General features: G+C 37.0%; 1 protein-coding gene across 1 annotated transcript; it reads left to right on the forward strand.

Annotated features, from left to right (window-relative positions):
- Window positions 1–2,791: 2,791 nt before the first annotated feature.
- On the forward strand, window positions 2,792–67,375 carry PIGN (phosphatidylinositol glycan anchor biosynthesis class N). The gene is made up of 29 exons (XM_070942564.1): window positions 2,792–2,901; window positions 8,550–8,818; window positions 10,777–10,898; window positions 12,346–12,444; window positions 12,783–12,889; window positions 13,815–13,939; window positions 15,654–15,784; window positions 17,665–17,781; window positions 19,146–19,186; window positions 19,867–19,926; window positions 22,192–22,284; window positions 23,747–23,802; window positions 26,639–26,717; window positions 27,343–27,522; window positions 28,346–28,485; window positions 29,482–29,581; window positions 29,799–29,891; window positions 31,817–31,908; window positions 33,902–34,016; window positions 37,674–37,782; window positions 42,112–42,214; window positions 42,908–43,010; window positions 45,311–45,397; window positions 47,012–47,067; window positions 50,579–50,654; window positions 54,829–54,902; window positions 57,209–57,251; window positions 59,430–59,482; window positions 66,525–67,375. The coding sequence occupies exons 2-29, from the start codon at window positions 8,592–8,594 to the stop codon at window positions 66,646–66,648; spliced, it is 2,805 nt and encodes a 934-aa protein (XP_070798665.1). The 5' UTR covers window positions 2,792–2,901; window positions 8,550–8,591; the 3' UTR covers window positions 66,649–67,375.
- Window positions 67,376–122,192: the final 54,817 nt, after the last annotated feature.

The following is a 122,192-nucleotide window of genomic DNA, read 5'->3' on the forward strand; positions in this document are numbered from 1 at the left end:
CAACTCCCAGAATTCCTCAGCCAGCTTTGCTTTCAGTTTATATTCTGGTGTCTTGCTTGTCTTGTCCAGCCAGCTTTGCTGGCTGAGGAATTCTGGGAGTTGAAGTCCACAAGTCTTAAAGTGGCCAAGGTTGGAGACCCCTGAATCAGTAACAGGGTTGTTAAGTAAAACAGGTTTCCCCCCATTGACTTTCTTTGTCAGAAAATCGCTGAAGGGGATCACATGACCTCAGGACACTGCAACCTTCATAAATTATGAGTCTGTTGCCAAACATCTGAATTTTGATCACGGGACCATGGGGATGCTGAGATGATCCTAAGTGTGAAAAACGGTCTTCAGTCACTTTTTTTCATTGATATAACATTGAACAGTCACTAAATGAACTGTTGTAAGTCTAGGACTACCTGAATGAGCCAGCAATGTGCTGCAGCTGTCAAAAAAAGCCAAAACAATCTTAGGCAGTATTAACGGAGGGATAGAATCAAGATCACGGGAAGTGACACTGCCGCTTTAGAATGCCTTGGTAAGACCACACTTGGAATACTGCATCCAATTTTGGTCACCACAATGTAAAAAAGATGTTGAGGCTCTGGAAAGAGTGCAGAAAAGATAATGGGTATGTATATGTGTGGTTTCTGAAGGCTAAGACCGTTTGCGGGAATTAGGTATGTCTAGTCTAGTGAAAAGAAGAACTAGGGGTGACATGATAGCAGCTTTCCAATATCTAAGGGCCACAAAGAAGAGGGGATCAACCTATTCTCCAAAGCACCTGAAGGCAGGACAAGAAGAAATGGATGGAAACTAATCAACTACTAAGAGCCTTGGTGGCGCAGGGGACTAAAGTGCTGTTAAAATAGCACTTAGCTGACAGCTGCCTGCAATTACTGTGAGTTTGAATTTCACTAGGCTCAAGGTTGACTCAGCCTTCCATCCTTTCGAGGTAGGTAAAATGAGGACCAGATTGTGGGGGCAATAAGCTGACTTTGTATAAAAAAGAACACCGCTTAGGAGGGGGCCAAAAGCCCTACTAAGCAGGTATATACAAAAGTATGAAGGCTATTGCTTAACACATTGTAAGCCGCCCTGAGTCTCCGGAGAAGGGCGGCATATAAATCAAACCAATAAATAAATCAAGGAGAGAAGCAACTCAGAACTAAGGAGAAACTTCCTGATAGTGAGAACAATGAAACAGTGGAACAACTTGCCTTCAGAAACTGTGGGTGCTCCAACACTGGAGGCTTTTAAGAAGGGACTGGACAACCATTTGTTGAAAATGCTATGAAGTCTCCTGCTTGAGCAGGGGGTTGAACTAGAAGACCTCCAAGTCTTCCAACTCTGCTTTCTATTGTTTGAAGAGTGGCTCCCTTGGTTATTACAATGCCATTCTCACCTCCCCAAGGGTTTGTGCTGCCAAATGGACAAGTGCTCCAAAGCAGAAGTTTGTTATGGCAGCAGATTCGGAAAGAGTGTAATCTCCCACCAGTAATGAATGGAGATGAAAATATTGCAGAAATTCCTATTCTTTATAAGTCAGCTGCATATTTCCCTTTGAAACCTGAAAGATTAAGTTAGGGATAGATTTTCTCTATGATGCTCTCTCAGGTGGCTAGGAATGGAAAATGACTTGATGACACATAATCAATGTTTTCCTTTTGTTAAAAAAAAGTTTCAAACATTGTCCTGCAGAAATAGAAGTCCTAATTTATTTTTTACCATGGGTTGAGACTGTAACTGAGACAATATACTGTAACATTTTCTTTAACAATTATTTACCTGAATTCAAGATCAAAGGCTATGGACCTATAAGGTGAAACAGAAAAGGTTTATGGAAGTTCTGAGGGCTAGTTTGGTAGCATTGGGCTAGAAATTGGGAGACTGAGTTCTAGTCCCACTTTAGACAGGAAGCCACGAAGATGATCTGGGCCAGTCACTAGAATGCAAGAACACCCCCCCCCCAAGATCTGGATTTAGCTCTAGAGATGCAAAAATCAGAACCGTGAGAAATTAAACAGCTCCAATTCTAAAAGAGAATTTAGAGGAGTGTATTACAATAAAAATAGTGTGCTGTTCTCTATCATGTCATAAAATTTCTATAGTTTTTGTAATGATTTTCTAATGAGAAGCCAAAGGGTATTATTCTAGTTATATCCTCTTTGGCCCTTGTAATTTCCTCCCTCTCCCCTTCAAACTGTCCAGAATGCAAGCCTATATGGCTTCTTTATTCTGTAACAGGCAAATTATATCCCATAAAAGGATGCTGCTCTTACAGGTTTGGGGATAAAACCTGAAACCTGTTCTATTAAGCATTTTACCAGGACTCATGCAATTGTGGTCCAAACATATTCTAAGATTTCCTATCTTTAAAGTATACTTATTTTAAACGTTCAGATGTGTGGACTTCAACTCCCAGAATTCCCCAGCTAACTGAATTCTGGGAGTTGAAGTCCACGCAGCTTAACGTTGCCAACCCTGAGAAACATTGCAATTATTTCCCACTATCTTAAGTTTTCAATTCTCAGAATTCCGATCTGATGCTGGCAGAGTATTTTGGAAATTGTAGGTTAAGATCTCCCCTTAGTGTTGGGAGAAGAGCGGTGAACGAGAAAGCCATTCAGCACGAAATCTCCCGAGTTCATCCTGATTCCTAGAGATCTCGCGATACTCTTTGGCCGCTTTCGCGATATGGGAGTTGTGACGTTGTTGAAGGCAGAGCGTGGTTTTTTACGGAGTGGTGATAACTTGTAAGGAGTTCGTGAACGTTTTGCTTTCTGCGCTTTCTTCCATTGCTTTTTACCACCTGCCAAGTGTGGTGGCGGATTTTTTTTTATTTTTTTTTTTTGCTGGTCCGCATATGTCTCCAAGGAAACGATCGTCCTCGTAGTAGCCGGTGGAATGAGCCAGGTAAGCACCAGAAATAAGAAGTCGCTTCCTGAAATGATGCTGAATGTTCTGTTTCCTGACGCGTCTCTTGCCTGCAGGGAGTGTTCGGTAGGTTTTGATTTGGGTAGAAAGTGGGGACTGGTTATGCCCAGGAGATGTGTCAATAGCTTGTGGTTGGTACTCTTGTGTTTAAGCATGCCAACAACAACAACATGATAAACTATGCATCATTGTAGACACTAATACACTATTGTCAACACATTAGATTGCTGGAATTAAAAGTAATCGTTTGCATAAGTGTGTGTGCATGGACTCAGGTCTCCAGCGAAGCTTTACTTTAGGTGCCATCATTGTGGTTTAAGCATGCCAACAACAACATGATAAGCTGTGTATTATTGCAGACACTAATATATTGCCACTACATTTCGATTGCTGGAATTAAGAACTCTTGGAGTAATCGTTTGCATAAGTGTGTGTGTATGGACTCAGGTCTCCAGCGAAGCTTGAGTTTAGGTGCCATCATTGTGGTTTAAGCATGCCAACAACAACATGATAAGCTGTGCATTATTGCAGACACTAATATATTGCCACTACATTTCGATTGCTGGAATTAAAAGTAATCGTTTGTATAAGTGTGTGTGCATGGACTCAGGTCTCCAGCAAAGCTTGAGTTTAGGTGCTATCATTGTGGTTTAAGCATGCCAACAACAACATGATAAACTATGCATTATTGCAGACACTAATATATTCCCATTACATTCGATTGTTGGAATTAAGAACTCTTGAAGTAATCGTTTGCATAAGTGTGTGTGCATGGACTCAAGTCTCCAGTGAGGCTTGACTTTTGGTGCCATCATTGTGGTTGGTACCCTTGTGTTTAAGCATACCAGCAGCATGATAAGCTATGCATTATTGTAGACACTAATATATTGTCAATAGATTAGATTGCTGGAATTAAGAACATTTGAAGTAATCGAAATGTGTGTGTATGGACTCAAGTCTCCAACGAAGCTTGACTTTCAGTATCATTTTTCTTGACAATAATATGGAAGTAGTGTGCATTGCCTCCTGCCATGTAAGTCCCACCTTAGCCATGAAAGCCAGCTGGGTGACTTTGGGCCAGTCACTCCCTCTCTCTCAACCCAACCCACCTCAGAGAGTTATATTGTGGCAAAAATAGGAGGAAGAAGGTGTGTTGGATGTGCTTGCTGCTTGAAGTATTTGTAAAAATAATAAAGGTGGGATGAATAAATAAAATGTTTTCTTGATTTCCAAGGCTATTATACAGTGGGGATTTCCTGGTGGTCTGCTATCCAAGGACTCTCTGGATAGCATTCTGCCCACCTTAAAAAAAAAAATCCAAGACTAGCTAGCTACTGTAACCAAGCAAATTCTTACTATGAATGGATTGCACAAGCAAAGCCAAAGTAGGATTATTTGTTTTTGGCCTAGGATTAAGATATGATGAGACTGTTGCCACTGTGGTTTATATTGATTGTTTTTATAAATCGACCTCATTGTGGTTTATTCAACAAACTTTGGTTAACTAAAAGAGAGCTGAAATTTGTGTGAATGCAGCCTTTTTTCATGAGAATTCCATTGGTAGAACTCAGCATGTTAATAAAAAAATTAAAGCACATTCTTCAAAAATGTGTTTGGTTTGAGCTTAAGGAAGTTGTATGAGCTCAATCACTGTTGTTTTTAACATGGTTCAGATTATACATGCTGTATGAACCTAGTTCATTATGGTTTATAAGCAAATTATTATTTACAGAATAGTTTAGCAAAGCATAGTTTGGCATGGAACTTCTATCAGAAAAGAACTGTTTTACAGGACTGGAATACTTTGGGGCAAGATTTGGCTTTTAGATGTGAAATTTACACATTTTGTCCCTTAGCATCTCTGGCCCCAGTTTGAAGTTTATTGAAATATGCAGCGATAAACTAAAATTATTACAGTGATGGTACAAAATGTTGTTGTCATTTCTTTCCTGATGTGGTCATCCCATAGGTAATGCACAGTTACCATATCAGAACAATCTGAACAGACTTATGTTCGTTTAACAACATTCCAGGGTTATCACAGCCTAGGAAAGAGTATTTTATGGTCTGTAAAGTACGTACAGCCATAGGAAAATATTGTACCACCACTTTGTGATGATACGACCACAATCTGGGTGCTTAAGAACCTGTTCATGCTTATGACCAGTTGCCAAGAACCCCATGATCATTGTTTGCAATTTTCTCTTATCCACTTCCCCAAAAAGTCAGGGGGAAGCTGGCAGGAAGGTTGCAAGCTGCATCTGCCTGCCAAGAATATTCCCTCTTGTCTCTGGGGAAAGAGGGCTCAGATCCTGAAGATTTTAATTCCATTTCTGCACCTTGTCAAAGTTCTCTTCCATGCATAGAGGGAAGCTGAACTCCTTTTTCAGGCACTCTTTCAGCCAACCTTCAAAGACAAAAGAGAACCAAAATCTGAGCAGAGATATGCAGCGTGGTAAAAAGTGAAGGGTGCCTCAGGCAGATGGGGAAGCCCGGGGAAGCCCTGGGAAGCCCAACACAGGTCATGGACAGGGAAAGTTGGGAAACTCAAAGTAAAGGTCCCAGAAATTTAGAGTCCTAGCAGACATTAAACTGACCTTTGAGGAACAGAAAATTCTTTAAAATTCTTTTAAATTATATATAGCAGGCTTGTAATGTTCATTGGAGCATAGGCTTTTTGAAAAACGTGACTAAAATATTTTTTGTGACTTGTTTGGATGCTTTAAATCTCTCCTTTCATTGGTTTACCCTGTTCATCTGACAAATGCTTTATAGATGTTTCTTTCTTGTTGAAAACATAAATAGAAATGGATAGTGAATGGTGACATATTTTATAAAGATTAATATTTTGGCTTTTGGCCTAAGCAGTGTCAACCTCCCAGCTTTGTGAGACAAACTTTTCAAAAGATATTGGGCATTAAATGAAGTAGTTTTGGGGAAAATAAGATCTGCATTTTGCTTCATTATGTCTACATTTTTATTCAGCTTAAAAACAGGGATTTCCAACCACATCAACTTTTAAGACCTATGAATCTCAACTCCCAGAATTCCCCAGGTAGCCATGATGTCTGAGGAATTCTGGGAGTTGAAGTCACAAGTCTTAAAGTTGCCAAGGTTGTACACCCCTGACATAAAGGGACCTGGTTCAATAGAGGGCTGCAACCAAATTGTTCCCACCAGTTTATTAGCCTGTACCTTTACGGGAGAAATAGACAGCTGTTTGTCAAGCTGTTTGTCAATGACGGAGTTGCCTGAGAAGAACTGCCTGATCTGTTTCTTGTTTTTAATTCGGTTGCATTCTCTGGTGCTTGGTTTAGAGCTCCCAAAACTGCAACTTGTGTCTTGAATTGGTTTGAGGGAACTGGGGTAGAATTTAGCTCTGATTCAAAGTGGCTTGTCAGCTTTTGTAAAGAGGAAGATCATGTGATGAAGCCCAGAGTCCTAAGTACAAAAGTTCCAAATGGCCTTTTGGAGAGATAGCTAATTGAGCTCTGGCCTTCATAGTTCAGGGATGAATGACTCAGTGGGTATATTTTTTATAGATGCTTATTATTTTGATATCTTGAAGACAGAGTTTTGGCAGTTTTAGTTGGTGGAAAATGTAATGGAGTACCTAATATCAGAATCATGTTAAAGGTGCTAGTCATGAGCGGTGCTCATCTCCGTTTCAAAGCCAAAGAGCCAGCGCTGTCTGAAGATGTCTCCGTGGTCATGTGATCGGCATGACTAAACACCAAAGGTGCACGGAACGCTGTTACCTTCCCACCAAAGGTGGTCCCCATTTTTCTACTTGCATTTTTACGTGCTTTTGAACTGATAGGTTGGCGAAGCTGGGACAAGTAACGGAAGCTCACCCTGTTACGTGGCACTAGGGATTCAAACTGCTGAATTACCGACCTTTTGATCGACAACCTCAGTGTCTTAGCCACTGAGCCACCACATCCCTTATCATGTTACTGCATGCCTATATTGAAAAACTTATATTGATTGCCAGTTCTATGAATGTTATGCCTAATTTAGGCTTGGGTTTTAAATGCATTTTTGTCCATTTCCTTTCACATCATTTCCTAATGGTGTGAAAAGCAATTAAGCAATTAATCAGCCTGCTTTTTGTTGGATACCAACTGCTGCAAAAGAACAAGAAAGGATGGGGGATGGGGAAAATAAATAAATACAGATCTGCAATGTTGCAAAATTGCATCAAACAACAGCACAGCAAAAATAAATGTTTCTGATATGGCTTGTTTCATTATACATACCATCTGTTACTTTTATAGCCTTAGATAATTTAGGGCTTGATTGATGGATTGCTCATGGCCAGGCACTAAGGTGGTTAAGAGAAACCCTCATAAAGAAATGTGTGCTTTTAGTAGTCCATCAATTGGTTGTTTACGAAAAGTACTTTCTGCTTAGTTGTTGCCAAAACTGTTTCCTCAGGAGTTTTGTTAGCTCCTATATTTTACCTTTCAGGAAAGAAGCATTTTTTTCTTCTGATTACTATATTTGTGTTTCATTAGTTTTATAATGTTTATGTTTTATTTTAGAAAGTAATTGCTTGTGTTCAATAATTTAATAACTAAATAAGGTAATTAAGCTCAAGATTTTAAATTAATTAGCTGCTCCAATGCTTAATTCAATGTTTCGTACAGTGTGGATCTCTCAGTGGTCTGAAAAATCAAAACTGGTTGCCAGCCTGTGTTGAAACATAACACAGTATTTTTATTTATTTTATTTATTAAATATGTTTGCTGGCCACAAGGCTTAAAGACCTATCAAATGTGAGAAATAATTGTGGTAGCCAATCTGTCAATTTTAATTTTTAATACATTTTAAATATTGATAACTGTAATCCATATGAACAAAAACTTTTTTGGGGAGTCCTCCATAATTTTTAAACATGGGAAGAGATCCTGAGAGAAATAAATTTAAGAAATACTGGCTTAATAATTCAGGTAACTCTGCAGTGCATGTATGTTGGCATTAGGACTACTTAAAACTTTTGAAGGAAGTTCTTGACAATACGGGAGAACACATAAAAACCTCTTTTTGAATGGTTGAAGCAGAGATTTTGCAAACTTTGTATGCTTTCTGACTATCGTTGCATACAAGTTGTCCTCAATTTACGGCCACAATTGAGCCCCAAATTTCTGTTGCTGAATGAGATAGTTGTTAAGTGAATTTTGCCCCATTTTATGACCTTTCTTGCTCCTGTTAAGGGAATCATTGTAGTTAAGTTAGTAACACAGCTGTTAAGTGAATTTTGCTTGTCAGAAGGTGCAAAAAATAATCCCATGATCCTGTAGCCATTGTAAGTATGAATCAGTTGCCAAGTGTCTGAATTTTGATCATGTGACCATGGGGATGCTTGCAATGGTCGTAAGTGTGAAAAACAGTCATGAGTCTTCTTTTCCAGTGCCAGTGTAACTTCAGTCAACCAAAATAAATTGTTGTGAGTCAAGAACTACCTGTACTTGTAATTGCACAACTTTTTTTCATGAAGAAGCAGCCTCGCCCTCCTCTAATGCTCGAATATTGTTAGCTGTTTGTGGATCAACAACATTTGTCAGCTTAGGATGCAATGATTTCCTGCTTCATTGACCTATAATTACTTTTGATTGTTTTTTTAGTGTTGGATTCCTTGTTCGCATCCTCGCTGACAACATATCGCCATGAATATGCAATTTTTTATAGTTGCTGGTATTCTGGTACATTGTGTGTTCCTGATCTCTATCTTTGACATTTATTTTACCTCTCCTCTGGTCCATGGAATGACTCCTCATCAAATTCTGCTGCCGCCACCTGCACAACGCTTAGTACTGTTCGTTGCGGATGGTCTACGTGCAGATTCACTATATGCATTGGACGACAGTGGCAATTCTAATGCGCCTTTCCTTAGGTAACTTTGTTTTCCTTCTAATATTTGTTATAAGTACTGGTTGCTGAGGGAAAGAAGTTGTTATTCAAGTCTAGGTGTTGAAATTAGATAATTTGATTCTTATCTTTAAGGGGGAAAATCCCAAGTACTTAACTATGACAGTTTGTCAACGGTTCTAATTACGAGCAATTACATAATTACTGTCTTCCCAGTCCAGCCTTGGGTTTGCATATTTTCCTGTTTCCCTCTCCAGTATGTCATGAATGTGTATGTCACTCAGTTTGTTTTGGAAAATTCAGCAATGGATTACCTTGCTTAATTTAAACCATGCTTTGCAATCGAGGTTAAACCCCCCCCCCCAATCTTTTGAAACTGCCTTTTTCCAGGCTTAGTTCATATATAATGCTAAGCTATAAGGTTATGCCTTTATTCTTGTCTTATTGTGATCTATGTACCTATTCAGTATCGGTAATCCTTAAATTAGGCCAAAATTTTTGTTGTTAAGTGAGTTTTGCCCTGTTTTATGACCTTTCTTGCCATAGTTATTAAGTGTATCACTGCAGTTGATAAATTAGTAACCTGTTTGTTAATTGAATCTGGCTTCCCCAATGCCTTTGCTTGTTAGAAGCTTGCAAAAGGTGATCACATGACCTTGGGATACAGCAATGGTCATAAGTATGAGTCAGTTGCCAAGCATCTGAATTTTGATCACGTGATCATGGGGATCCTACAAAGGTTGTAAGTGTGAAAAATGGACATAAGTCACTTGTAAGTTTGAAAGGTCACTAAATGAACTGTTGTAAATAGAGGATTGCCTCTAATTAGAGATTATTTGTCTTAAATGTAATGGCATTCTGCATTTAATTTAAAAATGGAAGTGCCATTCTGAAGGAGCAGAGACATAGAGCATCTGGTTCAGAGGCTTGTTCTTACAACTTTGTTAAGGCGAATTAGTGTCCTCCAGATGTATTGGAGTTCAACTGCTGTCAACTTCAGCCAGCTGCATTGATTCATTGAATCTCTAGTCTCAAATATCTAGAACACATCAGGTTTTCTATGTCTGACTTTCTTGAGCACAGTTTAAAGCAGGGATAGACAACCTGATGTGTTCTAGATATTTGGGGCTACAGATTCAATGAATCAATGCAGCTGGCTGAAATTGACAGCAGTTGACCTCCAATACATCTGGAGGACACTAATCTTACATAAAAACTTAGTGCATGATTTCGACCTGGATGTTGGGTAACCATTGTTTGTACTCAAGGTTTGTTGAGTTCTGTGTACCAACCTCATCTGAAAATGAGAATTACTTTGAACTTGCTTCCCTTTTTGGTCTCTGAACAAAAAAACTGGAGGCTAGAGTGACTGCAAAATAGAACTATTTCAGCCACATAAGTTCTTTCCACTTTTTAAACCATTTATTTTTCATGGGTTCATAGTAATGAAGATATAATCAGGGTTGGGGATCATAAATGGAATTAAAACAACAACACAATACGAAAATCCCTACCAGTGGCTGCTAACAAGCTAATGAAGAAGTAAAGAAGTATAGTAGGATTACTATCAAAAGATTTTTGCTTTTCATTTTTTATTCATTGCTGCTATTAGAACAGTCTTTCTGAAACTTGGCAACTTTAAGATGTGTGGATTTCAACTCCCAGAATTCTCTAGCCAGCATGGCTGGCTGAGGAATTTTGGGAGATGAAGTCCATACATTTTAAAGTTGCCAAGTTTCAGAAAGACTGTACTATAGATTAAGCTGTGCCTGTCATGCAAAAGTGCTTTAAGTTTGATATTATGCTTGAACTGAATTACTAGCTTAGTTGTCTAACATTTAGATATGGGCATTCTTGTTTTTACAAGCTGAGTACATGATATTGTTCCCTTTTTTTCATGGCAGCCTAAAGTAGATTCAGTACTTGAAATGTAGGTGAGCTACGCCATCAGCTTTTTAATTTAGAATCAATCTTTCTTTCCAGGAATATCATAGCTTCACAAGGCAGTTGGGGAGTATCTCATACTCGTGTTCCAACAGAATCTAGACCTGGGCATGTTGCTCTAATAGCTGGATTTTATGAAGATGTCAGTGCTGTTGCTAGAGGTATGGAACATCCAATTTATTTCAGCAAAAAAGAAAGACTTACTTTGTCTTTTGCAGGTCCTTTCACAATGTAATGAACATGGGAACTGCTGTGTGTAAATTAGATTGCCAATTTGTTGCAATTTTCTCTGCATCCCATCCTACTTTATTATTCTGAAAGTCCTCTCATATAAATGGAAATGAGATGGCTGTGTTAAGTTGTAGTTTGGTTAGTTATGCTTTATTGAATGACTGTAATCATACCTGGGTAAGCTTACCCTTCATCATAAGCCATAATGTGGTTCATTTCGTTTTACTTTAGCATATTAAAGAACTCAGTCTATGTCTTTGAAACCCACCTATTTATTTTTTTGTAAATGGGAACGACTATAGAATTATGGCAGTATGTCAGCTTTCCATTATGAGAACACAACTTAAATGCAATTAGGTATTATGAGTTTGAACTAGTCTTCCACTTTTATTACTGTATCTAAATGATATTTGCAGCACAATTCTGTGTATGATTACTGAGAAATAAATCATTAGTTTTAGTGGGGTCTGTTCTCAGATAAATCTGAACAGAACTGCAATCATTTTCATTCTCATTCTCCCTCTCTCCGTATACATACATACATACATACATACATACATACATACATACATACATACCCACACATACACCACACCCACACCCACGCACACCCACAGTATATATATGTTTAGAAAGGAGGATTAGTTTTCATTTTATCATCTTTGGCTCAAGGGTACATAATCTTTGCTAATTGTACAGCATGTTACTTTATAGTATATGATAAAATATTTTTGGCTTAGAGAAGTAAACAGAGTTTGAAACAATGGCTTGTTGGCTTCTTGCATACAATTACGCTTTAGTATGAAGTGTGAATGGAGACATATAGAATAAAGTAAAATAACTATCATTTGCTTCTGGTTTCTGAGATTCTTGGCTCATTTTCTATGCCTATCCCTGGAAACACAAGAAGAAAATTGTGAAAATAAATGGGAAACAAACAATGGATAGTCAAAAGAATCCAGTATTGTTTTATTTGTTTGAATTGTTTAATAAGTCATTATTAAAACAAGCTGCAACTTTACATAATACTATATATGAATAAGATTTGTGGCCTTTCTTTGAAATTTCCAATATCATTGAGGTTTTCCAGATAGATTCTTCAGCCAATTTTTAGTAAATATTGGCATAAAAATAAATTAAAAATGTATTATTTTTATGTAAGGAATTTAGAAGTATTTTCACATTTTCTATACAAAAATTACAATTTTCCCATGTTTAAAATAAATATGTAACTTGCTAATTAAATGTGATGATGTGGATTCACTTTCCCCAAATGAACATAATGTCTTTATAACTTTTAACAACTGGCACCAAATCTTACTTTTCCCTCTTTAAAAAAAACCCAATAACTTCAGCAGTACACTTTTTGATTTACAGGATGGAAAGAAAATCCAGTGGAATTTGATTCTATTTTCAATGAAAGTAAATATACTTGGAGCTGGGGAAGTCCAGATATTCTACCTATGTTTGCTAAAGGTGAGCTTATTTTAGCATTATTGAGTCTTCATTTCTAAAATATTAAAGATTTATAATTAATTGCAATAACCAGAAGTCCTTTGAATGTTCAAGTCCAAGACTCCTGTTGCTAGCTTCCCATCATTTTGTTAGTTGTTTATATATCAAATGGAAGGAAAAGTTATTTTTTGAGAAATTATCCATCTAAGTGCATGAGCAGCTTCTAAGAGTTGATGTGAAATAACTCTAGGTACTTTAAAATACATTTAAATGAAGCTAAAATATGTTTTGAGAAGACTTGGGGAAACTGAGTTAAAAATATAGTTATCCTTTTCTTTAGCTGGAATGTTTGGTTGCAGGTGCTACTGGTGATCACGTTTACACCAATTGCTATAAAGCTGAAAGAGAGGACTTTGCAGCTGAAGATGCCACTATATTGGACACTTGGGTTTTTGACCAGGTTAAGGTGAATAAAAATCTTTCTTTTGCATCCCTATTATATGACTGGCAGATTATAGTTGAATTCTCAAATTTGTCTCCTTTATTCCCTGTTATTTCTGTTTTTTTTAACTGTGTGGTACATTTTAAATAAAGTGGGTTTTTAGGTAGTGTTCAGCTACCTAGGATAATTTTATGTTGGATTTTCCCTGTCATTTGCTCCAAACTTTGTAGTATAATGTGTCCATATTTCCATCTGAAGAAAGAATTAGAGATTTAAGTTTGCAGAATGCAAAGAAAACTGATGTCTGAATTATGAATTATGAATATTCTTACCTTCTGTTTCCTAAGTACTCCTACAGTATTTTTACTTGGGATTTCTTTTTGTTATTAAAGTCAGTGGGAAAAGAATCTGAGGAAAAATGGTGAAGATGAGAATAAATGTTAGATACTCCCATCTGTCTAAAAGATGTTTCAAGGGTTTATAAATCATTTAGACTTAAGTTATCCGTTTGAATATATTTTCTGTAGAAATGAATATAAGGAGCCTTGGTAGTACAGTGAACTAAAGCACACTGTTATTAACATCTGCTGCTTGCAATTACTGCAAGTTCAAATCTCACCAGGCTCAAGGTTGACTCACCCTTCCATCCTTTCAAAGGTAGGTAAAATGAGGACCCAGATTGTGGGGGCAATAAACTGACTTCGTATAAAATATAAAAAAGTATGAAGGCTGTTGCTTAATGCATTGTAAGCCATCCTGAGTCTCCGGAGAAGGGCAGCATATAAATTAAAGCAAAAAAAAAAAGACCATATTCTAGAGAGGAATTTATTTAAATGTCTTCCTTCCAGGTTCTTCTGCGTGATAATTGCTGATAACAATAACAAGTTGTAACTTTCTGGTTAGAACCGTTTCTGGTGCTCAGAGTAATTTCCTTGGTTTTCTGATCTAGGATTTCTTCAACTTGGCTAAAAACAATGAAACATTGTTTTCTAAACTTCATGAACAAAAAATCATTTTCTTCCTGCACTTATTAGGATTAGATACAAATGGTCATGCTCATCGGCCTCATTCAAGGTAAAAATGTATGATTTATATTTTTGAAATATAGTATAAGTACAACCAAAGCTATACAATTTTAAATAACTTTAATTTGTAGAACCAGTTATTCATGGATTCAAGACTTGATGGTACTTCCAACTTATGATCAAATTGTTTATAGATATAGGTTACAGTATATATAAGTGGTTATGAATTATGATGACCCTTTATTGAAAGTGCTGTGTAAAATTTGTATAAACATGTATCAGAAGTCTTTATATGCCTTTTTGATGTTTGGCTTTCTTTTCCCCCTCTTTTATTGTTCTTTCTTTTTCCTATTCTGTTTAATTAAATGAAGGCATTTTTGCAGTGTACATATGATATGTGAGAGAATTAACAATGTGCCTAAATCCTCCACTGAAATTAATAGGATTAAAAGTACATAATTATATTTGAACAATTTCTTTGTGTGATTTAATTTTATTTTTAGTTTTATTTCAACTGGGTTAATTTCATTACAATGATTATACTAAGTGAGAGATAAATTTATGACTCTGGAAAAAACGGGTTAACTCATTTATGTAAAAGCTGTACTTTAGACACCTTGTACCATAATCTTTCCAAAGTTTGTGGGAAAGCTTTAAGCTTCTTAATAGTTCTCAAATTAAGAAACTTGATGTATTAGACAAGTGAGAGGTTGTAAACATCTTGTGAAGAGCATGAAAGAGAATGGGACAAAAATTGCTATTGAGGACAAGATCAGTTTGATGAGCATGGCTCCCTCTGCAATAATAATAAATGTTATCTATTTGGTTGATGGAAGGACTGGGGCATTCTATATAAAAGCCTTGGTGATGCAGCGGACTAAGTGCTGTTATGTAGCACTTAGCTGCCAGCTGCCTACAATTAGTGCAAGTTCAAATCTCACCAGGCTCAAGGTTGACTCAGCCTTCCATCCTTCCGAGGTAGGTAAATTGAGGACCCAGATTGTGGGAGCAATAAGCTGACTTTGTAGAAACACTGCTTATGGGGGGCCAAAAGCCCTAATAAGCAGGTATATACAAAAGAATGAAGGCTATTGCTATAAGTGCATTGTAAGCCGCCCTGAGTCTTCGGAGGAGGGCGGCATATAAATTGAACTAATAAATAAATAAATAAATAATAAGTGTTAATGTCTTCTACTAAAATTAAATAATAATATAATAGTAACAAGTGAAGGAAAAGACTATATAGACAGCTAGAATGTTTTCCCGCAGAAGTCATTCTTAATCACCAAATTCTGCCATGGCAATTCCCATGAAGTGGAATCAACATGTTTGAATCAGAAGGCCATGTAATTTATTTAATAATAAATAAAGCAAGCAAGTTATGGCATGTAGGTTTATTATCTTCTAAATTTAAGGATAATTTTGAGAATGACGATACAGGTTAACACCCTTACATTCTGATTGTGCCAGTGAAAAAACGGCAGCTTGTAATAAAAAGAATATTTCAAACACTTTCATCTTAAATAAACTATTGCATTTTGACTCTTTTGATCATTTGTTATACAATTAACATGTTTGAAAATTAAATGCTTGGAGTGCTTTAAATCCAGTTTTGTAATGTGATGTGTGAAGAAAGGAATATTGTACAAAATAAACTAAGTGGAGGATATTTTAATGCTTCTATTACTGTGGTTGGTGCTATTTTTAAATCTTGTGCAAATGTACTTCTAGATTCATAATTCCAATATTTTCCTTTTCTGTAGGGAATATAAGAACAATATCAGGAAAGTTGATGAAGGCGTACAAGAAATTGTTTCATTAGTTGAGGGCTTCTATGGAAATGATGGCAGCACAGCCTTTATCTTAACTTCTGACCATGGAATGACAGACTGGGGTGAGATTTTGTTTCAGAACACTATAAAAGTTCAGCTCAGAAAATCTTTGTCGTTGTGGTATTCCATGTTTTGCTTTCTTTATTTATCACACAAACCAGTATTTTCTTTATATAGGGTTAATTATATTTTGGAATTAATTTTTTTTTAGAAATGGATGTTTATGTTTATATTCACAGCATTGTGTCAAACAGAATAAATATTACAGATGCAGAGGAATATACCCTGTTTCCCCCCAAATAAGACATCCCCTGATAATAAGCCCAATCAGGCGTTTGAGCACATGGCAATAAGGCCAAGCGCTTATTTCAGGGTTCAAAAAAATATAAGACAGGGTCTTATTTTTGGGGAAACACGGTAGGTAGTCCTCAACTTATGACCACAAGAAGTCCAAAACTTCCATTGCTAAGCAAGACAGTTGTTAAGTGAGTTTTGCTCCATTTTATGACCTTTCTTGCCATGGTTGTTAAACAAATTACCATAGTTGTTAAGTTAGTAATATGGTTGTGAAGTGAATCTGGCATCCCCATTGATCATGCTTGTCAGCAGGTTGCAAAAGGGGATTACATGACCCTGGAACAGTGCAACTGTCATTAATATATGCCAGTTGCCAAGGGTCCAAATTTTGATTATGTGTTCATGGAGATGCTGCAAAGATCGTAAGTGTGAAAAATGGTCAGAAATCCCTTTTTTCATTGCTGTTGTAACTCCGAACCGTCACTAAATGAACGGCTATAAGTGGAGGACCACCTGTGCAAATATAGGCTAGCATGGCTACATTCTCAGCCATATCAGTCTTATTTTAGAAGCAGGATAATATTGGAGATATATCTGAAGCAATCCTTTCGCAACTGTTCCATCCATTGTTAAACTTCGATAAAAATTATTAAAGGAGTCTTTAGGGTTTACAATGGACAAAGCGTACACATTATCTGCAAATCTGCAAAAGGGAAAAGTTACTTTATTCTTAAATAGCCACATCCTCCCTGAATCATGGGCATTTTATGAGGCCCCAATAAAAAACTTTGTTAGGAATACAGTCTTTGATAAAAAAAAAAAAGATTGCCCATCACTGACTTAGACAGATTTCAGTAATAACACCTAAGATGTTCTGACTGAGACTGAAGAAGGCTGAATTTCAATTTAGATGTGACTAAGCTACAAATAATAAATGAAAGCAAATTGAGCTGGGACTAGGAACAAAAGAACCAAAGCAGAGATTTTAATAGGTGGTTTAAAAGGAGAAGAGAAACATCAAGATCATATAGGATGGGTCGACAAATGTGTAGCCAGGTCCCTGCTACCTTAGCCATTATGGTCAATGGCGAAAAATGCAGGAACAAAATATAAAGGGATTTTAGAATGATGGTCAAGCTAAGGAAGAGAAAAGTGGCAATGTCATTTTAAGAAAATGTGAAATCTTGAGTTACTGAAAGTGATAAAAAATTGGAGTGACAATTATGCCTGATGAGATTAATGAGCAAACAGTTTGTTATAGAAGAGTTGACCAAACTTTTACTAGATAAAGAAATGAAGTGCCAGAAGCATCTGTAGGAATTTGAGTAAACCTTAGTTTTAGGTTGTTGGTTGGTAGTAGTAGATACATAGAAATACTTTATGAATAATTGAAAATCTGGATTGGGGCAATCCTTCAGAAGCCCAAGGCAGTTGTGGATAAACTGTGAGGCAAAAGGGAGAGTTGCATGAAGAAATAATTTGAGTGGTACTGAAGCGGCAGACTGCCCTCTAAATGAACAGAGCAGAGAAATGGTATTCAAAAGCCAGCTTTAAATAATAATAATAATAATAATAATAATAATAATAATAATAATAATAATAATAATAATAATATGACTTTGATTTGTTTTCTGTATGTGTTTAGGGACTCATGGAGCAAGTCATCCATCAGAAACATTAACACCCCTAATTGCTTGGGGAGCAGGAATTAAACACCCTCAGACAGTAATCTCACAACAATATGAAGATACATTTTTAAAAGGTAAATGCAATTATTTGTGTAATACCTATAATTGCCATTTTTATACATACATTATGAAAAGACAGTTTTTAGTGTTATTAGCTGCTTCTGCTGTTACATTGATAAAATCCTCATTAAATGAATGGGGACTAAAAGTTTACTAGAAACCATTACATTTATATGAATTCTCTCACTGCTAAAAACATTTGAGCCACTGTTTTTCATATTCAAAATGCAAATCCTCATTTGCAGAAAATAAATTTTACTTGAAACTTTTGATTTGTGAGCCTGATTTTATGAGCTGGATGTAGTTTTAAAGAAGGCTAGTTTATTTGGTCCCTTGTCATCTTTAATCAAACCTAATTAAATAGATTAATGCATTTAAATTAATTGTAAATTTCCAGATTTTCAGATACCGTTAATTTTTCTTCATGATACCTGAAATCCTCAGCATTCTTCTTGCTTGCCCAGGTATCCTGCTTCCCACATTTAATCTTCACTTTGCTCATATTGTTTCACATCATGCCCTCTGTGAGTATGAGTCATTCTTGTTTCCAAGGCTGATTTTCTTAGATTGGAAATGTGAGGGATAATTAACTGCATAGTGTAATAATCCAAGATAAAAATAGGCGTATCCTCCACCACTTAAAAGGGCACATTAAATGAAATGCTAAAATGGACCTAACATTAACCAAGTGTAAAAAATTATTCATGGATGCTGTACTCATTAACAGAACTGATCATCTCATGTCCAATCAAGTATTGAGGTCATCTTTGCAATGCTGGTAGTGTTTTTGGAACTAATAAAATAATAAAAAATGAACATAGCAGGCATACAGTTCTAAATAGAATTTTATCTACTATTTCTGGGTGGAAGAAAAATACTTTTTGCTAGAGAGACTATTGGCTGTTTAATTGGAAATTAACTAGTAATCTGGATTTGGACAATGAGCCACAGAACTATGGCCAGATTGGTTAAAGAAAAATGCATGATTTTAGAACGTGCTGCAGCTCTCTGCCTTAACTGTTTCTGGAATCATTTTCCAGTTTATTGTATTTTATTTAATAAATTTATGTGGCTGCCCATCTCAGTTGAAGTAGATTACCTATACATAAAACTAACCTTAATCAGTGATTTATCAATCGCTTCTCCATCCAAGAGAAGGTCTTGGATATTCTGATGTGTAGCTTTTCCTTTGTGGTTCTTTAGATTCAGATAAAGTGCTTTGTGTTCCCTTGAGTCAATTTCTTAATACTATATTCTGCTGCTGAAGCACAAGTATATTTTAATATGAAGAAAAAGGTTATCAGAAGAATAACTGCTAAATATCAAAAGAGTTATCTTTTCCCCTCATAAATTATCATTCTCTTTTCGTCACTTACAGAATGGAAGCTGGAGATGTGGAGGCGCCAAGATGTGAATCAGGTATCTGGTTGCTTCAAACCCACTGTTTTTTAACTTACTTTATTTTAAGATTGTAGAAAGAAACATAATTATGATAAGTTATATTAATAGAGCAGTGCCGTCTGCCTCCAGTTTTTTTATGTCTGTCTGTCTATCTGTCTGTCTGTGTCTGTCGCTATCTATCTATCTATCTATCTATCTATCTATCTATCTATCTATCTATTTATCTATCTATCTATCTATCTTAATCTATCTCAATCTATCTCACAGGTTCATTCTCTTTGATTGCTGTTTTATTCATTGTTTATAGCCAAAATTTAAAATGGGTTTACCCACTGATAGTATAAACACGGGTCATGCTTTCAGCACAAGAACTGCATTATAGTGGGAATATTATATCTGTAATATCCTTCCTGGTTTCTAAAGCAATATTGCTTGCTCATCCGTTGTTACCAATATGGGGACAATTTTGTTTGCAGACCATTTTTTTTTCAATGCTCTGTTGACACAGGTTGGATTCTTAAGAATGATGCATAATATAAGTTCCTATTAATTAAACATAGAAACAATTTTTTAATTATCTGAAATGATGTCATGTACTGTATATAAAAATGTTTCATGCAAATATATCATAAAAGAGACATTGGCTTTTAATTGTACTTAAGTATACATTCAAAGGGAGACTTTTTTTCTGCTTGTAGGCTGACATTGCACCACTGATGGCTTCCCTTATTGGAGTTCCTTTTCCTCTGAACTCAGTGGTAAGTTAATATGCTATTTTTCTTCTCAGTGGAAAATGACCAGTGTTGGAATTTCTCTATAGACCGGGTTCATATTTTACATGAAACCATGGTTTGTTTAATCACTTTATTAAATAAACCACAAATGGCTGGATATGTACAACACACTAAACCATAATTCGCTTTTTATAGTTCTTAGTGGATTCATAGAACAAGCTAATCCAAAAGCACACATTTTACACTATGATTTAATATTCATTCTCACATACACATTTTGCGCAGGCTAAATCTTTAGCAAATCAATTGATGAAAGATTCCAGAACTACAGTATCAGCTGTCTTCATTAGGTGGACTTTCCACATCCTTCTCAAGCTCCAGCTTGCCTTTTAGAGTTGAAAGTTGAGATTTAACCCCCTTTTTTTTTTGCCTCAGTTACATTGATCATTAGTGGATGTTATTGCTAATCGCAGAAGCAACTTCCATGGTGCTTTTGTTATTAACCATTCTTAGTTCAGTGAATGATGAGAAATAGAGACTGTATCCTTTTGTGGTGATTGCTGTACACCTGTTCATTATGTCTGTCAGGGTGCCTCATGGACAGATTGGTGAACATTATTGTGTCCTCCTCATCTAGTTGATTTCTCTCCCCCAACCAATCTTCCTTAATTAAACTTATATCAAAATAAATAGATAAATGCAAAGATTAACTTCAAAATATACTTCAAAATTAAGTGCCATCACTGAACAACGGTATAGAGAAACTGTCTCTAGCTCTTCATATATTCCAAATGCTTATCCAAAAGTATGTTTTTTGAATGACAATATATATGTTAATGTGGAAACTGCATAGTGATGGTTTCTTTTTTTTAGATGTTAAAGTATTTTTCTATGAGACTAGGCAACCTAGACATGTTTAACTATTTTTTTTCTCCTGTAGAAGTGAATGTTAATCATGAATATTTTAGAAGAAACAGAGAGACCTTATTTTTTTTTTAGGTAGAGCAAGTTATCCTTCTCTCCTAACACTTTTGCTAACTGCAGTCAATTTTTACCTCCTTCCATTGAATATAGTTTAAGCCATTCCCTCATAAGAGGGATTGTCATCTATTTTTTGGGGAAGCTCTGGTATTACAGCTTTTGCTGCTCATAATAACCCTTCCAATTTTAAGTCTTATCCAGTCTTACTCATCCAATTTCATCTATGTTGTCATATCTTTGGATCTTTTACTTATTGGTTAACTTGAATACTGTTTCTGGGAGCCAGGAATTGAGAAGAAATATTCCGTGATGTAATAGGGAAAGTGAGGAACCAGGACTAGGAAGAGCCAAATTCAAGTCTTCTCTTGGCCCTTGAAACTCACTGAGAGGTTTTGGCCAGTCATTATCTCTGTAATCTATTTCATGGGCTTGTTGTTTTAGGGGGAAGAGAGGACTTTAGAGAAGCGGGTATAAATTTAACAGCTAAATTAAAAATAACCCATACTTTTTGGAGAAATTATACATTTGAAAAGTTGGTTTATATTACCTTTGGGGAAGAAACCTTAGTCATTCTCATGCTTTAATATATGTGCACTTGGAAAAATTGTATTTTATGGAGGGCTCAGATAATTATTGCTTCGTGTGAGTGTGTGTGTGAGAGAGATGGAGATTAATAATCCGTTCATTTGATAATTGAATCATTTCTTCAAATCACAGTCACCCTCTTTATGACTTCATAGCAGCTGACTCTCATGAAATTATAGTGCCACATAAAGTGACCTGAAATTTCTAATGTTGCAGTTTATGGAACGGAGAAATTGTGTCTTCAGTCTTTAATAAGCAAAACACTTGCCTAATAATTGTCGTATCTATCAAACAACCTTTATAAGGAGAAGTCAGGTTAAAATATTGTGAATCAGTAAACAACCTGAGAGAAGGGAGCTTCATTTGTAAACCACGATGCTTCTATCTGATATGCAAGAGGACCATCTACTCTGTCTCTCACAATGGGCTAGCTAAACCCATTTATTTTTGGGAAGTTATCTAAAAGGGTCAGTCTTCCATAACGTTCTCTGGACAGTTTGTTTTTCTTCAATATGCATGGAGGGTCCCGTTTCAAACCTGGCATTTGCACTGCTGTTAGTAGAAGGTGTATACTAATTCATTGTGAATAATATGGTTCTCTAATTCTGAAGATGCTGTTTTACTTTATGTACTGTAAGAGTTCCTAGATCGTAGTAAAAATGCTTGCTTTTCTAGCCCTGGATTATGCTGCTAAATATTAATTCTGCTTTTTTGCCTCCCCAGGGTGTTTTACCTCTTGAATACTTGAATAATACTGCCCATTTTAAGGCAGAGAGCATGCTTACCAACGCTGTCCAGATTCTTGAACAATTTAAGGTATGTAAGCTACTGCTGAAAGGTGTAAACTGCACATTCATATGGATATTTCCAGTAGAAACATCAGATCTTCATAGCAAAAATAGAAACAGCATAGCAAGTTATAGAGTAGACAGTACTTATAATTTACTGTGATGGTAGGATTATTGCTAAATCAAAAACAGTAGTATTATGGAAAAACTAGCTTACTAGGAAAAACTAGTTTTAATCCTTAAAACTTTTTTTTTAACTGGGACAGCCAATATTTTCCATTGTCTTAAAAAAATCTAAATGTTTCATGGAACTTGTTTATTAAAACATAGAATTTACGGTAATTTCTATGGATCGAACTTGCATAATTGATGTGAATTGATGTCATCGAAAGCAGTGCATTCTAATCAAGGTGTAGAATTGCTCCTATAATTGAATTCTGATGTTATTAGGACTGGCATGCCTCCTATTCCAACCACTAGGAGATGATTTAAGAGTTGACGTTTAAATTTCCGTTGTCACTATTTATTGCTTCCCGATACACAAAATGGAGTTTAGCTCTTTAAACTGTTTGACAGCAGGATGCTTCAAGGACAATAAGCTCCTCCAGTGTGAAGATCTAGTAATTAATATTATCATGGAAGCCTTGCCTGAAATCAGGAAATAAATCCTGTGAATTTTGGAAATCATTTGCTAAAAAGCCCTTGCTCCCTCTTAATTGCTTTTATCCACATTCAAAGACTTTAATTTGAGAAGGGTTTTGGATAATAAATTGTTCTGTGTGAACTACTTTTACTACTGCTAACCTCGATCTTTAAGATATATGTTACTAATTTATTAATTTTTAATTATTTTCACACATAAATGGTATTGTTATTTATCTTAGCTACGATTAGTTGTCACTTCTAATCCTTTAAGAGACAAAGCATATCTCTCTTATTTTTAAAAACACTTGTAATTTCCAATTTCAGGTATTGATTTATGAGTCTGCAACTTTTATTACATTGGCCTATTAGGATAAATCAGGTAGTTTCCAGGAAGTTTGGGAGACGTTATTTAATTCTGGATGCATGTCTGTTTTGTTCTTTTATTTTATTCTTTAAGCTTTCCATTTTTTAGCATGTAAAGCATCTCGAGTTATGAGACTTTGGTTTAGATCTAGAAAATTATCAGTAGGTTATAGATTCCTAAAAGTGATGCTGAATCTGATGCTTACATAAGATTGGTAATCCTCTCTTCTTGCTATTTCATTTAATGTGTTTATTTACTAATTATTTCTTCAATGTATAGTCCTAAGACAAAATAATAATATACATATAATTGCAGTCTCAAATCAGACAATCTGTAGGGGAGAAAAACTGATTTATAATCAAACAATGGAAGAGATCTCTGGGGAGGAACAAAATGAAGATCATACTGTTTGTTTCAGTCATTCATTTTATAGAAAATTACTTTATTAACAATGCTGGTTATTTTTTTCTTATGTGTTCAGGTTAAGATGGCTCAGAAGAAGAAAACTACATTATCATTCTTGTTTTCGCCATTTAAGTAAGTACATGTTCCATTCTTAGAATGTATCTTTTTAAGCCAGTCATAAAGGAATGAAAAGGAATGAAATCTTCTGAATATTATACTGAAACTAAGTTAGTCAGATAAATGAAAGTTGGACAAGATTAGTATTTGGGGGATCAAAAAAATAGAACCCACAATTTAAAACCAGAGCCCTAGTTGAATTTCTTTCTAGACATGATTGAAAGGGAAAGTGAAGCTATGATGCAATTTAAATGCGAGAAAGTTTCTGCTTGACTGATAATTAATTTGCTCAATGAACTAGACCTTTCCCAATCTTTAATCTTTAGACAAGAATAGAAAGCTTGGGGATTTTATAAACCAGTATTTAAAACAAAGTAATTACAAAACTTACAAAAGATAGGATTTCGTTACTATTAATATGTTACTTAGGATTTATAGACTCCTCAAAAGTATCAGAGCCAGTGGTGGGATTCAGCCAGTTCGCACCACTTCGGGAGAACCGGTTGTTAACTTTCTGGGCAGTATAATGAACTGGTTGTTGGAAGAAATCATTAGGGCAGAGAACCGGTTGTTAAATTATTTGAATCCTACCACTGATCAGAGCTTATAATATATCTTAATAAACCTGACCAAAAAAAACTTATAAATCAGGGATATTTGTAGCTTAGCAATATCTGACATTCCACAAATGGTTGTTTGTTTGTTTATTTCCTTGATTATGTATGTAAATTTATTTATATATGTATGTATGTATGTATGTATTTAATTTATAGGCTGCCTATCTTACCTCGAGTAACTCTGGGAGGCTTATAATCTTCAATAAAGTTCATATTTCACTGTGGTGTTTCAGAGACAATAACTTGTTATTTGATAAGAGATGAGAATTTCCCTAACTCTTTCTCTCTTTTAACAATATAATTCTTTGAGTTGTAGGCCTGGGAAATAAATCTTAATTATGTCTTTCCCCTTGATATTTAGATAAAGAACAAATATTTAAATAGCCATTCATTATTCCTATCTGGAACAAGCAATGGTTTAATTCATTTTTCTGATCCTTTGCCTTTGCCACATAACCAGGTGAATATTTGTTCTAAAAAGAAATATATGCACTGGCTGAAGACACTACAGATCACATTTTCCTTCCTCTAGTCTTTAATTGAATCCCAAATAAATTTAAGTGCAAAGTAGAGAAATATGCAAGTAGACCTACTGTTTTTCTTCTGAATCTTTTAAAAATATGTTTATTATCATGAGGTACTTACGGCGTTTGAATCATTATGAATACCAAGAACTTAATTTCCTGTCCAAAGAAAATATTTTTTATCTTTAAGCTTAGGCATGTGCTCTTTTTTTGATATTGCATGTTAAATTTTAGTTTTTACTTATTTATTGTAATTTATGAATATTCATGCATATGCATGTATGGCTATTCCTTTTGTTACCTAAATGCTAAATTGTGGCTGAAAGTTAACTACAACAGAATCCATTTTGATTTCTAAAATGATCTACTTATTTAAAACTTCAATATACAACATTTAAAATACTTCGAAGTGGGAAAAGTTAATACATCTTCACATATAAATGTGAATAGTATAGATAAAATAAAATACAGGCCTTATAATATTGTGATCTAAAACCGCATGGAGCAATGTGGCTTAATCCAAAAAAAAAAAAAAAAAACCCCACCAAGCAATAGCAAGCAATAGCAAGAAATTCTGAGGTCTCCTGATGTCAAATTCATTGTATTAGCAAATTGTTGGCAATTATGGGTATGAAAATGACCCCCATAGAAATAGTGCATTTAAAAATAGTGATGGCAAACATTGATCAGACACAATTTCTTGATCTTATCATAATGATATATTTTTATTGCAAATTTGAGTTGTGGACTATCAGGATTTTTTTCTAATGGAAATTATGTAATAGAAATAATAATTTTGTCAGTTATGCTCCTCATAGGAATACATTGCATTTCATAAGGGACAATTTACAAAGCATTGTACAACGAACACTGTTGTTTAATCTTGTAATTAATTGTCCACACATTGCAATTTATATTTTGGAAACTAAGCAGGTTCTGTTCAGCGGAGTTGTCAATCAGTGAGCTGAAAGATCTAGTTAGCATTAGTCACAATGATCCAGATTAATCATATTCTTAATATGGCGACCCCCCGGGGAAGAGCCTTCTCTGTGGGGGCACCCGCCCTCTGGAATGAGCTTCCCCCAGGGATATGACTGATCCCGGTTCTCTGTACCTTCTGCCGGGCCCTGAAGACTTTTTTATTTCAGCAAGCCGGGCTGGATTAAAAATCTTTTAATTGGGGAATTTTATGGGCAAGGGGTTTTAAATTGGAGAAGCCAAAGATAATTTAATTTCGTTTTAATGTATTTTAATATTTGTATTGTGTGTTTTTAATTTTGGCTGTTCACCGCCCCGAGTCCTTCGGGAGAGGGGGCGGTATAAAAATTTAATAAATAAATAAATATATGCAATTATTAAGACATTCAGCTCTATAAAATAATATGCCGTGTAATATTCTGTTTTATATACTTTACTTTTGTAAAACTTGATTCTTTTGAACAGACCCTTTGGGCTTCTTAATTTCTCCAGAAACTTTTGTTTGGGCTATATCAAATCTCTTTGCTAAAAGTACTTCAGAGATATTCTAATTTTTGATTAAAAGTAATTATTGATAAATACGTATTTATTAGAAGCTGATTTATCAATAAGAATACTGTGAACCGGTTCAATTGAATTGCTTTTAAAAGCATCTTTAAAGTTGTGGTTTTTATTCCATCTTTCCAAAAACAGTAATAAAAGTGATATATTAAAATATTCTCTTTTGCACAGGTCTTTCTCTGAATCAGAGCAAATTGATATTCTGAGAAAAACAAGGATATTTATTCAACATGAGAAATACGAGGAAGCTGTAAGTAACTCCAATGAGCCTATTTCTTTTGGTTTTATGTGTGATAAATTTGTTATATTTATATCTTAATGTTATAAATGTTGCTGTTTTTCTTTTTGGTCCATTATCTAATGGTGTAATGATACTTTTCTAATATGTGAGCATACATTTAATCTCAGATAGTCTTATAAAAGCATCTGTTTTCCATTCTGAAAAGCTTTGGCCCTATTGTAATTCTGTGTTAAGAGCAATAGAATTTAGAATAGAGCTGAACGGGACCTTGGAGGTCTTCTAGTCCAGCCCCCTGCTCAAGCGAGAGAACCTGTACCATTTCAGACAAGTGACTGTTCAGTCTCTTCTTAAACACCTATACTCTGAATCTGTCAATACTTAACATTTATAAGACTTCCCCTTGACAGGCAGTCTTTATTTAGTGACCACAACTGGAACTGACAATTCAATTATTAAGTGAAACAGTTTTCACTTAAATTTTGCGGTGTGCAAAAACAAATCAAGGATAATGCAGATGATAAAACAGTATTAAAGATCCAGCAAAATTATGCTCATGGAGAAGAATTCCCATATACCAATCTGCTGGAGCTAAAACCTCATTAAAATGTTTGTTTGCTGTTTTTTTCCCCTCCAGATATCCCTGTGTAGAAAGCTGATCAACCTTGCTTTAGATGGGCTCTCTTACTACCATACATATGACAGATTTTTCCTTGGCATGAGTATCACCATGGGTTTTGTAGGCTGGACATTTTATGCGATTCTGATTATAATAAAGTCAGATACAAGCATGACCAGGGGTATATCAAAAAATAAGGTACGTTTTTGGTTTGCCATGCACGACAGCTTACTTCATAAGTGAATCTTATTTCGTCTACAAAGATTTAGCACTGGAATTTTTGACCTATGCGTTCAGTATAGAAAAACCTATAAAATGTTTTTGAAAATGGAAATTTTGGAAATGTAAATCTGCCGTGGAAGAAGTTCCTTTTTAGGTTTCCTTAAAATATATTGAGAATTGGAATTACATTTTGTAACCTGTTGAATATTTAGATCAGAAATGGTAAATCCTCCAGAGATTGCTGAATTACAGCTCACAACAATCTTGTTATACTGTCCATAGTTCAACATTTGGATGGCTATAGGATCACCATCATTGCTTCGGGTACAAAACTGTATTTATAAAAAATCATCCAAAAAGAAATTAATTAATTAATCATATAAAGCTGATAAAATTATATGTTTTGTATATGAGTGTCCACATGTCAACATGTATTTGATTGTCCCCTTTACTTGAGGAATTAATGGATAGATTTCTGTTTGTATTGGTGAAAGAGCTTTACTCTTATTTCTGTATGGTGGAAGCAAACAGAGTTTGCTATGGAAAAGAGCAAACTTTAGTTCTCTGACCTTGCAGGGAAAATAATCTTAGTGAATCTTCTGATTTGCATCTAAGAGCAGGTAGATAAATGGTAACTGGGGCCTGCTGCCAAAAAATGTTGGTCTGAGCTTGCATGGATTACACTGAGATGCTTTTTATATTTGTTGTATGTTGCAAAACCTGGTGAATATTTGGAGACGTTTAAGTAGATATTTACAGTATGACAATAAGCAAATAACATTAACATTTCTATTTTCAGGTGCCTGACAAGTTTTTCCAGGGTGTGTTTGCTGTTGTTGGAGTTTTGATAGCCTTTTTTCTCTTCATTCAAAGCTTGCCTTGGACCTACTACATATATTGCCTATTACCAGTCCCTGTATGGTATGCAGTTTTAAAAGAGTAAGGTTTTAAAAATAAATGAATAAGTCTGTCTCTGTCTCTGTCTGTCTCTCTCTGTGTGTGTAAAGGGGAAGAATGTATCCATGTTCCTGGATTTGAAGCCATTTGGGTTTTATCATTTCATTTTGTGGTTTTCTAAAACCTTTCACATTCCGTAAGTGCTGCTTTCAAAATGCAGGATTAGTATGTGAAGTGATGGATGCTAGGGTTTCCGAGGTTTTTAAAAAATACATATTTATAGTAGATTCACACGGACTTTTACTAAGCAAGAAAATGAAAGAAAGGGATGTTGACATCTGAAGCAGCAGGAAGTTATCTACCAGGTAGATCAATAACGTCTGATCTTGAGTCTCACTGTGTGTTCAAAAGTTAGGGATGCTGACTTTACTTCAGAAAGTGCAGCAAACTAAGAGTAATTGCATCCTCTGTAGGTTACCAAAATGATTGTGCTGTCTTAACTACTGGAAGTTTTTTTTCTGACTCGCTTTAGGAAATAATTTGTGCATTCTGTGACAAGCAGACTTACTAAGTTGTGTTTCAGTTTTATGAAATGTATTTCTGTGAATACTGATGGAATAGATCTACATCTATTGTTCTACCATTGTTCTACCCTGGAATTTACAGGATATTTTACTATTTAAGAAACCAAACTAGTAATGAGTTCACAGTAGTGCTCTTGGATGCCATAGCACAAGGTTTGAGAGCCACTAGAGACGCTGTCAAAAAATTATTGAGACACTAGGGGGCACCATAAACTAGAAAGTTGGGAATCTCTGGCATAGATAAAGCAGATATCCCTGACAGATAGTTTGAATTTAACTACCTTGGAGAAATTTGTTCATGTTCGTTTTTAATTCAATCTTCCCAATCTAGCGACCTCTGGTTATTCTAGAATATACCATCCCTCTCAATTGGGAAGTGTTTCTTCGCTTTTATTTCTTATTTTTATGTAGTTTTTGGTCTAATAAATTTATTTAGCATAATGTTTTCTTCTAGATACCCTGTTATTCATGTATTGATCAGATTTCTCTTGGATGTTCAGCGGACTCAATTTGCTGGATTCTTAGTAATATATGTCGTGGGGATTGAAATATTAGTAAGTAATTCGGCTAATAGCCTTTTAATATTATTTGTGTATAATTTTTAAAGATACGGATGATTAAAATAAAAACACATAAAATAACAAAAGGATGAAATAAAAAATATTTTTTGAGAAGTTAAAAATCATTATGAAATTTTGTATCTGAGGAGAATATGAATTCTTTATTATATCTGGGTTTTTCCCCTCCCATTTGTATGTTTGTGTGAATTAGGTTTTCTCCTTCTTCTATCGCTCCACTCTCACCTTTGGCCTGATTGCGTTTTCTGTGTGGCCTGTGGTCATTCGATTGTGGATCCAAGCAAAGGTATTTTCTGCATAGGGAGATTTGGTAGAATGGTTATGGTCACTGCCCTAGAGAAATGCACACTTCCATTTAAAGTTCATGAGTATTTTTTTAAATTAAAAAAGCAGTTCTTTGCAAATGCATAGGAAATATCTGGAAGAGCAAACAGTTATCTGCCTTTTGGTAGTTTGCTAGCCATAGTTACCTTCTTGCAAGTCATGTACACTATTTTGGAAACCTTGTGCTCAAACCTCGTTTTAAACGGGAGTGGTTTTCTGTGAAACATTCTATGCTTCAGTGACATGATCTTCTTAAAGGAATCCAAATGGCAAAGATACATTTAAGGTAATAATGGGTGGATGCTTCTACAGGCAGTCCTTGACTTACAACAGTTCATTTAGTGACTGTTCAAAGTTACAGTGGCACTGAAAAAAAGTGACTTATGACCATTTTTCACAGTTATGACCGTTGCAGCATCCCCAGGATTATATGATCAAAATTACAATGCTTGGCAACTGACATATATTGATGACAGTTGCTGTGTCCCAGGATCAGGTGATTTGATTTTGTGACCTTCTAACAAGCAGTCAATGGAGAAGCCAGACTCACTTAACAACCGGGTTACTAACTTAACAACTGCAGTGATTCACTTAACAACTGTGGCAAGAAAAGTCTTAAAATGGGGCAGAATTCTTTCTATTAATTATTGTAATAATATAAAGATAATCCTTGGCTTACTATCACAATCGAAACCAGGATATCTGTTGCTAAGTGATCATAAGTGCTAAGTGATGCACCTGATTTTACAAACTTTTTTATATTCCCTTATTAAGCAAATCCAACTTTTTCCATTGAATTTGCTTGATTGAAGTCCCTGGGAAGATTTCAGATGGTAATCATATGACCGCAGGACATTGCAACCATCATAAATGCATGCTAGTTGCCAAGTGTATGAATTTTGATCATGTGACTGCAGGGATGTTGAAACAGTCATAAGTGCGAGGACTGGGTATAAGTCACTTGTTTCAGCACTACTGTAATTTTGAATGGTTATGAAATGAATAGTGGTAAATCGAAGAGCACCTGTACAACGGCCTAAATTATTTGAAGGGGAAAGTAAAGAGTTCTTTAAGTCAAACTCCAGTCATAGTGACTGTGTTAACTTTCTTAACAACAGACAGAAGTGCTACCTTTTCAAATGTGTGTTTTGACTTCCAAGTTTAGCCTATCGTCTTGGGATTTATTTATGATTTCTTATTCAAGTACTAATATGCTCTGATACTGGTTTTCTTTTTGCCTTTTTTTTTGAGTTCAGCTCAAGTTAGCTTTTATCTGAACTGTAAAACAATGAAATGAAAAGTGTAATAAAAAAGAGAATATACAGGTGTCCTGAAATTTGATTCAGTTTGAGACAACCATTGTGGGAGCTTCATCACTGGAGGCTTTCAAGAAGGGACTGGATTGCCATCTGTCAGAAATGACTTGTGTGTGGGGTTGGACTAAATCTGTTTATCTGTTAACTAAACTCAATGAAATCATTAATAGTGCAGTATAGCTTAGAGATATTCTGAGATTATTCTATTTCAGGTCAGTAGGGAAGAGTCTAGCATATTTTTGTAGATGACTCCATTCCTTTTTTGCACATAGCTATATCAATGGCAGTTATTTCCACATTTTGACCACTTTGTAGTAAGGCTGAGCACTTACTCTTGTTACCTGGCCTGCCGAATACCCTGCCCCACACTTTACACTACACTATCTTAGTGATTCATTCAAGCAATATTGAAATTTTATATATACCCATGCACATCAGAAATGTACATTTTGAATTCATACAATTTTAGGTAGAAATTTCTATAACTTTATTTGAAATGTTGCCCACATACATTAATGTTTAAACATTATACTTCTATTTGTATGTGTAACTTACTTGTTTTTTGCCATAGGCAACAGTGCTAAGTTGGATTCTCTCGTGTTTGCTCCTGGCAATCTTCCCCTTGATGCCAGTGATAGGAAGAGAATCAAATATCTCTTTAGTGTAAGTATGAATCAGCTTTCTTCACGTTACCACTTTCATGTAATCATGTTCTAATTTCATCTAATTCTTGTCTCTAAAAGGGAAATATGTTATCGGAATGCAAGTAATTTATTCTTGAAACCCAAAATTAAAGTCACATAATTATGGTAGCGGAGAAAGAGGTAATTATTGATGTAACTTTTTGAAGTTCTCAGATGAGAACTTCATTATCAGAATGCTTCACATTCTCTTCTTCAAAGAAAGATATTCTAAAATAGCGGGTTTGTAAACTTATTCTTCCTGAAACAGAAATTCTGCCGATTCCTATTCTTGTTTCAAACTGAAGATTATAATTTGCTGGTTATTTCTACTTTATGTAGGCTATAAAAATTATAGTGTAGACCAGGGATGCCAAACTCGTGGTGTCACGTTGTCATCACGTGACATATTGCAACTTTCCCCCCCTTCGCTAAAATGGAGGTGGGCGTGGCCAGCACATGAAACATCTGGCCTGCGAGGTGCGAGTTTGACACTCCTGGTGTAGACCTTTTCTCTTATTTTTGAGCTTCCCTTATATCAGTGAAAAACAATTTTTTAAAAAATTGGAACAAAAATGGATCTAGAAGTTTACACATAGGCCTCTTACATTCTCAGAATAGATGTAAAGAAGTGATGAGTATCATGCTGAACCAGAGAACAATTTATTTGGTTCTTTTTCAGCAGGGGGCTGTAATAGGATCAGATAGAACTGGAAGAGAAATGGAAAAGAAAAAACAAATATGAAGCAGCAAAAAAACCACCCTTGATGTCATTCTTAAATGAAAAGCATGTATTATCCTGTAAAATAGATGCAGGAAACTTAAAACTCCAAATACCATGGAAGTCTTTTTAGGGATATTCCATTATCTAATCTATTATCTAGTGGTTAAAACACCAAGTTAGAAAGTGGGAGATGAGAATTCAAAGTCCTACCTTGGCCAACCGTGAAAGTCAGCTGGGTGACCTTAGGCTAGTCACTCTCGGTTCAATTCATTCACAGGGTTTTTGTGGGGAAAATAGGAGGAGGAAGGTGGTTAGATATATTCAATGCCTTGAGTTATTTTTAAAAATGGTAATGGTGGGATTTTGTGGGATGCTGTGGCTTATTGGCTAAGACGCTGAGCTTGTCGATCAAAAGGTTGGCAGTTCAGTGGTTTGAATCCCTAGTGCCGCGTAATGGGGTGAGCACCCGTTATTTGTCCCAGCTTCTGCCAACCTAGCAGTTCGAAAGAACGTAAAAACTGCAAGTAGAAAAATAGGGATCACCTTTGGTGGGAAGGTAACAGCATTCTGTGCGCCTTTGGCGTTTAGTCATGCCGGCCATATGACCACGGAGACGTCTTCAGACAGCGCTGGCTCTTCGGCTTTGAAACGGAGATGAGCACCGCCCCTCTAGAGTCGGGAATGACTAGCACATATGTGCGAGGGGAACCTTTACCTTTACCTAATGGTGGGATACAAATAAATAAATATAATAATGGATCTTAGTGACAGATCTTTTTAATGAGCACCAAGACTCCATTCTGAAGTAAATCCAACCTTCTTAATGTTTTTTTAGAGTCAGTGGTTTAGAAAAGTGATGGTCAGAGTTTTAAAATGCATCAGCAGCAATGGAACAGATTTAGCCTTTTTACCAAAAATAATTAACTGATCATTTAAGGGCAGCTACTAGCAATAAACCAAATGCAAGTTTGAAAACTTGGTGTATTTATTTTTGATTTATTTATTAAGCAAATTTATATAGCCACCCAATTTACACATAAATAATTCCAAGTAATATTGAATTGTGATAGGACAGAAGATCATCCTTAATAGATTTGTCAGTTTTGAACCTTCTTTTTGACTCCCTGGAGCTTAGATTAATGTCTTATTCATGTTGCATAGTTGCACTTTTGTGATTAATTTAATTTTTTTATGAAATGATTCCTACAGAAATATCTTTGAAAAGCACTCACAAATAGTTTATCTTTTACAGAACAGCAGCTGGCTTGCTAATTATATTGATAGCTTTGTCCTACCTAGTGACATTTTTTCGGAGAAGCAAAAATAAATATTTGCATCATAAAGATCTCAAAATATATCTATTTCAGGTAAGTAAGTTCTATAAATATGCATTGTTGAGAAGTATAATTTCCGTTGCTTTGAAAAATCAGCTTTGTGTATTTTTGGGTCAGCATCAATTTTAACCAACTGCTTTTCAGTTATTTTTTAAATTTACATTTTTTAAAAAAAACAGAACTCACTAGTTATATGCCAGCATCTCCAAACAACAAAATGAATTCTACGTATACTTTTCTAGATATTTTTAAGACCTGGAATCCTTCATAGGTACTACTACTCTTTTGGACAAGTGGAGAACCCTTCACCATAATGTTATACTATGATGCTAGAATTGGGGGTAAATACAGAATCTTAGAAACGGCCAGAAAATTTTCCAACCCTCATTTACTAGTAGCTTTATTAAGATGGAGACTTTCAGAACAGCCTGAATCATTTCCCCCCTCCAAGTGTTTGCCACTTTGACTTAATATCTTGGATAAGCTATGAGTGTATTCCCTCCCTAAACATTGATTGCTCATGTTTAATATTCTTTTTATTATTCTCCAATATCCCCACAGTTTCTCACACTGAGCTTCTACAGTCCATGTGTTAGATAGAATCACTTTTGAAACAGGTTGGATTGGGTGTTTAGGAAAATTTACACTGACCAATTAACAAACTCATTATTCAAGATACCAAGCAAAACATCAATAAAATCAGTAGAGAAACTAGCCCTCAACTCGCATCATCTACTCATGCAGACTCCCTTGTACAACATTGCTGGGGTTGTGGCCTTCACTCACATGTTACCTCCAAAATGGTCCTCCCAAAGGGAGCATCACTAGCTAGGAGAGCCAGGTGTATAAACAAATTTTCTCACAAAACCGTCTATGACCTGATGTCAAACAATCCTAGGAAAAGGGATTTGCTAACCTGGCAAGCAAGGCGGTTCCATCTAAGACGCTATATCTAGGTTGTATGTGATGATGGACCAGGGAATAGATGTGGATGTCCAGAAAAAAATTATCTCAGTGTTCTTTTGCTGTATCCCTCAACTCCTTCTCCTCCTCCTTTTCCTGAATCCCATGTGGGGAATGCTTAATGAAACAATAAATTCTTAATTCAGCGGTAGAAATTGTTCCTCTGGTGATGTTATAGAAATTGTCCAAATATATGCTGCATAGAATCCAAATACTGGAATGCTAATACTGGAAAGCAGTTATAAAGCAGACAGAAATTTTGGTGTTACAACAGTAAAGAATATATAATGTTTCACAACAATTTTAAAAGAAGATATTAATTCAATTACACCAAGAAACCTGGGACCTTTTATTGAGCTTTTACAGATAGGACTACAGGTAGTCCTCGAGTTACAACAGTTCATTTGGTGACCATTTAAAGTTACAAGGGCACGGAAAACCATTTGTCACACTTATGACCATTGCAGCATCCCCATGGTCACATGATCAAAATTCAGATACTTGGCAACTGACTCATATTTATGATGGTTGCAATTTCCCGGGGCCATATGGTCACCTTTTGTGACCTTCTGGCAAGCAAAGTCAAGCCAGATTCACTTAACAACCAGGTTATTTATTTAACAACTGCAGTGATTCATTTAACAACTGTAGCAAGAAAAGTCGTAAAATTGAGCAAAACTCACTTAGCAAATGTCTCACTGAACAACAGAAATTTTGGTTCAGTTATGGTCTTAAATCAAGGATATATTGAAGTTTGGCATAAATAATTTTTGCATTCAAATTTGTGTTGGAGTGTTTTTTTGTGTTTGTGTATATAGATTGAGGGGCTGAAAAATGATAGTACTCACAATTGATGATCTTACGTTAAAAGATTATCTGTACATCTTTTCTGAGGAAGAAGAAATATTAAGAGCTAGTTTTAGCACTATTTTAAAGATTAAAACATGTCCAGTAGATGTCACTGTAAATTTAAGATAAATGAAGGAATTGAAAGAAACTAATCGAGATTAAAACATATAAAGAATTGTCATTGTATAGTTTTGCTATAGTCTTGGAATTAGATATTGATTTTTTTTTTCTCATATGATTTCAATATTTGGATCACTGTGTAAAGGTTTGAAACATTGCAAAAATATACTATTTTTTTTTGTTGGAAATCATATACTTTAATCTTTAATCACCTTAGATTAGCCTAAAACAAACATTACAAAAATGTACCTTTTTTTTTTTTGTTGGGAATCGTATAATTTCATCTTTATAAGAGCCTTGGATTAACCCAAAAGCGTCCTACATGAACTCCTTATCTCCCCAGAAGACCCCTTTGATAAAAATCCAATACAGGTAGTCCTTGATTTATGACCACAATTGAGCCCAAAATTTCTGTTACTAAGTGAAACAGTTGTTATGTGAGTTTTGCTCCCTTTCACAACCTTTCTTGCCACAGTTGTTAAGTGAATCACTGCAGTTGTTAAATTAGTAACACGGTTGTTAAGTGAATCTGGCTTCCCCGTTGACTTTGCTCGTCAGAAGGTTGCAAAAGGGGACTCTACAACCGTCATAAACATGAGCCAGTTACCAAGTACCCGAATTTTGATCATGTGACCATGAGATTGTTGCAAGGGTCATACTGTAAGTGTGAAAAATGTTCATAAGTCTCTTTTCAGTGCCACTGTAACTTTGAACAGTCACTTATCAAATGGTTTTACCTCGAGACTAGCTGGTTTTTTGTTAGGGGAGATCAGTAAGGTTGTTTTTTGTCCTTATGGATAAAACATACCAGCTTCTGTACCATTATTTTGTGGCCCTTTCTAAGCACATTAAGAAACTGGCTTCACTTTCCTATTATGGTTGGCATAACTGGTGCCAATTTATTGTGCCTTTTATTTGGTTCTCTTACTCTTATGTGAGGAAACTGCTTTATAACAATGAATTATTTCAATCCTTTTTTTTTTGACACTTTAATATATAGAGAGATTGATTTTGGATCATGCATACGCTGTTTATAATAGAGTTAAAATACGAACATTATGCCATTTTATTAGTATTTAAGTTTAAAGTCCAAATTACGGTATGTCACATAGGTACAGTGGGAAAAATGACAGGCAGCCTGGCAACTTATTATGGCTTCTATGAATTGTCACATGATGACACAGCAGGCAAAGTTCAATAAACCAACATAAAACTTGATGCCAAATAGCCCTTGTTTGATGACCTCCTCTAATTACTGCTCTAATCTGTAACTCTGAAATGGACTCCTATTGACAAATTACCCTTTTAAATAAACTTCGTAGAAAGCCTCCCTCCTGAGTGCTTTTTTCTCTTATTTATTCAGTCTGGAGGAAATCAAGCATGAAATGCAGTTATGCAAGTATGAACCAACAGTTTGCTCTGGCAGTTCCTGAATGCATTTATGGTGACATCCAAAATACAATGGGGTTATACAATATCTTAACAAATATATTATCAAATGACATTTTAAGCAGTGGGTGGTTTTGAAGGTTTCTCTACCCCTCCCTCTCGTACACAATTTCTTTTTATTTAAATCGTCAATTGAAGTTGATGATAATTCTTACAAAAGTGCTAACATTCCAGATTATTTTTTTTTTTTGAAAAAAAGGCCTAGTCTTTGGGAAAATCTGAATAGCCATTTTTCGTCTTGCTAGCGTTCTTTAATGACTGCAATAAAGTGAAACTATTCCGATGAGCTATTGATTATTTTTTTATTAGTTGCTGAGTCTGGTGGCATCAACATACATTGTGAACAGTACTCATAGCAGTCTTCAGAGCAAACAAGGATTGCCTATAATAAATCAGGTTATCAGCTGGATGACATTGGGTAAGCCTACCTCTCTCGACAAGAGATTATTTTGGATAAAGATCTGTCAGGTACATATAAGAAATGCTGGTTTGCTGGTCTTTCTGCTATTGCTGCACATGTTCTGTCATTGAGAAACATGATCTGAAGGATCGTACTCTGATAAAGATTTGTAATTACATAAGTACAGGAATCCATATGCATCCTATAATACTATAAGCAGATTTAACATGGCATAGGACCCGGGTACCTTCGAGACCGACTTCTGCCACCAATAGCCTCCCACCGGCCAGTTCGCTCCCACAGAGAGGGTCTCCTCAGGGTGCCATCAGCCAAATTATGCTGGCTGGCGACACCCAGGGGGAGGGCCTTCTCTGTGGGAGCCCCAGCCCTGTGGAATGAACTGCCCCCGGAAATACGTAAGATCTCCGACCTCTGGGTATTTCGCTGTGCACTGAAGACCCTGTTGTTCTGCCAGGCTGGGCTATCAACATAATAATTTTAAATTGGGGTATTTTAAATATCTGGGGTTTTAAATTGAGCCAAATTTATTTAATAATTTTAAATTTTTAATTGATGTTTGTCTTGTGTTTTTAAATAGGCTGTACACCGCCCTGAGTCCTTCGGGAGAAAGGCGGTATACTTATACTTAACATGCTATGATGAATATTTATTTTGAAGTAGATGAGAGATTGCATTAATTAGTGATTTTGCTAAGTGTTGAGGGGGTTCAACATAAACAGCAGTGGATTAAGGGACTAAGTTTGCTACAGTTATTGATCCTGGGACTATGGTAGTTGCAAAGAATTGAGAAAGCAGCTAACGAAGCATAGTGGGGGTGTGCATTCCTCAGTTTAATTTACTGATTGAAAAAAAAAATAGTAATTTAAGACAAAATGAACCTCCAAAGAACTGCTCTATATTACAAATAGTAATATATTAATGTTGCATAATAAGTGCCCATCTCTTCTCAGCTATGAAGTTCACAATCTCTCACCTAATCTTCCAGATAAGGTTGTTGTGAACATAACAGGATTCAGGACAGCCACATCCACTATGCTATAAATACGTTCTATTAAGTGCTGCATATAGCAATGGAGTCAGGCAGATGCTGATAGCAACCATACATTCCTCGACAAAAGATGATTAATAAAAATAAAGCATTCATTCCTCAACGTAAGGCCGTGTCTTAACAATTCCCACCTGCCCACCTCCTGCACTTGAAAATTATGTGAATTTGAACTGGGGATTTTCCAAGTTTTTGTAAACCAGCGCTTGCTGATACTTGTTCTTATATGTGATTGTAGTGCATGATGTTTCTGCTTTTGCCTGTTGTTGCCAGTTAAGGGCAGGCAATCCCGATCTTTCATAAAGACTCTGCAGGCCAGGCTTGTTTGTTTTGAAAGCTCATTCTTGCCACTTCAAGCTGGCTGCTGTTTTCTCTGCCCTTCCCAATGTTTGCCTTTTGTCCATCAGTTCCTAGGAGTCAGATCTGACATTTGGAGAATGATTAGACCTAGAAGAGGCATGTTAAGCATAAGAAGTTTCATAACAGCTATAAGCCAGGGTGGACCTGGTGAGATTTGTTCTCACACTTACCCAAATACATTCCGGATTTCATTTAAAGTACAAGATCCTTATTCCTCGGGATTGCAATTTTCTTTTCCTTTTCCTTGTTCTACCTGTAGCTTCAGCTTTTCCTCATTTTGGCCCTACAACTTAGTCAAAAACACATTTTAATGTATTCTTCTGTTCTAAGTTGCAGACAAAAACGAAACTCCCCACCCACTGAAATGGTTTAAATTGTTTCTTGCTGTAACTTCTTCCAGAATATTTTGCTAGTTGAAACACTTGCTGAAAAAAAAAATAGTTAAAATCAGCATGCGAGTTATTTAGTGCAATGGGCAACAAAATATGAGTTGTTCCTAATTGTTTTTAAGATTGTGTTTTGGGTTCTATATTTAAGGTACAGGTAGTCCTCGACTTGTAACAGTGCATTTAGTGACCGTTCAAAGTTACAACGGCACTGAAAAAAGTGACTTATGACTGTTGTTCATAGTTACGACCTTTGCAGCATCCCCATGATCATGTGATCAAAATTCAGATGCTTGGCAACTGGTTCCTATTTATGACCATTGCTGTGTACCAAGATCATGTGATTTTGGGACCTTCTGACAAGCAAAGTCAATGGGGAAGCCAGATTCACTTAACAACCAAGTTACTAACTTATCAACTGCAGTGATTCACTTAACAACTGAGGTAAGAAAGGTCGTAAAACGGGGCATAACTCTCTTAACAAATGTCTCACTTACCAACAGGAAGTTTGGGCTCAATTGTGGTCGTAAGTCAAGGTCTACCTGTATTTGCTGCAGCACAATCTGATTGTGGCCTAACTATTAGCAGTGGTTTTTGAAATCTACCTTGAAAGAATGTTATCTGGCTTGGCTGTTCTTTCTTCAGAAATAGAGAGATTGGCTGTGGTTTCTTATCTGATCTTCATTTTCAGAAGCCTGGTTTCTTTCTGACTAGTCCATACGAATTAAGGCGATTATATAAATTCCAATCCTTATAATTAATTATAGAGTCTTGGCTTAAATGTTGTGTGGTGGCAATGAAGAAGGGCTAGAATTGGGCAGCTCTCAGTTCTAATCTAACCCCAGCCATAGAAACTGACTGGATACAGGGCCACTCCAGAGTTTTGGGTTGTGGGAGGTGTTTGCCTTTTGCTTATTAATTGATTCTGTGTCTATAAGGACTGATCATATTTAAAACTGTGTTTAAAATTAAATTGCTTTCTATATCTGTGATGTGTTTATTCTTTGTATTTTCTTCTTCTTTTTTTGTTTTGAATTCTAAATTCTGTCGTTCTTTATTTCTACGTTTTAAAGGAAATAATTTTTAAAAATTAAAACTTTGGGTCAATCACTCAGCTCACCCTAGTTTTATCTCACTGGGTAATTTTGTGAGGAAAAACAGAAGAGGGAATGCTACATATGCTGATGTGAGCTCCTGAAGAAAGTAGATAACAAACCTAAGAAAATATAATATTCACTCTGTTTTTGTAACTAAGGCTTGAGAAATAATTAATCAGCAATGGAGTGAACTCTTTGACATCTGATTCTTTCTAGTTGCACAATCCTAGTCTTTTGATGTCAGGAACCTCCCCATCACCTGACTGCTTTGATTTAGGTTCTGTCCCATCTCCCTTTGAATATTGATCTTGCATACGAGGCTTGGTGGAAACCTGATCAGATGTTCTCCGTGCTATGTGCCAACATGAATAAAGGTCTTGAAAGTTTTGCCTCTGTACTTTCCTCACTTACCAGCTGACGTGTGGGAAAACAATATAAGCTCCAAACGCTAAAACAGAACTTTCCAGTCCACTTTGCTATCTCTTCGCCCTGGTCTTTGTTTCCTTTCCATGCTACTTAGAAAGGCAGGTGTCTTACGACCCTAGATCATTCATACCTCCTCTTTTTTAAAATCTTCTAAATTGTCTCCTTTTCTGTGCTTTGTCTGGCATTAGAGCACTGGTTTGAAGCAAATATTGCAGGCCTCTGTATTTTTAGTTTCCAAATTGCCCAATGCAACTGCCACTTAAAGAGGAAGAAAATGTTGAACACAACTTAGCATCCTCCTCGGGGGTGGGCTCCTGGGGGTTCGGCAGGGTTCGGACGATCCTCTAGCCAAGGATTGCTGGGGTTCAGCAACCCCCCAAATGCCACTCCTGGCTTGCCCTGCCCACCCCTCCCCTCCCCTCCCCGGAGTCTCCACGTGACATGTTAATAATTCCAGGTAAGTAGAGGGCTGCGTGGAGGGCCTGGGAGGGCAAAAAATGGGCCTACCGGAGGCTCTGGAAGTCCGGAAACAGGCCTGTTTCCAGCCTCCAGAGGGCCTCCAGAGCCCAGGGGAAGCTGTTTTCACCCTCCTGGAGTCTTGAGGAAAGCCTCTGGAGCCTGGGGAGGGCAAAAACGCCCCCGGCCGTAGTGCAGGTGGCTGACTAGGCCATGTGCGCCATTGCCACGCCCACCCAGCAACGGGACAGTGAACCCGTTGCTAAAGGATCTTAAACCCACCCCTGATCCTCCTCCATGATTGAAATTCAGAATGGCTATACTCACTGTCCTTGTTTTGTTTGTGCTCAGCATGAACTATTTGCAATGCAGTTTCATCAAAAGGTATAGAAAGTGGATCTTTTCTTGCTCTTCTGTATCAGTCCTGTAATTTCCAGGAATGCAAATGCCAACTAGCCAATAGTTTACAGGTAATCCATGGCTTCCAAATTTAGGGTGTTGTTAAAGAGATACTAAACTATTTTTCTTTTGACAATTAATATTTTATTTCTTACAGTTTCATCCTTGATAGTGCCACTCCTGAGTCCCACTTTTCTGTTCCTGAGGCTGCTGAGCATACTTCTTTCTCTGATGTCAACTTATCTTCTCCTTAGCACTGGGTATTTTTTCTCCCTTTTTCCTATAAAAAATAAAGTTGCCCTTGAATTGAGTTTGAGTCCTGATGATTCTATGCAACAGGTGTCAGCACTTTGTTTGAACTCGGAAGCTAAGCTGGTTATGGCTTGGTTAATATTTGGATGGAAGCCCAGCAAGATTTCTAGGCCTCTTGGGTAGACTGGGAAATAGGAAAATTGCCTTGGGAGAAGGCAATGGCAAACTGTTCCATAATGTTCCAAAAGAAACACCATAGATTTGTTAGTATGATGGCTAGTTTGACTCAAGATGATCTTTACTTGTATTCTGTATGTGTAGATTTGCTTTGGGTTTGCGGAAGGTTATGCAGTTGTGAGAATTTATTGAATATTGTCACATTTGTGCAAATATATTATTTCATTTATCCTATAAGATAAAATGTTCGAAGTATGGTATATTTTCATTTTCACACTTGGAAATAACTCAAATTCCATAGATGTACAATGTCTTCCAATTATTTTAAATATATGTGATATAAAGTATCTTGGATACTTGGATTTGGTAATATTTTTTTCTTCAGAACAGCTACTAGCTTTCACCTTGCTCCCTTAGTTATTATTTCTTATAAAACAGCATGATTACGTGTAGATAGAAATAATGTCAGTACCTTCGATCATTTCCTTTATATTTACTTGCTGTCAAAATATGTGCTGATGTAGGTATGAAGCTCTTTTCCCTCTGGTGTTGGCTTTGTTGATGTTTGTGTGGATAGACATGGAGCAAGAAGCAATCCAACAGTATGGAATTTCATTTAAACCTAAGGTAAATGATTCAGTACACACCTCAGGAAAAAATGCTGCCATCCTTTTCCCCCAGCAATTAAAATCCCAACTGACTCATAAGCCTGGGAATGTAGCCACAGAATCCCAACCACTTCAGTGCTCATATTTTTAAAACAGAATGCTCAAACAAGAGAGGTCCAGCGGTTTCACAGACACTCATTAGCTGTGGCCAAAGAGGTGGCCAGATTTCCCAAAGCCAGTGTGTTTTCCACTAGCGCAAATCTGACTAGTTATAGTCAGAGGAAACCATAGCTAAGTGATCTAGTAACATTAGAATGTTTTGAAAATAGTCCCAGTCCCAGGCCACAAACCTAGTCTTCATGAACTTATGGGAATTCTTTTGAAAAACATCTGAAGGTTATCTTCAGTTGGTCTGCTTCAGGCAGTATTTTTCCATCCAGGCTCCATTTTTATTTATGAATGCTAATGGTTGCAAGGCATTGTTGTTAATGCAATTATATTCACTAGATTGAGGGAAGTTGGCATTTTGGGCCCCCCTCTTAGGGTTTAATGAATGATGATAATTCTTGCAATCACTTACGGTATCTATTTGCCCCTAATTTCATTCCCATCTTCCCCCAGCCACCTTATTCTGGAAGTAAAAAATGAGTGCTAGAGTGCTACATACAGGTTTCTATATTCTTTTCCCAGTGCAAAGAATGATATAAATCAAACCATTCTCCTCACGTCTCTAGTCCTGTCCATATGGTATGGCTATTAAGCAAGCAAATGCAGTCTTAAGCTATATTGATGGAACAGTAGTATCCAAATCACAAGAGGTAATATTATTGATGAACCAGTATGTTTCTCTGTGGTTGATACTTAATTTATAAGCTTAAGGATTGAATTAATTTTATACTGTTACAAAATGGACATTATATAAATAATTTTACTAGTTTGCTTTTTTAGTTTATTTTAATTGCTATATTTTTAAATTTCTCTATATACTAAATATGTTATACAGTTGTACACATTTGCTGTACTTCTTTTTCTGTTGATGAAGTTTTCTGTGTTTCACTGTTAAAAGAATAAATTTCACTTATAAAAAAAATAAACTGAAACATAAGTAAGTAATAGATGATTTTATTATGCTGTGTGCATAAATCTTATCCAGGATACCATGCTGAGTGCTACAACACATTTCAGGACATCAGTAGATCTGGAGACATTCAAAAGAGGGAGATAAGACTTTGAGGGATTTAAAAATCTATGGATTGCTTGGAAGAGCTGAATATGTTTAGAAAAGAAACTATGATAGGCAACTTCAAATACAAAGAAAGACATCATGTTGAAAGATGGAATAGCCTTATTTTATGCGTGTGGGTATAGTTTAGTATGTAGTTTAGAAGTAAAATAAAGAAAACTTGTTCCATAATAATCTGCTAATATCTGCCTCTTTGACTTATTATTATTTGAGTTATTAAAACAGAGAGGACAATGATGTATTAGCACAATGTAGATTGCATTCTGCATTGAAGATTCTATGTTAACTGGAAGTGTACAAGAGGCCTTTTTAAAGTCCTTTCTTTATCTCTGATTCTATTTATTTAAGTCTCTGAATCCAGGGTATGTGAGAGAAGCTGGTAAAAGATGCTAGAAACCCATCAGAGCAAAACAAGTTTAACTTTCACTATGGATTTGGCACTGCAATATCTTTGCTCCATAAAGCTCTGGAGCAGTGATGACAAACATATGGCATGCGTGCCAGAAGTAGCACACAGAGCCATTTCTCCGGGCATGCCAGCCGTCGCCCGTTGCGCTTCCGGTTTCCTTCGCGCACACGCATGCCGGCTAGCTGGTCTTTGCACGCGCATGCATGCCAGAAATGAGAAGGCCAGCTGACCAGCACGCATGTTTCCGGCGCTCCCCCATGTGCACGCACACACTCCTGTTTCGGCACTCAATGCCGAAAAGGTTTGCCAACACTGCTCTAGAAAGCAAAATCAACATTTCTGGATTAGGAAAATATGCCACTTTGTAGGACATTGGGGAAAAGAAAAACAAACAAACAAATAAGAGAACCAATGGATAGGTCAGAGTATTATTTCCTTAAGGCAACCAAAGTACTTGACTAGTTGCCAGTATTTGAAAAGTAACTTTCTTGTAATAATAATTGAGATATGACAAAGTTGTAGGAGAAGAGGTGTTATGTAGATTTTCTAGATTCACTGAAAAATCACCCTTTTAACTTCTCATTTGATCTCCGGGATATATACTTTTAATATGAATGCAATCCTACCTGATGCTATGTTATTGATTTCTCTTTTTCTTTTTTTATAGCTTGCTGCTCTCAGCTTTTCTTACACTGCAGATACACCCCAGTTTCGACCACTTCATGTGGATGACATCAGGAGGGCTTTTTTCTTTGTATCCTTTAATTTAGGAAAAAAGATATTTAGTTAGAGTACAGTGAAGATGATTAAAAAAAAAATCAGTTGCTTTTAGGAGGTTATTGCCTAAACGATTTGCTGTTTTAAAAGTTATTCTGATAGATTTATTTTAGGATTATGGTTGAATTACTATCACAAAACAATTTGACAATGGCATTTTGACTTTTTCTAAGTATTATCAATCTATAGATTTCTTACTTAGAAAGTGTTAGCTACCAATTAACTTCATATAGCTTCAAACATAAGAATGCAAAATCTTATTTTCCATGCATTTAGGTTTTCTGAATTAATCAGAAAACCTGTCTGCCTTTTTTAATCATTATTAATTGTCCATAACATTCTTGAAAATAGAACATTTAGGCTAATGTAATGAGTTATTCAGGCTTAGCAAATATTAAATATTGTAAGATATTATAACAGTTTAACAAAATTGAATATTACAGCAGAATGTTCTATTTTCACAGTTTTGTACAGAATCTAGTTTCAAAAGAAATTCAAAGTTTCTCATCTAAGGTGGAAGTGTTTTAGTTTTGAATAAACTTGCACATCTAACAGGCTCACAAAGTTGGTAAATTTATAGATTACAGAAGCTATTTCTTCTTTTTTAATCAAGACTGATTTGAGGGCAGAAAAAAAAGAAAAGAAGAAGAAAAAAACCAAGAACCAACCAACCAACCAATAAATAAATAAATGAAACTACATATATATTATTCCAGATGCCTATATATTAAGCTTTCAATAGTTAACAGCTTAGACATGTTTTGCTCATGAATTATTATGCAAGCTTTTAGGTTTCCAAAAGACTATCAGGTCATCTGACCCCAACCTTCCTGGCCTTCCAAGACCTCATTCTGGACATGACCTGTTCTCCTTTGCTGAAACTACCTGATGGCCGTTTGGTTTTGCTTTTCCTGTTTGACAGTGAAAGCTGAATGACTGGAATAGTCACTTGTTAAGAATCTTTGCATCCTACAGCTACTGTTAGTTCCATTGAACTTGTTTCAAATCATATGGGCCTAATACAGTGTTAAAATTTAGAAAGAAGTGAGCTGAAATTGGTGCACCAGTTTTGCCATGGACTGTAACCTCAGTCATCCAGAGAGATGGGCTGGCAACAATATTTTTAAAATTATTAGTAATTGACCATCGAGACAAATATCTATTTAGATGGATAAGCAGGAGCCTCCAGGCACAAGAAATTTGAATTCTTCTTCCCTCCTCCTCTTCTTGCCACACATATAAACTAATATCTCAATAACTATTTCATCTTAAGGAACCAAAGAATGTAATATCTGTGCAAAGTTAAAAGAGGGGAGCTGCAGCGATTTGCTGTTTGTTTATATATGTATATGGGTTAGTAGCCTGTGGAAAGCTGGCTGGCATATTAATCTCACTAATAGTGCAATTCTGGGTGCTGTTCTCAGATGAATATTATAAGTCATAATTTTGAGTAAATATACAGAAAATTGCAATGGATATACTTGTTAGTTCCTGGATCAGTCAGGAGATTTTAACTTTTGTAAAAAATGCAGTGAACAATTATGTTTAGTTGCCTTGTTGGCAATCTTGCATTTTCCTCAACTTGATGCAGGTTTTCTTCATAGTGACGGCCTTTTTTGGCACTGGAAATATAGCTTCTATTAACAGGTAAACTGATCTAAGCTGATGTTAAAAGCAACCATCGCAATCCCACCATTCTGTTTCCGCTTACTTGTTGCTGCACTAAACCATTTAAGCAAATGCCTTCATAATTGCATATAATATTGCATAACCTGGAATGTTTTATGTTTGATATTAATCATGATGAAGGGAAAAGAATATGCAGGATCAGAAATTTTCTCTGCCCTTAGGGAATTTCACCAGGTATTTTCTTCCATTTGTAAAGGGAAGAATACAGTAGCTGCTCTTCCTTTCATGCAATAGGAAAGTGTGTTTAGGTGACAGAGAGAGTAGAATTTTCAGCTAAAACATCCCGTTTTTTAAATGCCAGGTTAGGTGCTGGTAAAGTATCTTTTACCAGCAATTTAAATCTGGCTGAAAGCTCTGTTCTGGCATGCATTACCTTACTGAGGGAGAATTAACATTTTCCATCTCTTTCATCAGAATACTCTAATATTCCAACAATCTAGGATAGAGGGAGGGGAAGTGAGTTGTGAATTGCAGGAGCTCCATCTTACTAACTCGAAGCTGTAGCTGATAAGTGCTTCTTGCTATGTTTTCTCTGTCTTTAAATACTCAGGATAAAGTAGCATATACAGGTAGTCCTCAATGACCACAATTAAGCTGAAAATTTCTGATGCTTAGTGAGACATTTGTTAAGTGAATTTTACCCCATGTGATGACTGTTCTTGCTACAGTTGTTAAGCGAATCATGGCAGTTGTTAAATTAGTAACATGGTTGTTAAGTGAATCTGGCTTCCCCATTGACTTTGCTTGTCAGAAGGTTGCAAAAGGGGATCCCATGAACCTGGGACACTGCAAAGGTCATAAATATGAGTCAGTTGCCAAGTGCCTGAATTTTGATCACATGACCAGGGGTTGCTACAACGATGGTGAGTGTGAAAAAAAGTCATAAGTCACTTTTTTCAGTGCCTTGGTAACTTTGAACGGTTGCTAAATGAGCTGTTGTAAGTCGAGGACTACCTGTAGTTTGCTGTGTAACAAAGTCTGTTTCCGACTAGCTGAGGGAACTTTGGTGTTGTCCTGGGTTACCGTAGATTTCCTCCTTTGGTGGGTTTCAGTATGGAATTGGCCAATCAGGAATGACTCAAGATGTCAACATGACCATAATGTTTATGGACTTTTCGCTGATGGGAATTTACATTTGGCCCCATGCATTCAGCATAGCACATGCTGATCTGAAAGTGGAGTTTCTCTCATGTCATAAACAGAAAACTCTCTGATACATTTTCAACTGGCAGGCGCAGTAAACCTCTTTGGGTTGGTTCAAATGCCTCCAGATGGTTTTTTGGGGGGACTTTCACATGTCACCTCACTGTGATAACTATCAAAGCCTTGGCTGATCTGTAGAATATGGAGATGGTCCTGGCAATTGACACTGCTGTTCCTAAGCACATTCTTGTCTCTAGCAGATCTTAGTCAAGTTTGGTTTTCCTTGTCGTCTTAACAAATAGAAACACAAGGCATGTGTACGCTCACCACATTTACATTATCTTTATGCAGCATGACAGTCATTTCACATGTAAAATAATTTTACCTTTCCCAACATGAAGCTGGAACTTAATGAAAATATGAATGATGTCTCTGCAAAAAATACTTATTTAATAGCATGACATTTTCCTAAAATATTGGGAGAAAGGAAAGGAAACACAATTCAGCAACAGGCCTGCGGATTGTGTATAAGTTCACTCTGAGGCTCACTGTGCTCATAGCAAATAGCATAAAGAAATGGCATAGAGTGCTACAACTTCAGTGTATCTGTACTACATCCAAGTATTCCTTACCCAGTTGGACCCACATATAAATTAATTAATGGAAGAGGAGCTGTAGATGGAAAAAGAACAGAATGAAACCTGTCCCAATATAGTTCTATGAAACAGAAATCCCTTACCTTTTGTAGTTGGCTGGCATATTTGCGATTTTGTGAACATGTCACCTATGCTATAAATAAATTGGATGGATGGATGGATGGATGGCTAGATTAGATAGATAGATAGATAGATAGATAGACAGACAGACAGACAGACAGACAGACAGACAGACAGACAGATAGATAGACTGTTTCCCTGAAAATAAAACCTCCCTGAATAATAACCCCAATCGGGCTTTTGAGGGCATGTGCTAAAATAAGCACCCCCGAAAATAAGCCCTCTCCCCAAAATAAGCCCTCCCCTGAAAATAAGACCTAATGAAGGGGTGGGCATTCGAGAAGTTGGAATTAATTGATTGAACTCGCGAGAAGTGTTTTTTTACGGTACAACTTGTTTCCCTGCACACAATGGCAAGAAACGTGACGGAGCTGGAAATCAGGTAAGACGGCAAGAGGAGCCCTGTCTTGCTTCACATGCCCCAAAATAATAAGACCTCCCTGAAAATAAGGCCAAGCGCTTATTTCGGGGTTTAAAAATAAGACAGGGTCTTATTTCGGGGAAACATGGTAGGTTGGTAGGTAGATAGATAGATAGATAGATAGATAGATAGATAGATGATAGATAGATAGATAGATACATAGATAGATAGATAGATAGATAGATAGATAGATCTGCTTATAGGGGGCCTTATCTGTTGCCAAAATGGTTGCTTATGCACAGTGTGGCAATCATAATTGGAATTTGAACATGTCATTTGTGCTCTTGATAAATAAATAAAACTGCTTATCAGAGGCTTTACCTCTTCACAAAATAATTGTTTCTGCATAGTATGGCAATTACAAACCCACGCAGGAAAAATCTAGCTGGAATACTCTTTGTGGTATTTATCCCACAAAGCACTCCTGTCTGCCACTCTCCCACCTAGGTTAGTCTTGTCTTGAGGCATTAATGGAGCACTCGGGTACAACCATCTGCTACGTGTGTTTCCTAAGGTTCTTTGTGCTAAGATTTTTTTTCCCCCTCCTGTGTTATTCTTGGAAATAAAAGTTTATACTGGAAGCTGACAATCTGCCTTTATGAAAGAAACATGTACGTGGGTGTATAAATTCAAGTGGGCCAAAGCTTGGATACCAAATATGGTATTGTTGCTGATCATGGAGACTATGCTGAGAACCCTAAATATAATACTTTCCATGTGAACAGAAAAGCAAAACCAGTAAGCTGGCTTGCAGTTAGCAGCCGATCATTACAAGGAGTGGGTAATGTGCCAGGTGCTTTTGTGTATGTCACTTGTTTACTTACAGATCTAGGAGTAACTTATAGTTACCAGTGGAAAAGGAAATGATATAAGGAAATATTTTGCGAGATCAATGGGGCTTTAAAAATATTTAAGTAACAGGTAGAAGGCTGTCACTTGTAGACTTAAAACATTAAAATTCAGCTGTAAAAGTAGAAGCAGTGTAAACTAGCAGCATATCTTCTTTGCTACATAATAGTGTCACATTTTTGTAATTGAGACATGCTGTTTGCTGTTTCCTCCTGGAAAGTATTGGCTACAAAAATGCACATTAATAATGTTTTGTTGTGTTCTCATTCTTAAACTCTAGCTTTGATCCAACCTCAGTATATTGCTTCTTGACTGTGTTCAGCCCTTTCCTGATGGGAGGCTTGCTATTGTGGAAGGTCAGTATTTGCCCCTTTAGAAAATGTTATTTGTTAGACTAGATAGGCTAGCGTTTTCCAACCACTGTGCTGTACACATTTATGTGCCCCAAAAGATCTGCAGGTGTACCATGTCAGTAAACCACAGGAAGTGATAGGACATGCCACACAACTATGTAACTAAAACCTCACCTGCATGACATCACCTAAGATGGAGTGGCTCCCTTTCTGCTCCCGAGTCTCAGCAGCCTGTGATGTCATGGCACTTCCGGTTCCACGACCTGGAAGTTCCACTTATGTATGAGATGTATGTAGTAAGATCAAAACTTAGGCTACAGTTTTACTGTAGCGTACTGTACAGTTCTACTGTACACTTGTTGCTATACCTTAAAGTTAGTAAGGTTCACTTTCCAACAAATAATCTTTTAGTCTATTAACTATTTTTTACCTGTTTCAATAATTTGTAAGCCGCCCAAAATCATCTTGCAGAGGAGATGGGCAGCATAGAAATTTACTAGAGATAGATAGATAGATAGATAGATAGAGAGAGATAGGAATGAAAGGAAAGGAAAGTAAAGGAGGAAGGAAGGAAGGAAAAAAGGAAGGAAGGAAAGAAAAGGAAGGAAAGAAAGAAAGGGAAGGAAAGAAGAATTGGCCTATGTATGATTTTTGTACTACTTTTTCAAATGTAGAATACTAGACTTTTAATGTGCCTCTGTTTTAACATGTTTTATTTTATCTGAGTCTTAAAACTCTTTTTGATATTTTTATACCTACTGAACATTCCCTTCGGGTTGCCCTTTGTCTCTTTCTGCTGTATTATTTGACCACCCATCAATAAGACTTTCTTTTTTTTTGAAGAGCTTTTTCTTTTTTCTCTCTGTTCTATAAACTTTTAAGGAATTATCTGATTGATTCCTACTTATTAATCCTTTCTCTTCATTATCTTTATCTTCTTGCATTTCCTTTTGATTTTTTCCTTCCACTGCTTCTTCTAATTTCTCATCTGTTTCCTGAATATCATGTTCATCTTTTCCCCCCAATTGTTGAGTGGCTTCTACACTCATTTCTTTATCTTTAGACAATCCCCTTGACTCTTTATTGTTCTTTATAGTTTCTTGCATGTTTTTGAGCATCAAAATTATTTCTTCATTTGCCTCTATTATCCCCTGTAGATCCATTTTGTAACAATTTAATAAAGATTACTCAGTATACCTCTATGGTTTCAACGTCTCAATATTTAGAAACTCCAACTTATAAAATTCAATCAATCCCATAGTTATACCTCCAAATCCCCTTAGTTTATAATCTTTAAAATTCTTTAATAGTTTACAGCCGTGTGATTTTCCAATTACATATCTTCCCAATTGTCCAAATTTTAAACAGCGGTGAAATCCGGCCGGATCTATCTGGCTTGTGCGAACCGGTAGTGCCGGCAGTGGGAAGCTCCACCCACCTACTGGGACATCATTATGTCCCATTTTTTACTGTCTGCGCATGCACAGAAGAGGTGCGCGCGTGCATCTAGCACACAGATGCTCCTGTTCGTGAAACGGTAGTGAAAGTAAGTAGATTTCACCACTGATTTTAAAGTCTTATTTAACTTTTCCTCTTTTCTCTTTTCTTTTATCACCTTTTTTCTTTCACTAATAGTACTGGCACTGTAGTGCTGTAATGCTCCTCTTTTTCCAGTAGATGACTCTCCTGCACCCAAGTCCAACATTAAGCAGTATGTCAAGAACAGCTGATTACCCAATCAGTTCAGGGGGTTTAAAAATACAAATAAGCAAGACAGTTTCTCCCAAAAACCACCTTTCAAATTGTTGAAGGTTTTCTGTATTTTAAACCTTCCCTTGGGCATTTCTTTTGCCTCTTAATTTTCAGTCTTTAATCTTCATCATGTGTCTAATTGCTGCTTCCTTAACACTTGGAGATTATCTTTTAAAATTCTTGTACTTAAATTAGATCTTTGGAGTAAGAGTTGGAAGTTATCTCACCGAGTTTCAATGCTCTGTCCACAGACTGCTCCAGCACAAATCTTATGGTCCTGGTTGTCCCAGCTTGTGACTGCCAAAAATGGCCGTTGTCCCTGCTGCTGTTTGGGAGAGCTTGCTTCGGACCTAATGAGGAAATTGCAAGTTCCTCGTGGTCCACAAAGTGCCTCTCCTTTCTTCATCGCCCCTACAAGGTGGCTTTGACCCCATAGGGTCTACCAACAGTGGTTACCGGCTGGACTTCGCAGCAGAAAATAGTGGAGCCTGCTATTTTTCCAAGTCGTTCTCGCCGCTATGTTAACTGGAAGTCAAGCCCATCCTTTTTTGTAGATGCTTGACACATGTACAAAAGGAGCTTGGATCCCAGCATTGCATCCGCCATCTTGCAGGTTTTGATTTCCCCCACAGGCCTTGGAAGCCACATTCCTAAAACTCTTTATCTCTGACAGGGAGCCATTTCTTTCTGTGTTCCTTCTTCACAGAGAAAGGAACCATTTTCTGTATAACAGGAGGCAGGGGTAATGTCTTTTGGCCTTCTGCATTGATGACGATCTGTTCAGATCGACACTTTGAACTAAATTTTAAAAAATGCTACTAAAGAAATGACACAATAATTTACATCAATCTGTATTTGCTGCTGTTACTTGTAGTAGTAATTCACAAGAAAAAAATATATATAAAAACTATGAATGCCATTAGGAAAGACTTCTGAGGGGTTTATACCAAAATATTGGAAGCTGTACAACATGAATGTCGAAAAAGAGAGGAGAAAAAAATTCAAATTTTTCTCTGCCGCTTCAGGAAATGTAGCGTAATTTCCAGAGTAAATAAGATGAGGCTGTCCTTTATTTTGCCCAAGAAATAATCTCACCAGGCTCAAGGTTGACTCAGCCTTCCATCCTTTCAAAGGTAGGTGAAATGAGGACCCAGATTGTGGGGGCAATAAGCTGACTTTGTATAAATATACAAAAGTATGAAGGCTATTGCTTAATGCATTGTAAGCCGCCCTGAATCTCTGGAGAAGGGCGGCATATAAATTAAAGCAAGAAAAAAGAAAAAAGAAAAAAAGAAAAAAAATGCATGGAATCCAGGAATACAATATTTTAAATCTTATAGAAGAATGATGAATACCCTTATCATGCATGCCACAAGTCACATCTTCAACACTGTATGGAACAAGAACACTTCAGAGCTGGATCACTGTGATGTACTTAGATTCTGAATTTGAAAGACAACTATTGGAAGAACATATTTAAAAAAAACACTTACAAATTAGGAACATAGCATTTTGCAAAAATACAATCTAGAATATTTTTTTTTAAAAAAACTTGGCAGCTGTACAATATGTGCATTTCAATTCCCAGACACATCTAGATATTTAGGAAGAAACAAATGAGTGACTTTTATCAATACAATATAAAATGGATATGGCAGGGGTGAAATTCAGCAGGTTCTGACAGGTTCTGGAGAACCGGTAGTGGAAATTTTGAGGAGTTTGGAGAACCGGCAAATACCACCTCTGACTGGCCTGAGAGTGGGGTGGGAATGGAGATTTTGCAATATCCTTTCCTCATGAGTGGGGAGGGAATGGAGATTTTGCAGTATCCTTTCCCTGGAGTGGGGTGGGAATGGAGATTTTGCAGTATCCTTCCCCTGCCACGCCCACCAAGCCACACCACACCATGCCCACCAAGCCACGCCCACAGAACCGGTAGTAAAAATATTTGAATTCCACCACTGGGATATGGTCAATCTTAAATTGTATTCTGGGGATTTGTTGTAACAGAAATTATCAAAGTTTCCACAATGAAAATAGCACTGATGATTGTTCTGGGACAGGGGAATGTGTTTACCAGTAGTGATTTTCTATATCACTAAACAGCTTCTCAGCATTTATATGGAAAATATTCCTTGAAAGTAGATAATTCATTATTAATAAATGTCATTTTGTAGTCTGTTTATTTTAATAACCTTTTAAAAAGGTTTAACATAATGCAGAAGTCCATATTTGCCAAGACTGAAAATAATGTTTAATTTAAACTTAAACAACGCTGAATTGTTTAAAAAGAATATATTGCAGTCTCTACTTTCAATCTGATAAACTTTGGGCTGTCCATAAATGGCTCTCTAAGTATTAGCAATGTTAGTTTTGTTTTGTGGGAACCTGCCATCAGTTTAACAGAATTGTGTTTATTGAACAGATTGCAATCCCCTTTGTTCTTGTGTCATGTGCATTTGAAGCTATTCAGGTCACAACCCAGCTATCATCTAAAAGGTAAAGCTTTTTAGTTACTTTTTCACTTACTGAATCAGAAGTTGCTTTGGGATTGATAATAGAGGAAAATTAAACTGTTTGTAGGCTGCTACTTTGTAAATTCCATCATTAGTTTCAGTTCCCAAGTTTTTCCCCATTCAGAAAGTATTCAGTTTTTGTTAGATTTCTCTCCTTATGTGTATCAATATATATTGACACACACACACAAAATTAAGATTTCAGTCTCTGCATAATGAACAGGGATTGATACCTTTTTAGTTCCACTCAAATGCTGAAAATCCACACATAACAACAGATTATTAGATGAAATGTTTTTTCTTATCAAAGTAGGCTTTTTAAAACATTCATGAGAGTTTAAATGCAGGCAAGCATGCCCGTCTACTTACTAACTTATTATGGAGGCAAATTCGTATAGAGGACAATACTGGAATATCACTGTCCAGTTAATAGGAGTCTTCTCTTTCCTCCCCTCTAAAGACAGAGGGGAGTAGTTTGAATTATTGAAGAAATCACAGTTTGGCATACATATACCTCCATGTGGAGAGACTACATTGATGATTTAAGTTATGTCTTGGAGAAGAAAAATGCAGATCAGTTCTCCCTCTGTGCAGTGGCTGTTCCTGCTGAATAGGTAAATGTTTGAACTCAGCTGTAAAACTGAAACTTAGCACATTCCAAACCAAGAAATTTCAGTGCCATTATTAGTGCAATCAATAGAAATTGATTTTGATTTTGATGTTCTGTGCATATGTCAAATCTATGCAGAAGAGAGGCTCAGATCATCACTGCTGATCAGATACCATCAGTGATTTTGATGGTATCCAACTGAGTTATCTATTTTGCAAAGAGAAGGAAGCTTCTGAGCAAATTTGCATGAAATGTTTTTTGTCTTGTTCTAATGGCCTTCTAAGGTAAAGTTAATTTACAAAACTGATCTTGATAATATGAGTGGATATAATTTGTTAGAGGCTGTTGTGATCGTCTTGCATTAATGCCATAATGCAGCACATTTTAATGAGTTTTCACACTCTAACTGATAGCACTTTTATAATTCTTACAAATTAAATTATTACAGTTAATGACCCATTTCTTTTTCGAGCTACTAGGTCAGCTATGTGTAGCATTTTAGCACAATTCTGGAGTAAAACCAGCCATTGGTGATTTAGAACAGTATCCATACTCAAAATATTTCAATTATTTAATGAAAAGATAATGATAACGCAAAGGTCTTTAGTGGTATTTGTGTTTACTTGTTCCTAGTCTTTTTCTTTTTTCTTTTTAATTGAAATGTGCTTTCCCAAACAAATGTGGTCTTGGATACCTCAGATATAGGTAACTAGTTTCTTAAGCCTTAAGGCTAAAGGGAAATAAATACTCAATGATCTTTGAACCAGGTGGACATCATTTTAGGCCTTCATGACACGGTGATAAATATTAGCAAATGTTCTTGTGTAGAACCTATGTAAATACACATAGTCCTCGACCACAGTTGAGCCCAAAATTTCTGTTGTTTGTTGTCAGTTTTGCCCCTTTTTTGCCTCAGTTGTTAAATGAATGAACAAAACCCAACAAACATTTGTGTTTGCAAGCTGTGCAGTTCTACATTTGACAGTCAGAGACATGTGAAAGTGCAGCAGAGGGGCATTGTTGTCCAAAACTGCCTTTTGTGGGGTTTGTCATAGAAACAGCATTCTGAGAAACTGCTTTAAGCCGATTTCTAGTCTGTAAGGATGAGTAGATAATATTGAATAAATGTAGTAAAGTGGTTATAATTCTGAATTAAGACTAGGGAACCATAGCTGTCAAGGTAATTAAACGGACCAAAAGAAAGAGGAGAATCAGGTATACTGTTTGGTGTTTCTTGGGAAAGAATTGGAATATAAATATCATAAAACTTTGAAATCTGGCCAATCCTTTGTGAAATTTTGGAAACTTGAATTGTACAATTTAGTACGGTTCCATTAATCAAGAGACTGTCAGGTCCCTGGAAAAGATAGGTAATAGTTACATAATAAATTATGTAGAAAAGTCATTAGCTGTAAAAACAAAGAACAAAAACCAGGCCTAATTTTGACAAGTCATACAAATCAGCCTACTTTGATTCTGCTCATTTCTCTGCCTGTTCCATGTTTGATAGTTAACATATAGTATGGTTGCCCTGATATTCTTAAGACATTCAATACTGAGAAAATAGATCAAAAGAGAACTACATTGTACCTCAGAACACATCTTGTGTTCTTCGAAGCTTTATTGAACTGTGAATTATTGTCCTTTTCTGACACACTGTTTATTTTTTTCCCCCTCAGGCTTTTTCTCATTGTTCTTGTGATTTCAGACATTATGGCTTTGGTAAGCTACTATTGGACATTTTGTACAAATAAAATCAAAACCCAGAGAGCTTTGCTAATTCAATCAAGGGATATCTGAATTAGCCTCAGACTTCAAAGTTCCTTGAATTAGGTCAGTGAGTTGACTTTGAAACCCTGCATAAATTGCAGAAAGGCCCTCTCTCTTTGAAATAATTTAATGAATGATCAAAAAAGTTGTAAGTCTATATTATCACTTCAATTCTTTTATGGGGCCATTAAGTTAGCTTCTACTAAGTTTTCATCTACTTCATACAGAATTTTAAAGTCTGAGTAAAAGAAAATATCAGATGCACCTGCATACCTGCTATAATTTTTTAAATCTTTTCTTCCCTACTTTCAGAACAAAAAAAGAGTCTCCTTTAATTTTTCAAAGGAAATACCAAATTATCAAGCAAGATGTAATGAGAAATACCACTCAGAACGGTTCTGAATAAGCCTATTTTTGTACATAGTGGGAGATTTGGGTGGGTGGATCAGGATCCATCAAATAGATTAAACAATTATAATAAAATAGCATTTTAAAAAATTAAAAACTATGCTTACCCTAAAGTATATACAATGCCTGTAGTGTATGCACATAGCACAACTTGGCTAGAAAGGATGTGTCTTTGGAACAGTAATGGAAGAGGTTTATGCTTTCAAATCTATGTTCCCTTATTCCTCCCAGTGGAATTAGTTAAATATGACACGCCAACTTTTGTTCTATCACATCGTAAATAAATTGTTTTGATTGAACTGGTCCAGGAAATCTCATAAATAGGAGGAAATACTTGCAAATCCCAGGCTACCTATTGTTGAGTCCAAAATAAAGGTGAAAACTTCTTAAATTCAGCTACATTTGTGTAGTTTTGGCAGCTACATTTGTGTGGTTTTCTTGGCAGCAATATAGAAGGATTTTGCCGTTCCCTCCCTCTCCCTCCCTCCCTCCCTCCCTCCCTCCCTCTTTCTTTCAAATTTTTCAAATACTCAATATATTGTACAGACATGGGATTTCCTGGTATTATCCCACCCAAATATTAACCTGTTCTGACCTTACTTTATTCTGGGGGCAACTGTGGTTGACTAGGTATCCCCACCTAATCTGTAGAATCCTCTTAAATGCCATCTTCTAAGTTTTACTTGTCAGCATTTTAAAGTGGATAAACACATGATAGCTTTGTAGCGGTATAGCTAGACAACTGTCTTAAACTGAATCAGAACTTTTGTCCATCTGGCCAAATGGTGAAATAAATTAATAGAATTCTTTTTATCTCTGTTGCTTTCTCTTCTACTAGTACAACTGCTGACCGTGAAGAGGAGACTGTTTTGCCATATTCATGAGATGGGGAAAATTACACTAATTTTTAGACAATAAACTGTAATCACTATCTCTATGGCTTCTTCAGCATGCCTGCTTTTCAGTAATGGTATCATTTAGGTTGATCATTAATGCAGCTATAGGGAATTAAAGCTGAAAGAGAAACGACTAGCCAAAGACCATTTAGAAGGCTGAAGCAGATGTTGAGAGAAGCATGATTGTTCCAGTAAGAATCATCCTATCTCAGCAAGCAGTAGCCAACAAAATAGAAAGGAAAAGCCAGACATGATTACGCTTTGGGTCATTTTTAGCAAACATGGTAAAGAAAATGCAGGTTGGTTGCTCTTGGCAGCAGCTGTCTGTTTGTGGAAATATCTGTCTGGGCTCAAGGAGTTCATAGCCAAATACAAAATTTACAGTAATTTAATCAGTTTCCTTTTGGGGATGGGAATATGTGTTGTTAAAATCACTCTTGACTTGTAGCAATTGTCTGAACTGGTCCTGCAGGTTTTTTGGGCAAGATTTCAGTAATACTTGCCCTTGCCTTTTTCCTAGGGCTAAGAGAGAATGACTGGCCTAAAATCACCCATCTGGTTTTGTGCCTAAGGAAGAACTAGAACTCACAGTCTTTAACCACTACACCAGATTGTTACCCATTTCCTTTCTTAGTGACTTGTTATCTGGCATACAGTATGTACTTGTTTTTATTCACTATAAATATTTTTCGGAGACTGGTCTACCTTTTTTTACAGATGGATTTACATGTCCTGAACAATCTGCTTCAAATATACACTTCAGTTTTGTCACTTTTATTGGGCAATGTACATGTACTGAATATAGTTGTTTTTTAATTTTTTCTAGCACTTCTTCTTTCTGGTTAAAGATTACGGAAGCTGGCTAGACATTGGAACAAGGTACAGATCATTGGTTAGCTTCTCCCGCGACTTCTTCTTCCACCCTAATGTTACAAATATGTGCGGTTTACCAGTCCAACAGTTTGACCAAGAACGTTGTGTAAAAAGTGGTTCTGCAAAATGCTGCTTGTTGTTCTGTTCAAAGAAAATGGATTCATGACTTCCTAATTTCTTACCCCTGTTTATTTTTTTCCTTTCTTTTGTGTGTGCGTGTGAGTGTGTGTTTGCCTTATTAAGTTGGGTAATAGTATGTTGCTTGGGCAGCAATTCTCAAACTGTGAGACATGATCTCCTGTGTAAAAGAAAGTAGACGCAACACTGACAATAGGGTAAAATAATAAGTGAGCCAAGTGACTTGGAAAAACATATGTAATTCTAAGAAAGAGGAAAAAGCATGATAAATTTAAAGTAACCCTGATTTTATTTGCATAAGATAAGGCAAAGAGAGGCCTAGAGAAGCTTACAAGATTGATATCAACTCTGAGGTTGGCCATGTCCAGAAACAGGTATGGCAGGGATTCCAAGAATGTCCTTTATTGTTCTAGGATAGTACAAAGGAAACTTGAAAGCCTGTATAATTTATACCCTTAATTTATTTCTATCTTCACTGCTGTCAGTGTTACTTTCCTTTTCCTTCTAGATTATTTTTAACCTTATTTCGAAGTGTTACATTTTGAGGTGAATTACATCTTCTTAAAAGACAGATAATCTGCAGTCTTCTTAAAGTGGAACTCCGAAGTATGGGAAGACAGATTTATATTTGAGCACTTTCCCTTGTAAAACAACCTCTGCCTCTGAAAAACTGGTGCTTGAAAAATATACTTTTGGGAGAGTTTTGCTAAATGATTTTTCTGAACTTAGAAAATGCCTTTCAATATAGATATATTTTTAAAAATTCATTGATGCATCTATTCCGTGTCTCCTCATATTCATACATCCACATATGCCATTTCTGCTAATCTGTAGATTTTTTATTTATATTCAAGCAAGACAAAGAATTTGCATATTCAATATTATAAACATAATCTGTGCTGCCATGTAGGACATCAAATCCTGCCATGAAGTAGGATCCTTTTTTGTTGATACTTTTTTGTTGTTCATTTTGTTGTTGTTCAGCAAACTTTTTTTTGGTTATTGTTCTAAAATTACTATTCCATTTCTCCGTGAAAATTCATCTTCCAAATAGAGCTGCCGGCATATTCTATAGGTTGCTGATAACTCCATATATATTTGAAGACTGCCATTAGATGATAAAAATTTCTTAGGAATTGCTTTTGATTGCATTCTGCTTATAGCTGTTTTTAAAAAAAATTCAGCATTTTTGCATAGTTAATATAACTCACTATGTAAACTTCCTTGCTCAATGGTGAGGTAAGAAGCATGCAAATTTAATAAATATAAGAGAAGAATGCATAAAACAAACTACATATGACTCCTGCCCCCAGTACTTTCTAGCAATCTTAAAAGTTACCATATCTTTGTTATTCCTTTGATCATTTCAGAATCAAGTAGTAAATCACTTGGGTGAATAAGTAATCACGGATTGAACATTTCGTGCAAGTAGAACATTTCTTCACATTCAAGACTATTGAAAAAAATTGGTTCATTAATTGATGTACATCATCCATGTTTGACATAGCTGTTTCATGATACATATTCAAAACAACAGCTGCTTTGGTTTCACTGCTACACCAGTATAAATGTCCATCTTACTCTAAGTTTTACATAATTAGTGCAGTATCTATGTCCTTGCAGTCTTCATCTCTAAAATACAGCATTTGTCTAGTTTTCATACGTCTGAAATGCTTTTATGCTTTTTATTTTACTAAATTTTTCTGGTACTCTGTGCAGAGTATCTATTACTTTTCCTCTAGTAAACCGGCCTCTTTGAATTGTTGATGAGCATATTTGGAATTTGAGAAGCATATCCTGATAATTCACACCAAGTGGCTTTTCCCCCATGAACATTTTCTTGTTCTTGAAACAGCTGCAATGGTTGGCCTGGCCAACCAGCAAACAATTGTATTTTCAGAAGGTAAACTAATTTTTCTGGAGGTAAACCAAGGAAGCTGTCTGTCAGCATTTTCCTCATCACCTCTACCTTAAGCTTACTTTTTTTTTCCTGAACAAGAAAAAAACCCAGGTTCCGTTTGAAGTTGGCAAATACATTTTCAAACAAATCACTGGATATTTTCTAACAATACACAGAACTCATGGTTCAACGATTGTTTAAATCAGAGGTGTCCAACCTTGGCAACTTTAAGACCTGTGGACTTCAATTCCCAGAATTCCCCAGCCAGCTGTACTGGCTGGGGAATTCTGGGAGATGAAGTCCCCAAGTTGCCAAGGTTGGATACCCTTGGTTTAAATCATACCTGACAAAGTACCTTTTTAGTGGGAGTCTTGTGAATTATGAATAGATAATTCCCATTCTTCCTTTGACTCAGAAATGAGGCTAACATAGTTCCCTGGTTTTCTTTATAGAATGCTATAAAGTGAAATGGCATTTACTCTCCTCCTGGATCAAGAGGGCCGACATTGTTTTAAAATGTCCTGACCCGCTACTTAACTTTTAGCTACATATGAATGCATAGTCTTGGAGACATAAAATTTAAGCTCTTTATTTAAAAAAGAAGTGCCTCCAGGTTTGCTTTTGATGCCTGCTTTTCACGATCAGGAAAGAATGGGAAGAATCAGCACGGGAGGCATTTAAAACTTTAAAAAGAAGTTACTTCCTGATGCATCAACCAACCTCTTCAGATCACAGATTATCCCCCCTACTGATGTTCCTTCTCTAATCATGACTAAATATGAGCAGTTTCCGAATCATGCTGCGTCCTCATCCTGATTAGCAGCGCTCTTTGTAAGCTTTGATTGGCATGATGAGAATGCCTTGTTCAGACTCTGCTAGGCAATGCTAGCTCAGCGGTAGAACACATGCCTCTGTGCACATGTACACAACCAGTTTTCCGCTCTTCTCTGGAACACGATTCCATACCATTCCATGTGGTCTCGTTTGATCTGAGGTCCAGGATTTTTATTGCAGCTTAAAGGCAAAGCAATAGAAATAGATTTTAACACATTAAATGACTTCTAACAGGAAAAGACAGCTACTATCAATCATGTGGCTAGTTGAAAGTCTTCTAGACTGCTAATGCAATTGATGTCTATAGGTAAGAGTGAAATTTGTTTGAGGTTTACGGGCGTGTCACCTCTGCACTCATTACCCTCTCTGTAAAATGTGTTCAAGAAATGCTTAAACATCACATTAAATTGGTATAAGCTTAGAGTAGCCCCCCCTAGTTTTCCATTCTCTTTAGATAATTTGATATTCAAACAAGTGTCTAGACTTAAGAATGTTTTCTGGATGCAGGATGCAGTTTATATCCAGCCTGTACTAACCAGAGAATGTAGCCAAGATTTACAGTATTTATGGTTATGTTCTCTAGGTAATTGTGATCAGCATGTAACCCGCATTTGGAATATATGCTTATGCTCTAGCTAAACAGTGACATCTGTTTGCCAGTTGCATTGCCCAGGGAATGGAGCCAATGAGTTTGAGCAGGTGCCATTCCTTGTAAAATATTAGCCTGGCTTAGCATGATATATACCCTGGCTCAATGTTTATTGTTTAAAAATGCACACACATGCACATCCAACCCAAACCATATTGCATTTTCTAAATACAGTTGCCTTGCCTCAAATTATTATACTTCATTGCTTGAATGTTCAATCCGATGATTATCCACTGCAGTCCTTAGGCCATCAGGCAAAGAATCCTAGCTTATGCAGAAAACAAATTAAACACAAGTGAATAGCTGTTGCTTCTAATCCATGCTATGCTTGGTCACGGATTTCTGGTAGCAGAGTTGTGATAAACTTCTGCCTAAAGCCTACGACAAATTGCTGCCTCCCAATTCTCTGTTGGGAAAAATGAGAAGGAATGCAGTCATGTTCAAATAAGACATTAAATACTCTTGTTCCTAAGGATCATCTTTATTGGGCAACTGCTGTGTAAAATAAGTATACATTCTTGTCTCTGTGTGTATGTGTTTCATTTGTTCAGACATGGAACAAATATATCAGTTCATTTTAACCATATATCTATATAACTGTTTATACAGTATCTGTCTGTCTATCTTCTTTCTAAATTGTCGACTCTTGACGGGATTTTATACTAAGCTTCCTGCCTTCCTAACTACTTCAGTAATATATAACTTTTAGAATGAAGTTCCCCATGGCAGTTTGTGTTCAGCACAGCAAGTTCTGCACTATGCAAATAAACGTGCTTTCCTTATTTCAGCCATTTATTTAGTAGCATCTTACGATGCTTAACTAAATATCATTAAAAAGTTTGTCTCTGTTCCAAGTTTCTTAGTGTCTAAAAATGACACAAGTAATGGTGGGTGTACAGATAATAGGGGAGAATATGCATTTAATTTAGACTTTGGTAGATTTTGGTAAGAATATAGAGCTGAATCAAAGAATTCACATAAAAAATGAGAATAATTTAAAGGAAGTTAAAAGGTGAATCCAGGAAGAAAGAAGAGAATAATTTGAATTGCAATTTAGCAAATGGATGCTAGATTGATTCTGGACACATTTAAAATCAAAATGTCAAAGATTCAGTTCAAACAATTGTGAATTAGTATTGTCTACTGAATATGGCATGTCAATTGTTTGCTTGACATTTAGCCATATCCTACAACAGGTATTTCTCACTGACTGAGTAGATTCTCTAGAGTTAATATAAATTGAACTTCTGACTTTGAACAAACAAAATATGCAATCATAAATTCCTTTTAATTATTCAGAGTAATTAAAATTTCATCTGAGCTTAGGAAGATTAAAACACAAATTGGAATAGTCATCAAATAATCTCTGTATTTTTTAAATACCAAAACTTAAGTGTGGAGACTTATGCTTTATTCCTCAATTGCATACAACTTTTGGGGAAGGAAAAGAAGATACTAATACAGAATGAAGAACTCATAAGGTTCCACAAAGTTCTACATTAAAATGAGAACAAATTCAATAACACTTTTGCTATCTGTGAAACTACTTGGAAATGAAGAAAAAAATTCAGTTGGATTACAAAGCTAATACTTTCCTCCCAGAGAGGTTGTGTTTATTATAAGAATTTTGGACAACTGTATGGTGTTAGTCAAATTGTTGAAAGAATGGTTTCTGCAGTTTGATTATCCTACCTGTCTATGATTGATTTCTTTATGCAAACAGAGTAATGCTGTTGGTTGGTTCTCGGAAATGTTAAGGGATGGAGGGCAAACTCTGGGCTGATTTTAAAGTCAGGTGGCCTTTAATTCATTCTTTGACAAAGTGACTAAATTAATGGACCAGTGAAATGCTGTGGACATAGGATACCTGGATTTCAGTAAGGCATCCGACAAAGTAGACCATAACTTATTTCTTAGTAAGTTAGAAAAATGTGTGATAGACAGCAACACCACCAGATGGATTCGTAACTGGCTGACAAACCACACTTAGCATGTAATCCTTAATGAAACCACATCTACATGGAAGGAAGCAGCAGGGTACCTCAAGGTTCTATCTGAGGCCCAATACTCTTCAATATCTTCATAAACAATTTAGATGAGGGAAAAGAAGGGGAACTCATCAAGTTTTCAGATGACACCAAGCTGGCAGGAATAGCCAACACCCCAGAAGATAGGCTCAAGATCCAGAAGGATCTCGACAGACTTAAATACTGGGCCCTATCTAATAAAATGAAGGTTAATGGTGAGAAAAGTAAAGTTTTATACTTAGGCAAGAAAAACCAAATGTACAAGTACAGAATAGATAAAATCTGGCTCAATAGCAGTAACTATGAGAGGAATCTTGGAGTCTTAGTAGACAATCACTTAAATATGAGCTAGTAGTGTGCTGCAGCTGCCAAAAAAGCCAGTGCAATCCTAGGCTGCATTAAGAGGGATAGAATCAAGATTACATAAAGTGTTAGTAACACTTTATAATGCTTTGGTAATACCACACTTGGAATATTGCATCCAGTTTTGGTTGCCACAATATAAAAAAAAGTTGTGAAACTCTGGAAAGAGTGCAGAGAAGAGCAACAAATATGATTAGTGATCTGAAGGCTAAAACATATGAAGAACAGCTACAGGAAATGGGTATGTCTAGTCTAATGAAAAGAAGGACCAGGAGTGACATGATAACAGTGTTCCAATATTTGAGGGGCTGCCACAAAGAAGACGGAGTCAGCCCATTTACCAAAGCACCAGAAGGCAGGACAAGAAGCAATGGATGGAAATTAATCAAGGAGACAACTAACATAAAACTAAGACATTTCCTGACAGTGGAACAATTAACATGAAAAGGGTTGCCTTCAGAAGTTGTGGGTGCTCCATTACTGTAGGTTTTCAAGAAGAGATTGGATAGCCATTTGTCCAGAATGGTATAGGGTTTCTTCCTTGAGCAGGGAATGGACTAGGAGACCTCCAAGATCCCTTCCAACTCCATTATTATGTTATATAAACCATGGGTTACGTTGTGGTATTAGCTTTTTGGCCCTGATTGAATAATTGATTTTTTAAAAATTAAGTTTTACCTAACATTTTCTCATTTGTTATTGAAGCTGCCAAGTAAGGTAATTGGCATCAAAATCTCCATGGGCCTCTTGGGAAGTGATGGGTAACCTAGTGCCTCTTTTGCACTGCAGGCAGCAAACAAATTAAATAAATAAAAAATAAACTCTGCATGTAGGACATTTGCAGTTCTGTGTTCCAGTAAATTGGGTAACCATAATTTTCCAGAGAGTCATAGGGCCTTTGATGCAGTATGATCTAATACCCAGAAATAAATCCATCAATGACTGGCATTCTTTCTGCAAATGTCCGGTTAAAACCAGTAATTGATAGATTGCAAACTTTTTCTTTGAATGTACCCTGCCTAAGATTGTCTGTGTGTGTGGGTCTGCGCATGTGTGCGTGTGTGCAAACGTTGTTCCCTTAGATTATTTGATTTGTAATCTGCTTCTTTCTAATGCATCATTTCCTCTTCATTGCAGTATTAGCCATTATGTCATTGTGATGTCCTTCACTATTTTCCTGATGCTTTTAAGTGGAGTGGCCCAGCTGCTCACTACAAAGAGACTGGAGCTTTGGGAAGAAACTAAACGCCATTCATTGTGACAAATTACTGAAGGACTCGTATTGATAGAATCTTCATTCTTCCAAGAGACAGACAGAATTATGAAATTGGCTTCTAGAGACTCCTGAAGAACTTGATGCTGAAGAACATGAAGTAACTTGTCATCTTTTCTCTATGGAATTAAATTTTGCTCCTTCATTTTCCTTCAAAGGAACTTCCGGTTTCAAAGTGAACAACTACTATATATAACCTCGCTTATTGTTAAGGGTAAATGCTGTGCTTGTGTCTACAGAAGGGACTCAAAAGGATGGTAGGAAGATGAACTTTGTTTTATTGGTTTCTCTAGAAGACAAGACAATTAGTTTCATGAGCCGCTAACAAGCTAAGTATTGTGTCTGGTCCCACTCTCAAGCCAGATTTTGGAACAAACAATAGATAGATAAGTTTTTGCTGTGATATATGGCAGACTACTTTTCACTTTGGAAATTCAAATCAGGTTTAAAGATGTATATATCGGGATGCGATTGAAATTTTAATAGTACTTTTTAAAAATTGTGTGTGTGAGTGTGCGCATGAATGGAATTTCCATTTTAAGATGCAGACTAATTATATTTGTTTGCTGCTATTGTTTTCCATCTCTTTTTATAAAACATACCAAAATAGTTTTCATCATACACCGATGATGTGTTAATGTTTGTCCTATTTTCATCTCAACTGCTTCATTTGCTCAAGGCCACTATAAAGAATTGTCTTAAGCAAATATTGAAAACCAGCTCTACCTGTTCAAACTCTGTTTGTAACCATCCAACAAACTATACACCTACCAACTAAACCGATTGAACTATTTAGAAAACCAGTTGGTTGCTCAAGTTATGTGCTTCAGACTATATTTGCTGATCACCAAGGCAAGGAGTTATCTTTAATAACAAATGTTTTCAATAGTAGCTGTTCAGTTAAAACTTTTCCTTAGCTCTCATACAAATTTCAGTTGGATAAGAGCTGTGTGAGATGGTTTTACTGCCACCGTTCAGCACTTGAGCTGAATTTGTTTCTCTTTTAGTATAGGTTAGCTTTTGCTACTGTGGTGCCTTCTTGAATAATTTGAAGCATTGACTGGAAAATGCTTTCCATGCTCTCAGACAGAGGCTTTGTCATGATCTTTCTAATCATCTTTGTCCTGATCCTTTTAATTCAATAGATTCAGCAATTGAATTGAGAGTCTTCTGCTGGGAAAGCATGTAGTATACCATTGAGCTACAATTTGCTCAGTATGAAATCAGCCATTCTCTACAATTACACATTTGAACTAAAAACTCCAGGGCAGTACAATACTGCAGTGTAGTACATTGTAGGGAGAATGGACTTGCAAGTGCATGTAGCTCACGAAAGCCATCATTATTAAGACTTCTAATTTGTCAGTGCAAATAATGATGTCCATGAGAAATTATACTGTGGTGTAGGAACCTGCCATAATTATAAGGAACTGTAAAAAAAAAATCTGTGAAACTTGCACACCATGGTAGCTGTCAAAACTAGTACATATCAGCAATCTGTTCATCCTGAAAATTGCTGTAGCTCTCCAGCTTCTTGGCTCTATGTCAGTAAAACTCTAGAATTCAGCCACCCTAATAGGAATATCCATGTGATAGTAGACAAAAGCATTGATTTGTATTCTTGAAACAATGAAATAACATTCCACAAAAATACTTGAAAATTCATCTGCCAGTAGCTGGTAAGGTCAAGAAACTTGATCCAAGATTAAAAAAAATGTTTTAGAACATGTAAAGACATGAATCTGTTGGCTGCTCTCTTCAACTGCTATACAATCTCAGAAAAGATGATTTTTGTTGAAATAGTTGCCGATAGATGCTGTATTTGTCTCGCTGAGTGCCTTTTTTGACTTCAGATTCTATGTGCACTATACAACTCTAATAACCAGTATTGTTGTGTTGGTTAAGAACTGGAGGACCCTTCCTAATAGAACAAAACAAAAAATAAATCATTTCAAAAAAGGGTTTTTTTTAAAGTGTCATCACTTAAAAAAAACCACCCTGCAAATAAATGCAATGTAAATATTATCTGCCAAAATAAATTATTTAGATTTAAAGAGAAACAAAGGATAGAACTATGCCATGTATGCACTGTGGAAAATAAAGAACACCCACTCCGAAATAGAAGAAGAAGCTTTGTTGGAGTGATGTGATAAACAAAAGCACATTAATGCAGCTTTCACGTATATAAACACATAAGAGTGGAGAAGTATCTACGCTGACTTCTTTTTACTCCCACTGTGCAGTAGAAAGGTTGGTTTGCTAATTCAATTAGTATTGTTTTGGTTGAGTTACAGCGCCACTGACCTTAGTTGACTTCCTCTGATCATGTTATTAATCCTATTAAGGGTGAACACCTTTCAGGGCTATTTTATACATCCCTAATGGAAAATCTGAGGAAGTTATTCCTAGACTTTTTCTGGGCGAAAAGTCAGGAGTGTTTGTCCTTGCTATTTGAAATTTCTCTAGCGCTGGAGAGTTACATAATTCTGACAATTTAGCAGGCTTACCTTGAACAATTGATTGCACTCTGAAATGTCCTATTTGCCTCTTTCTTTTGAACACACATAGTTCCTAGATTCAGTGGTCTTTAATTCCAAGCCAAAAATCTGGGAGAAGGTGAGAAACCAGAGAAGCTAATTCCTTTCTTTATATTAGATCACTAGGAATGAACTACCCTGTTTCCCCCAAAATAAGACATCCCTTGATAATAAGCCCAATCGGGCTTTTGAGTGCATGGCAATAAGGCCAAGCACTTATTTCAGGGTTCAAAACAATATAAGGGTCTTGATTGAATTTTGAGACAAGTAGTTTATTTGTGGATATATACATGGTTATGCCGATTAATTTCCATTGTTTATTACGTTCATCCTTGACTAGTAGTTTGGTCAACAGAAGTCCTTGAGCTGTTTAGAAGGACATTAGTTGAACATTTTCCAAATTGTCATTCAGAGAATCTCTCTCTGCTACCTTGTCAGCAGTAGAATACCTGAGTAATATAGCCTAGAGCACAAAATCAGTTTACGTGGAGTTCTGGCAATGGCAATTGAGTTTGATTGTTTTCTCCTGCTGAACTGAGGATCTACCTAGGACATAACCACTACACTTCACTTGATGTACCCTTAAAAAAAACCATGTTGATTAGCAACCAACACGTCAGCAAAGTCACCCCAAAGTTATTGAACTTAATGGGGCAATCTTGATAAGTTTTTAAAGTTATTTGCAGCAGTGGTGGTCAGTACAGCAACTTCTTTCCTTGTTTTTCCATAGATTTTTTGTTGTGCATAATCACCAATAGGATGATTGGGATAATTTAGCATATTTTCAAGTTTTTTTTTCTTTCAGTTTTTAAGATTATATAGAAATAGTCTTGTACTGTGTCTAGTGTTTTGGAAATGCTATAAAATAATTGTGTATTATTTATTTTATATTGTTTATAATGCACCTCAGTTTCCTAGGACACTGGGTAGCAGTCAGCAAGGAAATAAAAATACACAGCCAAGCAACACACCTTCACCCTCAGGCTCTTGAAAGTTGCAATTTAACAGGTTACTTACAAATTAGCTGCACTGCTGCTCCACTGATTATCTATAATTGCCTTATTCCAAAACAAAAGTTCTCAAGTGGACACAATTCCCCAAGAAGGAGCATCAGATACACATGTCAAACCCTTTGAAGCTGCTTCATTATAATTGTGAAATTTGTATATTCTACTCTTCCATTTAATTAATTTCATTTAAAAATGAAATTAATCTGGCTTCAGATTTTATTTTAACGCTCTGGTAATTCGTTCTAAGATTCCTGTTTGGGAGATCAGGCTGAGTAACAAACAAAACAGGATGAATGATCTCCATAGGAAGTGCATGTTGCTACCTGCAATTGAATTACTGGCATCTTCAGAACCATCATTACTATATTCTTCTAGTTACAGCAGGATTTGGTGGTATCGCATTCCTAGATACTTTGATTCTAGATGATAAGAAATGGTTCTTCTACCCAGTGGTGAAATCCAATTTTTTTTACTATCGGTTCTGTGGGCTTGGTGGGCGGGGAAGGGGAAGGATACTGCAAAATCTCCATTCCCAACCCATTCCATGGGAAGGATACTGCAAAATCTCCATTCCCACCCCCCCCCGGGGCCAGCCAAAGGTGGTATTTGCCGGTTCTCTGAACTCCTCAAAATTTCCGCTACTGGTTCTCCAGAACCTGTCAGAACCTGCTGGATTTCACTCCTGCTTCTACCTACTGAGCTCTGGATCTATCTTGATTGTCATATTAGTTAATATCTATATGATATGGGAAAAAGTCATTAGGAGATTGGAATTGGAGCACTATTCAGGACATCCTGGATGGCACATAATTGTCTCATCTCCACCAGAAAGGTTGTGAAAGTGAGTCTTCTGATTTGGATGAAAGGACGGACAAATGGCAGCTTAATTCAGAAGAAAGTACAATAGTTATCAGTCAGGGTTGTTGTTGGATTGCCGTATGGAAGAAATATCTAGAAAAAGACTTTCCCTGGGTTAGTTTGTTACACAGGTTGTTCTCTTCTTTTTCTGAAAAAGTGGCCTAAATTACTAATAAAGGAGAATATTTGGCTTAAGGTAGTTCCAGACTAAATTACAATAACGTGCTGTCCATTGGGCTTCTTTTAAGGCAGTTTAGAAAATTCAAATGCTTTTGAATGCACCCACTAAGCTGCTAATTGGAAGAAACTGATGAGCCATGTAGTTACCATTATCAGTCTGTTTCCAGCCCCATTTATTTCCAAGTTGATTCTAACCTTTAAATTGGAGAAAGGTAGACAATGGACGAAGTTGGAAACTCATGACTTAAAGCAGAATGACAACACTGAAACATTGGTAAAGAGTTAAAAAGTGAAAATTTTGTAAATACTTTATTTGTTCCCTTGGTTTTAGTGGAACTCAGTTGGATCAGAGACTTCAAGGTAGAACAAAAACCTTAAAATTAAATAGAAATACAAGAGATAACCATTCACCCCATTCCAACTTTTTTTGTGTTGGTAGATGCTCAGACAAAGTGTGTGTGGTAAAGTAACTATCCAAAAGTAGCCCAATGACAGACAACACTGGGAAATTACTACTTTGAGGCAGTAGAAGTCCAGAAACGTATCACTTCACTCCATTTGCCTAACATTAGGTTGTATATTTACAAAAATGAGAAGAATGAACAAGGAAGGCATAAACAAAGCTGATTGAGATATCTGGAAGTAACACATACAACTATGGTACTAGAAATAACCCCATTAGTGTTTAAAGATTTCTCCCACCAATAAAACCTAAATTACTTTTCAAAGTAAAGCATTTGTGCTTGCACTTGTATGTTAAAAAAGAGTAAAATAATAAGAGACACTAGGAGCTTTGATTTCTCCTTGCCTTTCCTTATTTGGCAACAAATATCTCAAGTATTTTAACAATGTATATTTTTGATGATTTACATGTTTGTCTTAGAGAACCTAAGGGGAAACAAGGTATGCATCCTACCCACTTATGGTCACATTACTCTATATCAGGAAGTTCCCACTCCCTGCCCCCGCCCCTGGCCTGAGGACAAGAACTACAATGTTGATCCAGCGCTCGAAGAAATCCAGTTTGACACCCCTGCTCTAGATATATTAGAATTCCTACATGCAGATTGACCTCGATTTATGACCACAATTGAGCCCAAAATTTCCATTGCTAAGCAAGACAGTTGTTAAGTGAGTTGTGTTCCATTTTACAACCTTTTTGCCACCGTTGTTAAAAAAATCACGTTTGCTAAGTGAATTGTGAGATTGTTAAGTGAATCTGGCTTCCCCCATTGACTTTGCTTGTCGGAAGCTAGGTGAGAAGGTTGCAAACGGCGATCACATACCCACAGATTCAGGCAAAATATTAAAGAAAGTAAACTATGTTCTAGGCATTCCTGTTTATCCCTCTGCGATTGGGAAGTCAGTAGGCATGAAATTAGTCATAACTGTTAATAATGATAAAAATCAAGAGAAATAATTATTGACAGCCAAGCTTTATTAACTGCTTTAAAATTAAATAAAACTTCCCATCTAAGTTTTCAGAACAAGTTTAGTGTGTAATATCTATGTGCAACTTTTAAGTCTAATATAAAATGTTTTGCAGAAAGTCTGTATTTTCTGTTTTGAGTATTGAGCTATTTAGCACACCTATTAACTTCTGGATGGACTTAGAGAAACCTCACAATGAAAAATTATTTATCTCTGTCCTCTTACTCATAAACTGGGTGGAAAAATATTGTGATTGAGAAAAATGGCAAGATAGCATGGTAGAATGGGGATGTGAAGCTAGAGGTCTGTTGTTTTTTTTAGCAACAGCAGACATTGGTCAAGAACACCAGGTTCAAGTCCCCATGCATCCACCTAGTTAATCTGGATAACTTCCATCCTGATGACATTCAGAGGCTATTAGAAACCTGACATTTCTCCCATCATCAACAGGTTGTCCTTGTTGAGCCCTATTGAATTTGGTGTTTTGGTTTAAATGGCGTCTTCATAACACTCCTTTCTTTTGAATTCTAACTTACCCAGAATCATTGGGAGTCGGGCAGTGCTTAATTATGTGTATGTATATATATATAGATATTTCTCAGGTTGTCATACTATATAACCCAGAGCATCCAAGATCAGCTTCCAGTCTTATGGGAATTCCCCACAGACATACTAAAGCTATTTGAAGAAATCTCTCGTGTATGTAAGTGTGTATAAAATGATGAAAACCAGTCTAAAAATGCAGTGATTAGCTATCTGATATTTTTTATAGTTGATATTTCTCACCTTCCTAGGGTTGGCTAGTGTTCATTCCAGAACACTGAGACTCTGATTTCCAATGCTGCTTCCTGGAGAAAACTTGAAATATTCAAGCCTTCCTGAATACCGACAATAAAGATAAATGTTGAATTTGGCCCAATGTTGACAAAAATTAGACAACTGTCATGGTAGGATATACAGTAATTGTTCTTAAGATATGTGGGTGTGTATTTAAATGCATGGAAGCAGCACACACATTCCTGGCTGTCACTTTTTTCACATTTGTGCTATTTGTTCACCCTTTTTTCGTCCTGTAATGTCACCTCCCTTTATTTCTCCAGGCGTATCCAACACATCAGTCGGCTGCCTACAGCAAGTTCATTAGGAAACGTCTTTTGACAGGAATAGCAGTTCTTGACCGAGAGCTATGAAAGCTGTTAGATGATCAACAGAAGGACAGCCCTGTGGGGCAAATGCTGAGATAACAACAGCCACTAAGTTTTATATAATATTATCCAAGATATTCTTAAAAGGATTATTAATACTTCATCACCTTCAGCGCTTTTTGATATAGTGATTTTATGGGATTTAGAAACCATGCCTTGCATGCGCATCTTTCATTTTGCAATTCTCATTCTGGGGGCCGTCTTCCTTGATTTTTCAAGTTAATCACAAATGAAGTGCATGATTATTCTGAAAATCCTTGGGTGCCGGTTGCAAAGATAGCAACTTGTGATTTGGAAGGGTTTTGTGAAGATCTAAAACCAGTGTTTTTCCACCTCAGCAACTTTAAGGCATGTGGACTTCAACTCCCAGAATTCCCCAGTCAGTCAGCCTGTTGGTTGAAGTCTGCACACTTTACAGTTGCTGAGGTTGAAAGAAAAAATGATCTAAATTCTCACCTTTGTGTTTTTCCCCCCTCCTTTGTCTTAAAATAATCCAATAACAAGAATTTTATTTGAGAGATTGGGAGGTCTTTGATAAAGTGTTAGATGTCATATTTTATTTTTAAAAAAAACATATTCCTGTGAGTTTATTGGGGGTGGAGTGGGTTGAATAGGATTGAATCGGGTGAATTGTATAGGGTCAATTAGATTTATAGTATAATTGTATGTGGGTGGGGGGGAAGGAAGGTGTTTCATGATTTGATGTCAGTTTCTTTTATTCTTGATTTGCAACATGACACACAAGTCCTTATGGAGCAGAGTTTGTATGTTTAGTGAACTTTTATTTGGAATTGCAAGCAGCCCTATGGTTTTATGAGTCCCAATGAGTAATCCTGTGGTTTTATGAGTCCCAGCCCTCTCCTTTCTTTTTAGCCCACTTAGAATCAAAGATGGCCAAACATCTGGAGAGGATGAAGGTCCATTGTCTGGATGGAGAAGTCCTGCTGAAATCCTTTGAGGTCTTTTATAGTCTTGCCAGATGCTGGGCTAAATTACCCCACATTACTGTTGATTTACACACTGTATCTTTAAATCTTTTCTCTCTCCAGGCACATCTTCACTGTTTCTGTTTTTGTAACCTCGGGAGTTTGGAATATCAACTATTTAATCAGATGTGAATGTGACTTTCTCATATCCAGATATAATGGCTTCTTGTGGTCTCTTTCATCCACACTGGCTTTAACTCTTTTGTAGCTTTATTTCAAATGTTATCACAGTGTAGTGATGTCTGGTGTGTATTTTGTCATTGTGAGGAAATCTCTGCAGCTGAAAATGGCTCTGAATGATAGAAAACAACAGAAGCAAGAATCAAAAGCAACTAAACATAAATCTTGTTTTAAACTCCACTTTGTGGATAATTGGACATCTCTGATTGTTAAGTTTAAATTGCATTGTGGTTCTTTTTTCCTGCCAAAGTAACTTTATTTAGGAAGCGTTGACTAAGCATAGAGGTGGCAAGCCCATTTATTGCTTCACAAAGGCAACACTGAGGAATGATTTGCAGATAGGAAGGAACCGCAGGGCTTTACTTAAATTTAACATTTTCTGCTGGATTATTGTTGCTGCATTTTAGCTGCAAATTGTGAGTTTAGGCACTTGTGTCTGAGGAAATGGATCCCGCATTCTCCTGAAAGATGCCGTGGCAAGTTTTGCACAGATGGAATTCAGCCATGCTTTCAAGTCCCAGTGATGCCAAAGGAAGAATTATGCACATGCATAATCCTCTCCCATTGAAATAAATAAGACTTAATTAAAGGCTGTTCCAAACATTGCTCTCTCCTGAGATAAGTTTTTAACTGGTGGAAGAAAGGCATTCTGGGATGCAATCAAATGTGCTCATTCTTTATTTATTTATGCCATTCAATCACACCAAGCTAAGTGGCTTACAAGAGCCATAGCATAATCAACATGAACCAAATGCATATAAATATAAAATGCAAGTCTAAAAATATGAAATGCTGTTTTAAAAAATTCAACTCAGTAATTTTGATATCTAAGATTTCACTCTGCAGATTGGAATTTGTTCTCATTATTACGTGATCCTTTATGTGTACTGATTCCAGTGGAAGGGACATAATGGAAATCAGCAGGATAAGATGCAACAATATTTTCCTAACTTGTGTCCTAAATACTTGGATGACATTTCTCCACTCATAAATTTCAAGCTTCTTACTTGACTTTCTTATAATAGCATACTCTCTTGGAGCATTTTTTTTCTAATTTATTTGTTTTCTTATTTGACTTTCTTATTATAGCATACTCTCTTGGAGCATTTTTTTCTAATTAATTTGTTTTCAGTTTTGTTCCACCCAAAGTTAAATACTTCTAAATCCTCCTCATTTTCATGGGAATGCTTTAAAAACCACACTTAAAGATTTGCAGGGTATTTGATAGGATTTTTAAACAGCTTTCTTGGTTTGTAATTTGCGCTTTGAGTCTGTCATTGTTACAAAGGACAATAAAAGGACTATTTCATATCTTTGAGATCTCCCTAGAAGGATGGAAATACTTCAAAGCAATTTTAGAGTGATAAACAACCTAATTCCAAAGTGAGTTTGAGTCAGAAGATGTCTACATTGATTAAAAATAAATATTTACATGGGTTAGACTTTTAACTATTATCATAGTCATTCAGATATTATTTTTAAATATCGACTAAAGCATTTAAGTTTTATTTTTAAATACCTCTAGATATCTAGTAAAGTGCATACATAGCAATGATTAACTGTTTGTTACTGCACTCCATTCTGTTGCATTGTAGACCAAGGAAGTAAAAACAAAGATATTGTTGGAATCGTGATAAGTCTTTGAAAAGTAATAATTCAAAGCCAAGAAAATCAGCTTTGGATACAACACTAAATGGATGCATTTTGCTTACCTTTCTGCCAAGCTACTTGCAAAATACAAAGAGAAAAAAAATAACAAGCTTTGAATAGTGGTTAAGGCACCAGGCTAGTCACCAGGAAACCGTGAGTTCTAATCCTACCTTAGACATGAAAGTCACCTGGCTGACTGAGTCAATCTCTCTCAGCCCAATTCTCCTCACAGGATTGTTGTTTTGTGGAAAATAGGAAAAAGAAGTACAGGTATGTTTGCTGCCTTGAGTTATTTATAAATATAATAAAGGCAGGATGAAAAAGTCTTTAAAAAAAACAACTCCTCTCTAGGATATCATATAAAGTACCTTATACTGTCCAATTAGCCAATAAGCTCTTTATAAAAAGCTTGTTCCACATAAGCCTTAAATGGGATGCACTGATTATTATTAACCTCATAAATTAAAACTCATTGGATGGTTGGAGTACTATTTAGGAAAAAGGACTGTATGCAGCCCTGTTTAATCAATTCCATTTGTGGAAAAGGATCATGGAAAAGAAGAGAACGAAATTATTTATTTACCTAAGGCACAGTTAACATATGGTGTTCATCATTAACACAGCAAGTGAGGAAATTGATCTATAGGATACTCTACAAATTACTGGGGCCCCCATAAGAATTGGTACCCACACTGCAACCAGATTATGTAGCATTATTTACTTTGTGATTTAGCTCCTGGATTAAGAGTCTTCATACAATTATTTGCCAAATCTTATAGGGTTATTACAGCTAAGTGCTAACCACGGGATTCCCACCTCATGCTAACTTCTACAACTAGATGCAGAAAGTCACAAAACTAAAATGAAATCAACTACTAGACTATATTATCATTTAGCACAAAGTATGAGCATAACTTTCTAGGGCAATGATTAGAAAATCTGGAGACAAATTATTGAGAAATGAGAATTTTAGAAATAGAAAAGCATGACTTGAGATGTGGATGGCATGATTTTTTTTGGTACAATAAAGTTAAAGGTAATGTGGATTTTTAAATATAAGTATGTTAGCAGTGCCATACTGATAATATGGAATAGATACAAACCCAGTCCGTGCCTGTAAACCAGAGGTAGGTTTCAGCAGGTTCTGACCAGTTCTACAGAACTGGTAGCGGAAATTTTGAGTAGTTCAGAGAACCAGTAGTAAAAATTCTGACTGGCCCTGCCCCTATCCTCTGCCTCCCAAGTCCCAGCTGATTGGGAGGAAATGGGGATTTTGCAGTAACCTTTCTCTGGATTGGGGAGGGAATGAAGAATTTATAGTATCCTTCCCCAGGAGTGGGATGGGAATGGAGATTTTACAGTATCCTTCCTAAGCCACACCCACTAAGCCACGCCCACCAAGCCATGCTACGCCCACCAAGCCACACCCACAGAACCGGTAGTAAAAAAATTTGAAACCCACCACTGCTGTAAATACCTTTGTGGATTTCAGCACAAGAAGCATTTTATAGAAAAGAAATAGCAGGGAAAGAGAAATGAATGTTATATTGAGAGTTCTTAGAACAAGAACATGGAAAATATAAGATGAAGTCAAAAGAGCAATTGTGCACAGAGGGATTTAGTTTCCAATGGTTTCATATGTAATTAGGAGAAAGATTTAAAGTAGCCAAAAGGACATTTGCAATTGAACACGTAAGAGAGAATTTGAAACTGAATTATGTGCAAATGATGACCATGTAATTGCTAAACCATATAAGCTTTTATTGAAATTTGAAATGAAAGAAGGAAAATTAAAGAGTATATGACAAAAAGACCAACAACTTTGGTTATAATATACAGATGGATCAATGGAAATATATATGTTTGAAAGGACTGAAGTTCACATGTTACAATTTAAAAGACATTTTTTATAAGATCATATACAATTGATTATGTGACACCAGAAAAACTTTCTGTATAAAGGTACTAAAAACTTAGGTTGGAAATATGGAAATATGAAGGACCATTTTATGATGCTTGGTAGTCTTGTAAAAAACAACAACAAAAACAACAGGAAAGTTGCAGTTCAAACGCACACAACAATTTTTTGGTTGGGACTAATGAAAGACAACTAGAAAAGACTTTATGTGGAAGATTGCTTTTTTAACATGGTAATGGCAGCAAGATTGTTATATGTACAAAGATGGAAACAGTCTGAAATACCCACAACAAAGGAGTGATTGGTGAAGATAACTGAATTTGCAGAGATAATAAAATTGACTTGCTTAATTAGAGAAAAAAGGCAACAGCTACATCTGGTAGCACCTGGAAACCCTTATGGACTTTTTGCTGAAAATGGAAAAAAATGAACCTGTGATTTATGATTGTGATTATTAAAAAAGGATAGAATATGGAAAGAACAAAGTCACAATATAACTATACATGGGGAAAGGATGAAATATAGCATCTTTACAGAATTTATAACTGCTATAAAGAACATTGGAAGCCCTTTCTTTATAGAAACTCTTTTCTTTCTTTTTCTTCTCTTTTATTTTTTACATTGCTTTTTTAAAAATATGTATTATTTTTAACTCTGTAAAAGAATCTGTTCAATAAAAATAAATTTTTTAAAAAACTTGAAGACAAAAGCTAGAGATTGGTGTCATTGGGCTCTAAGCATAATATTGTGGCATTGTGTTCAGTAGCAACAGAATTAAAAGATAGTTGGCTTGCCTTGATAAAATGAAGTGTGTGATACATTTATTGCCTAGTGTAAGGCATACTGGTAGGGACGTGGTGGATCAGTGGCTAAGACACTGAGTTTGTCGATCGAAAGATCGGCAGTTCAGCAGTTTGAATCTCTAGTGCCGTGTAATGGGGTGAGCTCCCGTTACTTGTCCCAGCTTCTGCCAACCTAGCAGTTTGAAAGCACGTAAAAAATGCAAGTAGAAAAATAGGGACCACCTTTGGTGAGAAGGTAACAGCGTTCCGTGCACCTTTGGCGTTTAGTCATGCCGACCACATGACCATGGACAGTGCTGGTTCTTCAGCTTTGAAACGAAGATGAGCACCGCCCCCTAGAGTCGGGAACAACTAGCACATTTGTGCGAGGGGAGCCTTTACCTTTTAAGGCACACTGAATTTCAGACCCTTTCTCTTTTCATTTTTTTTTTCACCTTTTCCTCCAGATCCTAGCATCAGGAAAAATGACTAAATGCTCCAAGCCATAAATCATTTCCTGGTGATAGCATTGGTTCAATATGTCAAAAGTTCTCAGAATGTTATTCAGTGTTCCCAAAAAGAATTGGAAAGCCATCATGGATTTGAAATGAGTGAATTGACATGTGTGAAACGACAAGTTTCATACAGAATCCTTAAAAGTCTACCATGATAATAAGAATTTGGAGTTGCACATTTTTTTCCTATCTGGCAAACAGAGAGGAAGTTCTTTCTCACTTAACACCTGAGGACTGTGGAAAATCCTTCTTATCTAAAATTGAAACAATCCTCCTAGGCTTTAGTTTCTAGTCAGTCACTAGTCTGACTAGACTTAGTCAGCAAGTCACTAATATTGTCTTCGTTATTTGTAGCCATTCTTCTAGTTATTAATTTTCTCCACTTAAAAGAGAATTAAATAGTTTCAGAGGCTCTTTAAGTAATGTGTCTTTTTCTTCTCTATATATTTCTTCTTTTTTCTTTTTTTATCATTTTGAATTAGATTAATCAATTTTCATCCTGAAGTAGCTGTTTTCCTAGACATTGAAATATGTCTGCTATCTTCCTCTTTTAAAAAAATCCTCCTTTTAATTTTACCCAGTGTCGGTTTCATGGTTTTTCTCAAAGATTGGTGACTGAGTTGATCTAAGTTTCTTCTCTTTTACTAGTACACATTCATCAAGGTTCTGTATAGTTCATTTGATAGGGGTGACACTTACCTTGATTATTAATGATTTGCTGATGACCAATCCTATGGTCATGCTTCTTCAGTATTGGCATGGCTGGACTTGTCTATGGCATTTGATGACCTTCATTGTAAAATTCTCTTCCCCCCCCCAACTTCTTAAAAGTGTGATTTTTCATTGATTCTTATCTGTTTCATCATTCATTTTCAATTACTGTACGTGGAAATGTTTCTGTTCTCAGCCCTTCCCATTATCTGTGGCCATTCCCCTGGTCTGACTGTTACATCTTGCTATAGGCAGTGCTCGACTTATGACCACAATGGAGCCCAGAATTTAGGTTGCTAAGTGAGAAATTTGTTAAGTGAATTTTGACCCATTTTACCACCATTTCTTGCCACGTTTATTAAGTGAATCACTGCGGTTGTTAAATTAGTAACATGGTTGTTAAGTGAATCTGTTTCCCTGTTGACTTTGCTTGTCAGAAGGTCGCAAAGATGATCACATGACCCTGGGTCACTGCAACCGTCATAAATATGAGTGAAAGTGTGAAAAATTGTCATAAGTCACTTTTTTCAGTGCCATTTTAACTTCAAATGCTCACTAAATGAACTGTTATAAGTCAAGGACTACCTGTCTTCATTTTTACCTACTTCTATTCATTCTGTATACTTTGACTTTAGGTTCTCTTTGTTTTCAGTTTAACTATCATATTTATCTTGACATATTTATCTGCATATATTATTCTACTCCTGTCTTGGATGATACAATGTGAATTTCCCATTTTGTCTTGTTAGGGTTTCCAGATGGATATGTTCATATCACTTTAAATTAAATTTGGATGAGACTGAACTTATTATTTCCTATCCCGATGATCTTTTTTTCTGTCATTTCTTGTAGTTTTCAGGGCACTTACTAACTTATTTCTCTTGTAGAGGAAAATCTGGAAGTTCTTGATAAGAAACAATCTTTAAAGCCTTTCATCAATAATATTGCAAGCATCTTCAACTTGTATCTGGTATTCAATCATTTCTTACTGTTGGGATGGCTAAGCAATTGGTTCATGCTCTATTGGTGTCTCACCTGGATTACTATAGTAGTTTCTTGGCACTCCTGAGATTGCTGTTCATCCTTTGGCATGGATTTAGAATTGCACAGTTTGTGTAATCTTGGCCTTCTTCCAATTCATCCTTTCATTCCCTTTTTGCAAATCTTTACATTGGCTAAGCAATGCCTGCAGTACAAGAGCAAGAGGGGAAATCAAACTGACAAAAACAGGATTGCTGCACTGTGATGCAATAATCCAGTGCTTTTCTAATAAGTGACAGCTATTAATCTAGAGGACAGTTAACTACTACCTCCCAATACTTACTATAACTGGGATGATCCTTAATATTATCATAGATATGGCATTTCTGCATCAAGTCACTTTATTGAAGAGATGAACTAAAATAAGTTCACTTTCAGAATTTAATGGAATCTTGGATTTAGTCCCATGGATATGGCCCAACCTTATTCTCCTTAGTGATTCTCACTTTTCAAAGAGCAGTAGCTTTTGAAGGATTCCTTTCCAAATGTCCCTTCGTCTTGCTAAGGTAGTCTTTCATCTGATGAATATTTCAAGCTTTGAAACAGTGGAAACTCTGTTGAGCACTTTCTATTCCCACGAGAACTACTACCAATGTCAATCTTTGGGCTGGAATGCCATTCTCTGGGTTTCCCCAATTTCCTGGAGCTCAAGGCCATCCTAGACTTCAAGTCTCTTATTCTCTACTGCATCATTTCAGTTCTTTCTGTTTGGTTATTCCAATATAATCTACAATGGGAAGAAGGAATAATCTTGAGAAAGAGTAGGAAGAGCTGCAACCAAGACAATGGTCAGAAAAATAAATTTGAATCCAAACTAGAGCTGTACCCAAGCAAGCATCTCGGACAAGACCTTCCCTAGTTCTCAAGAAGAAAAAGAGACGGACGGGGTGAAATGCATTCAGATTTGCAAACCTATGTCACTTGCATGACTTTGGTTTCCTAGTCTAGGGTGGAGGGCTGATACAGCCAAAGTAGAATAGAAGAAAGGATTAAGCTCAGTTCTTACGATGAGGAAACCTTCAGAATCTCAATAGTATTACTTCCCGTTTCACTATTTCATGGAAGAGCTATTAACTAGGGACTTGGAGAAGAGATTACACATAGAGAGTAAAGAAACTACAAGAAAGAAACTTGAAATTGCCCCTCCTTTATTTTCTTTGGTATAAATGGGGTAAAAAGAAATTTGGACAAGCTTTCAAGCTTCTGTTATCTTGCTTTAAAACAATAAAGGTAGCATTCCTGAAATCTCTGTGGTGTTTGGTTTTTTTTGAGTTGGCCAGTCTTGAAGGATTGACACAATGCATCTATTTGAATAATTTGCCAATTAAAAACTGAGTCAGATCATCTCTCAGTTAATCACAGGAGTGACAGTCTCAGATATCACATTTCCTCCATTCTCTACGACAGTGTTCTGACCTAGGCTCCCTTATAAAGCAGGAAGCAGAGTCTTGGTTTCGGCAAAACCTCTTTTATTTACACGACTGTGAATTCCTTTCATTCACAGTCAGCAAGGCCTGTCCAAACAGTTTTTCAAAGGAATATTTATCAACACGGACCTTATCTCGCTTGGAAGGCTGCCAGGTAACTAGTTTCCAAACGCAGTACAAGGCAAAACGTGGCACAGAATCTTTCAGAGTCAAGGAACGAACGAATTGTTTCCTGCAAAAGCCCACTCCCTGTTTGTTCCTCTTTTGTTTCCTATGGGAGGGGCCAATATCCTCCAAGGTGTGGCTTTATTCCCAAGTCAACCCTGCTTTCTTAGTTGTTCTTGTCTTCTAGCAGCTCTGCGCATGCGCACACTGGGAACAGGCTCCAGTTGTTCCTCTGCCTCACTGCTGTCTAGCTCCCTCTCTGCCTCCGATGCAAAGCTCTCATCCAAGCTTTCCCCAGCCCCCAGGACTGGCCCATGTTCCTCCCCAACCTCCTCACTGTCCGACTTTGCTGCCAGCTCTGCTGGCCGCCGCTGGGCCACAATAGACAGGGGTCTCCAAACTTGGCAACTTTAAGACTTGTGGACTTCAACTCCTAGAACTGAAGAATTTTGGGAGTTGAAGTCCATAGCTGTCAAATTTGGAGACTCTTTCGCTATGATATCCCAAATATGACTATAATTGAATCTGCCATAGCCTCTGTCGCTGGCCTAGATTTTTTGAACAGGGCACCCGTCTTCATTCAATCTCTGGCTAGCATCCATCTTTTCAAAATTCCTGTTCCAAACGTCTAGACCAGCCTCTGAATGACAAATTTGCAACCTGCCTTCATTTCTCCCAGTAATTAACGTTTATCCCCATGTGATAAAGTTTCTATTGGGGTCTTTTCTTCAGAAGCTTTCCACCATCCATATGTTTTAATCCTGGTTTTTAAGACACTGGTGTCTTCTTCATTACCAAGATGTGAGAGACGTGGAAGAAAATGTTTCAGAAAGATTCTGCCTTAATTAATTAGTAAAACTCAGACTAGGAATTCACTCTTACAATTTTCAAGTCTCATATAGCTGGCAAACCAAGAAAGCAATACAGTAATACCACATCTTTGCCTAGTTGAAGAAAAGAACAGAATCTTGAATAGTTTCTAAATATGCTTTGGGGAACTATGTATGACCCAGAAGCATTGCTAGTAATACAGATTATGCCCAAGGCTGATGTTTTGCTCTGTAGCAGAATGACACTTCCAATGTATGCATTTTTATTAATAGAATCTAAGCTAGTGGAGCAAGGAAGCTAAACTTATGAAGATATCCAAAAGCATACTATTGTGTAAGGGCTCCAGATTCCTTGCATTAAAGGAAAAACATATATAATAATTTCCAAACTTTTAGCATTCCATCCTAATCTGAATTTGTTCTGTGAAGGGTGCTTTGAGTCAAAGACCACAAAAGTTGTTTGAGCTGAGGAACACATTACAAGTAATCCTCAATTTATGATCACAATTGAGACTAGGATTTCCATTGCCAAGCAAGAGGGCGGTAAAGTCAGTGGTGCTCAGTTTTATAATAATGTTTTGCCATGATTGTTTTGCTTGTTAAGTGAATCACATAGTGGTTGAGCAAATCCAGTTTCCACACTGCCTTTTTAATTTTATTATCAAATTTATTGGCCAGTTGTCTTTGTGCCTAAAGTGGGACTAGAAATCACAGTCTCTCATTTAATCTGGTGCCTTAACCACAAAACCAAACTAGCTCTGGATATTGAAATTAAATTGTAGCATATGGCTTCATTTTAATTTGTACCATCATTGCCTTAACCTCTAGGTGAAATGGATCAATGAATTTTCGCAGAACATTCAAAAGCGAAAATGTTTCCCACGTTTTGACCTTCAGACACTACCTCCAAACTTGAGTCTATTCAAGATGGTGTCATATACTTCTGTTTTCTCCTTCTGACTGTTCATGTTACAACACATTTGCCTACAACAGGTAGCAAAGTCTATATAAGAATGTTTGGATATGGAATTACAGGATAATTCTGAGCAGCCCAGGATGCTGCAACTGTTGTAAACAATTGTGATTACCAAGCACTCAAATTCTGATCACATGACCATGGGGAGGCTGTGAATTCATAAGTGCGAGGAGTTATAGGTCACTTGTTCAGTGTCATTGTAAATTCAAATGGCCACTAAGGGAATGGTTGTAAATCAAGGACTACTATAATGGCTCAGATACACTAATAATTGTCTAGAAGAACTGAGGACATAAAGGGCTGTATTAAAACCTTATAAAAAAACCACTATTTTAGCAATTACCAGGATCTGGTGGGAAACCATATTCAAGCTTAAATAAAACAAAAAAGTTTAATCTAGATGGCATTGTAATCAATATAACAATAACAATGAATAAAACTTATATTGATTTTTGTGTGTTTGTGTCTTTGAGTCAATGGTGACTCCTGGTGAGGTTTCTACAGTTTTCTTGACAAGATTTTGGAAATGGTTTCCCTTGCCTTTTTCCTAGGGCTGAGAGAAAATGCTGGCCCAAGGACTCCCATCGGGCTATCTGCCTAAAGTGGGACTAGAAATCACAATCTCCCAGTTTTTAATCTGGTGCCTTTACCACTAAACCAAACTGGGTCTGGATATTGAAATTAAATTGCAGCACATTGCATCCTTGCCTTAAGCTTTAGTTGAGATGAATCAATTAATTTTCGGAGAACATTCAAAAGCAAAAATGTTTCCCGCTTTTTGACCTTCAGACACTACCTCCGAACTTGAGTCCTAAAGATGGTGTCATATACTTCTGTTTTCTCCTTGTGACTGTTCGTGTTACATTTACCAACAACAGGTAGCAAAGTCTGATATAAGAATAATGTTTGGATGAGGAATTTCATAGTTATGTTATAATAGAGGTAAGACATGAGTTTTCAAGAATACCATGGACAGCCAAGAAAACATATGGATCATAAAAGAAATCAATCCAGACTTTTCACTTGAGACACAAATAACCAGGCTTAAATAATCAAATTTAGGACACATCAGGAGAAACCTTTTCTGTCTTAAGAAGTCTATAATGCCAGGAATGATTGAATAAAAGAGGACAACTGGCAGTAAGGTGGATGGACTCAATTAAAGAGGCAATGAGTACACTATTGGGAGAGCAGAAAGGCCAGATCAGGGAAGATCAATCTAGAGAAAGTCTATGTGGTCATTGTCAACATTGACTTGATGATACATCATCCATCCATCCATCCATCCATCCATCCATCCATCCATCCATCCACTGTACAAGTAATTGGAAATAATACAGAAGGTTATTCAATTTTAGATATCTGAATGATGGTGTGGTTGTGGAAAGTATTAAGCCTCGGATCTCTTGTTAACAAATTCTGGTACATAACTGCTTAAATTCTAGTAACAAATTGTGAATAAAGTGGCAATACCCTTTTGATTTCAAATTGTCTGACATGTAATAGATGGAAAAATCAATCCTTTTTCTGCCTAGTTCATTATTCACTCCTTTTCTCTGCTGCGGAATGGCACTTTTAAGATTATTGTTCTTTTCCTATTGTTCTAATCTCCTGTTTTTAAAGTAAGATAATAATACCAATGGGAAAATAGGCAGGAGAAGACTTAATTATACTTCCTTTAATTAGAAAATGTATAAGATTTTCAGGGGCCACCTTGAGCTGGGAGCGAGAAAAGCATGAATGAATATATGAATTGGGCTTATAGGGGAGAACTTGCTTTCTGATTCAGAAAGATTTTAGGTGCGGAATAGTTTATTTATTTATTTATTTATTATTGAGATTTATATGCCGCCTTTCTCCCTGGGGTCTCAAGGCGGCTTACAAAATGACAAATTCCAATACAAATCACAATGCAATAAAATTAAAATCAGCAACCCTATTAAAAACAGTTTAAAATTATGACAGTGTACTCCCAAACACATCAGTTGAGTTGACGAAAGAGCCACGTCTTCAGCTTGTGACGGAAGGAAAGAAGGTCGGGGGCTGTCCTGAGCTTGGTGGGCAATCCATTCCAGAGGGTCGGGGCTCCCACAGAGAATGCTCTCCTCCTGGGGGCCGTCAGCCGACATTGTTTGGCCAACGGCACCCTGAGGAGGCCGACTGAGAGCGCACAGGACAGTGGGAGAGCGGCTGGAGATGGTCCTGCAAGTACCCCGGGCCTAAGTCATGAAGGGCTTTATAGGTGAGCACCAGCACCTTGAAATGTATCTGGAGCGCAACCAGCAGCTAGTGCAGCTCACGCAGGAGAGGTGTTACACAGGAGTATCTAGACGCCCCCGTAACTACCCGCGCGGCTGCGTTCTGGACTAGCTGGAGCCTCCGGATGCATCCCAAAGACAGCCCCATGTAGAGGGTGTTACAGTAGTCCAACCTAGAGGTAACGAGGGCATGAGTGACCGTGGCGAGGGCATCCTGGTCTAGAAAAGGGCGCAACTGGCGCACAAGACGCACCTGTGCAAAGGCCCCCCTGGTTACGGCTGTCAGATGGTCCTCTAAGGACAGCTGAGAATCCAGGAGGACACCCAAGTTGCGGACCCTATCGGAGGGAGCAAGAGTTTCCCTACAAGTTCCATAGCAATATAGCCTATTACTCCAGATGTTTTAGAAATACATACTTGCTTGGAGTTCTAGTAATTCTAATATATATTTAGATGCTACCAAGTGGAGGAAATTCTTATGTGTGTCTCTTTAATCTATCTTTGGAAAGTTTCTCCCTGAGAACCAACATATAAAAAGTAATTAATTTCCTAAACCTGTGAAATGAACTGAAAAAAAATGCATAAAAGACAGACCTATTAAAAATGGTGTTATAAATACTACAGAAATATATGAAGCATTTTCACTCACCCCACATATAGTGTTAGACTTAAATTTTTCAGATGCCCATGGCTTCTTTTGCAGGATGCAAAGGAGTGTGCAAGTCCAGATACAGTATACTTCCTATGTTTTTTCACGCATAATTGTGGTTAGAAAGATGGGTAAATGTATCATCATTATTCTGATGAGGAATTCTTTTCTCCCCCCTTTCAACAATACACATAGGAATATTGGCAATGAAGACAGTGGAAAGTCAATTATGAGAGCATATGCAAGTTTCTTTCTGATTTCCTCCAAAGGCATTATGTATACCACTAATTAGTTTGGAAAGTGATGTGCCTCTCTAGACTGATTTCGTTGGTGCCTTTGCATACTGAAAACTACTTCCTGCCCATATCAATGATCTGCTGCACAGCATAAACTGAATCTAACTATGAAAGTATAAAACACCCAGTGGTTCAGCTAATATACTATATACATGTTTAACTGACATCTGATTATACACTGACATCAACACAGTATGGATATTCCACCGAATGCTTGAATATAGACCCTTGAGAGTCCCTTGGACTGCAAGGGAGATCAAATCAGTCAATCCTAAAAAAAAAAAAAACCCTGACTGTTCTTTAGAAGGGCAGATACCGAAGCTGAAATCCAAATACTTTGGCAGCCAAATGAGAAGAGAGGACTTGTTTGAAAAGACCCTGATGTTGGAAAGGATGGAAGGCAGAAGGAGACAGTAGAGGATGAGACGATTAGATTAGTGTAATTCAGGGGTGTCAAACTCGCATTGTCATGGCGTTGTCATGTGATGTATCATGACCTTTCCCCCCTTCGCTAAACTGGGCGTGGATGTGGCCAGCATGTGATGCATCTGGCCCAAGGGCCACGAATTTGACACCCCTGGTGTAATTGATGCAATGAACATGAATTTTGGCAAACTCTGGGAGACAGTAGAGGACAGGGGGTCCTGGTATGCTATGGTCCATGAGATCACAAAGAGTCAGACACAACTTAGCAACTGAACAACAAATTCTATAAATCTTTTTGTAGCTTCAGACTGAATTTTCAGGAGAAATGCAGGCCTATTGACCAGTTGTTAGGGCTGACAGAGTATACACAGCTGCCCCACTTTTAATCAAAAGACAATACAGAGGTATCTGGAATTTCATCTACTTAACTGTGAATCATATCCTGCTCTAAATTACAAAAGCACATCTAATTTAGAAGATAATTTAGTAAGTAACTAATATGAAAGAAGAAAAACGCTACGCTGAGATAAGTGTGAACAGAGCAATAGGTTTCTTTGGTTTTAAAAATGAAGGTATGCCATACATTATAAAAGAAGAAATAGTTTGCATCTGATATGCCAAAGTATTTTTGTTCTATATATTGGGCACATCCCAAAACAATTGATTTGGTTGTTGGAGCATGGTAATAGAATACAGATTCTGGTTAGAAAAACTCATAACATGGAGTTTTTATCTGGACATGAGTTGAGCAACCTGTGGCTTGCCTGATATTGAAGAGTTTCTAGTCCCAGGGTCATAGTCGTGTGTGTGTGTGTGTGTGTGTGTCAAGAAGGGTCAGAATTGAGGGGTGCATGTGTGTGTCAAAAAGCACTGCTGTATAATTCACTGAAATTAACTATCGCAAATTGATGCTGAATATGACAACTAACCACTGAATGTTCTGAAACATTCAGATTGATATAGATTTATAAAATCTATTCTTTCTGTGCTCAGAATAAGCAGTAGTATTGTCTAAGTTCATTGACATAAGAGGTTGCAACGTAGCTGGAAAAAAATATTTCAAGTCAGAAAAAGGGTGAATATAGAACTCTACTTAATATTCTTAATAGCAGTCATTTTCCAGGGTGGAAAGCAGGAATTTTCTCTGCCTTATCTAAAGATGCTAAAGACTTTCCCTGAATGAGGTCCCAATCCGTAGCAAGCTGCATTGCTTGACTGTCAGATCAGGAGAGACTTAATCATTGTTCACATTCATCAGGGCGGGTTCGCTCGTGCGTGCATGCAGACCGTATTTGATGACAACCGGGCAGGTGGGCAGAACCTCCCGTCGCCACCGCTACCGGGGCGAAGAGGTAACAACCCACCACAGGGCTCTTCTGAGTTAGATCTTGTTGAGATGGAGTTGACAAAAATAATCAAGTTAAGATTGTAACCTGGCAATGAGCATAATGATGAAGGTTGTAAATACATATCTAAACAGAGAGGGCTCTTGAATAGATGTGTGGTATAAATATACATCTGTATTCATCATCCACAAGCTGGTTGAATACTTTATCTGTTAATTCCTTAAGAGGCAACTAACTGAGCAATGCCTTTTGATTAAAGAGTAATTCATTTAATTCAGACGCAGATACATGGAACAACTGAATCGGGATGGTTGTAAAAGATCCTTGTTTCATTTTGTACCAGACAGGACTGCCACAAAGAGCTGTTAAACTCTTTCAAGAACATTACTGTAGACTAGTGATGGCAAAGCTTTTTGGCATTGAGTGCCCAAAAGGGAGCACACGTGCGAGTGTGCATCTGAGCCGCAACATGGAAGAGGAGCTGCCCAGGACGCATGCACACGCCCGAAAATGAACTTCTGGTTTCAGCTACTAAACTTGCAGTTTCAGCCAGCTACTCTTCTGGGTTTCTGGGACGCACCCGACGATCAGCTGGCCGGAGTGCATGCTCACGCAGGAAAACGGAAGATCAGCTAGAAGATCTTCTAGTTTCCAGCACTGCTACATGCAAAAAGGCCAGCTGATCATCGCACACGCATGCACGCCAGAAACCCGGAACAGGAACGGGTGACACCGTGCGTTGCAGGCGACATGGCTCCGCATGCCATTTTGGGCACACGTGTCATAGATTTGCCATCACGGCTGTAGACAATGCAAAGAGTAATGTAGTGAACAGCATTTTACTTCAATGGTGGCTATAGAAGGAAGAGTCAAAACTGGCAAAAGTGTAATTACAAATGGGAATTGAAGGCCTGCTTCTTCTTTGCGTGTAATAGGAGGCATGCAGAAAAAGCAAAGCTTTGCCCCAAATGCTTCTAGACTGTTCTGTTTTAGGTCTTTGTTGCAAGCAACTGACAATCTAAAATTTGATTTGTGAATATGTCTGCATGTCTTTTTGTGCGCATGCTTTCAAGTCAGCGCTGATTCCTGGCAACTGCATGGACTAACCCCTGCAATTTTCTTAGAAAACTGTTAGATATGGCTTGCCATTGCCTATTTCCTAGGGCTGAGAAAGTGACTGGCCTAAGGTCATTCATCTGGCTTTCATGCCTAAAGTGAGTCTTTGGGTTTCTAGCCTGGTGCCCTAACCTATACCAAATTGGCTCTCAAATTCAATATAGGGGAATGAATAAAAGAAGCAGGAAGCAATGGCAAGTAAAGTAAACAGGAATGATAGGCTGTTCCCTTGGTACCCTAAAAAATGATTCTTCTGGGTTTTTTTTTTCTTTTTTGCTCTTGAAAATATGTCTTAAGTGTTTTCAACTGAAAATAAAAGAACAGATAGTGACAAGATGTTCAGAACCTCAAAGGACCATTTGATGGCTATTTGTGGAAAGCCCTTCCCAACAGTAACACTGTCATCTCGGAATGTCCTTCTCCCTGGACTTCATGAGACAATTACAATTACATTGTTTATGTACCTGTAGAAGAGAATATTTGTAGCTCAGGGTTAAGGTTCTTCGTGCTCTCTGAGCTTGGTGGTTTTCTTGCAGACATTTTATTACCAAACTAGGTAACATACCATATTTTTCAGAGTATAAGACACACCTCTCCGCCCCAAAATAGAGGGTGAAAATCTGGGTGCATCTTATACTCCAAATGTAGCCCTGCCCAGCCTCTCAAATGGAGGTTTCAGAGGCTGAAAAAAGCCTCAGAAATGAAACTTCAGAAAAAAAGCCTCTGAAAGGGAGCTTCAGAAAAAAAGCCTCGGAAATGAAGCTTCAGAGGCTTTTTTTCTGAAGCTCTGTTTCGGAGGCTTTCAGAGGCAGAAAAAAAAGTTTTTTCTGAAACAGAGTTTCAGACATTTCAAAGGCTGAAAAAAAAGCAAGGCATGGAGCTCACAACCAAGGAACCTCTTGCTATAATTCACCTCTGGGAACAGCTGATTGGGGACATTCCAGGAGGCCGATCCACCCACCAATCAGCTTTTTTCTTATTTTCCTCCCCCAAAAATAAATATTTTTTGGAATATTTATATTCCAAAAAATATGCTAATCAGTGCACTACGTAACCTTGGTGCCCAAGCTCAGAGAGCACCAAGGACCCTACATTGTTTATGTACCCATTAAAGGTGTTTGGTTTATTTTATTTTTTTTCTTCCCTTCGGTGTTTATCCTGAGCATTAGTTTTGTACTGTTTTAATCTGTTGCTTGTATCTTATGCTTTTAACTCAGTTTGAGATCTGTAGTAATTCTTATCAGGCTTGGTCTGATAAGAGTTGGCATCCAAAATATCAGGACACAGATTGCCAAGCTCTTATTATTTGGTCTTCATTACCAGTTTGCTTCCCTATTTACAAAAACATGTTTGCATTTTTTAAAATGATTTTGCCTAAGCGCACACAGATGCTGTAAAAACTCTTGTCTTGTGTCCCTTTTCTTGGCTTAAAGTCAATGTGATGATAGCAACAAAAATCCCTTAGGATAAAATAATGGGAACAACCACTGGAATTTTCTCAATGCACAAAACATTTCCAATCTTTGATGTTACAATTTTCCCAGTGCTTTCTGCATCTTTTCCAAGAGTCTGATTGCTTCAATCTTGTCTTTTGGCGCTGATCATCTTAGTTCACTGGCCTGAAATCTGAACAAGCCAGGCTGATTTGTTACTGATCATTCTACATGCTGGTTTGATCATGTTTTAGCAGTTAATTTGTTTTGAAAATATGCAAGGAAAGAACTCAAGCTGTAAGCATACATGGGGAAGTTCAGGAAGGACATATCAATGTTCTATAATGAGATTGGAAAATCTGTCATAGTCAAAATATATGATTATATATTAGCAGGATTGCTATAGAAGTTTGCTGGGGATTCTTCTGTCCTAGTTAAAAATCTTCTGTCCTAGCAGGACGGGGACATATGCCCTTCAGATGATACCGTTCCCCCATAGCCAATAGTAAGAGATGTTATAAATTACAATTCTGTCTCCTGAACCATAGGCTATATCAGCTGATAGGCACTTTGGGAAATTAAAATGATGACTCACAGAGTTAGCTTCCCATTGTAGAGAGTTTAGAAGAGTGTAAACATTGTCTAAGTCATTCATCTTAGGAGTTGCCTTAAGATGGTAGACATGGTCTGATCCTATGTGGACACTGGTCTAATCCCATGCTTATCCATTATTGCTAGAAATAGAACTTATAGCCCATCAACAAACTAAGTTCAGCTTGACTTTATAATAAATCATAAACGTACCACAAATATCAGAGGCTGGGGAACAAGAGTTAGAGAAAGTCAACTTCCGGTTGGCGCCGCGGGGACACAGACGGGGAAATGGCGAGCTCCGCTGAGCCCAGCCAAATCCCCTCTGCTAAACTGCCGCCGATAGGTCTGTAGACCTTCCCTGTCTTGTAGGGACAGGGGGACAAGAAGGAATGCCTTGGGCGGTCGAGAGGAATGGGCAGGTTCCTCGGGGCCGGAGGCTTCTCCTTCACGTCGGTGGCAGCGGAACGGCAGCCATGGCGGCTGCCCTGAAACCGCAGCAACTGGGAACAAGGATTGTGCTGGAGGAAGAAGATGAAGAAAGAGCAAAGATCAAGAAGCCGGGTGAGTGACACCAACCCAGGCAATATAACGTACCTATTTGGAATTACTGGAAAATAAGACCCCAAATTTAAAAGCGGCTGCTTGACTGTGGGGCTTAAAGATTGAAAAGGAAAAAAAAATGGGTAAAAGACCCGAATTGAATTTGGTTGCAGTAAACTTAAATTGGATGATTTGGCATTAATAAATTTCTGAAATTTGACTGTGCCTTTAACTGGAGTGGATAGGATATTTCTGAGAATTAATGCCTCTAAAAGAAAATGAAGCTAATGAAGCTAATGAAGATAGACAGATGGATGGCTACAAAATAGTCATGGAGTTTGCAGAGACTAAGCAGGGAAGTGGATTGAAGAGATTTCCCTTTCTGGGTGGAAAAGAAACATGTTAATTGGGTTTTTACCTTGGATTACTTGAAATTAATATTGGATATAAGGATTTTGGAGATTCCTATTCTGTCCCAGATGATTTTAAGAAAGAGGAAAGAAAGAATATTTTGGATTTTAACATTGGAGACTGACAAAACTGTAAACAAAGCTTGGTGTGGCGTAGTTAACAAAGACAGGAAGCTGATGCACTACGCTTGGAACAGACATTTTAAAAGTTTTAAAGGGACACACAGAAATTCTTTACTTTGAACTGATGAACCTTGAAATAGAGCACTTTGGACAGAGAGGAAAAGGAAGAAAAGGAAGAATTAAAGTGGATAAATTTAAATGTGACTAACTGAAATGTAAAGTTTAAAAGCCTATGTATATATGATAAACTTTAAAAGCCTAGGTATATATGATTTTTGGATAAAAACAGGAAGGGTTGTGAAATAATAAAAATAGAAAATAAGAGGTGGCTATTAAAATAGTGGATGATATCAAGGGGATAAAAATAATACAGAAGAATATATTTTGAGGCAGGAAAATTTTAAGAAAATGTATTGTTTGATGTAATATGTTTTAATTTTAATTTGCAAACAAATGTTAAACTGATGAATAAGGATTGATTGAACAAAATACAAGATACACATGCTAGTGATTAGTCTTGAATTAAGTTAATACATGTTGGAAATGATGACTATTATGAAATATACTGAGATTTAAATTGAAAGAGTAGGATGGAAAAATGATATAAAACAGATAATTATATTACAGTTAAAATGTGTGGGATGGATACCAACTAGATAAGAGTTTGAGACTCGGTGGAAATACGTTGGAAATTAATTAGAAGTGCTGGAAATCAGCTAAACAAATAGGAGGAGTGCTGGAGCGAATTATACTGGACACCAGCCAAATAATGGAGGGAGATTAGAGGAGATTATGCTGGAAATCAGCCAAACAATGGAGGGAGTTAAGGAGGAGATTATGCTGGAAATCAGCCCATAAAATGCTGGAAACAGCCAAACAAATAGGAGGAGACTTGGAGGAGACTATGCTGGAAATCAGCCAAACAATGGAGGGAGTTAAGGAGGAGACTATGCTGGAAATCAGCCCACAAAATGCTGGAAACAGCCAAACAAATAGGAGGAGAGTTGGAGGAGATTGAGGAACTATTCTGAAATTAACTAAATAGTTGGTGTTTTGGAGGGGATCAAGCTGAGAATTAATCAAATAGAATAAACTGGAAGATAGTTAAATATTAGAGGGGGATATAGTGGAAAACATATTAGAAATTGGAGTAAATAAAATATGTCTTTGTGAGAAATCTGTGTATTAGGTAAACTGGGAGAAAAAAAACTAAGGTAAACTGATTTGAGGATAAGGGTCAAAGGATTAAAATTAGACAAAATGTTGTTTTATAAAATATAATAAAAATGGAGTAGTATTGAATTGAAATTAAGAATAAATGGTGATAAAATTGTAAGGTAAACACTTAACAAGAGGTTAGAATATTGTAAAAATTATTTTGATATGACTTGTATAAGATATAAGGTAAAGAAGAATAAAGATATGTTTAGAATTGTTATGCAGATGTAAAAAGGAGTGAAAGTGAATTTGAAACTAATTTTGGATAGATTTAATGGATTTATATAGATGAAAATGTTAAATTTGAGTTAAAATTGGTTTTTTTAAAGTTTCTATTCTTTTTTATCTTCTTTTCTTTTCTTTTTTGTTTACTTATAAAAGATGTAATGGAAATTGTGAATTGAGCTTGTGAAAGGAATGTAAGCGTGGTAACCACCTATGACCGGATTGAGATTTTTGCTCTTGAAAGCTATGTTTTATGTTTAAATTTGGAAAAAATAAATAAAAAATATTTACAAAAAAAAAAAAAAAGAGTTAGAGAAAGTCATTGCTCTCCTGCAGGGGTGGGTTCTATTTACCTTTACTACCACTATGCAACGGGATTGCGCACACGCGCTCGCTTCGCTCATGTACGCACCTTGCTTCTGCGCATGTGCAGATCACTATGATGACATCCAGGGTGGTGGGTGGGGCCTCCCATTGGTTTTACTACCGGTTCTTGTGAACCGGTCCGAACCGGGGCAACCCACCACTGCTCTCCTGTTATGTTCATATGGGATTAGATGAGCCAGTGGTCTGATCCAGGAAGGCTCTTTCTATGTTCTTAACCTTGTCTGGAAATTGAGTCATGGCACCTGGACTTCTTTTCTTGTTGATTCAAAACATTTCATTGCTTATCCAAGTAGCTACTTTAGACTCAATTTTTTTTACTACCGGTTCTGTGGGCGTGGCGTGGCTTGGTGGGCGTGGTGTGGTGGGCGTGGCAAGGGAAGGATACTGTAAAATCTCCATTCCCTCCCCACTCCAGGGGAAGGTTACTGCAAAATCCCCATTTCCTCCCGATCAGCTGGGACTCGGGAGGCAGAGAATAGATGGGGACTGGACCAGTTAGACGTGGTATTTATCAGTTCTCCAAACTACTCAAAATTTCTGCTACTGGTTCTCCAGAACTGGTCAGAACCTGCTGAATACCACCTCTGCTTTAGACTTGTACGGGGTGATGTACAAATCCAATCATATAGTTGTGGAAAGGCTCCAGTTCAAGTGCCATCTACAGTTCCAGAATGATTTTCTCTATGGATAGAATGACCAGAAAGAGGAGTTGTAAACTTATTAAATGAATTATTGAGTGATTAATAGATCTGTCTAATGATGTCAGGGCAGGAACTGCTACCCATATGAATTTGGGCAAGTGTGAAGCTTAATAACCTCTTCCAATAGATGATAGTTTGAGGGTTCAGCTTTAGTTATCTTGAATGAAGCACATGGAATGCTATTACTTACTTGTGCCATAAGGACAGCCGAGAAGATTATAGGAAGCTCGCTTCCTGTCATTCAGGATATTGCATATAAATGCTATGTGCTTAAAGCTCAAAGCATTGTTAGAGATCCCACACACCCACTTCACAGTCTGTTTCTGTTGCTCCCCTCTGGGAGGAGGCTTCGAAGTATTTCTAGCAGAACTACCAGATTCTGTAACAGCTTTGTTCACTATGCCATCCATCGGGTAAACTCGCAAGATTTGTTTCTCTTGCCAAGTACATGTATACATCCCATGTACATACATACATAGACTATATGTTGTTTCTTCGCGTCATATAATATATGTGGGTAAATGCATAATTTTGTATTTATTTTGTCATGTTTATGTAGTGTATATTAGAGTTGGAGACCCTTTGAGAGCCGTATGCAATGAAATTTCATTTCATTTTAATGTATGGCTATTAGTGTACATTCAAAGTGACAATAAAGTTATTCTGAGTCTAAATCTAAGTGCATTTTAAGAACAGCAGTGTGAAATTTAGTTGAGGGCAACTTCCCTGAGGAACTAGATTCAGAAAATGCTTAACATCCTTTTGCTAAGACCAGAGATAAGCTATCTGGTTCTTTCTAGATGGTTTATATTACAATGCCTAGAATTTGTAACCAATGGCTATGCTGGCTACAGGTCATGAGCTACATGATTGCCATATACCCATTTTAAAAATGGAATGGAACAATTCACTGTGGCCAACTTGCCATTGCCAACTTACCACGGGACAAATCCGCAATTCAATTTAATTATTTAAAATAATTTTAAAAAAATATTTTAATTTTTGTCATTCACATTTATTTATTTATTTATTTATTTATTTATTTATTTATTTATTTATTTATTTATTTATTGGTTCAGTTTATATGCCTCCCTTCTCTGGAGACTCAGGGCGGCTTACAATTCGTTTAAGCAATAGCCTTCATACTGTTGTATATACCTGCTTAGTAGTGCTTTCAGGCCCCCCTAAGCGGCGTTCTTTTTATACAAAGTCAGCTTATTGCCCCCACAATCCGAGTCCTCATTTTAGCTACCTCGAAAGGATGGAAGGCTGAGTCAACCTTGAGCCTGGTGAGATTTGAACTTGCAGTAATTGCAGGCAGCTGGTGCTACTTAACAGCACTTTAGTCTGCTGCGCCACCAAGGCTCTTTTCATTTCATTTTGTCCCTCCTTCTGCATCTTTTCTTTAATGATTCTATTCCACCATTTCTTCAATATTATTGTAACTCTTTTTTCCATGGCGAGTTGGCCCCAGCGAGATATCCTAGACCCTTTTAAAATAATTCCCAGCTACCACAATATTGTGATTTGCACAAACATTCTTCAGGCAATTCATTTCACAACTGTATGCAACACATCCAGATCAGTATGGAATGCTGGAAAGAAATTACATTAAAAAATCCTGGGTGTCAGGTTCCAAAATGGCACTTTGAAATAAGATTCCAGGCAACTGGTTTCCTAGTTGTAGAGATCTTTATCAGGCCCTCTGGCACATTCCATCAATCACCAACTTTCCAAGTGAGATATTGTCAGTGCTTTTGCGCAGTGCTCCCCACCACCATTTTAAAGGCGCCTGCACTCCACCTGTGACTCCACCCGTTGGCCCCATCTCGCGTTTCTTCTACAGTTAACCCACATCTGACCAAGCAAGCCAACCTACACCAAACCTAGCCTGCTTTAACTCCACTTTTCTTCTCGGCTCATCAGAGCAGCCGAGGCTTGGCTTGGCTTGGCTTGGCTTGGCTTGGCTTGGCTCTGTGCAGGCAAGGCCCCAAACTGCAGCTGCTTCCAGGGCCTGCCTCTCAGCTGTGCAGCAGCGGTGCAAGCTTTGATGGTGATCACAGCAACGGTAGCAGGCTTCTGACACCTAGGCTGGGTGACCAGACATACTTCTGAGCATCGCCAGGTCAGCTCCCCAGTCCTGCCTGAATGACAGCCCCAAGCTGCGAGGTGCGGCGCAGTGGGGCTGACACTGGAATTCTGACACTGGAGTTCTTCTGCCACCTGCCTATCTGGTGGCAGAAGAACTCTTCAAAAAGTGACCAGAACAGGACTAAAATTGGTGAGCACAAGGGTGGCAATGATATTGGTAGGTAAAGATAGCAAAATAATGACCAAGATTCAGCCAGAGATTGCAGAGAAAGAACAATCCCCTATTTGAATCCCACCAAATAATTCAAATAATTTTAACAACTGGTTCTCTGCCCTAATGACCAGCTGGGTGGTCATGGCCATGGTGGGCGTGGCCAGGGTGTGTGACAGGCAGCACTCGGTGTCCTACACCCCCCAAGAGCAAAACAGGCTGTGGGGGGAGTGTCCCCTGCCCCCCATTTTGGGCCTAGTAGGCCTCCATGCAGCCTCCTAGGAGCAAAAATTGGCTGTGGGGGGACTCCTGGAAGGGGCGGGGTGGGACAGGGCCAGCCAGTAATTTAACAACCGGTTTGCCTGAACCAGCTGAATCCCACCACTGCCCCTAAGTGCATTACTATGGGAGACTATGGACAAATGCTTTTCTCCCTTGCCAATGATACGAAGCACCCATTCCACTGGAGCTTTTCTTTCGAACAGGATATTTCCCAAGCATGATGTATTTTTTTTGGGAGAAGGTGACTTTTATTATGACGACAGCCCAATCCTGTCTGGGTCAAATGATGCTTCCTTGTGCATTAATAACAAATCGGGCAAATTAATCAGAGACTAATAACAAGATGGGAATCCTTTGGGATAGAAACTACACCCAGGGAATTAGCAGCCCTGTCAAGTAGCTGCATCAACCTGGCCAAACAGAAAAGAAAATATCTCACCTGCTGCTTCCCATCATTTCTGCTGACTTGTACTTGGCTGCTGAGCACAAGTGAAGATAAATATTCTACTTCCTGCTGTTTTTTAATTGATGGTTTTGGTACTCAGGCAGGTTGAGGGCTGTTGGAAAATTGCCAATAAAGAGTGGTATCCAATCTGAACTCAATGGCTAATATTAGGATGCTTCAAAGGCCACTGCTTCATTTCGCAAAATTTGCAAACGCAGCAGCCTAAATCTACTGAAAATTAAACAAACAAAAAAAAAAAGCAGATGCACTAGAATGCAATCTTTACCCAAATGTAATTCCCACTGAATTTAGTATTTATATTATTTTCTGATTAGGGTGTCTCAGTCATCCAGGTCATGGTTGTCCCAAAGGTGCTTTTTTCAAGAGGCAACTGGACTTTCTGGTTTTTCTTTGAAGACATTTCGCTTCTCATCCAAGAAGCTTCTTCAGCTCTCAACAGGGTGTTCTAGATTGGTTAGAAATGATGTAGGCAATGATGTAGAAGTCTGGTCATGTATACAACATACAACATATTTAGTGTAGGAACACGATGACTGGACACCATCAAATCTAATACCAGCCAGAGCATAGAACAACTTAAAGAAGTAGTGTAAGATCAGAAGATGAAGAGAAACCTGGCCCATAGAATCACCAAGAGTTGGACACAACTCAATAGCTTCTTCCTCCTCCCCAACTTTTCCTCAAAAATTTCAAGGGAGTGTGTAAAAAGAAGACACACACACACACACACACACACACACCACACGTTTGATTTAAAAAAGAAGTTCCATAAGGCTACATCCTTATTGGCAATCCTAGTGTCCATATTCTCCAACCTTCGACGCAGTACTCCCAGAACGTATGCAAAAATTGACCTGGAATTGTGATTTCTACTGGGAAACAGAAAATTATTGAACACATGTACAATGTAATGATTTTCATTTGCATTTAAAAATACATTTATGCATTTTTCAATTGAAATTAATTTAAATGAGACATTTTCCTGATTCGGCCTACAGGTAGTCCTTGACTTATGACCACAGTTGAGTCCAAAATTTCTATTGCTAAGCAAGATAGTTGTTAAGTTGTTCCTCATTTCGTGACCTTTGTCACAGTTGTTAAGTGAATCACTGCAGTTGTTAAGTTAGTCAAATGGTTGTTAAGTGAATCTGGCTTCTCCATTAAATTTGCTTCTCAGAAGGTTGCAAAAGGTGACTTCATGACCCCAGGATACTGCAACCATCATAAATATGAATCGATTGCCAAGCGTTTGAATTTTGATCACATAACCATGGGGATTCTGCAGCAGTCATAAGTGTGAAAAATGTCCATAAGTCACATTTTTCAGAATGGTCACTAAACAAACTGTTGTAAGTCAAGGATTACCTGTACTTTTCCGAGTATAGTCTCTGATCTATAACATTTCAGCCAAATATGAATTTCACTCTTGAAAAGATAGTGCTCTTTTAATTTAAGTTTATTTGAACTGCTCTTACCCTACCTTGTTGGAACTAAAAAACTGTTGGATGCAGCAAACTTCAGAGCTGTGTGATAAGCCAAGTTGGAGAACAGGGAAGGAAATATTTGCTTCTGTGTAATCTTTCTCCACATGAAAGGCCAGTTACTATGTCTTTTCCTGAGTCATAGAAGCTACATGTGTGAGACCTGGGCTGTGTTAAGTAAGATAGGCCTTGTTAGTTTCCACAAAGGAAGGAAAGGATCTTATCTGATAAAGAGAATTGTGTGTGTGGGGGGGATCATTTGGGTTCCCATTTATGGCATTTCTACACAATAGCGAAATGAAATGTGTTTATAAGTCCACTGAAAAACATTGGAAAACTTACAGGGATAATAGTCATGGTTTTGAGTTGGGTTGTGCATGTGTGTCTTTGAATCAGTGTTAACTCCTGGCAACTGCTTAGATGGATTTCTGCAGTTTTCTTGGCAATGTTTCAAAAGTAGTTTGCCATTGCTTCCTTCTTAGTGACCGGCCCAAGGTCACCCAGCTGGCTTTGTGCCTAAGACAGGACTAGAACTCACGGTATTTCAATTTCTGGTCTGGTGCCTTAACCACTACACTAAACCCATGTTTACCTCTTTAAAAATTTCAGTAAATAGAAAGAGTGAAAATTCTATGCTTACCTCTCTCTCAGTTTTACTGTCTCCACTCTAATCCACAGAAGTCAGAACGGGAATGTTGGACACATTCCCAATATAATAACACAAAGTGATATATTACTTTATATTATTATTCAGTCATTTCAAAGCATATTATTGTTTCTCTTTGCATGGTGTTTTGCATTGAGTTTCCTAAAATCCCTTCTTTCAATTTCAATTTCTGTTCCAATTCCAAGTTTGTGGTTTCGTCTGTTTTCTCAGCTTTACCCTCATGGCATCATTTTATACTTAGATTTATACAAAACATAACAGATGTTCATTAATTTATAATGTAAAGGACTCATAATGAATTGCAGCAGAATGTGTATATTGATAGGTGAATGGCATAATGTGTGAGGCCATGTATCATCAATACCTGACTTGCTATTGCAGATTAGCGATATTGTACTACAGGGGTGTCAAACTCAAGGCCTGCGGGGTTCTTTGATCTGGCCCACAGGGGCCACCCTGGAAACAGCAAACAACTGCCTACATTGCCTCTGCTAGCGAAAATGGAGCTCAGGGGGACCAAGGAAGGAAGGAAGGAAGAGAAAGAAGGAAGGAAGGAAGGAAGGAAGGAAGGAAGGAAGGAAGGAAGGAAGGAAGGAAGGAAGGAAGGAAGGAAGGAAGGAAGGAACATTATAATGAGAGGGAGGGAAGGTCTGAAGGAAGTCCTGCCTTAGCACTTGGCCACTACAAGTGCCCCCGACACGAGTGACATTGAGCTGGCCACACCCACCCTGGCCATGCCCCCCTTGGCCCCCCCTCGGTCAAACACAATCCTGATGCGGGCCTTAATGAAATCAAGTTTGACACCCCTGTTCTACTACAAGTTTATTGAAAAGTTAAATATTTTCTCTTAATATTTCACATGCACACTGAAAACTTTAAACTAATGAAAGTACTGTTTTGACTGTTAATTATATAAAATAAATATTCAGTAAAACAAACAAACAGATGGAGTGTTTGTGTGTGTTACTGAAATCTAGTAGTTCAAGTTTTAATATTTGTATTCCATATAGTGATGTACCCTGACAATCCATTAATCAAATAAACCGGCACTAAAATAAACTTCAGCGTTTTTGTTTGAGCATTCCTATTAGAGGTAGTCCTTGACTTACAACAGTTCATTTAGTGACCATTCAAAGTTACAACAGCATTGAAAAAAACTTATGACAGTATCCCTGTAATCACATGATCAAAATTCAATTAGTTGACTCATATTTATGGCGGTTGCAGTGTCCCAAGGTCATGTGATCACTTTTTGTGACCTTTGACAAGTAAAGTCAGGGGGAAGCCGGATTCACATAACAATTGTGTTATTAACTTAACAACTGCAATGATTCACTTAACAACTGTGGCAGGAAAGGTCATAAAATGGGGCAAAATTCACTTAACAACTGTCTCACTTAGCAACAGACATTTTGGGCTCAATTGTGGTCATAACTCAAGGACTATCTGTAATTACTTTATTATTATTACTTTATATTGTATTATATGTTTCCACTTAAATTTGCTGTTTGCAAATTTAGCTATTTAAACACAAAATCCTGCTTTAAGGTACAGTACAAATCTGTTTTATCTAATATTTTGCTCATCTCAAACCAAAAGCCTTATGCCTTAGGGCTACCTAGTTTTTTACAGACTGAACATCACTGTATATTCCACAGTGAGTACAGTAAATAGTATTTTGGCATTTAACTCTCTGCACTTGTATGACCCTGCTAGCTGCTTTGATGCAAAACCCCCTTCCCAATGAAGCTTTAAACAGTGACACAATTTATTTTTATAAAAAAAGGCAGGTATTTTAGGTGCAACTTCTACACAATTTCAAGTCAATGAACTTCAAGGCAAGATGAAAAAATCCCATTTATAGATGCCCACCAGATCTGGATCTTGAAGGGTTTACAATCCAACATATGAGTGAGACATAAATTCACCAGACAATAGCTGAGAAATTCAACAGCTCTTAAAATGGCCTTAAAACAAAAACAAAACAAACAAGCAAACAAAAATCCCAAAAGCAATCTGTGCATCCTTTATATATCACAAATAGGCAAGAGGCATACTGAGGATGTTTATAGGCTTAGCAACTGTATTATAGGTGTGTCATCCTTCATTTTCTAAAAATAAAATATGAATGTTCTCTTCCTTCAAGGCCCATATTTATTGTAAATATAATAAAAACACATTATCTTTTGTTTATGCGCATAAAATATTTGTCTGCTTTGTATGTTATAAATTGCTGTAAAGATCAGTTTATCTTAGCTCATGAAGCAATGTGGTAGTTTTTAACTGATCGTGAAAACTATACTATATTCTCCTATTACAATTCAAGGAGACACAGATCTTCGTAGGACAGGTACTCAGATTCTATGCCAGTGGCAAAGGTCAACATTAAAATGCCAGTGCCTTACTAAGAAAGAGCCATAAATTGCTACCTCAATATAAGATCATTGAAGGAATTTTGCTGGGTCAGACCATAAAATTCAACATTTTTCATCTGACAGAGGTCAACCCAATGCATATGGCAAGAGCATGAAGGAGACAGCACAAAGCAAATATATTCCCATATTTGAAGCCTCACATCTTAAGACAGCAGAGGTATCAATCAGGATATTATGGAAGTGAGGGCAGTAACCCTTAGAAAAAGTTAAGGCAAAACTGATAGTGTAGGACTGCCATGACTACCACTGTCAGATAAGATAGCATTTGCACTAGCACTTAAGACTAATATACCACTTTACAGCTTTAAAACTCTGTAAGTGGTTTACAAAATCATCATATTGCCCTAACAATCTGGGTCCTTATTTTATCGACCTTGGAAGGATGGAAGGCTGAGTCAACCTTGAGCCGGTGAGAATCGAACTGGCAGTCGGCAGAATGCAATACTGCATTCTAACTACTGTCGGTTCGGCCTGTCAGTTCCATACAAGGACAGTATGATTGAAAAATGTATTAGTGTCCAAGCCAACTCAAAATTAATTTTATTACATTTTAAAATTGATAGAAAGTTTTGCATCTTGCTGGACAAGTATACTTTGAATTCCCTTTGAATGGAATCAGTGTATTTATTTGCTAAATTTGTCATCTTCATTATTAGGAAGCAATGGTTTAGGCAGATCATGCCAATAAAGTACAAAGTAGAATACAAAACATCAATTAAAAAAAACCCCAAGATAATTAAAACCCAGTGATAAGATTGGGTTGGTTTTTCCATCCAGCTGAATTTCAGAGGGTAACTGTGAGAGACAAAGCTTTTCTGAAATTTGGGATGAGATGGCAATTCCAGTAAGGCCACGAAGAGCTATCTGGAAGTATCCTTTCAATAGGAAAACAAAAGAAAACACCAAATTTGAAGTGTACTGATTCTGCCACCTTTGTCAAATTGCATACAGATTTGCAATATACATTCCTTTCATGTTGCATGAAAAGAATGAGATCCTAATTATGGCTCCTGATGTTTATAAAATTTTGAAAGAATTAATGTACATATAAATTGGGTGCATGTTAATCCTATCCATGATATAGGACAGTAGGGGGTTTCAATTACGTTTGCTACTAGTTTGCTTGTGCGTGCATGCACCGCTTCTGCACATGCGCAGAAGCGTCCGGGCAGGTGGGCGTAGTCTCCCGCCACTGTCCCTACCGGTTTGCCGATCCGGGACAAACCGGTAGCAACCTACCACTGATATAGGAGCATTTTTTCTTAAAGGTTCATAAATAGACCAAGTATTGTTGTGTAAGGTTTGTCTGCATGGAAAGGGCTTTATCAACATAATGTGAACAGTAATCACAAGGCAGAACGATCCTGCCTTCCTTTCCTTGTTAGCAGATTCAGATGAAGACAGAAACATGATACCCAATAGCCCATTTTCATTTGACCAATCTAGACTATTGCATGCTTTATGGAAATAAATTAGGGCTGCTACACAATTAGATTACAGCATTTAATTGGATTAGAAAGGACCATTTAGTTTATGAAGTCTGATCAAGGGCTCAGTGCTGGAATTCCAATTAAAGCATCCCCGAGAAATGGTCATCCAGTTTCTGCTTGAAAAGGAAAAGAAATTATCTTTGTCATTCCTGGTTGGTCCTATCCCTGGATCTGTTCGTTTCCTAACATTCAACTGATATCTGCCTTAAAATCATGATTTTGTGTTCTGCACTCTACAATGATGGAGAACAGGTCTTGACTTTCATTGGCCTGACATTTTATCAAGTACTTGGAAAATACTATTAGATCCTTCCTTAGCCATATTTTCTCAAAGCTAGAAATATCTCAGTCTCTCCCCTTAAAATTACTTTCCATTCCATTCCCCTGATAATCTTTTGCTCTTCTCATTTGTACTTGTTCCAATTTACCTGAATCTTTCAACTAAACTGGAAGTGAGGTGCCCAGAACTGAGTATACAGTATATGTATATGGGGTGTAACCAAAGCAGAATACATGAGCGCTCTTCCTTCCTGGATTTATGGTAACTTCTTGTGGTTCTGTTGATGAAGCTAATTTTTTTTTTAAACTTTTCAGTGCCATTTTGTTTCTCCTTTAGAATATTACTGAACCTGTCAGGTTTTGTGTCCCTAGAAAGTAAACATTTCCTCCAATTGCTTTATCCAATTAATGAGAAAGGGTATCTAAGAAGAGTCAGACAACTCAAAGTTGAGGAAAATTTAATTCAGATGCCCGCTCTGAATAGGTTGAATGTTCAGATTCAATTACCTAAACCAGGGGTTAGCAACCTTAAATACTTAAAGAGCCACAAAGGTCCTAACCAGAAGCCCCCGTTCAATTCTGGAGCCGTCCGGAAATCCGATTCCCCCATCATAGTCTCCTCCTAGCGTGGCATCTTTTTTCCTCTGCTGACCAGAAGTCCTGTTTCCCCACCATAGAGTTTCCTCCTAGCACGACATTCTTTTTCCTCTACCTGTCCTAACCAAAAGCCCTATCAATTGTGGAGCCGACCAGCAACGGAGCCGCAGCAGAGTGATGAAAGAGCCACATGTGGCTCCAGAGCCGTGGGTTGCTGACTCCTGACCTAAATGGTCTTTTCCAACTCCACGGTTTTAAAGAGAAATATTGTGTCTGAGTTTGTACTCTGTGGTACCCCACTTAATACTTCATTTCACTTGGATGAGCTTTCTTTGAGTACCAGTTACCGACCAGCTGTGAATTCACTGAATTGTGATGTCATCAAATCAAAATTTAACTAGCTTAGTAATAAAAATGTCATTGGGTACTTTAGCAAATGCTTTGTTGCAGTCAAGTTGCATTATGTCCAGGGCATTTTCACAATATTCTAAGGGTGTTCCTGGATAAAAAAAAAAAAAATGAAATAAGAAAACCCATACTCCTAGCAATCACTGCATCATTTCCAAATTGCTTACTGATCAAACTCTTTATGAACTGTAGAATCTTTTCAGGTATTAATGTCAGATTGATCCATATCTATCTAGATTCCCCTTTTCCCCCTTTAATGAAGTCAAGGACCATATCTGTTCTCTACTAATGTATTGTGCAGAGTTCTCAAAGGCAAAAATAGAGATTTGGCATCAACAAACTCCTGTAGTACTCTAGGATAAAATTAATCTAGTTTTGGAGATCTGCACTTATTCTGAATCAGTAACTTTTGTCTAACTATGTCTCATTCCACATGGACACTGATTCATCTCCTTCATTATACTTACTCTGTTTTCCCGAAAATAAGACCCAACCGGAAAATAAGTCCTAGCATGATTTTTCAGGATACTGACAATATAAGCCCTACCCCCAAAATAAGCCCCCGTTAAGATTGTCAGCCAGATGGATGCATTTAGTACCATATTTTCCCCAAAATAAGACCTAACCAGAAAATAAGCCCTAATGCATCTTTTGGAGCAAAAATTAATATAAGACCCAGTCTTATTTTCGGGGAAACACAGTATATTTGTGTAATTGTACAACAATGCACTGTATACTATATAACAGCAGTTGTCCCCATTGTCTCTCCCTCAGGCTGTCTCTGTCCATTCAGCTGGGGTGTGTGCCAAAAACAGAAGGAAGCTGCACCTTCTTCTTTGTTCCCTTTTCACAGTGAGTGAAGAAAAGGCAGAAAGCCAATGGCGGCTAGATGAGCATCAATGCATGGAGGGCTGAGTGAAAAAAGATGAGGTAACACACTGCCTTGTCTTCTGGAAGGAGGAGGAATTCTGGAAATAGGAGGTCCTGCAGCTGCAGAGAAATTGTTGCAAAATTCCCAAACTTTTCCTCTAAAGCAGGTGCCATGACAATCAACTTGAGTTTAATCAGCTTGGACTTCCAAGATGCAAAAAAGCTTGATTTTGAAGAATCCTGCTCCTTCAACTAGCAGTTCATAATTACTTGGTAGAATACATTCTTTCCCTGAAGAGACCGAAGCAAAATGGAGGGGAATAATTCTGCCTTCACATTCTACAGTCACGTTCCCAGTACAGTCACAGTCTCACATAGTCACTGTCCTTGAAAGTTCCTGCTACTTGCTCTACTGGTTTAGATCAAATCAAGGATGGATAATTCTCTTGTGCCTTCTTCTGCCATTTGAAGGAGAAAGTGATCAGCAAGACAAGTCAGTATTTTTTCTTAGAAGAACTATGCTTGGCAGAGTTTGTCTCTCAACAGATGCTGGAGTAATTACATTTCCCATTGCTACTACATGCTACTTCAAAAGATCTTCAGTTCGTTTTTAGAAAACATCATCCATAGTTCTCCTTAGTTCAACAGATAATGACTACTACAACCTATTATTTTTTCCAATTATTTTAAATAGAGACGTTCTTACCGCTAAATGCATTCTCTTGAACTTCCGTGTGGGCATGAGTATTGAACATAAATGCAGTTCATCTTTTCTGTTGCTTCTACTTCACGGCCCAAAAGCATCCTTCAGTTGCTGCATTTCAGTAATAAGAATCACCCTATCAAGTCTCAGCTGTGTCTATTGTATAACATTTGCTATCTTGTTTCAAGAGTTCAGGTTCCAACTTGTATATTTCCCATATTCTGACCATTCTAACAGAAACAATGAAAGCCAAGAACTTTATCAATGAGTTGTTTAATAGATTCCACTATTGTTAATAGCACCTTATTTATTCATGCAGTGCATAAATTCTTAAGTAAAATTTTTAGTCTAAGCTTTTCATCTCTTGGCCTCCATAGGCTTCAAAGTAAAATTCGCTTAAATTCAACATACTTCAGCCAAACGCATTATTCCTAGCCTTTAAGTACAACTGACCTTCTGCCAGCAACCTATCATCTAGGTCAGGGGTCCCCAACCATCTGTCCATGGACCAGCACCGGGCCACAGCATGCCACCAACTGGACCACAAGTTAAGCCCCATCCGTGGGAGGCAGGAAACACATAAAACCACGCCCCTTCCGGTCCACTAAAAACCTTCCTCCACGGAACCAGTCCCTGGTGCCCAAAAGGTTGGGGGACACTGATCTAGGTAATGTAGACTATGATCCCAGATCTCATCTTCTAATATTATTTGCATAAATAGACAATTCCCCCCCCTCCTTTTCCAGTCACTTTCCATGTATTGGGACAGCTGCTTTCAGAAGATGGTACATTTTATGACTAGCAGGTTAATCTGGTTAATATTCATTAGTGTCTTGACTTCTGGACTCATCAAGTACCAGTAGTCCTTGACTTACAACCACAATTGAACCCAAAATTTCTGTTGCTAAGCAAGGCAGTTGTTAAGTGAGTTTTGCCCCATTTTACAACCTTTTTGCCCCAGTTAAGTGAATTTTATTACGTTTGCAGTTATTAAGTGAATCCAGTTTCCCCCACTGACTTTGCTTCTCAGAAGCCGACTCATGCTTTTTCTTCTGCACCGCCCCGGCAGCACCGGAAGACCATGGGAACGCTGCAATTTTTGTACATGTGAAAAGCAGTCATAAGTCACTTTTTTTCCAGTGCCATTGTAAACTTCAAACAGCCATTAAACAAATGATTGTAAGTCAAAGATTACCTGTACTACATCTTCTCTTTTTGTCGTCTTGTAGGTAGCAGTTATATTCCCTCAGTTCTTCAGGTCTGAAATATAAGCTTGCAGGAATCTACATTTAAAATGAATCAGTAATACTTTCAAGTGTATTTAGTGTATTAAAACTGCAGTCCTATGTTTATTCACTAAAGATATAGCTCTATTGAATACAGTGGCACTTATTCTTAATTTAAATCAGAACCAGTACATGTAGGGAGGGGGCTTAATCTATCCTTTTCGGTCCAGGAAAAAAAGCATAGCATATATTATGCTCTTGATAACACACTTTTTTTCAGTACAAGCAGTGACAAACAGATAAAGTTCATGCAAGGTATATAGTTTGACATTGAGTTAAACAGCATTAATTTGTGGTGTAAAAACATTTTTAAAAACTAATTAAACTAACTAGTGCTGTTGCCCAAACTTGTTACAGATGTATTGTTAATTATAAAAATACTAAAAAGAGAAAATTTAAATAGGCTCATCCTGGGGAGGAAAGGAAGGAATATATATGTGCCAACTCAGAAAGATCAAACTGCCCAAGAAGCTGCTGATACAATTCTACAGAGGAATTATTGAGTCTGTCATCTGCACCTCTATAACTGTCTGGTTTGGTTCTGCAACCCAACAAGACAGACACAGACTTCAGAGGATAATTAGAACTGCAGAAAAAACAATTGCTACCAACCTGCCTTCCATTGAGGACCTGTATACTGCACGAGTCAAAAAGAGGGCTGTGAAACTATTTACAGACCCCTCACATCCTGGACATAAACTGTTTCAACTCCTACCCTCAAAACGACGCTATAGAGCACTGCACACCAGAACAACTAGACACAAGAACAGTTTTTTCCCCAAACACCATCACTCTGCTAAACAAATAATTCTCTCAACACTGTATTACTATTAATCTTCTCATCGTTCCCACCACCCATCTCCTTCCACTTATGACTGTATGACTGTAACTTTGTTGCTTGTATCCTTATGATTTATATTGATATTGTTTCCTGATTGCTTATTTGTACCCTATGACTATCATTAAGTGTTGTACCTTATGATTCTTGATGAACGTATCTTTTCATTCATGTACCCTGAGAGCGTATGCACCAAGACAAATTCCTTGTGTGTCCAATCACACTTGGCCAATAAAAAATTCTATTCTATTCTATTCTATTCTATTCTATTCTATTCTATTCTATTCTATTCTATTCTATTCTATTCTATTCTATATGAGGCAACTTTGATATTAGTTTGAAGGGGGAAAAATCAGTACATTAATGAATCCACACTGCACCTGTAAGTAAGGCAGGCATTAAGTTATCTTGTTCATGGATGAAAAAATAGAACCGGAATAGATTAATAACTTATTCAAGGCCACTGAGAGTTTGGAGTCAGAATTTATAATCACAACTCCGCAAAATTTCATAATGCATTAAGACAACAAGTTTACATTTCATGCTACTTCTTTCATAAATATATACCTCCGTAGGCATTCAAAACACTGTTATGCAGTCCCCTCTTCTATGAAATTCATTGACAGGGCTGGAAGGTATTCTGCTGTTTGGAGAGAGATACCTGGAGATTTTAAATGTCTCTGAAATATTTCCTTATTTACAACTGTACAATATTTTGGAAACAAATTTATCAGAGTGAATTCTGCCCAGTTGTCTATCTGAAGACATCTTCTGTTGGAGGACTTTAAACCAGACTGCCTGAGTCTTACTTAAACATAAATAACCTTGTGAAGAGAAACTATGTTCCTTGATACTGCCCACCAATGATTTGTTACCTGAAAATAGTCTAGGTAGATAGTCCCAATCTAACTCCACTTTTACGTCTGTGGAAATTACAGTAATTGTTTCTGAATGTATATATCTTCAAATAAGTTCATTATGAAAAAGCCACACAAACCAGTTGCTGTTTTTGCCTTCTTTCTTTGGCTAGCATTATCTATAAGTTGGCCAATGAACTCTTGTCAGAAAAAAGAAGGAAGGGGCGAGTAGAAGGAATGATTAAATGGGCAATCCCAGAATTGTGATCAAATCAACTCCCAAACAATTGCATGCTGATCACATAGAATAGAATAGAGTAGAGTAGAGTAGAGTAGAATAGAATAGAATAGAATAGAATAGAATAGAATAGAATAGAATAGAATAGAATAGAATAGAATAGAATAGAATAACAGAGTTGGAAGGAACCTTAGAGGTCTTCTAGTCCAACCCCCTGCTTAGGCCACTTCAGACAAATGGTTATAAGGAGTAGCTTATCTCTTTTTTAATTTTGGGTTGCTTAAGCAAAAGAAGGAACCTAGCTCTCTCCATTCCACAGAAAAGAGCCTGACTTATTCTACTGAATACACAGCCTATCCTGTTTCTGGTGTTATCTTCAGAAGCATGTCTGATCTGAAGATATCTTCTCCCCAAGCTGTGGGTGATTTTATGTAGCCTAGAGTAGCAACAGTGGGGATAGGAAATGTCATTGATCTTCCTTCTAGGCTTTTTTCTATAATTTTCCAGCATGCCTGAACCTTGTAGAAGAGGAATCCTGGAAACTATTTTTAGGGCTTGGTATACTGAGAGATGGAACAATGAAAAACAGAACAGTATGAAAACGTAGAACTAACTTTACCCAAAGTTAATATGGCTGAAACAAGTTCTCACATATTGAAGGTATTAATACATCAGAGATTCTCCCATAAAGATACATACAGGTACCCTGTTTTCCCCAAAATAAGACAACCCCTGATAATAAGCCCAATCGGGCTTTTGAGCGCTTGGCAATAAGGCCAAGCACTTATTTCAGGGTTCAAAAAAATATAAGACGGTCTTATTTGCGGGAAAACACGGTAGTTCTTGATTTACGACGGCAATTATTATTATTATTATTATTATTATTATTATTATTATTATTATTATTATTATTATTTAAATTTTTATACTGCCCTTCTCCTGAAGGACTCAGGGTGGTGAACAGCCAGGATTAAAATACATACAATATGAAAATTAAAATAATTTAAAAAAATAATTAAATCAATTTGGCTTCCCCAATTTAAAACCCCTTGAGTCCCAAATTTCAGTTGCTAAGCAAGACAGTGGTTAAGTGAGTTTTGTTTCATTTTACAACCTCTCTTGCCACAGTTGTTAAATGAGTCACTGCAATTGTTCAGTTAGTAACACAGTTGTTAAGTGAATCTGGCTTCCTCATTGACTTTGCTTATTAGGTCGCAAAAGGGGATCACATGACCCCGGGACACTGCAACCGTCATAAATATGAGTCAGTTGCCAAGAGTCTGAAGTTTGATCACGTGTCCATGGAGATGCTACAAACATCGTAAGTGTGAAAAATGGTCGAAAGTCACTTTTTTCATGGCCGTTGTAACTTGTGTAAGTTGAGGTCTACCTGTACTGATCTCACCAGTGTATATACAGTATATTCTGCAACATCCCCTCCCCATACACACACTTAAGACTCAGGATAATTTTAAAAGGGGGCTTTGATTACAAAGTGAAGTCATGCAATGAGTTTTTATCTATTTATATTTCTATGACTTTTAATGTCCGCAACTAATCAATCAGTTTATAATTAGCTATAGCCTGCACTTGCAGTCATTGAACATAACACATAAGAATTAAAAGTCTTATTTGTTTTAGCAATGTGAGCTTGACGATGTAACTCATTGCAATCTCAGTGCTAAAAATAATAAAACCATATGTATAACTGCTTTGTGTGTTTCAAAAATGAGACAGTGCTGCTTTAAACTATGAAATTAAGTACTGCTTCACAGAATGGGAATGCCAATGTCCCATAGCAGCTTCTAACAAAAGCTAAAATTAAGTCATTGATTCTCTCATGCTTTCCAGTTGATATTTACATTACTGGATTTTTATCTGTCTACCTACCTATCCATCCCCCCACCCTTCTATTATTATAGATGGTTGAAGTGGAGGGTTTTTCTCTTAATGAAAAAAAAAATGTCGCCATATTTTTTCATTGGTCTAGGTACCTGAACAAAACAAAGAAGGGAAATAGTATTTTTTTTCTTCTGTTGGTTTTATAGGTGGATGACTAATATTCATACAAAATGTGTTTTCACTTTATCCTATTATTTAGCACTGTAGCAATAATGAAGACAGAATAAAAATTAGTATCTTTAAAACAAACTTGATGCTGTGTTAGTAGTGTCTATCCACACCCCTGCTGATCTTGGAGTTGCTATCTACTGAAATCTGAAGAAATAATACGAATCAGATATCTAAAACAACAACAACCAACAACAACCTCTGAAGGGTTCACCAGGAACAAACAATCTGCAGATGAAGCTCAGGGATATGCAGAGCTTACTGAGTGCACTGTAAATTACCCAATTCTGTTTAAAATCCCATAGATACACTTTGGGCAATTTGGAAAAAGGACAGATACAACCAAATTTTCTGATTATTTTGTTGTTGTTGTTAGTTGAGAAGTTGTGTCCAACCCATCTGTTCTGCCCCAGCTCCGGATTCCCGAGGATATTGACACACACCAACGGTCCTTATCAAATTTATTAAGTAGCAAGAATAAACCAAAATCCGGCAAAGGTTGGTAACCAGCCCAGAAAACAAGATATGATAAGACTTTTCCAAAAATGCTCTGATGATAATTACAAGTTGTTTCTAGCAAGAAACTTACTAATGGCGTGTGACTTAAACAGGCTAAGGGAGTGGCCAATTATCCTCAAGCTTTACTCTTGAGGAGACCTCCTCCTCCTGAGTAGCCACTACTGCCTTTTGGCAGCCCTGCGTGCTCGAGCATTGAGGAGAGGCTCCTTCACTTTGCTATCTCCACTTGAAGGAGCTTCTGGAGGTTCTGAAGGCCCTGGCTGAGTCTCTGCCTCTGGCACCACATCCTCTTCAGCCTCCTCGCTGTCCGACGCGAGTGCCGGCTGGGCCGGCTGCTGGGGCAACACCACACCAGCCTCCTCATCGTTGGGATCAGCCACAATCCGCGCAGGCCGCTGGCGGGCCACAACACCATCGTGACCCCATGGACAACGTTCCTCCAGGCCTTCCTGTCCTCTACCATCCTCTGGAGTCCAATTAAGTTTAGGCTTACTGCTTCAGTGACTCCATCCAGCCACCTCGTTCTCTGTCGTCCCCTTCTTCTTTTGCCCTCAATCTTTCCCAGCAATAGGCTCTTCTCTAGTGAGTCCTTCCTTCTCATTAGGTAGCCAAAGTATTTGAGTTTCATCTTCAGGATCTGGCCTTCTAAAGAGCAGTCAGGGTTGATCCCCTCTAGGACTGACCGGTTTGATCGCCTTGCAGTCCCTTGGACCTAGATAAAAGAACAATTAGAATCAATTCCTGTAGTCTTCTTAGTTATAAACCCAAGTTTCACAGCGGCATCTAGAGAATTTTTTTTTAAAAAAATGTAAAGCTCCTATTTCTTTCTCTTTTTCTATTGATTTAAATGTAAAGGCAATTTGTTTGTTCAAGCATGATTGCTAGCATAAATAGGAAAAAAGCTGGAAAATTATTGTGGGTAATTTCCAGTTGAGTTTGTATCTAGCATACCTTCAAACAATCATGAAATCCAGATCAAGAACAAGCACTAACACCACTGAAATCAGCAAAAAAAGAAAAAAAGTTTATTTATTAAATATCAACAAACATCAAACACAGTTAACTAGCAAAATGAGACAAAAAGCAGTCATAAAAAACAGGCAAGAATTTACATTATCTTATCTGTATAGCTATCTTCTATCAGAAGGCAAGTTTCAGGGCCACTGGAAACAATAGTATAGATAATTAGTGTGGCCTTTTGTTACTCCACTTTTAACCCTTTTATGTACATAATGGCAGCACAACAGAGACTGAAATAGGATACCAGGTGAGCTTTCCTCTATTCCATACCATTAAAGACACAATTTGGTAGACAGGGCTGATACATCCCACATTATTTCTATTATTGCCAATAGAAATGTAACATTATTGCTACAGAAATTAGCATAACCCTCAAAGGAAATAGCCTTTGGTTGTTCACTTTTTTCCTTAATTTTGCTAGATTTTTATTTTAATAACTGATGATGCTCATTATTTTATGGATACTTAATTTTTTCTGTGGCTTCCAATTAAGAAACCGTAGAAATACATGGATTTAAAATAAAATAGTAAACAAATGTATGCCATGCATCCTGAGATTATGGGACTAGAAATGACTAAGCATCAGTCTGTTTTGAAGAGAATTATTGAATCTCTTCACACATAGCTTATTTATTATCTGGCATAACAGATGAGAAAATTGGAAAACAAAAGAAACATTGGGTCTGTTTGTGGATTATTGTTCATGGTTATGGAAACATGAGGGGATTAAGGCTATCTGATTGCTCTTCATTGAAGTAAAGCTAGGAAAAACACTTTTTGTATTCCCTTTTGTCAACAAAGCAAATCAGAGACTGCAGGAAATACGGTGAGCAGATTGCATCTGAAACCACCATGACTATTATTGGCTGCCTACTTGGGGCAATAGGGTGGACAGATGGAAGTCTATTTTTGGCAGTGTGCTTATTTTTTTTTCTGTATCAGTCAGAAGCACAACACTGATCCAAACCAAGAAGCAGAAGTTAGGTTAATTTTTTTTAAGGATTAAGACTTTGACCAAGTTTTAGTTGTGATACTTGACTGTCAGTTTACCTTCAAGAGCATAGGCAACCTTCTACAGTGTTTCTCAAACTTGGCAATTTTAAGATGTGTTGACTCCAACTCCCAGAATTTCTCAGCCAGCATACTACCTGCTGGGGAATTTTGGGAGTTGGAGTCCACACATCTTAAAATTGTTGAGTTTGAGAAACACCGAGCTAAAGCTTTATTGACAGAACAATCACTTGAAATACAAAGAGGTCCGTCAACTGTGAATTTATCTCTATAACAAAAGGAAAGCAGGAAGTGACTTACTCTCAGCAATCTTTCTGGTGATTGGTATGGCTGAACAGGCCCAAGAAATATTGGTCTCTAGCAAGCAGCAACTTGCAAGGGCAGCTGTTTCTGGAACATAAAAAATAAACTAATAAAAAAGGAGAAGACTGTGCCAGGAGTCAAAACAACAGGAGCAAGAAATCTAAAGACGATTCTCCATTTTCCTTTAGGATTATAATCTGCTTGTATTAAAAATAATTATCCCAGTCTTCTGCAAAATTCCTTTTTTCCCTTTCTATTTTTTTGCAGGCAAAAATGGCTACCTAGTCCTCTTTTACCAAAACTGGTTATCTAATGGCTCATCTGCTGTTTTTGTCTTCCCTTTTTATTAACTTGCAGAGAGAGCATCAAATTAGAAATGGTCTTATTGTTTTCTCCTCTGCTAATTAGAAATGCTCCCTGAGACTCCTTGAAAGGGAAATTCTGTAAGTACTGACAGAAGCTTCCTCCACCTTCCCTGGAACTAATAGCAGCTTGGGGAATTACATGACTTATTGTTGTGGAGTGGTGGTGTGAGGGGATGTTGTTTATTGCCACATTCTTGCCCCTCACCTACCACCTCCTTGGTGATTAGTTTGGAGGAAAACAACTGAAATGCCTTTAAGGCTGCTGCTTCCCTTCTCACATATAGGACTGTATTGTATAGTATAGCGCAACACAACACCATCCCATACTGTTCAGAGCCTTGAATATGCAACATAAACAAGTCAAGGAAATGGCCTGGAGGAACATTCTTGGCATATTTCCTCACTATCTTAAAATGTTTATTCTCCCTGTCAGGCTGTGATGTGGTGCCTAGCCTTTTAAAACTTTGGAAGCTGCCTGAGATCTTTACCAGGCAGTTAGTTAAAATGCTAAAATGTGGTGTGTGGAAATAATGTATATTGGGCAGCTCTGAGATGGCTCGTAATACAAGTAGTATTAAGATTTCTCTTGCTTTCTTGCCCTTTTGAATGTTCTTGGGACTCATACTTTCCTTCATTAAAGCTCAGCAAATTCTTGCCGTTGTGCTAAGCTACCATCCCCAAATATGGTCTCTTAACTTTTGCTTAACACACAGTTACGTATGTGTTTTTGATTCACCCTTGTGGAATTTGTAAAAGCTTGAAATAATATTCCTGAGGGAAAAGAGCTGCTGGAATCATCTACAAGGAAGGTGATCTATTTAAGCGTTTCCTGCTGCTTGACACAATGAATGAGCTTCTGCAGGCAGCTGGTTTTTAATATAAGCTTTTGTATTTGTAGTTTGAAAGGGTGGCAAACTATATAACTGGATTTTACTACTGGAAAGGGGGAAATGCTTTCTGTATATATGGTCAGTGGTACAATCCGGTGCCAAAATAAATTGGCTGGCCTTGGCTGCTAGGCTCTTTGATCATGAAGGAAAGTCCATTTGCTGCTCCACCTGAGCAATATTAATTTGTAAGAGCAAATTCCTTTAAATAACTCACCTTCAACTACCAAGCAAATGGCCGGGATAGATGCTATACAAGCAGTAACCAAGGGTTATGCATGTGGCAATTGCATGATGGTAGTAGCAACTAGCCAAAGACCTCCATTTTACCTTTCTTATCCTGAGACACAAACCTGGAATCAAGGAAGGATTTTTATGACATACCATGCAATATCAGCCTGCCCAGTACTTTATCTGGAAAGGAAGCATCATAGGAGCATAAACATCCTCCTTGGTGGAAGGACTTATGTTATTGGTAGTCCTCGGTTTATGACAACAATTGAGCCCCAAATTTCCACTGCTAAGTGAGACAGTTAGGTGAGACTATTGTTAATAGAATAGAATAGAATTCTTTATTGGCCAAGTGTGATTGGACACACAAGGAATTTGTCTTGGTGCATACGCTCTCGGTGTACATAAAAGAAAAGATAAATTTGTCAAGAATCATAAGGTACAACACTTAATGATAGTCATAGGGAAACAGTCAATATAAATCTTAAGGATACCAGCAACAAGGTTACAGTCGTACAGTCATAAGTGGGAGGACATGGATGATAGGAACGATGAGAAGATTAATAGTAATGCAGACTTAGTAACTAGTTTGACAGTGTTGAGAGAATTATTTGTTTAGCAGAGTGATGGCGTTTGGGAAAAAACTGTTCTTGTGTCTAGTTGTTCTGATGTGCAGTGCTCTATCGTGTTGTTTTGAGGGTAGAAGTTAAAACAGTTTATGTCCAGGATGCGAGGGGTCTGTAAAGGGGTCTATTTTCACAGCCCTCTTTTTGACTCGTGCAGTATACAGGTCCTCAGTGGAAGGCAGGTTGGTAGTCATTGTTTTTTCTGCTGTTCTAATTATCCTCTGAAGTCTGTGTCTGTCTTGTTGGGTTGCAGAACCAAACGAGACAGTTATAGAGGTGCAGATGACAGACTCAATAATTCCTCTGTAGAACTGGATCAGCAGCTCCTTGGGCAGTGTGAACTTTCTCAAACTGTTAAAAGTTAAACTCAAAAATTAAGTGACTTTTGCTCCATTTTATGACCTTTCTTGCCATAGTTGTTAAGTGAATCACTGCCAATAAGTTAATAACATGGCTATAGGGCAAATCTGGATTCTACATTGACTTTGCTTGTCAGATGATCACAAAAGATGGTCACATGAGGCTGGGATTGCAACCCTCATAAATATGAACCAGTTGCCAAGCGTCCAAATTTTGATCACATGACCATGGGGAGGCTGCAATGGTCATAAATGTGAAAAATGGTCATAAATCACTTTTCTTAGTGCTGTTGAAACTTTGGTCACTAAACAAATGATTGTAAGTCAAGGATTGCTGTACTATGTGTAGCTGTTTATGGATCCACTGTCAGCCAATATGTTATCATGTGAGGACGGTTTATACTTAAAATAAGAAATCAGGCATACAGCCATTGGTATCTAATAAGTAAGGGACCTCTAACTAAAAATCTCAAATTATTTCTCAACCTGTGGGAAACCTGTGAGAAGAAATACTTCTCTTTTCCACAGGTTAACATCCAACTTGAGCTTGGATTGCTTCTTGACAGGGGAAAGCAGAAATAGATCGCAGCATTTTGCTGACGTTGCCGGTCAGTCTATAATACATGTTGATTTCTTCAACAGATTTTATGACATGCAATCATATCTGATCAGTGCAACTGATACAACTTTAGAAACTGGTATCTTTTAAAAGAAAAGCCACTATCTTTATGTGTCTGTCTGTTCCAAAGATCATACTATAAGGAAAAGGTTGTTGCCCATTACTTCTGGATTGATACTCCCTCGTTCCAACCTATAGCAGCTACAAATGAAGTTACTGGAGTTGATGTTCATGAGAGACATATTGAGTTATGAAGTATGATGACAAATTGTTAGGACGAATAAGCTTTTTCTTAAGTTCTCTAAAAATTTAAGAAATTGGCACTTCTAGACTTGTAAAAATATAGATAAACATACCAGGGTTCAGTTATTTTTTTTCCTAATATGTACCTCTTTAAAATATAGTCTCTCTTTCTGATACTTTTCTTACATCAAGTATAAAAAAAATTTGGGTTCCATTATAATTTGATCAAGTATTTTCAAAAATATTATTAAAAATATAAACCCAGCTCCACTGATCCTTTTCTCAACAGTATACTCTCTATATAATAGAAGTTTAACTAAATTTAAGCAAGAATGGTTTTCCATATATACAATACATCATGCAGCATGGCAAATACCGGTATAATCATTTATAGTCATGATTAATATCAAATGTAATCAGTTATAATCATGATATAATGAAATGTAATAATTTGTAATCATATTTATAATCAATGTAATCATTTATAATCATGGCAAATATAAACATAGATTTCCAAGGGAGCCCAAAAGTTATAAACATTGTAAATTAGCAGATGCACAAAAACAGAGAAATTAGAAACCTAATAGTCCTTTTCCTTTCTTTATGTTTGGTATTTTAATAGTTAAATTTATTTTTTATCTATTTTTTTCCTTTATCAACATGTTCATAAAACATTAACAATACAATGGATACCTTAACATTAATTAATCGGCTGAAGACCAAAACCTTTATTGCACAACACATATTTTGATGCAATCGGCATACTTTCAGATGTATTCAATTGTGGATAATAAAAAAACCCACCAAATACGATCCTGACATCCAAAATTGTAATTAACATTGTTATAATAACTCTTTTTTATCCTCAATAGTTTAACTTATCTAAAGATTAAATTGTTAATAATCTTCAATTAATACTGCACAAATATCACTGTATCAAAACAATACAATGTATTAACAATACTTTTAAAAATAATAATGCAGAAAAAATGGAGAACCCCTGTGATAGCAAATTAAAATTTGATTATGAGCAACAGTGAAGCCAGTGATTTTAAAAAAAATATGAATGAATATGTGAAAAGATAGTGGAGGCGAAGTATTGGTTAATATTATCCTGAGGACAGTGACAGACCTCTGCAATGCCGTAATTTTGGGGTGTGAAAAGAGCCTTAAATTGTTGGATTTGAATTATCTACTTTGGATTTCTTTCTTTTATCAATAAATATATTATAACTATCCTGAGTTACAAGGCAAGAGAGCTACGCTGGGGCATGCAGAAGATCTGGTTGTTACCCACTAGAATGATGGGAATTAATAATCCTGATGAAAGCCACAATTACAACTATATGGAATATAATCATAATGTCACTCGGGTAGTTGTTTTTACTTTTATATATATATGAGGATATTCATTACTGATGGGGGCAGATGATGATTGAAGATTTTGAACAAACTGTTGCACCAGGATGCTATGTTACCCTATTATGGATGATGGACTTAACAATCCAGTGGAAAGACATCAAAGAAGATATTATATGGATTATAAATTTAAAGTCATTGTCTTTTTTTTTTTAATATAACGAAATATATATATATATATATTTTAGCAGAGTGGGCAGTGGATTAAAGATATTAAGAATTGTTGTGCATGGCAATTTTGTAGGAAAGTGGGTGGAAATAGGTTAGTTTACTGATTGATTAGTTTAAGAAAAGGGATGTTTAAGTGATATATTTAGGGGAGTGGAGGAAATGGATAGATTGAATAAATGTTAAATTAGGATTTATGGGGAAGGCTGCTTTGAAATGTTATATTAATATACACAAAAGATTAAATGTTAAAGTAGGATTTATTATATAGTCTTAAAGTGGAAGGTTGTTTTGAAATGTTGTAATAATATACAGATATAAGTTTGGGGGAGGAGAAAAAGGGCAGATTATTGCTAAATTGGGAGTTAT

Source organism: Pituophis catenifer, unplaced genomic scaffold (genome assembly GCF_029215685.1).
Source record: "Pituophis catenifer annectens isolate HBS135680 unplaced genomic scaffold, rPitCat1.0.hap2 SCAF_3, whole genome shotgun sequence".
Taxonomy (NCBI): Eukaryota; Metazoa; Chordata; class Lepidosauria; order Squamata; family Colubridae; genus Pituophis; species Pituophis catenifer.

Excerpts from the sequence above, each read along its gene's own strand:
- PIGN (XM_070942564.1), top strand. The coding sequence starts at position 8,592 with ATGAATATGCAATTTTTTATAGTTGCTGGTATTCTGGTACATTGTGTG. Across the intron at positions 31,909-33,901 it reads GAATCAAATATCTCTTTAGT|AACAGCAGCTGGCTTGCTAA; the intron begins GTAAGTATGAAT and ends TATCTTTTACAG. Across the intron at positions 42,215-42,907 it reads TATCTTCTCCTTAGCACTGG|GTATGAAGCTCTTTTCCCTC; the intron begins GTATTTTTTCTC and ends GTGCTGATGTAG.